This window comes from Macrosteles quadrilineatus, unplaced genomic scaffold (assembly GCF_028750875.1).
Source record: "Macrosteles quadrilineatus isolate MER2022 unplaced genomic scaffold, UCM_ALF_1.0 Scaffold_7__1_contigs__length_78375512, whole genome shotgun sequence".
In the NCBI taxonomy this organism is placed as follows: domain Eukaryota; kingdom Metazoa; phylum Arthropoda; class Insecta; order Hemiptera; family Cicadellidae; genus Macrosteles; species Macrosteles quadrilineatus.
In genome coordinates, this window is record NW_026542600.1 from 45,725,421 (window position 1) to 45,848,337 (window position 122,917).

The 122,917-nt window shown below is 33.5% G+C and overlaps 1 long non-coding RNA gene across 1 annotated transcript; it reads right to left on the bottom strand.

The window, feature by feature from the left end:
* Positions 1-55,406: 55,406 nt before the first annotated feature.
* LOC128999182 (uncharacterized) lies at positions 55,407-119,043 on the bottom strand. Its single transcript, XR_008491245.1, has 3 exons — positions 118,954-119,043; positions 95,391-95,528; positions 55,407-55,518 (listed from the first exon to the last, which is right to left on the bottom strand). It is a non-coding gene; the product is annotated as an uncharacterized LOC128999182 (long non-coding RNA).
* Between the last annotated feature and the right edge of the window lie 3,874 nt (positions 119,044-122,917).

The window sequence follows — 122,917 nt, forward strand, 5'->3', positions numbered from 1 at the left end:
CCAACGATGAAAAACAAAATCTCATCTTTGGTTGTAGAAATTGCAGTTAAGTACTGTATTAAAAAATTTGAGTATAGAAAATTCAAAACTTAAATTTGAATCGTAACATTAGAAACCTAAGAGGAAGATCATATTTATAAACCAACAGAACATTCAAAGGTGAGTTAATTATGGTGTCAGAAAACGCGATAACTGGAAGTTTGCACTCATCTTAACAAACGGATAAAATATGGCTCAATATTATATTTAAAAAATCAATAGTTTAATGGGCAAGAAATGGTTTTACTGTTTATGTTTGTAATTAAATTGTAACAGCTGTTGGTGTAATAAAAGTAACCGCGGCTTTCAATCTTTTCTTAACTTTGACTAATAAAATCATCTGTCTAGCACATAAATCCCTTAAAACTAGGAAGAAATGGCATTTAAAAATCAAGAGAATGATGGAAAATCCTAATTTAAATGTATTTCACCATCCAAATTAAGTTTTTCTTTTTAAAATAAATTTAGTAATCTTGTTTACATTTTACAAACTGTAAAAATAAAAGAAACATAGTTATGGTAATTCTTTTTTTTAATACTCCTATTAAATATGGGTGAATATATACTCTATATTTATTTCGAGAAACTCTTAAGGAACATGAATAGATTGTTAATTTGTATAGATACGTCATAATTTTTTTACAAGAACGTAATTAAAGTAATCATATATTCAGAGCAGTTCTTTCATCTTTGATCTTCAATAGTAAATAATAAATATTAGTTTTCACATAAAGGATATACACCATTCAATAGAAAATTTTATTTACCTTAAGAATACCATCAGTGAATAACACAGGTGAGTTGGTTTAGTGGAGATTTTAATTCGTAACAGCACGCATCGCGTTTTTCCCTATCCCTCCCGTGGTATAGCGGCGGCTTTTTGCCACTCTACGGCTCCGCGTATAGTACCCCTCAAGTGTTCAGCCGGCTTCACCGCAGCATGTATATCCGTGCCCTCTCCTTAATGTTAATCCTCCTAGGGTTCTATACTTTGGTTCATGTTTCGCCTCTTGCAAATGTCCACGGAAATTTATATATCACTCATCTAACGAACATGGACATGGCATTCTCTTTGAGCTCTAACGTCAGTTCTTGTCTTTAAAGGTGTTTTTTAACGTAAATGGAGTAGTTATTATCTACAACCGTCTTTCAATAACCTAAACTTGGCAGTTTTGTTTGCAACAGCGGTTTTTAACCGAAAGTTCTAGTCTATAACAGGTGATTGAACATACTGGCACGATATTCTGTCTCCTTATATTTTTTTTGTCTAATCAAATTTCGGATCTTTCGCCGTAACTGTATCAAACGTCAAATATGTTTTAAAACCACAAACAATGCTAAGTTAGCTTCAGATGCGTTGAGACTAGCGTGTGCATCCCCTTACTGTCTGCAGACCCCTAAAATGTCTATAATCATCTACCATTAGTCCTGGAGTCTACTACTGTTTAAAAGTGTGGAAAGGAGCAGGCTACCTGGTCTGGGCCTAAGGCCTGCCTTTGCCATGTCTCGTGGCGTGACCAGATCACGATATCGACAGCTACAAACACTGATCGATGTGTGGGAAACATTTCAACAAACTTCTCAGATTCTTTTTCCAGTAGACACGAAAAATCTACGGATTTGACCACCCGGATCGTTTGCATGGCTGGTGGAATGGTGGTGGATTGCGGAGTCCTGTCTGAGAAAATGTTTTCAAGATGGATTCGAGTCTGTATGACATAAATGTGTATGGATATGTGACTTAATCATATTTATTTTTTTATTTTAGCCTCCAGATTACGTGAATAAATGGTTGGTTTAAACATACGTAGACTTAATCCGTAAGTAATTGTTGCTTGAAAATTTGAAACTAATTGCAGCACAATAAGCAACAAGTGTATTCAGCAGGAGCAGAGGTATTTAATTTGGCGAGAAGTGAGATATTTACTACTCTGTGGCTTAACTTAAACCAAACCATATCTCATATTAAAACTTTAAATTTGTCTGGGGTCAAACAAGGATTTATTTTAAATTGGGTTACGTGAGGATTATTTTTATTTTACTTATAAAATGAAAAAAAATACTTGAAATGAAATTTGAACAGTTGATGTAATCAAAACTACAATGTCTCAAAAACCACAAACAAGTAGTCAGCTTCAGATATGTTAATAACCTCGTCCAACAGATAAAATATACGGAACATAAACAATATGTAATATTGTATGGTGATTTATCATTGAGGTGACATGCCGCCTCGTGTGATGTGGGAGTGCGATCAGAAAAAGCATATATATGCACTTTTAGGTTTTTATGCGATTAATTAAAACACGATTGTTTCAGTAATATCTAGCCCAATAAACAAAATATTGATTGCAAAAGCTATTACGTTTAAAGTTTCTTGGACACTTTTGGCTATTAAAACGTTCTAACTACCTACGGTTGGCAGTGATTTTATAGAAGCAATATAGGAGTAAGTAGTGTATATGTTAAAATGTTTTTATATTAAAGAAACTACTTTGTGTGAATAGCACAAGTGGTTGTAAAAAAATAAGTTTGGTATTTTTAGTCTTGTATGGAAATATATCCGTTTAAACGTAAACAGGCCACATCTGAGGATTTCGAGGAAACGTTACTGGGCCGAAGTGTTACGACAAGTTTTAAATCATCAAAGTGTATGTTTGATTATAACATAAGGATATTTTACGATGAATACATACATATTAAATTACAAGTTTCTTGATTGTGCAAATTTAAAATTTGATTGGTCCAATTTTTTGTAAGGTGAATATTATTATTAAATATAGAAAATTGACATTTGACAAATTTATAAACATTTCCTTTTAAGCTGAATAGTTCTTCAGTGGCAGCCGAATTTTAATACTCGTCGATTAGCTTATAGCACTCCTAATTTTATTTAATATTAAAGGCTAAGTATAAATCATCTATTAAATAAGTAATTAGGGTCTTTAATGAAATGGACAGCAACTAATATTTTATGGGCATGACAAAAATGATCAATGTTGAAAGTTTCCTGTCTGAGTAGTCAGAAACAGTTTTATTTTGCTTCTATACATCTACTTCTTATATAATTCTTAGCTTATTCTTTTTACTTTTGAAAAAAAAATAACTACAGATAAATATAAAAAAGGATTCGTCGATGATTGACTCAGGATGACTAACTATGTGACATAATGTTAAAACAAAACGTAGTACAAAAGTAACAATACAATAAAGAAAAGATATGTATTAAAATATTTAGAAATACGAATGTTTTATCTATGTTGTGTTTTAATGAATTTACCTAAGGAAGATTATAAACCCCTGTTCATAAAAAAATGCATATACAAATACTTGTTGTAAATTGTAAGTATTCTGTAGATGCAGTCCATGGGACAGCAATTGTTTTGTTAGTCAATGTTAACTATGATATGTAATAACAATTAGGCCAATTTTAAAACACCAAAATTACACGTTTTATTGACTACTTTGCTTACTGTATTGTTAAACTTTCAGGTGCATATCATAATAATAATTTTCTTAATGGTTAATTTAACATACAAGTTTGTTTCCCTACATTTTAATATAATCTATCATAAATAATTTGGGTATGAACTAAGTCTTAAACGACTACGGTACTCTATAAGGAAAATCCGAGTATTTCCATGATTATAAACATGCACGTGTCATATGAAAGGTAAGAATATGCCAATTTATAACAATTTACCAATTTAATTTTCATCCTATAATTTTAGTACGAGATGAAATAATTAGTGGCACATCATGATATTTTCTCCATATAAAATCCCCTTGTTTATGATTATCTAGAAATATTGTAAATTAATATTATACATATTATATTATTGTTATATAATTAATATTATTCATTATTTTTAGAGTGTAACTGTCATTGTTTCATACCTGTTAAATCAATGACAGCTTTTAAAATATAACAAATAGTTAATATTAAAATATAAAAAAACTGACTTTAGCACTAATTAACTGTTTATTAAAAGAACTTCAATTTAGTACGATATTTTACAACAGTGAATAGCAAATTAAGCGAAGAAAATGGAGAAATGTTAAAACCTTTACATTCAAATTAATAATAGGAATACTAACACATTGTTACATCGAAATATGAAATAACAAATTCTATATTATATTTAAGATTATCTAAATATTTTTGAAGGTCTTTCCGGATACAGAAAACGAGTGACGCATTGTCCAACCTTTATTATGTTCTAGTTTAACTCGCTTAAGGTTTTTGTTATTTATTAATTTCAGGCAAAAATTTTGTATTAACCTCAGTTTTATTTTACCGAATAGGTTTGATTTGCCCCTGTGTAAAATAACTAAGACAAAAGTTTCACATTCATTTGTTTTACTAATGAATGCACGCTAGTATATATAGTTCTTATATGAAACAGTATCTCAAAACCTTATCGACATTTTCGATAGTGTCGTTGTCTAAGCAAAGGATTAGTTATGATTATTTTGGATCTTGATTTGCCCGATGATAAGAATGTTACAGTCACTTTATGATATTCACCACAGCGTCTTATTAATTCATTTATTCGTTAAATGATTAATTTTTTTCCTGAGAAAGCTATGTTTTGTCTGAACTTCTAACAGGTGTTAATGTGCTCACAAATAATTTTTGACGTAGATGTAAGTAATGTTAAAATTATGTATAAGTTTTATAACGTAGATGAATTACAGAAAATCTAGGAAATAAAATTCTAAGATGATATTGAGAAATAATTTTCAGAAGTGAACATTGTATTATATTTGAAGTTACAAGCAAAAGTGACATTTTATTACATTCGGTCCATTAAAAAAGTCTGGTTGGAAAAATGTTTAACAGAAGCATCACAGAACATTGAAATATGCAGTTTTGCTTGCGGTACATACGACACTATGTGACTTGGTATCTAATTAAAAGCGAAGCTAGCCGACCAAAGGTGGTCCCTAGTCGCCACGGCGGCCATCTTGTTTCCCCTTCCAGATTGTTTGACTGGATAGCGTTACTGTAACAGACACTTTGTTTACAAACTAGTTTCAAGCCAGTTTTCCCCTTTCCACAAAGTAGACCGAGGAAAGTAACTTTTTACACGTTTAAAGCTTATATGACACACTTATACTGCAGGCGGGCAAACTTATAGATCGTGTATCCGCCGTTACAGCTAAAACCTCAACAGAACGTAAGCTACGTCAGTAACACATGCAGTTATACAGACAGACCTGGAGATGTGTATTCCAGAGGGACTTTCCTGTCGCAGACTTGCTCCTACACGGAGAACTGTTCACAGACGTCCAGAGCGATCCCGAGAGAGGTTTCAACTAGCTTCCAGGACAAAGATAGGGGACAGATTTTCCTACGGACATTAGAGACATTAGGCCCCCACCCCGCACACACCACACCTCTACCCTGTAGTTTGGGTAATTTTCAGAAAAGCCAATTTTCTACATCTCGCTCTCTCTCCAACTGCGACCGACTCACTCACTCCCCCCATTATTTCTGTAATTCTAGTCTATTTGAGACGGCCTGTTCACATGAGTGCACGATGCGCCGCCACAGTTCCCCCTTACCCCTGACTACCCATTACATTCACATTCCCTATGTGGATTTTACCTTACTTAATGACATTTTGTTTTATTGTTAATTTTATACGTTATACCATTTGAAATATATACATTTATCCGGTTAAAGTGCTTTATTTCAACCTAATATCTGCTAGGACTATGCCGTTGGCAATATTTCTATTGCTTTTATGGCAAATTTTCTAATAGGGGAAACACTATTACCGTAGGTCTCACGCATGGTCAGACCTAGCCACGGGACTGATTTACTTTTTCGTGCTTTTTTTTTGCATATCAGCTGATATGCATTGTTGCAGAGTTCTAAACCTTATCAAGTTTAGTGTAGTTGGGAATTTAATGTAAATAAGATACAACATGGTATTTACACTAAAATAGAGTATCTGTTTTAGGTCTAAGTTTTTTTTCCTTAAATTTATGCATGTCAATAATAGTTGATTTATTAAGTAGTGGAATTACACCTGGAAACGTAATTTAATATTTTTCTTCGCATAATACCAACGATTTAATTTAAACGTACTTTTCAAACTCTTTGAGCTTGGGAAAACACCAGGTTGAGTCTTATTTACAATACATTTCCAACACCTATGGGGCGTATAGGTTATTTGTAGAACGTAGGTTCCAAAATGAACCTACGTTCTACAGCTTAGAAGGTTTTATATTACTTCAGCATGTGATAACACATGCTACATTGGTACAAATCACTAGTGGCAATATAAGAAAGAGAGGCCACTTGGGGAATTTTAGAGGATATACGGGGGCATTTTTTCCACGAGAAAACTGAAGGATCATTTTTAAGCCACTTTTTTAACCCTGATTTTGGCCTATACATCTCTATTCAAATGTTCTATACTAGTGTCCAACTCCGTAAAATATTTCCAATCCCCATCCATCCCCATATATATAAAAAAAAAATTAATTTTGTTTAAATGTTTTTTTCAAGCGCTGTTACGGCACATTCGTTGGGCCGTGTGTTAACGTTTAAATTTGGGCATCAATAAAATAAATTGTTAAAATGCATTTAAATACTAATCATATTTTTCTTATGAGGGACCCAGCTTCTTAACATTAAGCCTTCAAATTTTTCCACTCGATTATCTTTCGGCACTTTATATGCAACATCAGATTAAGGCCTTCATTGTCTAAAATATAAACATAAAATATTAACATTTTCACCGGTAATTTTAGCTTTCGATAAAATTCAGTATATTACAATTCTATGCAATATTTGTTGCCAAAGTATTCAAAATGCTCAACACAGAATGCTTTCTCCCAAGTAGTTCTTTAAAAAACTTAAATATGTAGATCTATAATTATAGACGTTTTATTTAGCAACAACTCTTAATTGCATTCTGGTCTTTATCTGCCAAAGTTAAAAACTATTTCTCTCTCATAGCATCGCACTCATTATGCCAATCGTTGTTTATATTAGGCGAGGGTCTAAGTGTACATTTCATTTTGTCATGAACCTGGGGAACAGCTGATTACCACCGAAGTGTCGATATTCTACGTGATCTCCGTCCCTCAAGGCCGCGATAGGCGTTGCTGTTGCTTCATGAGATTGTTGTTCTTTTACAATTACAGGTTAGATGCAAGCAGATGTGAAATCATCTGTCAGTGTAGACGAATAGGCAGTGGATGGTCCTCACGCACATAACATTCTCACAATACATGTACAGGACAACTTAGCAAGGAGGTGGCTCTTCAACTCTAGGGCTGGGGGATCATTGTTTTCCTGGTACTAGCCTCGCATCGATAGTTCGTCGATGGATTTCAACTCATTGTGCTTTTAAAAGAGAACTGAATCATATTTGCTTGGTGAAATACATAACCGAGACAGGATGTGTTCCTTTTAAGAGTTTACAAAGGTTACAAATGAATGTCCAATATTTAAATATGTGTGATCAATCATGATGTATGCATACTACACTGATTTCAAGTAAACGAAAGTAGTGACTGTTTTCGTACTTCACACTATCGTCACATACAAATGAATGTCCAATAGAAGATGTAAACTTCGAGGTATCTTGATTAGAAATGTTGCTGAAGACGTATTCTAGTAACAAGTAACATTTTTACAGCGCCATGATAATTTTAGATTAGACATCACGATTTTGAACAAAACACGATAAACATTACACACATATTAAATCAATCTCTTTGATAAAGATATAATGGTTTACTTATGAATCTACCTAACTTTTCTTATTTTATTAAGCTTTCCTTACTTAGAAATAAACGGGGTATTTGAAATATACTTTTGGAAGAGCCCTTAACTGGCCCTTAACTCTGAATAAACGTATATTCATTAAAGAAAAAAGATCTAAAAATTAGTGTTATTCTTTTGCTGAAATAAAAAAGCCAATGTAATTTAACGGCTTTGAAGGCAAGTTACACAAGAAGCTCTTATTTTGGAGATAATACTTTTACGATAGTGATATTTAATAAAAATTTTAATGACATTTTTTAGTTAATTGTTGTCTATGGTGGGTTAATATTACAGTTTTCAAAGGTTTATTGTAGACATGTTCAGTCAATATGGTAAAATAGAATACACATAATAATAATAATAATAATAATAATAATAATAATAATAATAATAATAATAATAATAATAATAATAATAATAATAATAATAATAATAATAATAATAATAATAATAATAATAATAATAATAATAATAATAATAATAATAATAATAATAATAATAATAATAATAATAATAATAATAATAATAATAATAATAATAATAATAATAATAATAATAATAATAATAATAATAATAATAACAACAACATACATATCATTTCGGCTCAGATTTCAGATCCCAAAACGATATTTATTTTATTTTACTTCCGTGATGAAAGTAAAATAGGTGCTAAATGTTAGGCACGACCCCGGATTTGTTTTTATCTTGGACACTAGGAACAAGCCCGGGATTGTTTCGACCTATGACGCTAGGCAGGGCACGGGCCCGGGATTGTTTTGTCTCAGGACGCTCGGCTCGAGTCCTGGATTGTTTTGTCGTAGGACGCTAGGCACGGGCCTGGTATTGTTTTGTCCTAGGGCATTAGGCGCGAGCCTGGGATGGTTTTGATCTAGGACGCTAGGCACGAGCCTAGAATTGTTTCGATCTAGGACGCTAGGCACGAGCCTAGAATTGTTTCGATCTAGGACGCTAGGCACGAGCCTAGAATTGTTTCGATCTAGGACGCTAGGAACGAGCCTAGAATTGTTTCGATCTAGGACGCTAGGCACGAGCCTAGAATTGTTTCGATCTAGGACGCTAGGCACGAGCCTAGAATTGTTTCGATCTAGGACGCTAGAAACGAGCCTAGAATTGTTTCGATCTAGGACGCTAGGCACGAGCCTAGAATTGTTTCGATCTAGGACGCTAGGCACGAGCCTAGAATTGTTTCGATCTAGGACGCTAGGCACGAGCCTAGAATTGTTTCGATCTAGGACGCTAGGAACGAGCCTAGAATTGTTTCGATCTAGGACGCTAGGCACGAGCCTAGAATTGTTTCGATCTAGGACGCTAGGCACGAGCCTAGAATTGTTTCGATCTAGGACGCTAGGCACGAGCCTAGAATTGTTTTTTCTAGGACAATTTAATTGAAATTTAATAATATATTTTTATGAAACTTTGCAAGTTTATTGATCTTACTACTAAATTATTATTATTTAAAAAAAAAAACACTTATATTAGTTTCCTTGTATCAGCAAACCAAGGCAATCATTGAACCTAATGTTATTTAAATTTAATTGAAAATCAATTTTAGTCAAATGGAAATTAGCTTAGTCGTCAGGTTTGCTAAGGTGGGAGTATTAATCTTTACAACATTTTTCCTTTTTCCTTTGGATAAAGCAACCCAGCAGATTTATGAAAGTTGTATTTCTGTACTTATCTTATAAATGTTAGTCGGTTCATAGAAACAAGAGCATGAGATACAAGTTAGACGTTAAATATTAGTCTTCATAAATCATTAAATAGTATTTATACAAACAAAAAATGCTTCTTTTTATTTCGGTGAACGTCTACTAATTATGTAAAAAAACATAGATGTATTGCCAAATACAAGATATCTTTTATTTAATTGAAGCTCGCGTTTGTTACTGTTTGCCTAGCTGTTAAAATAATAAAATATTTCGAACATATTCAACTACTTAATATGTTCTTGCAACGTAATGTAGATCTGCAAATTTGTTTAGTTTTCAAAAAGTTTGCTAAATTTTTTGAAATATGTTATAGTTACTATTGATATAATTATTGAATAATTTGTTCATCATAAACGCCATCATATTTACTCTCTGCATAGCCTAGAACTCGTGTCGAAAAGAGTGTCTTGAGGCCCAAGTGATGTATATGATGTAATATCATTTACTCGATAAAGTGGTAAGGTTAGCTTAGGTTTTATTCAATATTGTTTGGTTCCCAGTTATGTAATCTCTGTAGGACCTAGACCCAGTGCCTACACCCTGCGTCTCGTGCCCTTGTAATCCCACTACAATTGTAGTAATCATCGTGCGTTTTTTACGTGTGTGTAATTTGACTCTATTCAATGGCATCCCCTCCCAACGTTGGCTGGCACCCCGCTGTCGCCATTCACAATCTGTTGCAACTAATGAATCGATTTTAGAATTGCCCCTTCCCCGCATTATGACTTATATTTAACGTTGTAATTTCTGTCTAATATATTACTCACGTGTGTCTGAGTTAAGTTCTTAATAGTAATCGTTGTTTAAAATGTACTGTAGGTAAAATATTAGGAATATCTTTGAAATTTTATAGAGCCGAAAGCATAATTTTATCTTCAAGTCCTAGAAAAGTATAAATGTAATGTGTTTGGCTTTAATTATTTTGATTTAAACTACTACGGATGGTTCATATAGCGATCTAGGTAACCTAAGCCTTAACTTTTAACTTTATCAGTTGAGCTTTCTAGGTACAGTAAGTTGGTACAAGATGAAATAGCGACATGACTAAAAGCATAAATCATTGATGACATCCCTTAATCACGACAACGAGCGTGATAAACGCAATGATATTTCCTCACATTGGTAAATAGGACAAAAAGTAGTGTTAAATACACCCATATAGGACATCTAATCTGCAATGTACGGGTTAAGTAAATTTAGATATTGAAAAGTGATAGATGAATATTTAATTAGACTTTAATAAATCTCTTAAATAAAAATAGAAAGGTAAGTGACATTGATACAATTAAGAGGGTGTTTAAACATTATGGTGATGATTCAAGATGACATTAAATATTGTGTTGTCAATCATTACTGGCAAATGTTTTAAAGAAATATTGCACTGGCCAAATGTCGACATTTTAGTAATGAGATATTTTATGTAGTTTAGATATATTTGTAGATTTTTTTTTTCAGAAATGTTCAAAATTAACCAGTAAACTACTTCTTAGAATCCAGATTGAAATATATATTTTCTCGTCATTTCTAACACTAACTATAAATAACATTGCAGATTCTTTGTTTTCTGTTGTTTGGAAAAAAACCTTAAAATAGTAAAATTCTGGTAGTGATACTTGATAAACATAAAATATGAAACTTCGCGTATTAAGACATACATTACAGATGTGTTACAGCTGTAAGCGCAACAAAATAACATAACCAATTAACCGTAACCTCCTACGTACTTTCGACGTACTTCACTATCCTAATAAGGCTTAAGTTGACACTGCAATGAACAAAATAAAACAACACGCAGGAAAATCACTTCAAGCTGAAATGTACTGAAGTAGCCCTAGTATTGCAAGTTATCTATCCTCGCAAGACAATATTCATTAAAGTACAACGAACGTAATTGCATGATGTTTTAGGTTGACGACCTTTACTAAGCGACACACATGTAAACGATTCATGTAGGTAAACACAAGTTCAAACACAACTGTCCTAATATAGAGCAGGGAAATCTGAAAAATTAGCACTGAAGCTAAAAACAGAGCCTGTTCCCACCGTAAAAATATTCCTAATTTATACGATTGTACACAGCGAATTCCTACCTGAATCATGAGTTATAACTAGTTTTAGTCAAACATATAACATTTTAGTCGAGTAATATAACAATGGAAGGGTAATATAACATGTATTATCTATGTTTCGAAAAATCTAACGCATGAAACATGTTTTAAAAACGCTAACAAGTTATTCTATTTGATTGAAAGCTATTTTACACAGTTACATTTTAATCTCATATCTAGCTTATTTAGTTATTCTCTTAATCTAACGATTGTTTTCCGAACATGAACAATTTTAATATGAACATAGCAGAGATAATAAGAGGGTTCTCTAAATAAATATATAGGGTGTCCCACGAAGGGGTTTAAACGTTTGATTTTATATTATGCGCCCATTCATGCACCGAACTTTTTGAAACTTTACACAGTTTACAAAGTAGGTTCTAAAAATATTCTGGAAAAATTTCAACTCCCTAACCTTAGTAGAAACAAAATGGCGGCATATTGAAAAACGTTACTTGAAAAAACAATAAAAAAGGTATTTTTGGTTTTATAAAATATTTTTATTGTTACTTTCCAGGGCACTTTGACTTTTAAATAAAAAAAAGAACATAGCCTAATGGAAAACTAAAAATAAATCAAATATCCAATAAATAATAATAATAAATAAATAACTAATAATAAATCATGAAAGTAGTTTTTATAGAAAGCACATTGGTAAATTTTTCAATATGCCACCATTGTGTTTCTACTAAGGTTAGGGAGTTGAAATTTTTCCAGAATATTTTTAGAACCTACTTTGTAAACTGTGTAAGGTTTAAAAAAGTTTGGTGCATGAATGGGCGCGTAATATAAAATCAAACGTTTAAACCCCTTCGTGGGACACCCGGTATATTTGTTATGGTACTAGGCATGTATGAGGTTCTATATAATACGCCAAATCTTAATTTTTTTCGTAGGAGTTTTAGCCAACATAAATTGAATCAGATTAGGATGGAGATAGCTAATCTAGCTATATAACAGAATATCTATGTTTGACAAAAGCTCTGTTGATCTTAAAAATCTTTTAAGAACGTGGAACATAAAAACACTATTGGTGTAGAAACGCAAATAAAACACAAAAACATATGGATCAAAATGGTATTTTAGGTTTTCTCTAATATAAACAAATAACGTGTACGATATCTGTAGATTTCAGGTGAGGACAACGGTTGGATAAGGATCGACCCGGACCTACAGATCCTGGTGTGAAGATTTATTGAATGATGACCCTCATAGCTTATCCTGAAAAACGGGAGTGAAAATGGCGGCATGTTGACATCCCCTATATCCACCCCACGGCCCCCAGCCCAATATGGCGGAATCGCCCCCTCTCACTCTAACTGGGTGTCAGTACTCCCCCTTCCCACAACCACCTTCCTATCCCTTGTTGGTTTTGTGTCCCTAAGTCGATTGCTTTACATTACTCTACTAGTATAGAAAATAATATTAGTAAATGGGAGGAAGCAAAATATACTGGTGTACAAAAACACTAGCAATCTACAGACTAATTTGGTAGACTTCGAAATGTAAAGTTTTCAAAACCTATCCTTGGTTGGAGATTTATCCCTCAATTTCTTTTTTTTACTCTAATAGTATAACAAATAATATTATTAGACAGGTTTTTTTAACTTTAGTTAATAGTGTAATTTGTACGTAAAATTTACAAAATGTGAAATGGTTTGTTAGACACTGCCCTAAAACATATCGTGGTCCACAAACGAGAAAAGCTCTAAAGACCACAAAATGAACATATTTTCGTACAGTGATCTTATAAGTATAAGGTGGATTGAAAATTGTGAAATATGCTTAGGAAACGGCCCAAATTTTTCTGTCACATTCTCAGTATTCGATGAGTGCCAGCCACAAAATGCCTTAAAACCAATAATAACATATTTACAAATATTTATTCAAAATAAATTACTCCATAATTGTAGTTATCATTTTATGAGTAACTGGATCTCCCCGAAAAGTCTTATAAACTAGACCAGGCCAAGCCAATATTATACCTGTACTTTAAATATACATAAATTAAAACTTTGAATCTTAAAAGCTTATCATTATGTGCAAATGACATTAAATTGGTTGATGGAGCAAATAACCGACATCTTAAGGATAATATAATTGTTTCATCAGTGGATAGTTTGTGTATGAATCTAAAATACGTGCAGTAGAGGAGGTACTATACAGTATACCGAGTATATATGTATACCACAGTATAAAAGCAATAGAAACCTGTAGAAAGCTTTAAGAAACTAATACAGAAACACTTGAGAGCATTGTTAATCTGCCGAAAAGATTGAGCAATCTGTTTACAATAATCTAACTTTCCAAAATTGTGTGTTCTCTATTGAATGGTATTCCAAAGATTCTTGAGCTATGTTAAAACTTTAAAAATGCTAGGCAAGGAAACAAAAAGTCACTACTAAAAAGGTAGTCCCTTCATACTAGATACAAAATTAACAACTTAACGAATGGAATGTACTTGTTAATTACTAGGGAATATAAATATTTTAAAATATATATTATTTATATTACAAATTTTTTATAAAGCTTACTTAATTAAAATTATTATAATGTATTCAAATTATGGTCATGAGTATTGTATTCAAGTTTACTTTACTAGTTAAGTAAAAATTTCAATATATAATATTTTCCCTAAATTAATATTTTTTAAGTCACAGTTTTCTTTAATTTTCATAACTGCACAGGATTTGGTGTTTTAAATTTCTAATAGCAACCCAGCAGACGCACAGGCAGCACTTGCTTATGTCTGCTGATTTTCTTATAATAAATCATTAAGTAATGGAGAAATGTTATTTAATTTTAATCTTAGTTTATATTTTATGATTGTTTATGTATTTTAAAAGTGTGTATTTTGTTCATGCTGTATAGTATATGAAAAATAAACATATTATTTCATTTAATTTCCTTTTAGTGAATAATTCCTAATAGAAATACTTTATAACTTCTTGATCAGCATTGTACGTGTTATTAAATTTACGGAAAGTAAATAAAAGAAACGTCTTATAACACTTAAAACATATATTTACGCTTATACTGTTACTCACAAGACGGTAAATATAGAAAAACGATGGTAAGTGGTGATCGATTTCGATTGGACACTCCAATCATCATCAGACCCAATAGGCGAATCCCTATAGGATTCGCCTATTGGGTCTGATGATGATTGGAGTGTCCAATCGAAATCGATCACCACTTACCATCGTTTTTCTATATTTACCGTCTTGTGAGTAACAGTATAAGCGTAAATATATGTTTTAAGTGTTATAAGACGTTTTTTTTTTTTTTTTTTTTTTTTTTTTTTCTTTTTTTTTTTTTATTTACTTTCCGTAAATACTTTATGCATTACACTCTTCATTATATGAGGTCTATAGAATCCAGGTAATAATTGTACATTTACAAACAACTTAATTTTGTTTTACAATGTATATATACACGACACTGTGCTCTCATTAATAATGAAAATATTTGGAGATTCTATGAAATAAAAATTTAAAATGCACTTTTACAAAAAGTCAAAATCCTTTTATTTTCCATATCTGTTATAACAAAAAAAATTATGAACTAGAAAAAAAGTGAATTGAAGAATCAAAACACATGTAGATATGCTAAAATTATCATGGGAAAACAATCTAGAGAAACAAATCATAAAAAAATTACATATAAATTAAACGTAATAAATCCTATAACAACAACATAAGTACAATATATGTAAAATAGTTTAACTATAACTTTATGACTGCCAAGACCAATCAAATTACCCAAACTGAGTAAAGAATATAGTTTCCAATACCCTACGTGGTCTTTGGCTTAAAAATATTTCAGTGCGTATTGGTATAAGGCACTCTCCGTAGAAATAAATTTTATGAATTAAACTTACTGTCTCAAATTATAATGTATTTACAATTTACCTTAGTAAATTTCACACAAATCCCTTCAATGTTTGCGAATTTATATATCCTTTTTATCGTTTTTTTTCAATTAATTTTCACTCTGTTGTTTTTCTTTTGCTTTTTTGTTCCTTTTAATACAAACATTCCAAGGATTTTTCTAAGCTTAGGATCTATGTCTGGACGACTAAGCGTCACAAACATCATAATGAATAATTTTTTTGTACAAGTTGTCATTATGCTAGTCTGAAGACAAAAAGATGAATTCGGGTTTCCTTACATATCCCTCTTACTGAACCAACATCAATCAATATGAGCCAAAGGTAGTACAAATACCCACGCTACAGCAAACCTGCAGACTAAGTGAACTTCCATTTGTCTGATTTGATTTACACTAAAATGTCTCCTTTAAAATATCACAGTTATTCCATTTTTAAATAGAATTAGTTTAACGAGTAGACCTACTTAGGTTTTTTGCAACAGGGAGAAGTGTTTTTTTTTTTTTTTTTTTTTTTTTTTTTTGTAAAATGTTAATAGTTTAGTAAGAAGTAAATTCATCTTCCAAATTTGATCAAAATATGTTCATAAACAAGCAAATAATAATAATAAAAAAACCTCTTTTATTTCAAGCGGTATACTGTTGCGAACTGCAACAGTTTACTGATTCTCTATAAGAATAACATAGGAATTTTAAATTTAAATTTTTTTTTAGAATTTTCTCTGTAGGCCTAACCATAATTTGGCGCCTAGTAACGCTTTAAAATAATAAATTATTTGATTTTAAGCTCTACAAAATGGTTTGGAAAGAAATTGCTTAATTTTGTGTTTTTTGGGTCACAAATGGGAAAAGCCAAATTTTACACCATAAACCCCCCCCCCCCGTATATATTAATTTAAACGCATGGTATTTTTGGCCTCTTGGGATCTCCAAAACGAAAAAGTAAATCGGTCCCGGGTCCAGGTCTCACCATGGATACTACAGTAATACCTTATTTCCTATAGGAAAAATTCGCTAAGAGAAAATTTAACATAAATTCCCAAGTTCCCAAGCTATATTTTATTAAGTAGGCAACAATATTATTTAGATTTTCTTACGAATCCATCTTAAGGAGGTTTATCCTTTAATGTAAATCAAAAATAGGTTCACAGGTAAATTTAATACAAATTTCAACGTTTCAAAGTTATTTTGCAGTTATTATTCAAAAATATTATTTGGGGTTTCTTTACAAATGTCTTTTCATGAACCTCTCGCCATATGACATGTCAATGGACCCTCTAGGGGTGGCGGGGTATCGGGCAGTGTCCTGGAATTAATCGGACGAAGGCACTTTCTCACCGATGATCCGATTTTCCACGTCGACGATCACCGACAATTGCCCTAATAGAGAGACTCACCCCCAGGTCACAATTGGAACAATTTGGTGTTTTGGCAACCCCCAATCCGTAGACATTGTGAGTCCGAAGCGACACGCGTCTCTCGTACTACACTTGACTGGATGGGACTAGGGGTTGGCAGTGGGAAACATCTATCACAATAGGTAATAAAACTATCAGTTTGGATAAATATGAATGATGACGTTTGCACAAAAGTGAATTCAGAAATAATCTCCCTATGCAAAATCAGTACATTAAAAATAATGAACGAAATTATTTTTATATCCTCTTTCCATACTGATATTATTTAATGAGGTGTAGCTTCATATGGAGCAACCTCAAGAAAAGATTTGGCTATGTTTTTTATTAATGGTAATTAATACTATTAATGGAAACAAATAACTATTTAAGTATACAAAATTAATTTTAAAACCTACAAATGTGATCCAGACCAAATGTATTTTACAGACTGCTCTTATTACGAAAGAAAGTATTTCTGATTAGCCAAAATCCTGCTAAAAAACTGAAGGAAGAGCTTTAAAAAGCAGCCACAATTATATAACAAAATTAATTACCAGTCCACTTTTGTACTAAAATAAGGTTTCTGCACTTGCTACAAAAAAAAATCATTGCCATTAACAAATCAAAAAGGAATTTACAATTCATATTTTACCAATTGTTTTTCACGCAAATTAAGAGTCCTTACAACAATGTATCAAATGGTTTTATTTGTAATATATTTATTGCTTGTGTATTTTTATGTGTCCATTTACTTTTAGTCTGTGATAAATAAATGTTGCTAGTCAAAGAATCCTGACTATTCGAGCATATACGATGTATATGTATTGAATATATAGAATATATACATGGAAATACACTTTTGAGTACTAATCATGATATATATTTTACGTGCAGGAAAACAATGTATATGTTTGGCCATGCAATAGTTGCAAAGATAAGGAACTAACATAACTAAGGCCCAAAGCATAAATTCATAAAATAAGTTTATAATTTATCTATTATTCCAAGTTATCATTATTGTTATGAACCATTCATTTTCTCATTTATGATTTCTAAAATATTATCATATTGTATTTACGAAATGCGTTTTAATTATTAATAATGAATTAATTTATTAAACTAAAAATATACTTGACCTTTTTAAAGCTGAAGAAAAATATAATGCTAAGGTTCTGGAGAAATTTAAATCAGGATTAACGAAAGATGTTTATAATTTCATTACCAAATGCCCAATAGTACGTCAGTTTAGAATATTTTGGTTTGTACTAGGGAAGTTATCCTGGTATGAAATGGCTTCATATATCTATTGGACGAAGTTGATTAGGGTGATTTCTTTACGCACAACTTGACGGTACATGTGCGATTTGTACATCAGCTCATTAATAAGTTTCCATCCTTGCACCTAGGCAAAGGGCACTATTTCGTTACGAGCTTTCCAGAATAAATAAAAAAAAAAACTAAATAATAATAATGTTGTAATCTATAATCAAAGCATTTTACTTATCTTCCTTTTCTCAAATGTTTGTCAACTTGGATCACAATCTAACTTAAATGAGAGATTAGTGAACGAATAAGGCCCTGACATATCTATTTATTTTATTGTAATTTAAGGTTTTGTTTAAAACTATATAACAAACTTGTAAATAAAACTTAGTTTCAATATAATTTTGAAGTATGTTACATTTTTTTAATTTGACGTCAAACCATTGATTGTGTTTACTTTAAAGTAGTGGCTCTTGAAGAAGGTCGTCATAGTGTTATCCTTTGAATGCCTGAAGATGGTTCCATCCTTGTTGACAGAAAATAGTTGCCACCGCAACTATTAATAGCATTACTATAACTAATTGAGATGCGGACAAAGCTGGGTGTATTCAACCCTCATAAGAGTGTAGGATAGTGAGATGATATGTGTAACTTTGAAAACTACTAAAGACCAGCTATTTCTGTAAATGAGTATCGAACAGGTGAACCTCTGATTGACAGGCGAATACACTTTCAATAATACCAGACAATTAAATCCTAAAAGAAACTTTGATTCGTCAACAAATATACAGGAAATACTGAGAATAAATTATCCTCTGCATTCTCTAGGTAGTTAGTTGCCACCGAAACCATGTTAGATTGCCAATAACACAGGTTTTTACACACAGCACAGTATATCTCAATACAACTTGTCTGATGTTAAGTTGAGTATGTCTATAGATCGTCACACCAGGAAGGGTAGAAAAGGAGCCCCGACGCGTGCCCCCTTTGTCCATCGGTGTAAAGTGACTACCCTAATGAGAGACATGAGTCCGAGCCTCTAATCAACCTCTAATTCATCTCTGATCCTGTTGCCGATTGCTGATTGTTCGCCATCACCGAGCATCCGATGTCCAAGATCCGACTGAGCATTGGGTTTGTTGAATCGGTAATCGCCTGCTTTCAAAAATCCTTTTAATTCACGTCACGTTTTATATTACATCAACATTTGTTTTGAATGTTATACCGGTGGTTTGAGTGATTGCTCCATTGCATATAAATTGTTGAATTGAATATATATCTTTTCAGCAATAACATTTAATCTAACGTGGTTCACGATGGTACGTATGCCTTTAAATCCTTATACAACAATATACTGTACATAAATATACAATATATTTAAGCCTAAAGTGATTTTTTCATTTTAAAATATATCAAAAACATCTGATTTGGCTTCGATACTTATGCAATTTTCGAAGTTAACACATAATACAAAAACAATATTTATATAATTATCTTCTCGTTTATGTCTATATCTATTTATACTTTAATTTGGTTAAAAAGTGATTGGTTCTGTACAATTGAGTTATTTTATGTATTGTTCTTGTGCATATAAATATTAATTTCTTTGTTTAATTTTCCCCTATCTTTTCCATCTTCTAAGGCTGTTATATTTTTTCAGTATATGCAAGTTTTTGAATCAGGAAGTCTTCGGCAACTATTATTTCTGTTTGTCGTTGGTGCGCTGATGGCTGAGTAGTTGGTAATGAAATTAATTTAATGAGTTAAAATCTATTTGTGGAATATTGAAAGAAAAACACTGAGTTCACTGGTTATACTGAATTTAATATTTAAAACACTGAAAAAATACAGGAATGATGGTAAAAAGTTCAGAATACACAATGAATTTGATTTAGCGGACTGTATAAATGAGTGATTTACTAGAAAAATGTTAACGGAGGACACTGTGTGCGTCCCTGCCGCGTGAAAAACACCCCCAAACCCTGACCGGGCGAGGGAAGGGGTGTTTAGAAAAATGTGTACAATTTAGCGGGAGCTCTTCACAATTTCATAATTGGTTTTTTATTAGTATTCCTTGATAAATTAATTGTGTCTACTCTTGAAACTTATACAGTATAGCTTTGACCAACATTATAGGCCTATACAAATGATAATACTTTTTCAACCCAAAAAATCCTCTTTGAATTGTTTTACAGGAAAATCTTTTAGAAACACAATCTAAAATTTATCTGTTGAATATTTATTTCAAATGACGAAGTAACACTATTTTGTTCCATATAATATTCAAAAAATGTTACCTAGAACATTTATCTTGGTCCAATCATACTAATTTTAATCATAGTAGTTATTAAGACCAGAGTTATTTTGAATAGAGAGAGGGACAACAAACAAGGTTCTTGTCTTTATTACCCTCATAGAAAACATCGATCTTTATTATATTTTCAACACTATAAACTGAAGTACAGCAACTGAATACATGTCATTGATTAGGCATTCACCGAGAATGATAATTAGAAATGATATTTCGTGTAAAATCCAAAGGATTTCATTCAGTTTAATTGTGTCATACATTAGTAAACACTAAAGCTACAACTCAAGTCTTTGGGTCGACTGTAGACTCGTAGACGGAAACATTTTACTCACTGCTAATATTCTGTTTGCCGATTGATAATGATTCATTTTATTACCTATCTTTACAGAAGGAGTATTGTACCATTCCGCACTTTACTACTGCCCGGTACCTACCATTATGTGGTACTAAACTGTTAACTGTCCACTAAGCTCCACTAGCCTTCGATTTGTTCATTATTTAATAATTTGTACCGTTTTGAAAACCATTATGTCGCACTCCGTTCCAAGTATTCCCGGTACTTCGAGTTTGTTGGACGTTTTATTGTTCCTACAGACCTTTTTATTTTTGTCACCTGAAGCCATAATTATTTTGTCCTCTGCAGAAAAAAAGATGTACTATTAACTTTCTTAATGTCAAAGTAAAATAACAACAACCCAATGTGTATTTTGTTTTGCACTCATTATTGTTGTTTATTTATTAAAAAAAGTGTGTCTATCGGTAGCTTATAATTGAAAAAATCTTATTTATCTACATTTAAAATTGTCTTTCAAACCGTTCGTCAGGGAGCTAGTGTGTAATTCGTAGAAAAATTCATAAATTTTTGGTTAGTAAGTAAATCAATTGAACGTGGTTGACGAAATGTTGAATTTTGCATTACGAATATCTCTTTACTACTGTAAGATAGTACATTATAATATCCCCAGATTATAAATCCTGTGTATCCATATACTTTTATCCCGTAATATCTTAATGTACAGTGCATTACATAAGTATGTGTTGTGTTGATTTCAAGTATGAATAGTTATGTAGGGGCTGTTGTAATGCTTTGCAAAGTTATTAATATACAATTAAGCCTAATAGAACCATTTATATAGGTAATTTGGTACAACACTAACTGTAATTATAATTGGTGTTTTGTAAACAAGTAGAAAATACAAAAATCTAATATCTAGGTAACAAGCATTGAAACAAATTTACTCCCAATTTCTTCTTATATTGATCCATAGAATATTTGACCTAAGTTGTACTTGCTTACTGAACTTATGAAATGGTCAAATTGAATGAAGGAAGCAAGATCGAGTGAGCGGGATAGAGCCGTCAAAGTCGGTGGCAGATGGGCGACCATTAGAAACAATGACCTGGTAGAACAAGGGTGAGTGTCGCCTCTAATGCAGTGGTCGTGAGGGCCCTCAAACTCAACTCGAGTGGGCCAGACCGAGTAGTCACTTTTTGTTACACCCAACCCTCGGATTTGGGCTTCAAGACTGCAAGACTGTCGATACATCAGCTGACATGATGACGTGATCGCGGAAATATTACAGCGGAAACGTCTACAGGCTTCACATATGGAGTGATCCTTTCATACGCGGAGTCTATGAAACTATACAGATGTTTAGATTGGACAGATCTTTCTACTTAGTACCAGGGTTGAACTGGCATAACATGAAATGGATGAATAAAAAAAGGAAAGATAATTTTAAAGGTATCTGGTTAGGGGATATATAAGGCCTTATGACCAGCAGGATGAGGTTGCGAGTTCTTGATTTCTTACATAATCGTGTAAACGTGAACCGATAAATAGAATACAGTTCTCTAATTCCGATTTATATTCCTTCTTCAAACAAAGGTTCCTAGCTAACATATGGCTCGCATAACAATTTTTGTATACAGAATTATGAGGAATTCTAGGTAAAATAAATCTTTTTACAGCAAACGGGTTAAAATTGGCATCTATAAAAAAAACTAAAATAACTAAAACAACCTTAAAAATACTAAAAATTGATTTAAACATCTACATATACTTGAGCAGGAGCAGGCAAATAATTTATCGTTCTCGAGTACCGAGCGTGTTACTACTTAAAACAATAGTTTACAAATGGCATTAAAAACGAAATAATTGAATACATAACTACAGTTATACTATAAAATTGTCTAGTAAAGATGATCTTTCTACGTAGAGGGTGACACCACATGAAGTGGCATGCTTATGTACTCATGAACAGATATAAATAATAGTGCTGTGGTTCAAGTTCTACTAAAAAACTAAGCTTCGTCACTTACATTACGAGAAATGACGAGATCTACCTATGAAAGAATAGCTAAATAATATGCATTCTAGCTAGCGTACATGTTGCTCGAAATCGAGCAATTGCAAAGTATTTCAGGAGTTGCTTGAAAACGAACAGTCATAATTTCCGATAATTTGAAAGAGTCAACGCAAAGATTATGTAAGTAATGGAAATATTCACGATGTTCATAACAGTTCAATATAATCAAAATTTTTTGTAAATACCTTATCATTTTTAAAATGCTGAACTAGTTTTTTAGTGTTTTTTTTTTCAAAAACGTTTCCCACTCACAGCCGCATAGGCTGTCAATGTTTATCTTCGTCATTGGTAATGTAGCCTGCATAGCCACCATTGTTGCCAGTACGTTTACAAATTTCTGTTATTTTTTAATTGTGATAACATTTGTTTACATTACATAAGAACTATCTGATAGCCAGCATAACCTGTCTGTCTGTTTTATTTGCTTCAATTGGCATTATTTTGGTTAGTTACTGTAATAACGTTGCATTTACCTGGGAAAATGCAAAGTTAAAGACCTGATGTTGTTCAGATTGTTTTTTTTTTGTTCCTTTAACTGTGAATAATAGTTGAATCCTTCAATGAAAGTCTCACTAAAGGTTTCTTGGATGTAGTCATCTTCTTCTTAAATCACTTGACTTTTATGGAAACATATATTTAGTGTCCTTGCCGAACCAGTTTTATTTAGCCTTAGAGGGTTTTCCTCTGCAATGATCACAAAGTAAAGTCCATGTTTCCTACTAAAAATGGTAGCACTTTGGCTACCACCTCGTTCATTGTTTGTAGGAATCTTCATATTGTATGTGTTCCTCATTATAGGGTAATAAAGGTAGTAATTGATTTTCTTAAACATCATCTCTATTTCTTCTACTTGATGAGCTCTATGACGAGTTCTATGACTTTTGTGAACTATGTTTCCATAGTTTACCATTAGATTCTTTCAATTATTGTTTAAGAAATATACAGTAAAAGGCCTACTATGTCAATTTATTCTTCTTATTTGGTGAAGTATACCAAACTGTCCATGCTTTCTCACTTTTTCCATTGTAATATGTACGCAAACCCAAATTCAAATAGTAAATATTTAACTTGAACCATATGGTTTAATTTGTTTATATGCGTTTCCTTGAATTGCCTTATCAATATTAATAGCAATTAAACTATCGAGCTAATCATAATGTAAACAAATATGCTCCTCATAAGGATAACTTAAAAAGCCATTGGGGCAGAGCACATGAGACTTTTTCAAAAATGTAAGGCCAGTTTGCAAGTCTACGCGACACGCTCTTTCCATTGAGACGTGAATGGTTAAAATCGGTTAAGAAATGGCGGAGGAGTTCAAAGGAGAAATTTCGTGTTGGCGTATTATAGATTCCACTAGATTTTATGGATATACTTAGAACAAGGCCTCGCTTCTGATCTACAATTACGAGATCCTTTAAGTTTGGTATGGACAAAGTTGTATAATACAGTATTCTTGTTTCAATACATTGTACTAATGTGAATAATTCTTTAAAACTGACATTAAAGTAATAACCAATTACAAATTGAGTAACTATTGTAATTCATACAAATAGAGCAAATATCTCTCATTGTTCTAATTTCAAATAAACATTTATATTTAGAAAGCCTCACTGTAATACTAGCGTTTTTTTCTTAGTTTCATTGTAAAAATCGAAGTTAAATTAAAAGAGATCCTCGCCAAAAAGCCCTGTTAAAATATACATTATTTATCTAAACCCCTATTTCTAGTGTCTGTGACTTAAAAATTTCAAAATTACATCAATTGAAAATTTTACGATGAGTAATCTGCACCGAATCCACTCAAGATCAGATTTTGGGATTGAAGAAGAATGAATGTAACGTATAAAAAGAGGGTGCATGTAATTAAATTAGGATTTCCACGGTGTCGATTCCACGGTCAAATCCGGGTTTGATCCGTGCCGGAAGGATCACAAAGCCACAGTCACTCGCGGGGTTCCTTAGTTAATTAGCTTCTATTATAAGGTTAACCCCACCTGTCTGATCTAATTAATTGCTGTGTTTGCTACTGAATCGGCTACCAAATGTCTTGTTGAACCGTGCCCTTGTGTGTCGTATCCATCATGTTGTAATTAATCACATTCGTAGAAATAGTCATCGTTGTGATATTCACAGGTTGAGCAAAGAATGTCCAACATTTCAGTCCATAATTACATTTAATTTTGAAATGCCTACTAATGTACGATCAATAAAAGATGTTTTACATGTTTCTTAAATATTGTAAAGCAATCTCAATATACCTTGAGTCCAATAAAAGAAAAGAGCTTCCGAAATCGAATTCTTCGGTTTACTTTTCAATGTGATAGTTTAAACCAACATGACAATATTAAGATAAAAATGAATGGAAAAGTATCAGTTTAAGAAAAATGTTAGTTTTAAGATTTAGGAAACCTTTTTTAAGGAATTGTGAGCGTATAAGAAATTAAATGAAACTTTAATACACTTGCTTTAACGAATTATAACATTTTAATTATTTTACCTAATTTAATATTAAAAAATACGAGATATAAATAAGTTTAAATGGCATATTTCATTAATAAAGCCAGTCAGATTACTCACTCAGAGCTAGATCAAAGTAAAAAGATATAATCAAGAAAAAATTTATCCTCAGCAAACCGTAATACGTCTGTATATAAAAATATCAGCATTTTTGTTGTGCAACCTCCCATTTAAATAAATATATCCGTAACTCATGTTTATTTAAATGGGGACCTACGTTAATTTTATACCATTTCTTTATATTAATATAATTAACTTTATATAAGATTAACATACAACATATACTTTCGTTTATTTTTTTAAAATACAGTTGTTGAACTATTAATTTCCTGTAAAATCACCATGGATAGTATGTGGTTTTAATGGAAAATAAAAAATAATTTAACTTCAGAATTTCAGAGCTTTTATGTTTTCATTGTTATAGACTTTTTAAATTGACCATGACCCAATAGTTCAGAAACTTTATCAGTTTACTCATAATATGTGATGTGCCTGACTAATATGATATGCACTAGCTGAAGTTATATGTTGCCTAAAGTAGTTTTGCCCTACCTACAATGATACTTATTAAGATGGATAAGAAAATTAACGAGTACAACTGCAAGTGAAAAGTAGGTGTCGCTCTGGATTTAGATTATTCAAATATTGACTGGTAATCATACCGTAGAGATTTCTGGCAGTAGGAGGAGGATCGACTGACACTCTGGCTGATTGTCAAAGCGGAATGCAGTCAGAGGCACCGGTATACAGATGTAGCTGGTCGGCGCGGTGCCTCACTACAGCGGCTGCAGAGGCACCGGTATACAGATGTAGCTGGCCGGCACGGCGCCTCACAACCGCGGCTGCAGAGGCACCGGTATACAGATGTAGCTGGTCGGCGCGGCGCCTCACAACCGCGGCTGCAGAGGCACCGGTATACAGATGTAGCTGGCCGGCGCGGCGTCTCACAACCGTGGCTACAGAGGCACCGGTATACAGATGTAGCTGGCCGGTGCGGCGCCTCACAACCGCGGCTGCAGAGGCACCGGTATACAGATGTAGCTGGTCGGCGCGGCGCCTCACAACCGCGGCTGCAGAGGCACCGGTATACAGATGCAGCTGGCCGGCGCGGCGCCTCAAAACCGCGGCTGCAGACCTTGCGAGAACAGTTCTAAGGTAATATAGGTTTATCGAGCAATCGTGGGTAAAAATCAAAAGTTAACATAAAACTATAAAAGGCGTAGCTGTTCTGCATAGAAAGACTAATTCTTTGTATGGTTATCTTATGTATAGGTCTTGCCTAAGTGCCATTAAATATTCACGTATATAATTGCTGTTGATTGATGGAAAATAAACAGAAATACGTGGCTTTACAAACATTCACATAGGTGAAAGTCGTATTAGATATAAATATAGATGATTGTTTTGTATGAGATCGTCACTATCCAGAGATATGGGCTGAAACTGTACGGGTTATGGAGGATTGTAATTGATACAATCCAGAATAGAATGATACATGATAGTATCATTCTACTAGTGGAGGATCACTTTGGAGAGTAAATCACTGATCCATCAAGATAAGTCTTAGAAAAAGTTTTTGTACACAATATTCTTTGTTTCAAGTTAATTTATGGCGAAGTATTATTGTGGACATTTTACATCAAAACCCATTACATTTGTATTAGCTGTGATGAAAAATGTTCTCAATTGTATCCCAATATGTTAAAATTATATCAAATAAACAGCCCCAAAAAATTTATAGAAATAAGAACTATCAATAGTGTAACAATATAAAAATTTCAACTTCAATCCAGTATTTTGTAATCTACGTTTGATAACAATTTCGTTAACTTGTTAAGAAGCGGGTTTCTCACACAGTTTCCTGTTTATATTAGCCCCACAATGATATCCCTTCATATCTTTCATAAAAAAAACCTCAACATTGTGAAAAGGAAGTACTCTTAAGGTGTTCCCAAAGAGCAGCGTGCAGCGTGAGAAAGAGGCGGGTTGCCGCTCCATCCTGGATGACTAACGAAAAACAATGGTTCTCTGTGTCTGTCTGTCAGGAGCAGGAACGGTCTGTCTCTGTCTGTTGTTCTGCTCTTGACTCCCTTACGTTGCAATCTTTAGTCCTCACCTGTCCTGCCAAGAAAAAAAACCATCCGTCCTGAAAGGTAGCTTTGTGAACAGATTTACAAATCTCATGGCACATTAGCTTGTAAACTATGTTGTCACATTCAGTTACTGTTGTAAATGCCAATCTTGTACATTCAAGTTTGAGATTGAAAATGTGTTAATACCTTATAGCCGTATCGATAGTTTTAGCGAATTTCCCATATAGGGAATAAGGTATTACCGCAGGTCTCATAGCTAGACTTAGACCCGATACCGATTTACTTTTTCGTTTTGAGGTCCCCAGAGGCCAAATACACCCTCCGTCCCCCCCGTTCAAATCCATATATATATATTAGTGCGATACTCTAGCAAACATGATCTGACTTTGATGACATTTTGTAAAAACGTCTAAATTTACGATTATTATTATTATATACTTTTTTTTACCTTGCATTAGCGTCCACATAGTCTAAGCGCCTGTGCGTGGAACGTTTTACAGCAAAGCAATGAGTGAGCCGGTACAGTACAAAGGTGAACTGTACTGATAAATTTTAGTGGCAGTGACCAGGATCCGAACCCACGACATCGCTGTCTTGGGCCCGAAGTCCACGACTATACCGACTGAGCCACCGACTCACTAAATCAATAGCGCAATTAATATTAGAAAGGGTTCACGAACCAGCACGATCGGACTATGGAAACGACGGTTTATGGGGGATTTTATGGGGTAACAATTGGTTTTTCTAATTTTTGACACTAAAAACACAACATTTCACAATTTCTTTCCAAACCGTTTTGTAGAGCTTAAAAAATAAATAATTTTGTACGTTGAAACATTGTTGTATGCCAAAAGGTTACGGAGAAAATTTAAAAAAATGAAAATTTAAAATTCCCATGTTATTTTTATGGAGAATAAAACAAACTGTTGTAGTATGCTTGTTTTTTATATATTTAAATCAAATTTGGCAATTTTGTTTATTTCATACTAAGCTATCAATATTTCAATTAAAAAACACCTCAATAGGTACCTTTCCTGTAGCAGCAAACCTAAGTACTCATTAAAATTAATGTTAGTTAAATATAAATGAATCTGACAATTTTAAGGGAATATTTTAGTAGAAATCCATCCAGGTAAATGGAAATTCGCTTAGTCTGCAGGTTTTCTGTGGTGCATCTTAGGGATTTAGATGACAACACTGTTTCAAGTTTTTAATAAGTATCGCTTATTTTCATCATGACAAATAATTCCTTTTTTAGACAGCACATAATACACTTATTGTGTGTAACTAAACCAATTTTTTAATGACACATAAATATATACGTTTTATTGTGTTGACCATCCAAACAAATTCAACACCACCGAACAATCCCTGGCAAGGACAAAAAGTCTACATTTTTAATATAGGCCTATTTGTTATAATTGCCTTCAAACATTTAATTTATTTTGTAGTTTTATACGTTATCACATCCAGTTAGAAGATACAGTATAAGTATGAACATCTGTATTATGTTGGTAAGCAAATATATTAAATTATATACGTTATAACATACATTAAAAAAAATATAGAAAAACACTAACAATAGAAGTATAAAATGTCTGTATTATATTAGTAACCAAGGATATTAAATATAAGGCTTTATGGATAAATCTTTTCGTTTTATTAAAAAATAATCTTACCAGCACGTTACTGTAGATTACTGATGCGAGAGGTTATGCAAAGTCCCGCGGTATCATGGGGAAGCTAGCGTTCATGTCAGTCGCTCTGGCAATGTCTGGCTTGCTACCCCCAAGACGCACCACTATGCTGAATATGTCAATTTGTCATGTACCATTGATATTTATTACAGTATTTTTATCTAGAAGAAACACCCCAGAAAAACTTAGGTAACCGCCATGCAGCAAAGTAAAAATCACTGCATGAGAGAACACTAAAGAGTCTACTAACACAGGTACGGTTCTTCTCACCTAAGCTATATCCTTTTTCCTCTACTTGATTGGTAAATCTACAGAGGATGTTTGCCTTCTAATCACCGGCTCACTAATCACATCATTGGTAATCAACATATGAGTGACCCAACCGCTTTGTCAGACTTTGCCCTATGTGACGAATACAACATACTTTGTGGATCATAATGAATCTATATACATTTTTCGAAACTATTATTTGAATTAGAATTTTAGAATTTGAATTTTTTTGCACTCAGAAAACAAAACTAAAGAAAAAAAAATCTGTAAACTTTGTTTGTAATTTTTTTGAATCCATTGGTCCTCGCCGACAAGTTTTGTAAACTTGTCAAGGCCATGTTTGTAATATCTCTAAATATATTTGAATTTGAAAAAAAAATGAATACTAATTTATCAGAGTTTAATCTTTAGGTTATCAGGGTTAAGTGACGAATACACTATTATTGTGTGAAGGAATGAATGTGGAAATATTGATTTTTTTACAATTATGTTCTTACAAATCCAGGGATACTTATTGGTTTGTTTGTGTTTGTTTGTAAATTTAACGATGACTTAAATGGCTTTAGTCTACCGACAGTTGAAATATTAATAAATAGAAAAATCCCGTATCTAAAGGTAAGAATGTTGTCTACGTTTGTCGGCTCAATCGTTAAATGTAAAAAATGGGTTAAAAGCCCATTAACATTTTCCGTTTTTTTACACTAAGCCATATGTATAAACAAACATAATTAATAGAGAATAATATGCTCTCTTACACGTAGTAAGAATTATCTAAGGTATCTTCGTGCTTGAAATAATAGAACAGAATTTTTATTTCATAAAGATGAAGTTTCATGTTAAAGTACAATAATAACGGAGACACTTTTTCAAGATCTATTGATAGGACACCCCTTTTTAAATTGCCATGTCGGAGTCAATACAGAAGAGATGTTTGTATTTTTTCAATACGGTAATACTAATAAGTAATTAGCAAAGGTTTTGGGGTATGAACTCACGCCTCAAAACTGTACACAGTTCCTATATTTAGTGTAGCTATACTTGTTCCATAAAGAGGTATCTTTTTTAATTTCAATTTTCGATTTTTGTCATTACATGAGCAACTGCATCCACTTACGCGCCGAGCACAACGCTTAGTTAATTGGGCTTCGGTCAAAGGTGAGCCCCTTTCTGTGCTCATGCTTTCTTCAGCATCTAATTACCCTACCAACTAAATAGTTTTGTATACGAGGGAGGGCGTGCCTTCTCTTGGCCATTGGCACTGCATGTATATGGGTACTTCTTTTCTTCTTTGATAAATAGGGTAGATTCATGCTATTCAATGTTCAATTGTTAATGCATTCAATGAGTCCTCTCTTGGATGGATTTATTGTAAAATATAATATAAACTGAGAAATTCGGTGAGTTATAGCCTCTGGTTTGCCAATAAAAATTGAAAGTGGTGTAAATAAGAGTAATTCTTTATATTAATTGTTAAAATCGCATCTATAGGCATGGATTTGTGCTAAATGTTTGGAATATCCGAATGTAGATTGATATAAGAAGAATAGTTATAAATTATTATTTACCTATTTAAGATTGAATGTGGTTAATAAACCGTTTCTGAAATTGATTATCCAATAGATTTAAGTACCAGGGGACCGAGCATTTCTCGTGATGTTTAATTTGTAGGTGACGTTAAAAAATAAACATAGGCCTGCATAAATTTTCAATGATATTATTAAATTCTGTGTAAAATATGTAATAACCACTTATATAATAACATTTTCTCATGCTAAAGTATTGGTGCTATTTGCACAAAAGCTTTGTGCACGACCCTGTCGCCTCAAGTACAGTAATTGAAAAGCTTCGTAGGCCTAAATAATCTCGCATTATTGACACAGTAACAAATTACCAAAATAAAAATTCTCTATCATAATAATTAGTAGTCCTATCATTATAGCATTATATTTTTTTAAAGCTGAGCCATTGTATACGCCTAAGACTTGGTATTTTAATAGTTAATCTCATATTTCATAGTTTCTTGGCCTATATTTGACATTGGGTTTCCACCACCGATTAATTACCGTTAGACATATCGTACAGTTTTGTGCTAGGCTTAAGACAATTTTATTTTTTTTACAACTAATGAATTCCAATGTTGAATGTACTCTTATAAATAAGTTTAAGAGTAAACACAAAGAAGGCAAAATAGTTAGTTAGAAAAATCTTTAAATTAAATCTCCGAATTCTCTAGTGGTTTTCTGCTGTTAATGTAGCTTCAAAGGCTGAATTTATGGGTTTACGAGACAAAAAATGCCATAGCCTTTACTTTGTCTTTAAATAATCATTGCCATACAGACAAATAATCAATATTAAAAAAATCTACAGTAAAGTACAATAACAAACTTGTGATAATATTTAACATCTCAGCTGTTGTCGCTGTTGACCAGCATTGTTGTGAGTTGCGAGTATTATGCGCTCTCTGGTTGCGACATGTTATTGGTCGCAAGTCATTGGACTTATAGGAACGTCGCAACTATGGGATCGTCCTCAGTATGGATGAAAAACATAAAAGAAAGATGTCACTGGATTGATCTAATACTAGGCCTAATAATCTATACTTGTGTTGCGTTTTTGACAGTTGAATTGAAATAATAACACAAGTATATTTATTTTCGGGTCATTTGTTTGTTTATGATTCATAACGTTTCTATTTTACATCCATGGGATCGTCAAACAACATCCTCCATGCATCGTCAAAAACTACAGAACGTCCTTGGGGTTTCCTAAATACTCTTTGTTCAGCATTAGTGTATATTCTTTTGTGGTACAATTTTCTACGATATTGAAGAGTCAAAATTATCCCATTGCTTAAAAAAGCACCCCATGTGTATTAAAAACCAATGCTAAACGGTATTTATGGGAATGTCCTTTTCTTTTGTACTGTATTTAGTCATTTGCCACTGTACTGTAGATGGTTTCTTATAAACACATGATGCAATTCATTCATTTACATTTTCGTAAAACTGTCATGGCTACCTACCTTTCCAAAAGACCAGTGTTAAAAATATCAAAATTTCACTTACAGTTTTTAACGGAAAATTAATTTTCACAGAACAGTGGCTAACATGGATACGGTGTTTAGCCTAAAACTAAGATATCCCTAACAATTTAGAGGGAATCATAGGAGCCGTTTTGAAATCATTGTGCGCAAACGTTGCTCGTGTTATAGTTTGGATTAAAATCCTTTCAATATCGAAAGTCCCTTGATAATAATGGGGCTTTGTCACTCCAATCCGTTTTGTTTGACACAAACCGAACAAAAACATGTAAATCGCAAAATTCATTTAAATAATTTACTTTGTAACTGTAAACTCTATCATGAAAGCAAAATACTAGGGTAGAGCGGTTACGCATGAAAATTAATACAGACAGTGTGCAGAAATCTCTTTAAACCAAAAAAGAGATAATTCTCATAAACATAATTCTCAGATGGTAAAAGAAGAAAGATTTTTACCCTACTTACCTAATATTTTATACTTGAACCACATTCTAAGTTTAAAGTAAAAGCACAAGGAATTTAGCTATCAGTATCACTAAACGGGTTCTGAATAAATTGACTCAGTGGATAAGAAAAATAGTGGTTATCTACAATTCTCCTAGGAGAGGCCAACGTTAGTAAATACAAGGAGAGAACATTGAAAATAAAACTGCCATGTAGTCAATTATATTATAAAATATCTTCATGAAGAACTGTTAACATTGGTTTCAATAGAATTTTAAAACGAAATATTTTTGGCAATTGACGTGTGTAGTGTTTTAATTTTTTTGTATTTAAGTTTAGTTGATAATTATGATATGGGTTCGTGTTTCCGTTGATCTAAACAATCATCTACATTAATCTAAACTAGTATCGAGCTCGTTCTACGTACGAGGATTTTCATATTGCACTTACATGGTTCTACTTAGTGTTAAAACTAATATTATTTAGGTAAAATTTAACTGAAACAGTGTAGTACCGACCAATAAGTATACTTGATTTATATATTTCTTATTTGAATAAAATAGCACACAAATAAACACAGGGGATTTATTTAGGGATTTATAAAGTACTTTAGAAAGTTATTGCAGCCTTAAAGAGAAATTTACTAAAAAAATGAATGATTGTCACCGCGTTTTCTCAAAAGATCAAGATGAATTATTTTCGATTTATATATGGATATATATATATATATATTTAAATATTTTGTAGTCTTCTTACTAATCAACAGTGCTACATCAATTATTCATCCACGATGTTGAAACGTTTAGACTGATATATTTAGTACAATATGACACATTATCGTATGCACAAGTATTTAAACAATCAATAGTCATGAAATCATGAGACATTGGATATTACATCTACCACAATTGTGTAAAACAATATAAAGTGTTTCATGAAATACGGAGTGGGGTGTATTTCAAAATACAGTGGGACTAGAGTTACTTTGTTTAGCCCGCACAAAACATTCAAAAAACTGATTGAGTTTTTTTGTCAAAAGGATGGTGGTTACTGTGTGGTCTGTACATCGCGTATTGTGATATGACAGAAACTAGAATGTAGTACACACTACAAAACGACAAAAACCAGTGTATTACAGTACTAGGGATGCGAACGATGTAATATGGCATCGCTTAAACTAAACTTTGGTTCAGAGTTGTAAAAACAATCGTGTAATACAAACTACAGTGTGGATTGAACCTCTCGACGTCTGTGACTGTAGAGGGCTCGTAACGCAACATTGTAACGCAGGTAACGCCCAACCGCAGACGAGGAACAAACCACTCACGACCTTTGGTAATTATACTAGACGTGGTAACCATCCATCATTTTTATGATGAAGAGCTTGAAATCGCCCAAACTGTTTTCTAGTTTGGAATAAAATTGCAAAAATTACTATGTTCAGATGTGCGACTACTATAAGTTAAAGACAGTAACAATGCCTTTTAAAACGATAACAATCAAGTCTTTCTTTACAGAGTTTGTCGAAAACATATATGTGAAAACATATAAATAGATGTGACACAATAATCTTTGGAAGTTTAACGTTTGAAAATGTATATTGTAGATGTAGAAAATGTAATTTAGAAATGTTATTGTTACTTGTTTCGAAAACAACAATATGGTCTCATGAAGTAGCTTTATTAGCTTAATATATGCATATTACACCCTTTCCCGTAAATGTTAAGGATTTCCATGAGTCGAGGCAGCGTGTTTTTAGATTAGGTATGGGTATCATAAGAATCAGCCACCTAACTCTCTTATGATTAACAATTTAATTAAAATATAAAAAATCAAAAATATAAAATGTAAAAAATATAAAATATAAAATAAATATTAAATTTTTATTCATATATATTCACTACTGAATTTTCCACCTTTTAAATAAATAAATATTTCCCCTGATAAAAGGGTCTATGATTATTTGTATAATATTCTTCTCTAATATTATACGATAGGCAATATTTTTGGGTGACTGCAATTTCTACAACATTCTACTCTAAATGTATTTAGAAAGTAATTATTAGCAGTTTATTAGGACTAGAGGTAAAAGCTGTTTCCATGGAAAGTTTGGGAAGTAGACTTCGGGGGTAGGTTAACACCCCGTTACCTACCCTTAAAGGTTACCACAATATTAATAATAGTAGGTTAGTCATTGCTTATCAAGAGTATTGCCCCCTTTTCAAGCTATTGGGCGTAATAAGTAAAACGAAGTACTACTACAGAACTGAAGTTGTATTATCAATTTGGAAAAAGTATAGTTGTACATACAACAATTCATAACATGTATAATTATTTATGAAAGTCTGAAACCAACCGTAAGGGTATATATGACATTTTAGTGCCTTGGTATAAATTAAAAAATCTCAAATGGGTAAAACTATATAAGCGTTGCTATTAGCAACACAGTAGTATAGGGTTTTGTAGCTTTTCTCAAACAATCGTCAGCTTCTGAGTCAGGGGTACTAATCATATAAACAACTTATATTTGTAGGTCTATAAGACAGAGTATAATAAGTTAAACTTACATTTGAATTACATTTGATAGTAGTTGTTGGTATTCAAAGGTTAAGTGTGAACCCATTTTTAAGTGAGGTTTCCCCCTAAGATGTTAACAATTTGCGATGATCCGTCAAATAATAAAGAAATAACAAAAATATATTTTTTACCCAAACACCATACAGAATACCATTGCGAGATAAAAGTGTTGCAAGTTTTCAATGAACACTCCTTTTCAAGGTTTGCTTTCAAAACATTAAAAAAAACAATCGTAATATTACGTGTTCACCTGTACCTAAAAGCCTCTTGCTATTAAGGGTTTCGCTATTTAAGTAAATTACTCGTCATGTAATTTGTGTAAATACAATTTTTATCAAAGTATTTAAGATTGCTTTCTCGTTTTGCTTTCTCAGTTTCTCAGTCGTTATATGTTAGTTGCTCCAACTAACCTTTTCTGTGTTTACATTGAACAACATTTAGTTTATCGTAATTTAGCCTCAACATAAAGATTTCAATGCGCATCTTTTATCCCTCCCCCTCTTTACCTATCAGTTTCTCGCACTCTCTCTCTCTCTCTCACACACATACTCTCTCACTCCCTCTTCCTCTTGGCCTGTGTCCTTGCGCCTTCTCGGTCATTAGGACTCCTAATTATTACCTCCACTTCCTACTTCATGCCAAACATGAGCTTGCCGGTTACACCTCTTCACTAATTGTCTCAATTTTAATATCAATGTGCAGCTCAAGTAAGATTAATAACTTGTTGTTAATTGCATTCCTCTTTTATGATTTCTTCTTTTGAAATCGTACAAACATTACACGAAAATTTGTCTAATGTCAAAAGAAAACTGTTGTTTTGGTCAAGGCCAATTGGAACTTTGTTGATGTAAACTTAGACCACTAAACTATTTCTTAATTTTACCTCGAGCTTTAATTTCTAATAATAGCACTCGACCATACATATACATATACATATTCTGTTTTAGTTAGTTAAGTAATATAAAGGTAAAAGACCACCTTCAGTGCCTGCATACCAAGATATTAAACCAATATATTGCTTGTGGCCTTGAGTGGCTTGAATAGGATAATCCGCAGAACATTAATCTTTTTTTTCTTTTTTATATTTGTACCTGAGATTAGGAGTTACCTATAAGTTAAAAGCTGTTATTGTCTGCGCTATTTATTTGGTATATTGGTCTGGTTATGCAAAAATCTACTCAGTGTTTCATAAGAGCTATTCCAACCACCTTCATAGTTTGGGACTTATAACATGATTCTTGTACCGATTAATAACATGTAGTTGTCAAATAGGACGAATGACGGATTACATTTACCGAATTTACCGGTGGCTTATAGAGATATGTCTTTAAAAACCAGAAATGTAAAACAAATCAATGTAATATTTAAACAAACTCAATTATTATCTGTGTGTGAGAATAGATATTACCCTTTACACCATATCTTTTGTGTAAAAACAGTTTCTTTGTTTGCTTTTGTGGGTGTTATTTTCAATAAATAATTTGAATCACTTCAGAGGTTTAATTCTGCTAAAGGCAACAAATATATAACTTTTTGTGATTAATACTGGTTTACTAAAGTAGCTTTGGTCTTGTGGTTAATGATAAGTACCGGGGGCCAAGCTTTGCTCGGTTGCGGTTAATTTGGTTTAATCGATAAACAATATCATAAACACGGTTTTTCTTGCTTAAGTTGATAAAATCTATTTCTGCTCCTGTAATTTTACGAGCTAAAACTTCACAAGTCCAGTGGATTTTATTTACCAAATTAGTTTCTTCCGCTACACTCAAAGTTCCTTGCGATACTGGTCCACCAATAATGTTTTTAGATTCAAAATGATCTATTCCAAAAATTACAACCATATTCTTTCCCTAGTTTTTAAATACATTTCGTTAGAACCCCCTCAACCGATCAAATGATATTGCTCATAAAAGCATGAGGCTAAACTTGATATAATAACGTGATCCAATAGTTTGTCTCCAGAAGCAACCCATTCTATCATGGTTTCTCTTTTTATCAACAGAGTTTAATTTTTTATACCGATGACATAATACATGATTTTTGTGTTATTGTTAACTACACAAAATTTGTAAACGTTACTTCCTTGCCAATCACGATCTTTCATGACTATAACATTAACCTAACCTAACCTAACCTAACCACCAACATATATCCATAAATAACTTGGGAATAAGTTTGTAATCAGTTCGTTAAATAGTTAGCCTACAACTTTCTAATATTTACTGAGTCTTAAAGTGGCATAAACAACTAAACTTTTCTGTAAACAACAAAAATACACAACAAATATTACACTATGATTGTACAAACGTAAAATAAATCAATGTGTTTATTATTTTCATATACATTTCTTAAGAGAAAAGGTGTATAACTACAGGGCTTACTATATCGACTACCTCTTTTCTGTGAAAATTTAAAACAACTTGGTTTATTTTGATCTCGATAGAAAATATATAAAGCTTAGCCATATGATGATGATTAGTATATTTATGACTGCCGTAACTGGTACTCAGAGTACTCCCCAAGGTGATGTGGTATAGTTTTACACTGAATGGCTAACATCTTGCATAGCCTTGTATATTTACAATCTACAATTTTAAGTTTATAATGCATTTATGATTTGTGTATACATCGGCATTACTTCAACTGCAGATAGCACGAACGAGTTTTAAATATCCATGAAAAAACATACGCTATATATCTCCTTTAAATATTTCTAATACAGTAGCGTTGTTTTCACTATTACACAACGCATCGTCTACGTGAGTAACTATAAGTAAGTAACTATACTTACAGTAATCTTTAATGGTGCATTGTTCAAAGAAACATATTTTTTCACATCTTTAAGAACTATATAATTATAATTATCAAATTCCAAATTCTTTTAATGTTAAAATAAAAAAGTACAGTATGTATTCTTGCAATAACTTCACAAATACTAGGATTGCTTTATATAGTTGTCAAGAAACATTTTCATACCACAGGAGTTTTTATATTTGGTAAACCTTGAATACTTATATTTTCGAATGTATGGTTCTAAGTTCTCTCCAATTTATTTCGTATCAGAATTTTCTTTTTGTTTGAATGTCTTTATGTCAAAAGTGCAAAAACTAAATTTATGTTGAGCTAAAAAATACTGGTTCCTTTTTCTTTTTGCTTGTAAGTACAAGTACATATAACCGGTTAGCTCAAGGAGAATTGGGAGGGGAATGTCAAAGGGGGAGGGGGTAATTTTCAAGAAGCCATATTGGATGATATTTTAGTTCAGCGTTTCACCACCGCAGCGGCACCAACAGGGGAACAGGCTGTGCTGCGATCTATCGAGGAAAGATTTCATTTTACATCAGTAAAAGCTACATCCACGCTATCTAGCGAGCGTCTTTGTAACTTATATAATTTGTTTGAAAATTACATCTAACCCGCTGATACTGTTATAATTTACTACGCAGCCATTTACAGTGGCAATGTTTGTAGTAACAGCTGATTACCGAACGCCAAATAGATGCAATTTGGTTCACCGTTTACCAACAGACTGTCATTAGGATCAATTGATTTTAAATTATATCGCCATAAGTCTTTCACTGACCTACGTTAACGGCGATGCTGTTAAAACTGTGGTATTTTACAATTGATTAAACGGTTTAATCGATTGGATAAATATGTATATTATAAAGTTATCGCCAGCCACATTATGTTATTAGATTAGTTCCATGGTCGTTCTATTATTATTTACCTTACGTTTTGTTTGTCGTTGTATACATGATTCTCGAACTAACGAGCATTTTGGGATTTTAAATTAGGATTTTGACCATAACTTTGTAGATACGATTTTTTTATTGAATTGTATCAATACCTCAAAATAAAAAAATTATATGAGTTCAACATAGATTACTCACTAATATAAACACATTGATTTTACAGCATAAATTTCTGTGCTGGGAATACTATAGATTGTTGTGTGAAATAAATACAAAACTCGTGTTAAAAGTGCACGAATAAAAAAATTTAATAGAAAATAAAACCAGTTGTTTAGTGATATGCATGTAATGGATTTATTATTGGATACTAAAATAAGTTATCTGTTCAGCATTTGGGTTATATAAAGTAATTTTAACAAGGGAGAAAGTAGGCTACATTAAATAGCATACATTTAGTTCTCATATTTGTATTCATACATGATGATAAATTCTGTGGTTTTACACTTAGGTTGTTAAGTTAACAGAGCCAATGGCAGTTAATGTGTGTTTATAGTAACAGGTGATTTTCTGTAATTGCACTGAAGCCAATAACACCATAAGTTATAAGCTTACTAATATTTTAAGCGAAATTGCGATCATGGTACCGTACACATCATTGTATTATTATGAGAGGAGTGTACTCAAAGAAATAGCTTTTCGACAGCCGTTATCATGGTTAAGCGATAAGAGTAACTATGATATTTAGGCTAATAAGGTAAAATCCCCAAAAATGCATAAACTTTTGAACCGTAATTTTTACAGGAATGGGGGGGGGATTGTTGCAATGATTTGTTTAGAATTATAAGGACAATCACTTAATAATTTCAATCAAAACTGGGGTTTTTCCGAAAATCCAATTTTCTCTTATTTTATGATTTTTATGGGAAAATAACATATGTTACAATAACTTTTGAACCGTTTTTGCAGGAATGGGGGTCCTACCATTTTGTCCAGAATTCAAAGGTCTACGAGATACTAAACTGTTATCAAAACCATTTGGGAAATTTTTGAGGATATTCGATTTTTTCCGTTGTTTTATGGGTAAATACCTATCAAAAATAAAAATGTCAAAAAAAGTGAAAATAATGCCCGGAGATATTATGGATTAGTACAAACATACCACATTTCATCAAAATCGCACCAAAGGAGTGAACCACTTTTAAGGTTCAGGGAGACCCAAAACGGATATTCCCACTCAAAACTCAAACTCGAAATTTTGATGAAAACAATACTTTCTCTATGTACAGAAAGTAAAACAGAACAACATTTACGATGTAAAAACTGACTAGTTATCATATTGTTGTAGTATAAACAATAAACGGCTTACTACTCATTCAACTTACTGACTACATTGTATAGAAACATCATTAAATTTAAAGAACGTATCCATCATTCTTCTCGTGCAGGATATCTGTTTTACCATGATTGCAGCTATTTATTACTTATGCTGTTTTTGAATGTCTAGTTTCAATACAAAAGCTTATGCCGTTGAAAAAAAATTGATTTTCTAATGACAGATTTTAAATGTTTAACAATAGCTACACCATCTCACCCCTGTATACAAGGAACTAATCTTTAAATTGGACTATTACTATTGATATGTCATGTAATATATTATAAATGTAAATATACATAAATAATAAAATTTTAATCATCTATTTGTATAATTAATATAAAATAATATTGATATATAATATCTCGGGACATAAATGTTATTTGAATTTAATTGCACTCAAATTAAGTCGCATTCCGTAAATAGAATGTTGAGGGAACGTAAAATACATTTTAAATAGAAGTAACATAATCGAGTGAATGATAAGGATCTTCCATATGATAAATGGAATGAGTGTAATATATACATTGATGTAATGTACACCGTAGTCTGCTGTTCGTGCCGGTTATCTAGAGACTAGCTGCAGCCTGCGTCAAATAAAATGTTTACTCATTTAGTTTTCCCTTTGGACTCTAAATAATTACCAAACCTTTTAATGGATTAACAAGTGAATACGTGAAATTTGGCAGTTTATAGTATATATACCAGTCAAATATAATTACAATGAATTGCTTTGTGAGCTTTGATACGACATTTATAAAGCGTGAATTAATTTTTCATTTCAAATATATGTCAGTTGAATTGTGTGTTCAAGTATCAGGCAGTTAGAATTAAAAAGTGAAAGATTTTCTAATAATAATTTTACAGCATAAGATGGTTTATGTTTAAAAACTAATAAATTTGGATTGTGTTCGATAAGAATTAAATCCGTATAAATTATATTTTATAATTGTTTAAGTATTTTTGTGTGGTACCATACGTTTCACTTCCATCGAACCCAAAATAAAGTCCAACGCAAATATTTGGGAAACAGGTAGTTTGATAAGCAAAGATTAAATATATTTACTTTTTCTGTTTATTTTATGCTACATCCAACAATTGAAAAGAGTTTTAATTTTAATCTGTATATTATCAAAACGTATTCCATTTTAATACAAATATCTTAAACGCTGCCGTAGGAGTTATAATATTATGCTATTGATTTAATAAAGATAAAATTATTAGTATGTGTACTTATTATACCGATAACTATCCATAATACAGTATATATATTTATTACATGCAATGTAAAGAACATTATTAAACATCTATATGCAAGCTATAATAGACTGTCAATGTATTAACAATTGTACAAGCATTAACAGCTATAAAAAATACTACACTATAATATACTGTAATATTAACAAGTGCTGTACTTACCTTGTGGTAGAACTTTAAACATTGTAATTTTTTAGTTTTATTGAATGTGTGAAAAATATGTTTGTTTAGAAAATAAAGGCAGTTATTTGGTTAGCCTGTTTCATTGTGCATAATGTATTGAAAAAATATTGTTGTTATTGTTTAGCGTTTTAAATCAGTGTAATATAAAAGCTCTTTAGTCTAATATTTTTAGCGTACAATTTTACTTCGTTTCCTTAAACAACGTAATTTCTCGCATTTCTCATAGAAAGTTGTCAAATGTCTCATATTTAAAAGTTAGTAGGGGCTCATAGCAGCGATTGCTGTCCTTCACCTCTGTTGTCATTTGGCCTTAACCATTCCCTATGCTGTGCACCATTCCCAAATACTCTCCTTCGTAGTCGTGGTCTTCCCCTAACACGATATATTTTAACACTTCATTACCATTCTAACCTAAAAAAAGAACACTAAAAATCAATAAAAAAACAAATACGCAATGTTTACATCATCTGGTATATATAAACAGCTTATAGAAACGCTAGCAGTACTTCCATTAAAAATGACTGGATCTTTGACGACCTGTGGGGCAGAGCAGGGGTAATATTTGACACTTCTGGCTTTTTCCCATCATTCTTGGACCTTAAGCTTTAAAATAAATCTTTAACAGCCATGCTACCTTTTTCCTAGCTCAACATATTTCGTAGGGACCGATTTGCTTACGGAATGAAATATATAGATTTCAGCAGATGTGACACAATTGTCTAATTTGTTATCTTTACGTGCAAAAACACTAAAGAGAAAATTAAAAGATAAGATATGATACGATCTTTGGACTTACATACAAGATTCTTCTACCTATTTGATAAAAATATTCCTATTTCATATTACATCTTAAACAATCACAACTGAAAATTCATACGGGACAGATAATGAATTGTTTCATACTTAAGTATTATTTAATGTTATACTAAGTTTTATTTTATTTTATGTTTTTATCCTATTCCCACAGAATCACTTAGAAAATCTACTCTTTATTCTGTGCTATTATTAAGCAAAATCCAATGTCAGCCTAAAAATGTGCTTGGCCTAGAAATGGATTTTTAACCCTAATTGCCTAGACATACTTTTGAACCTGTTTAAATCCACACTAAATCGAGTTACCGATGTTTTTTTTTTTTAGGGAGAGGAGTGAAAATGCTTTTACGTCTGTAGTGTGAGACCTATGACTTTATCAGACTACTCACTGAAAACCCCCTCTACTCTGTTGGACACAGACCTGGAAATTGTTTGTCACATTACTTCAAGTCAGGCCAACATGTGACCTAAGCCCTCAGGGCTCTCACCGTATCTGGCATTTAGATTATTTATGACCTACACCACATCCCGGTCAAGGTCGAGGTTATTGGCGCGAAGAATACCCTGAATGTAATGTGAACACAGGTCCAATTGTCCTCACCGGGTCATCATGTCCACCGACAGCAGTCCTACTAACTGTTGAGCCTCCAGGCGGGGCCTTTTCCAATGCTGGCGGTGGAAAAAAGTTCTTGAAAAAATGTTTCACGTCATCGGGAATGCCTGGGCGTTATATGCAATCGGGTGACACGGCTTTGCCCATCCTGAACAGGTACGACCGGAAAAGCCGTGACCCGTCAGAAATTGGGTGAGGTAGAAGTCCACATCTCTGCACCGCCGATCAATCCAAGGTTAGACTTCCTGTATCCGTCGCCTGGTCCAGCGTTCCCGTGTCTCCTGTTCCCAGCTCTCCTGCCGCAGTTGGTAGGTGCGGGTGCGTTCCCCTGTTCGTGCCTGGTCCTCCCCACGGCGCTGATAAATTGCCTTCCTCTCTGCCGCCAAAATTTTGACGAGGAAGACTCCAGCAACCACCAGGAAAGCGGGTAAGAGAAGAAACCACAAGTCCAGGACCTGACTAGGGTTCTGTGTGCATGTCGTGTGCATGTAGGGGATTAATTTAATCCCCTAATTCCTGGAACCTATGTAATTTAAAAATATTCCAATAATTTTCGTCTGTAATATTTTCTTGATTAAAAATTAATTGTACACTCCTTGTTAGATAACTGAATGCATTGCGTTGAATAAAATAAACGGAAAGTAAATAAAAGAAACGTCTTATAACACTTAAAACATATATTTACGCTTATACTGTTACTCACAAGACGGTAAATATACAAAAAAGGTGGTAAGTGGTGATCGATTTCGATTGGACACTCCAATCTTCATCAGACCCAATAGGCGAATGATAAGAAATATGTTTTAAGTGTTATAAGACGTTTCTTTTATTTACTTTCCGTAAATTTAATAACACGTACAATGCTGATCAAGAAGTTATTTAGTAAAATAAAATAAAATAAATTCTTAAAAAATGATCTTTTTGATGAACTGTGAATTATAACAAAGAAAACAATAAATAAAACAGACGTCAATTAAAATAATTACAAATGCAAATGTCAACATAGAGAAAACAAGTAATTATGGAACTATGGCAAAGAGTGTCAAACACCACTATTGATAGACCTAGGGAATGCATTATTGCAATTTACGACTACCTTTATCACAAGTATATAAAATCAAAACGCAAGAGTGAAAGCCTTGAAGCTGTAAGTACTTCATATATTCATATGTAACATACCAAAGCTGTAAGTACATTCCAACCACCGTTCCACCAATAACAAGTCTGAGTTGGCATGTTCTGCTCCTAGTTCCCACACAACAAACAGTCGCGACAATGCCAGACCGATAAATAACAATTAATTGATAAGTATGTGAAGTTAATTCGGATGGGCGCCTGTCGGATGGACAATTATAGGCACAGGTAGCCGCTCTAATCATAAGGGCTCTCTGTCCATGTTTTTGTCGGTTTTCGCACATACGCGGCAAACCGCCGCGAGCGGTTGTGCAAAAACTTTCCCCTAAAACACAAGGTTTGCGTGCCCTAAACCTCGGGCCCAATAAAGTTTTATGGGATTCCCTACTACCTATGTTTTCAGGGGTTGTTGTCTGTCAAATATGGTAGAAGAAAAAACAATTCAATGCGACAGAAGGAAAAAAGACTCATTGTAGTGACTTTATACATTCAACTGTTACATTGTTTGAGAACTACGATCGTTGCAATGGATATTCTGTATTTTTCTCGAATTACTTGCTTATTACAAAAGCCAAAATATACAATCTGTTTACCAAGTAAATCACACAATATTTTTAGTGGTAACATGATGATCATGTTAACTTAGATGAGCTTAGACATGTGGCATATTTTGTTTATCATTAATTTGACATTGCAATACATTTTATTAGCAAATCTGTTCAACAAACGACACCCGCTAAATCATTTGTAGTTAAGTAACTAAGATATTAAAACTTAAATGTTAAAATTTCTAATACTGATGATAATCCAACATAACATTAATGTGTGATAAAAATTGATTACATTTATTCAGTGCGTAGCAAACTTAACCTTTGAAATAATGTTCCTAGAGAAATATTTACAATACTTAAGTAGGTGAATAGCTGGAACCACATGATATAGTACGTAAAAATTAAGCTGCACAAATATGTATACGGGATCACTATTTGTCTATCTGCCATTATTTCTGGTTTTAAATTACATAATATTTTTTAACTATATCTTGAAGCGTGAAAAACAATACATTCTCTTTATAGGTAAAGCACAACTAACGGAGAAGACCTGTAACTGTATAGAGGAATTCATGTACAGCATAACGAATATGTATTGGTGTTGTATATTGTCTATTGAAATACTTTAGATTATAAATGTTGCATGTAAAAACACATACTGTACAATTATATTTTATAAACATTAGATTCAGAATAATGATTTGACACATGAAATGTTTACCACAATGCGTTGTACAAGTTTTAGTTGGGTAATTCTTCTTTAAGTAAAATCACTCTAAATCATATGTACACAAACAACTAGGCAAATGGACTATTTTATTATTTATTATTTTTGTACCTAAAAATTGAATATGTAAATGCTTTGTGTTACAGGTTTAGTTTTTCTATTAAATTTGTTTGGTCGGCTTTTATTTGACTGGTGTGTAGGCATATTGGCAAGAACCAGCTTTCCCAGGAAAATACTCTTTAATAAATACTACGTTAGCTTAAAATATCATACAGAAAACCTAACCATCACTGGTAATTAACGTATCATCAACCATTGGCCATCATAAAATTTTACTCAATATCTTAAATAACGTATAAAATAATAAAACTACATTAACGCGTAAACTTCCATTTTATTGACGTAATTAGGGCGATAACATAAATTACGTTACTAAATTAACTATTAAATGTATTTTATATCCATTCCTACATAGGTAACTCGTGCCGTTGAGGGTGGAGGCCGTCAAAGTCTAAATCGTTCGTACTGCCAAACCTTGGGGTCATGGTGGACAGCAAGCTTAGCTGGCGGGATCAGATCTTCCGTACGTCCAGGACCTGACTAGGGTTCTGTGTGCATGTCGTGTATAGAGAATTTTGCTTTTGCATTTCAATATAGGTGTCTTAGGAAGTGTTTTCCACTCGGGTGTCAAGTTCGCACCTGGTACGTTTTCGAGCTATGACGTCATCAAAATGGCGGCCATTGATTTTTTTAAATCGTATATTTCGCAAACTATTTGTCGGATCGGAATGAACTTTTTTTTGTTTGAAAGATAATTTTAAATGCTACCTGTTTTACATTTACACATTTGTTGTATGTTTAGTATATTCTTCGTAATTTTGCAAAAACCTGTATTTTTAAATATTTTTGAGTTATTTTTGTTTGTAACGTTTTATTGATACAATTTATCAAAAACCACCAATGAAAAAAGTTGTAGAACATTTAAAAAGCTTTACAAAAATACCAAATTCGATATGTTTTACTCAAAAGATTACGCCAAGAAACTAGATAAATCTCATAAAAACACCTATTTTGGCACAAAAACGCCTATTAGTCCGGCATCTAGGGCAGTTCGCAAGTCTTATAAAGACAGTTTCGCCATTCAATGTTGATGTATGTGTCTAAATAAGTGTTTTCAACTCGGGTGTCACGTCTGCACCCATTGCAGTTTCCGGTTATGACGTCATTAAAATGGCGGAAAGGGCTATATTAAAAATAACGATATTTTACATACCATGTATCGGATCGGAATGAACTTTTTTTTTGTTTGAAAGATAAGTTTACATGCTATCTTTCTTACATTTACACTTTTGTTTTATGTTTAGTACATATTTCGTAATTTTTCAAAAACCTATATTTTTAAACATTTTTGTGTTATTTTTGTCGATAACGTTTTATTGATACAATATATCAGAAATAACTTTAAGACAAAGTTGTAGCACGTTAAAAGAGCTTTACAAAAGTACCAAATTCGATATGCTTTACTCAAAAGATCACGTCAAGAAACTAGAAAATCGTACAAAACAACCTAATTTTGCGCAAAAACGCATATAAATCCGACATCGATGGCTGTGTACGAGTCATATATAGACAGTTTTACCATTCAATGTTGATGTATGTGTCTAAAGAAGTGTTTTTAACTCGGGTGTCACGTCTGGACCCACTGCAGTTTCCGGTTATGATGTCTTTAAAATTGCTACATGTTACGATTTCACCAGCTATTTTACTTAAAATAAGACCATTACCCTCTTTTATGCAAATAAAAGCACAACAAATCAATGTAATTAGTCCATAGGAATGTTTCCACTATATAAATACCCCCGGTGCAGCAATCCTATCGACTAAGCGAATTTCCATTTGCCTGGATTGATTTTCAATTAATCTATTAAATTAACATTGTATTAACAACTCAAACAATGTTAATTTAAAAGGGGATTTTGTTTTAGGCCTACCGCCAAATAGCAGATGTTGAATGTAAAATTTCCATACATCCTGTCTGATCTAATAATAGCAGGCCAATTTAACATTACTAGCCCCTAATAAAACGACTGTAAGGTTATGGATATTTCTTGATAAAATTTCCTTTCATCTGTAATGTAGCACATTGTATTCAACACACTTTCCACTATGAGGTTTTTAATAAATAGCTAGACCCAAAATGTTTCGTGTAGGATAGTTACATATATGTTATTGTAAATTATTGTTGTGTTTGTTATGACTTTTAAATGGCGTTAATTGGTTGGTCTGATTTTGATCTTTTGAGGGAATTTTACCTACTTTAAGCTAAAAGTAGATCAACCAAAAATATAAGTATCATAACTATAGTAAAGGACAATAGGCCTACTTTCCAAATATGATGTTCTTTTGGCAACTGTGCGTTCCAGTATTTGGAAGAAATTGATTGATGAAAACCACTTTAAACTAAATTAACCAATTCCCATAAGTTTCCCCTTTTGAACAAATTTCAAGACAGGTAAATATTCCTGGAGATATTCCCTTTTTTTAGTTTCTTCCCACTGTGAATGGGAGCGTGTCCATTCTTTATACACGACTTGGTCATACAGTGCTGCGACTTACGTAAAGCCAACTAAAAAGACAAAACTGTGGAAAGGCTGCAAGCAAACCTATGGCAACATGTCACCTAAGGTCCAACATATATATTAACATATATATTATTATAGTCATGTGAGTGTATTGAAGGTTAGGAAGACGTTTACGTATTTCCCACCCACATAATATAGTTATATTCTTTTTTTTATTGGGGCAAAACATTGCATAATATTTAAAAATAAAATTTAAAATGTTTTTGCAAATGATTTATTTCAGTACAGTGATGTATTACTTTTTTACTTTCACTTATGACATAACTGATATGTAGTATTAGGAAAACAAAAATAAAATTTTATCTGAAAATCAATGTCTAATGTTGAGATTACACTTGGATTGTTTTCGTTCTTTCTACTTCTCTTCATTGACAAGAGTAGATTGTACAATGTATCTTCTACTTTTGCATAGGACTAACCAAAGTAATTGAGTTCAATTTTTAATGTTATATCCTGTAATAGTAATATATTGTGACTATTTTACAATATATATAAAATTTTTATTTATATCCCACTTAAATGTATTGGCGGCAATTTTGATAAATACACTTTTCAAGTATTCTTCATGTGCTATTTGGAATTTCCTTTTGTTATAAGGAATATTTTCAGACATTTTACTGTAATACCACATAATCAGAAAAGAAACAAAAAACTTATATCAAAGTCAAACAAAATCTCAACTTATAGTAGCATACAAGACTACCCAAGGGTCAATTGTCACTTGGGCGTAAGAATGTTGCAAACACGTCATTCATAAACAATACTTTTCAACGAACCACCTGAGTTATCAGAATGTCAAATGTTTTATTACATACATCATGACCAGTAAGTAAATCACAACATTTTCATCATGTAATCTGGTACAAGAGATATGTATTCTCAATCGATTTATTTTCATACTTTTTAAAAATAGGTTTGGTATTGTCCATGACATTATAATTAAGTCCAAACATAAACATCCACGATCGGTTTGAACAACTTACGGTTTAGCTGTGTAGTGATAAGAACCATTATGGGTCAGATTAGTAAACAATTCGTTTCTTTTGAAATTCACTGCATTTTCTAATTATTATCAATGATACAGATAAAAACATTGAACTGCAGTACATTTTTAAGTTGTCGATTCATTATATTGAACATTGTATCTGGAAAACCCTTTAGCAATGGTTACTCAATGGGCAGGAAAATAAACTAGCCCAGTGAGAAACCGATAAGACATGTACAATATTCCAAAAGTTTGTGGTTTTGATTTTATATAAACATTGTCTAATTCACTTTTTTATTTGAGAGAATTCCCATGTAATTATTTTAATTTGTAACACCTAATACTAGTTATGATAAAATAAATCATATAAGTTTAGTAATCAAGAGTTTTGTGTTTATTCATGAATTTTCCTTAAATTATACATTATATAGGGCGGTCATAAATTGTCGTAGACATTTTAAGATTCAATAAATAAATAACCAAGCAACATAGAAACATGGTAATTGTTTAATTAAATATAAAATTTAAAACAGTTTTATACAGTAACTGCAAAAATATAATAATAAAAATGTCAGCAATTATGAAAAGTAGTTATAAAATTACTTACACCATTTTAATTACTTAAAACCACCTACACTGTTATTGTAAGATAGGTTTCTTTTGATTTTAAAACCATTTAGAATATATACTGGACACTTCCCAGTGGTTCGAACTGTCTGTACCACCATTTTATAGAATTGTTACACGGAGAATTAAGACCATACTCTAAACGAAGCCTTCTTCAAAACGTTATTTTAGATTTGCTTTCATGACACCAAAGCCTTTGCCTTTTATTGCACACTAGTAATTTTGTTACAAGTCAGTTTAAGGTTTGATTCGCGAAATGTCATACACAGCTGGTGTAGAAAGGTCCATTGTTGGCCAGCTGACTAGGCCACAACACAAGTCATTGAAAAACACACAACTTACACTCAAAGCTCACAGGTGATTTTACACACTTTTTATAACCACTTTTTATAATTACTGACATTTATATATATATTTTTTTCATTCTATTTTGGATCTTCACCTCCAAAGAAACCTAACTTACAACAACAGTTTAGGTTATTTTAAAGTAATTATATAACTACTTTTCATAATTCCTAACATAATTAAGAAAAAAAATAGTAGAGATAGAGCGGCCAAACTTGGAAAAAGCTACTGAGCATGAAACATCTTTTACCCATAATGTTCAGTGTTACACTATGTTCTCAGACGAATAGCCCGCTGGGACTCAGAAGGAAATATTAAACCTAATCATAAGTTGATTTGATATGTTTATAAAAATTAAGATTAGAATATCGATCGAATCTGATCATAGTCGTAATATCTTTAAGTGTTGCCGACTTATTTTTCAAGAGTACACGGATTACGTGCATAATAAAAGCACGCTGCTTTGTGTTGTTTGGTTGGAATACTGGTCTCCACCAAAGTAAAAACTGTGCACCAAAGTAAGTCTGTCTGTACTATAATCTGTGCAAGGAAGCCCACTTTGTTGGGTGACTGTAGGAAAATATGTATTGAATTTTTAATATGGGACGGTAACTATAAGTCAGAAAAACATCTTTAGAGTGGCCATAAGTTGATATGCACATCAAATTAAGGGCCTTTATGAGTATAATTCAAGAACTCAAACGAAACCCCGATTAGAAATGACAGCCGTTGAAAGCCATCTTGAATATTAGAACTTTGATGATAACAACGTGTTGTAATAAATTTCAAGTTCAAGAAATCTTTGAACAGCAGCCATTTTTTACTTGAACGGCTGCCAGAAAGCGTTGTTCATACTCCCTGGCGAAGTACAACAACACAACGATGATTTCACAGCCTCATTGTTAATTATATGTTTAATTGTAATTTCGTAAAATATAGTATCTGTAGTCAATTGTTTTTATTTTTTTAATAAAACCATCGATTCATAATGAGATAAAAGCTGAAGAATCGACAATAAGGTAATAAGTTTACAAATGCTAACCCCATAATAGTTTTCAGCTGTTTAAAGATACGATTTTGCTAATTGAGACGAAATAAATTATTAACTTTGTAAGTGAAATAAAATGCTATATTAATGTTAGATTTTATGATTGAGTAGAAACAAAGCTGTCATGCTTTGTATTGCTTTGTTGTCATGTATTGTCGATTAACGAATAAAAATTAATTTTGTCACATTACACACCAACAATCGTTACGCCTTAAAACTTATTAACATAGTTTTAACCAACTATCCTTTATAATTGTCAGTTATAAGTCAATTTAATAGATAAATTAGGAGACATAAATTCATTAGGCTGATTATCAGTTAATTTAACATATGGTAACTTATTAATAAAGGAAAGATTTTTTTTTAATGTTCAACGAATTCGATTTACATCTATCTATGTTTTTTAAGTAAGGTAAAGAGGATTTTAACAATTGTTTAAAACTTCACGGACTTTACCGCATCTTTCCTTGATTAAGGTAAGATGTTTCTAATGACGTGTTTGTGTTCAAAATGGACTTTTTCTTTTTTTAAGTTGCACCAACCGTCAAATTTAGTCAAATTGATAGTCCCAACCAGGGAACGGTTTAGAGAAAGGTTTTTTGATGTCCACAGTCCCGCAAACTCGTAGTTGTTAAGATGAAATGCTGTACAGACATACAAGCGACACCTGGCTCAATTTCAAATTGGTTTGTTATGGTGGGGGTATTTTGTAAAACATACTTTTAATGTACACATCACATGCATTTTAACATTTGTGTAGTTTTAAGTTGCTGATTACTCATGAAGAATATCGTTGCTTTATGAATGAGAAACGGGATTTCAAAAAAATCTAAATTCAGTCGAAAAAATGTTTTTGTCAGCAATATTTGACACAACATTTTTAAATATTAATACCGATCTTAAACAACTTCAAGAGTTAGCTCAAAACTCAATTATATAAGCTTCTATCTGGTTTGAATCTAATGGCTTCCTCTTAAATAAAGATAAAACTCAAAAAATTGTTTTTCGCCTTAGACCGTGTGAATTAAAAATATGTTTGATGGCTATGTAGACAACGTGAAATTTCTTGGTATTTATCTGAATAAGACTCTTTCCTGGGGACCTCATATTGATTACATAATTTCTAAGCTTTTAAGGGTAATTTGTCTTATGACTAAACCAATACATTGTATAGATCAAAATTATATTAAAACAGCCTACTTTGCTTATTTTTAATCCATTTCTAGATACAATATTATATTTTACGGCAATTACTGTATTTGATGACTTTGTCAATGCTAACTGTTTTACGACAATAAAAGAATTTATAGTCTTACAAAAGAAGTTGGTTAGAATTATGTCATATGAACCCCAACAGGAACACTGTAAACCCCTGTTCATTCAGCTACAAATTTCAACAGTGATTAACATTTATTTATTTGACTCTGTATCATACGTTCTAAAAAATCCCAACTTAATCAAAAAAATATCTCATGTTCATAATAGAAGGAATAAAAGCGTTAATACCATAGATTTTTTCAGACTGTCTAAAACTCTTAAAAGCCATATTGTAATCTCACTAAAAATATACAACAAGCTAATACATTTAATACGAAAATATCCTGAAAACACTTTTAAAACAAAATTCTACAGATGGCTTTTGAACAACCCATTCTATTCTCTAAATGAATTTTTTGAAATGTCTGGTATTAATTTTTAAGTAGAGTTAGTGAATTGACCAAATTACTGTTGGATTTTGTTGGTTATGCGGATTAATCACTTCCATTATTTTCAAAGCCGCAAATTTTTCTTAAGAACAAGATTACCTATTCAATTGTAATATTTAAAATGTGTATTGTAAAATGTCTCATTTTATGTAGTTAGTTGTATTGTATCTTACTGTATTTATTAACTGACTATGCTATAAACCTTAGCAGTTGTATGACTTTGTCAATAATTTGTGAAAATTCTAAGGACAATAAACACTTTTCATTTTATTTCACATTTCATTGTATTTCAAATTAATTCAAAAATATAAAATTGTTGTCCCAAATACTTAATTTTATTTAATTGCATTGACATTTTTCTTTGATGAGAACGGACACATATTTGGTTAAATAATTAAAATGAAATATCCATATTACGTAATAATTTATACTTTGATTTTAATTCAAACACAAAGCTCTTTTAGGTATTGTTTGTTCAGTATTAGGGTAAAATAACACCTAAGCTTATCACTTTTCAATTTTTTTAAATTTTTTTTAATTGTAATACTCACATAAAGTAGGCCCTAGACATAAAACTTAATGTGTGGTTACATTACTTATCCATACAGTGTACAGTACTTTCAACAAGTGGTTCCAATCACGTTTTAGAAGCACAATCTTCTTACCTGTTCAAAACAATTGGTAACTATATTTATATTGCCCCACATACATTCTTTATATAATTCATATTTTTTAAACCTATATTTACAATGATACATTTTATTGACAACTTTGGTAAATCCACCTCACATTAGCATTATATACATATATATTTATGAGTAATGAACACCAATTGGTTGGATTTCAATCAGTTTCTATTATATTCATAAATGTATTATACGTATAAGAGTCCGCTACGAACTATCCAATCCTTCTAGCATTAGTTTCTTTTATTTTAGCTTTCATTTGCTTAGCTGAGTGCAATATTTTACTTCACTACAGTCCGTGTGAATCTTAATGTATAAAATGACAATGGATAAATTAAAATCCCCAACGCAAATCTTAGGGTTTTACTCATAAAATGATTTAGTTAGAAAATATGTAATGTTCAAACTTTAAAAGTTATTGAAATTGATATGCGTATATACTCTGTCGAAATTTGAGCATCGACTTAACATTTTTTACTATTATAAACATATTAGTTTGAAGTTTTTTTAAAGGTGTGTGTTTTATTGGCAGAAGACATTTTAGTTAGCAAAACAAAACAACAAGTGATATTAAAGTGTTTTTGTTCTGAACCGTAATTTTGATGGACCAAGGATTCTTCAAACAACGTGTGCACGAATACCACTAATTTATTGAAAGAAGGAAATCAAACAGCAAGTGTCCAATACCTTTTCCAAAGCTAAATATTCTTAAAGAAGTCACAAACTTGGTTTAAATATACTAGGCATACACACTATACTACAGAAAAGATCCAACAACTATGTAATTTATTTACCTTTAAGAAATTCAAAAAAAGACAATTGGAATACAAAAATTAAAATACGTGCATTTGGATTGATCAAAATTATATTGGCATTAGCAGATTTTTAGATTTAATTGTGTTTTCCCGAAAATATTTTGTGTAATTATTAATATTTTAATACACTTACGTGTGCTTAAGTTTTTGAAGCCATTTATAGTTCTAAATACAGCTGAATTACTGTACAGTTAACATACTATCGAGACGCTGTTAACCTAAACCACCCCAGCACTTGCGATCATAAGCTTCAATAGCTTAAATGCAATTTCGATTCTAAATTTGTTTTAGATGATCTATTATTCTTCATGTTTAAAAACAAGTTATATGTATTCCCACTAGTTATTGTCAAAGTCTTTGCAATCGGTAATTATGTTTTACTCGTTGTCACATACTTTTATTCTATTGAATTTCAAATCAATACGATTTTAAAACCCTAAAACTAGGATTTGTTTGCTAACTGATAGAAGACAGCGCGACGTCTAACCTTATTTCATCTCGTCTACAGCTCAGATAACACTTGAAGAACCATTTCACTCGATACTAGGGCAACGGTAAGCCATACTTCACGTTTGACAAGGTAAATGATAGAATATCAAACCGACCCTTCCAATGTTTGGACCAAAACAAAAACTAAGGGACGTGGGATAAAGTACTCAAGCATTAGGAGCGTTTATTTCGAAAATAATTGTTCGGATTGAAGTGGTGTGGGGTCTGCAGACGAACTGAGGCCCTTAATAACACCTTGCACCCAGCTTTGGACTCGCCGGTCGCCATCTTGCCAACCCTGAAACAAAACAGTAATATTAGACTGGCTGGTTTATAACCCTTCAGAATATTATTACCTTTGATGGCAAGTTTTATTTATTACCGAGTTATTGTCCTGTCTCCAGTGACTTACCGAACATATAGAGCAGCTGATGTGATTGGTAGTCTTAACGTTAGAACTTAGGGCCGATTAATACGCTAAATAATGCCACAGTCACAGTTTAAATATAGGCTTTCCGACAAAAATATGTGGAATATGTATTACGGATATCTACAATATAGTGAAAGGAGAGTGTTATATTAGATATGCATGTTGCTCGCCTTACTAAAATTGGTAAAAGACACTTTTACGGCCAAACGATTTCATCTGACGGTAGTGAAATAGATTAGGTTGTATACATCAAGTTTTAAACAATATTTCAGTTATTACAGTGTAATATTTTTTTACTTCTTTACAAATGTAATGTTACCATCACGAATAAATAATCTATTAAAGGTTTATTTGAGTCAACTTGAGATTTTCTTTGTTAAAAAATGATTGAGAGATTTTCCTAATACACTAAGCTACTTAGCTATAAAATACCAATTACCATGTTAGGCGCCCTTTATGGCGCTCCCTTCTTAGTAATACGTACAATTTAGGTTGATGAAAATTATGGTAAAATATAAATTATATTAATATAGACAAATTGCAAATTAATCAAAATTTATGTAGCTAACTTATAGCGCATTGAAACTATTATAAATAGTAAACGTATCAAAAACCTAACCTCTCTTCCTTCACTGGTTCAATGCAGTAATTTGGAGTTGACGAAAAATTGGGACATAAAATTACAGATTACAGCACAAAACTACGGTGGTGATAGACCTTAAAAATGTATAAACACAAATATGTGTTTATGAGGAAAACAATCTGGTATTAATGCTAGGCCTTTATCAACTACAAAATTGTGAAATCTAATTCTGATGGATATGACATAAATTTAATATAAAATCCTTAAATTTTACATGGATTATTTTGTGACGTTTAAAGCAGCAAATATGAGAGAAACGCACAACATGTAATTCATTATTAGATATACATTAATTGTATGCTCAACGTAATGAGACCGATTGCCGCCTTTCACAAACCCATGTTATGTTACCCTAGTTGTTGTGTAGGGAAGGGAAATACACGGGCACATTAGAGATTTAAAGCGTTTTAATTGTGAGTTTTAGTTACAATTACGTTATTAGCTGTCTCATATTGACGTATTTAACATTAATCCTGTAAAACAATTGAAATTAAACAAAAATGCATTAAGTGTTTCAGAGTTTTAGAGTTTGAAAATGTTGGTGTGTGTGTGTTATAAAAAAATACAATTTGATAAAATAATCAGTAGAATTCAAAATCGGTACCAGTATACTTTTTTGAACGATTATGATTAATAACAAAACATTGTAATTATGAGTATGGTTGTTATTCTCTTATGTTAGAGAAGGGAAAGTGTATATACAGGGTGAATCAGTCTACCCGTGCACATACTTTAACAAGATATACACCCGATTCGCTTGTGTAACTCACTGACTCACTGATCAGATATACAAACGTTTACCCGCTTATAGAATAGCTAGGGATAAGAAATTTTTTTGGAGTTCCATCTCAGTCCCAAACCACCCAGAAAATCCCAAAAAATCACATTTTCAAATTACAAGCCCACCCCCAAAAGGTTTCCTTAAATCTCCCTTTTTTTTAGAAAAAATACGTTTTTTTAAACGGCTATAGCTAAAAAATGGTAAGGGCTAGTAAAGATTTTAATGAATTGTCATGGTCATGAATTGAATTTTCTACAAGACTCGCAAATCGCACTCCTTCACCCTCAAAAACACCCTAATTCTAAAATTTGTAGAATGCCTTGGATTTCGACGTGTTTTTAATTTTCAAAATTACTTTTCGGAAATATATTTATATTTTTAATGATCCTAAAATTGAGAGAAAAGTGCCTAAGGCAACATTTTAAAATTGTAACCGACTAAAAAAATTTAAATGGCATATTTTGTATAAAAAGGACGTTTTTGAACGTTTGTTGGGACAAACCGTAGTGCACGGGAGGTCTTATTCACCCTTTATATTATTACATATTTTAAGTTGCTTGTTAAGTTTATCGAAAGAGTAAATAGATGTAATCGACCAGAGTCCCTGAAGTGTAGCCCCTGCTTTAATATAAAATTAATAAATAACATGTATTTAATTTTCAAACGTTTTTTAATACTAAAATTAAAAATGTGTCAAAAACAACAGAATTTATTGTACTATGCTTAGTTTATTTTTCATAAAGATAATGCTAATAAATATGTAAATCCAGGTTAATTTTTTTACTGGGTGAAGTATACAAGAAATTGATACGTGAGCGATTAAAGCAGCAAGTATAAAGTTTCAGTAACATGCGGATAAAGTGTGAGGATTGGCAATAATTAAGACATTAAATAATATAAATAACAATAACGAGATTATTGAATGTTATTGGATAATGAACGGTATGGCGTGCGGCGAGGCGGGAAACCGCTGATCGTAGTTGGTGGACGACTAGCTCTACTTAAAAAAATGAAAATATACAGATAAGTAATGGCGGTGGGTCACGAAATGAGTAGTGCCAGGTCGGGGTAAGGGGGGAGTGAGTGGGCCGGGGAATTAAAACAGCTCTCCCAATGTCCCGACATAACTGAGTGCCAAAAACTGGATTTATAGACTAATAAATTACTTTCAAGCAGAGCACATATAAATCAACGTCCAGCGTATGCGAGCGGACTCCGATACATGGATACAGTTACGAATTACATTCGTGGTATTATCAGCATCTTTCTGTCGTGGGCGGTATGACCAATCATTGTTGTCGAAATACATGTGTAGAAAGTTGTGAAATGACTTGTTCAGAATTAGGTACGAAAATTGGAAAGTAAAATGCGATATCTTAAATATACCTAATAGCCACTGTATTTCAATGTATTGATGTCCACAAATACAGGTATGTATTTAGCGTATTTGTGTGTGTGACTTTTATCGGATCGTCGTTATATACATTTCAGTATAATCTTATTAATTTTCTTCTTTGTAAATTGTGGTGTAATGTACAAAAGTAGGAATAGTAAATCCTAAGGTCTATAAAGAAAATAAACCGAATAGAACCACCCTTTTTAGACGTTTACATTGATAAAGTTTTGGATAGTTAGAAAACCTAATGTCACAGTTTATTTTAGTTTTGAATTCAAATAGCCCTCTTAGGTGTTACGTGTTACTTATCTGGTTATATAAAAATACAAATAAAAGGTCTATAGTTTTATTGTAGACACCAACAAATCTAATGTAATTTTCCATCATGAAACATAATTACTTAATGAAATCTATGAAACTCGAATTCTAGATTAAATGCTTTATTAAAAACTGGTACAACTTATTCCATACGTTTCCTTCTTTTCAATGAAATATTTGATATAAATTAGTACACATTTTGTATTATTGTTTAAAGAAATTCCGTAACAGAAAAGAACAATCCTAAAGCCCAATCGCAGCACCTAAGATAGTTTCGTTTAGGATTTAATTATGAAGGGTTCTATATATATCGGTGGCAACGATTTATGAAGAATCTTTTTAATGAAAGATTCTGTAATGTTGAGCATTAAAAAATATGTTTAGTATAAAAAGGTTCTGTTATGTCGATTATTAAAAAAATTTATCTATTTTTTACATTTCCAACTGCGCGTTTATACCAGAAGAATTGTCTAAAAAGGGCTACTACAGTCAATTTTATTCATCAGTAGTACATTTGGGTTGCGATTATCCGAATCCATAAAAAAACTCCCACAACGTTGCAATGATGTTTCTGAAACACATTAACTAGAAAAATCAGCTGTTTTTGTAACAACACAAATTGAACATGAAGGTTGTCACTATCGAGGTGGTTGTGGCAGATTGCAGCGCGTGCAACGCCACCAAAGTGCAGTCGACGTGTCCACATGTCCTTGTCAAGATCAGCAAAAACTCGACTAAATTATTGCATGTGTTTTACATTACTGATTTATCGTGCCTCTGATACCACCTGTTTCATTCTACCCACGCAACGTCACCGCGGGTTCCATGATTAAAAATTATTGCGATAACATGTCGCAGAATACATTCGTGATTCGTTTATTCTATCTCGTTCTTATTCCGGGTTAGAATAACGTAAATTGCGCCAATTGTTTGTAGAGACCTTAGATACAGCTTAGTTGATCGTATAAATCAAAGTTATATCCCATTGTTATTTATATAAAAGTAGCTTTTTAATTTAACGACATGATCGGCATGTGAATAGTTAGTCATCACTAAAAAGTCAGGAAGACAAAGCAAAACGTGCTTTTTATAACATCCCTTGACAAAAGCCTAAGCCAACAATAGTTTGGCTACAACCATATGTCGTGGCATAATATAATGCCTTTTCTGTGAATATACCTGATATTTAATATGGATTCGTAAAGAGTTATAAAAAATGTTAGTTCGAAAACTCAACTGTAAAAAACTCTGCTAAAAAATAATAAACAATGGAAAAAATTGAGTAGATACAAGAAGTTTCGTTATTTTAAAAAAAATCCCCAATGACGTCCTCATATTGTATATTACTATTTTATTTATTTTGTTTTAATTATTAAAAATCACTACTCATAACTTCTAAGAGAGGTTATGTTTTCGTTTTAACCTCTCATTGACACTGACAGTGATGCAACGAAACATTGTACCAAACCACGAATTGCATCACTCTACAATTAAATTGGCCTGAACAGCTGATTTAGTCGAAGTTCGAATCATTACAATTTTACCTCTTCTCTCCTCCTCCTTCTCTCAATCCTTGAACCTCATTGGTCCGTTACCCGTGTTGTTATGAGTAAAACTATGATGTTATGAAAGTAAACAATGCTGTTATGTGACACTTTTCAATTCTAAGAAATGAACTGAAAAGGCAACATTAAAAAAAACTGTCGTAGGTAAAATACATTAAACATAAGATGAAGGAAACTAGGTACAATCATCCAACCAAATTCACTTAATATAACATTTCTAAGTGAAAAGTCATCACAATTGTGAAGTGTAAGATGAGAATTAGTCGAAAGAATCCACTGTAAAATAAATATTTATGGGTTTGTACTTAAAAATCTTTATATGAAGTAGAAATAAAGTTTACATTTTAAAGAAATTGAACTACTTTTTTTATGTAAAGTATCTCATATTCAAACGACACTTTAAACAAAATGTTTAGTTGAGTAATATAGACACCACATTAAGTCTTTAGTGTTTAATATATATAGTAAAACCAGTGATAGTAGTGTATTTTTATCAGTACACTAGCCCTTGATTGTTAAAAAAATACTAATACAGTAGATAGATTTGTATTCAAACATTATATATTAGAAGGGTTTCATAAACATGAAAAACTATCTTAATAAAAATAAATAATGGTTTGTCAAACTTTGATAAGTTTTAACAAAATATAGCTGAGAGGAAATGATTTCTAAGGAAGTAAAACATATCTTAACATTTCAATGACAATTTATCCATTTAACCTGGCCTGGATTGGACCATTGGTCCACTTTTACACCAGACCAGCCTTAAACAAACTGTACAATAGAGAAGCAGGCCGTGAGTTGAATGTGAGGTGGCGGGGAGACCGTCTTCAGCATTGCCCTACACCCAAATATCTTGGTGCCATACTGGACCGCACACTGACAATTAAGGCGCATTGTATTGCGACAAGAGGTAAAGTCTCAGCGACGAATAATATCATCATGAAGCTCACCAGCAGATGCTGGGGTGCTAACCCTAATGTCCACAGAACCTCAGCTTTAGCGCTCAGTGTGTCGGCGGTGTACGCTGCAACAGTATGGAATGCATCGTCACATGCAAAAAAGGTTGACATTGCAGTCAATGACATGTCTCGGATTGTAACTGGGTGTTTGAAACCAACCCCAGAACACAAACTCTATCCTATCATACGGATCGCCCCTCCATCAATCCGACGTGATGTCGCTGCCGACGCAGAAAGGACCAAGCAAACGCAAGAGACAGACCCTCGTCACCCATTACACGGCCACCAACCTGCAGAGCGACGGCTTCGGTCCAGAAAGAGCTTTTTATCACGGACACGAGTCCTGGATGGATAACTCTCAAGCAATCGGGTGGCAAGGTGGGAGGCCACGTTGACTAACCCTCCCATACCAGCCAGGGAGGAACTGGCTCCTGGTGGAGGCCTTCATTACACGGTGTGGAAGACCCTAAATCGAATCAGGGTCGAAGGACCAAAATGCAAGATAAACATGAAGAAATTGGGTCTCTTACCAGACGAAGAAAACATCTTGTGTGCTGCTGTTCAGGATCCTGGCCATCTGCTGATCTGTCCACGCCTAGACCAGTCTTGCACATTAGATTATCTTTTACAAGCGAATGACAAAACCAAATCGGTAGCTAATTTTTGAAAAAGCGAAGTCTGATTTCCGGACACGGAAAGTAAGCAACAATCTGTACATACAAAAGTTACATATCAGTTGTGGCTGGACAACTTAACTTTACCTTATAACTAAATGAATAAACTAAAAAACGAAATTAAATAGTGTTATAAATATCTATACTATTTATAGTCTTCGAGTACCTATAATCGTCGGTTTACATTTTTCCGTGATCAGTACACCATCTATACAAAGTTCACAAATCTGCATTTACCATCCGTATATTATTATTTAAATTGCTTGCAACACAATGAACATACAACGAGTGAGAGAATGATAGTGAGAGAGTCTTTGATGAAACTTTGGATATAGTTTTGCATATCACGTAGCCATAAATATTTAGTACATTGTTGATGTCCTTAAAATGGGTTTGCTATCTCAAACAGTATATGACAAAATAGTGAATATTTTGGTCACAGGATTTGATACGTTTTACAATTTATGCTAAGCCGTACATTAAACAATGCATATGTAATGAATGAAAGCTAAATCATTTTTCACACAACCAACTATTAATTAGAGTTAATCAGTATTTTTACTCTAAACAAATGTGTACAAATCATTGTTCAAAACAGGTATTTGAAAATCATTCGTACTAATCGGTATTAAGTAATTTATTTTCGGATCAGAACAAAATTGTTTACATTAAAACTGTAAGGAGTCAATTTAAAAGAACAAAATGGTGTTACGGTTGGCATCCCAAGTGATCACTCACAACTCGATTTACAAGGCAATCAAGCATATCGCAGTATTTATGTGATATGAGCTGTCATGCTGGCCCCATGTACGGGGATTTAGTGTTTATTGGAAAATATCACATTTATCATCTATATTGTACATCAAATAATTACACGTCTCGTAAAAATAGAATTTTATTTTTTCATATGGATAAAGATATAATCTTCAAGGGTGCCAAACCCATTAAGAAACTTAAAATTAGTTCTCAAGCCCATAATAAATTGTAGCGTTACAAACTGACAAAATTGTTTAAAGTTAAATTTCAGTAAGATGCGTTGTGCAAGAATCGCCGTATGGAAAGGTTATTTAACCAAATACATTTGAAGCTTCAGCATAATCGAATGTTCATACAAATAGGATTATAGTAAAAGGCATTTTACGTTTAAATTAATGACTAATATAAACACCACTATGAGAATAATTGTAACTGAGATTACGGCTATACTTTCTCACAGAGGAATTTACTAATTACCACAATAAATTATTATATTATAATGTATTTGTAATAATAAAATAGCATGATTATGTTAAGTGAATACTGAAATTAATCAATAATAGCGTAATACAATTTTTAACTTAGAAAAAATATTTACAAATATATTAGTCAAAATTATTACTAGTCAATCGACTCATATAATTTATTGATGTGTATATACAGGGTGCGGTATAAAAACCAATCTATTTTATGCAGCGGACTGTTCAGCGACAGGTCGTCTGTCGGAGTGGTGGGGGTAGCCTCGTTGGAAAGCCTACACGATGCCATTATCTGTTTGTTGTCATAGACATTGTTCAAAGTCTTCATGAAAGTTATTTTATTGCTCACTAAGGTGAATAATTAAAACACTTAATAGATAATATATATACGTATACAACACTTCCTCCTTTAAAACATTATTGATTAGGATTAATTAAATTGACATGATGAAATATTATATATACAACAGACATAGAGCTGTGGTCACCTGAGAAACGTGCGTTTGTTATCGAGCCGAATTTAGATAGTAATGATTCAGTAATTGCAACTCAGCGGCAGTTACGTGCATTCTTTTAATTAGGGCGACATGGATTATGTCAAGAAGCACAATCATATGGTGGGTTACCAACCTTTAGAACAACGGTTTCTGCATTCAAAAAGAAGCTGACAAGCCGTCCAAAGCAGATCGGACGCCAGACAACTAACATTCGATAAGAGTTCGTGCTGCTTTGGAAAACAGTCCTCGTAGGCCCGCCCGAAAACTAGCATCTGCTTTGAACATGTCTGACCGCTCGGTTACACTAATTTTGAGGTTCGATCTTAATTCTTATCCCTTCAGATTAATTGTATTAATCTGTGTTTTGTTGATTATCCATACAGATAATCGTGACGGAACCTCTCCGTGCCGACCTAATTTAAAGAATGCATGCAAATGCCGCTAAGCTGCAATCACTGAATCATTACTTTTTTTAAACACCTCTTTAACAAATACACTTAAATCAGGTGACCACTGCTCTATGACTACAGATAATGGCATCGTCTAGCCTTTCCAACGAGCCTACCCCCACTACTTTCAGACGACCTGTCGCTGAACAGTGCGCTGCATAAAATAGATCGGTTTTATGCCGCACTCTGTATATTTCAAGGATTTTAAGGTAGACTTCAGATACAGTGATGATTATAAGAATGTCTGGTTTACCTCCTACACTGTAGTTTAATGTCTGTTAATTAAATATTTTTTAACATGGCGTTTAAAAGTGCAATGTTGCTTTCTTTATCTGATATGGAATATTCAATTACAACAATGCTCACAATAACAGAAATAATTGGAACCTATATGATTAATTAAAACAAAAACAAATTTAGTTTTAATTATAGGTTTTGTGACATCCATTAAATACAGTTTTTATTTTATATTTTTGCTTACAACATGTCACATTCATCTCTATTAATACAAAATTAAACGCAGATTTAAATCCAGGAAAGGGGAAAAATTATAAAATTAAATAAATCTGTGTGTACATAAATTACTTAAATTATACGTTGTAAGGTTTTATCTTTATGAGGCACATTTATGTCCTTTAAATGTAAAGGATATACATGATGTGTCCGTATAATCTGTAGTAGCCAGTTACCAAATTTAATTATATTGGTGTAGCTTTGTTTTCTAACCTCATAATAGTAAATCACAGTAATGTAAACTTAATCGACAGAAACGTGTTATTTTATATACAAAAAGGTATTACAAATAACTATTAGTCCCTCCCACACATCCTAGGGTGTTTGGTAGCTCGAGGGCAGATAGGTCCACACAGGATCGCGGCATTATACATATTATCTAAAAGCCATATTATCTAAGTGTCGGTGGGATTTGAACCTTGTACCTCGGAGATCGAAGCCCTACGTTCTACCACTAGACGAGCTTGCCCCCTAATTTGACAACAGACCATTCACCTACTGTGCACTGTATACTGTAAAGTAAAGATTATCAGCATAGGAATGTTTGGAGTCAGATAATGTCTTGATACCTCCATCGTTGGATAATACGTCATCTATATTCATCCAGCCTTCCAAATTAAAATTGATTTTTATACGCAATATGAGTCGGCGTCCTCCACCATATTATTGATTTTCTCCCTCCTGCGGTCAGAGCGTTTATCACGGTTGTTAATAATATTTTGACATCTATCTCATTGGTTCACTGATGAATAAATATTGAGTTTGAATAAACTCACATCTGGGGTAGCTAATAACTAGCAAATACTCTCCGTTAAATCATGTATAATGAATACACGAGATTTATTGAGCCGGTCTCGCTGTCGGACGATGCAAAATGTTATCTATTGGACTTCATTTTAATGCCACGGGCGGTGTTACGTTTTAAAAGAAATAAATTACACTCAATTGTTTAAGTTCCTTAGTGTCATTTGAGGTAAATTGGACAGAGCTAATTTAGTTATGAAATTAAACAGTTTTACTGTACTTGAAGCTGTAAATTCTTTGTACAAAATGTATTTACGTATGTTTGAAAATGCTTTGGATTTTGGTTGGGCATACAAAGGTTAAGTAAGGTTTAACATTTTTCAAAGTTAGGTAATTTATAAGTAATATGATATTCTTGGATCAAATATGGTACACTACACTGATGGACTGTACTGGCGAAGTCTGTGTAGGAAACCAGGAGGAACCTCGATAGAATTGGAAAGGAAATAAGAAAGTTTATTTATTTTGAACTGGTTTTATAGCAAGGCATTGAATTTTAGGCAGAAGGCATTGTAGTGGTGACATTGCACTTACCATTATTTAGATCAAATGTACCCAACATTCCGTGTCTGGTTGCTCCATAAGGTTGTTACAAATACATTTCGTATTTTAGGATAATCAAAAGAATCCAGATTTTATATTATAACTTAAATTTAGTGCCTCGCATATGTAGAACACACACATATATATATATATAAATTTGGGCGTGCGTTATAAAAAATAAAATGCCTACTAAACAACTAAACAATTTTCTAGGAAATAAATTCAGACAGTCCAAATTCAACCAAGGGTACTTTGCATAGTAAAAACTATCATTGTCCTTAGCAACTCTTTTCGAAAATCTCATAGAAAATTTTTCAGTTGATGATAACTTCACAGTTGTGTGCTTTTACGTGGAAAAATCGTGGTTTTTTCACAGTCGACAAATTTGACAAAACCAATCCTACGTTTCCAAGACATTGTTTTTTTCAAACAACAGTGTTGTTTCGATCGTAAGTCTAGATTTACTTTTATAATTTAGTGAAGAACTTTAAACCGACGTGAGAACTTGACAAAGCCAGAACTGTCAAGCTATGTTCTGCTTGGTCTTAGTGATCCAATGTCTCCCTGTAGGATCTCTATGGGTCTAGTGCGGTCTTAGTCATCCAATGTCTCCCTGTAGGATCTCTATGTGTCTAGTGCGGTCTTAGTCAACCAATGTCCCTCTGCAGGATCTCTATGGGTCTAGTGCGGTCTTAGTGATCCAATGTCTCTCTGTAGGATCTCTATGGGTCTAGTGCGGTCTTAGTCATCCAATGTCTCCCTGTAGGATCTCTATGTGTCTAGTGCGGTCTTAGTCAACCAATGTCCCTCTGCAGGATCTCTATGGGTCTAGTGCGGTCTTAGTCATCCAATGTCTCTCTGTAGGATCTCTATGGGTCTAGTGCGGTCTTAGTCATCCAAGGTCTCTCTGTAGGATCTCTACGGGTCTAGTGCGGTCTTAGTCATCCAATGTCTCTCTGTAGGATCTCTATGTGTATAGTGCGGTCTTAGTCAACCAATGTCTCTCTGTAGGATTTCTATGGGTCTAGTGCGGTCTTAGTCAACCAATGTCCCTCTGTAGGATCTCTATGTGTCTAGTGCGGTCTTAGTCACCTAATGTCTCTCTGTAGGATCTCTATGGGTCTAGTGTGGTCTTAGTCAACCAATGTCCCTCTGCAGGATCTCTATGGGTCTAGTGCGGTCTTAGTCATCCAATGTCTCTCTGTAGGATCTCTATGTGTATAGTGCGGTCTTAGTCATCCAATGTCTCTCTGTAGGATCTCTATGTGTATAGAGCGGTCTTAGTCAACCAATGTCCCTCTGCAGGATCTCTATGGGTCTAGTGCGGTCTTAGTCATCCAATGTCTCTCTGTAGGATCTCTATGTGTATTGTGCGGTCTTAGTCAACCAATGTCCCTCTGCAGGATCTCTATGGGTCTAGTGCGGTCTTAGTCAACCAATGTCTCTCTGTAGGATCTCTATGGGTCTAGTGCGGTCTTAGTCATCCAATGTCCCTCTGTAGGATCTCTATGTGTCTAGTGCGGTCTTAGTCACCTAATGTCTCTCTGTAGGATCTCTATGTGTATAGTGCGGTCTTAGTCATCCAATGTCTCTCTGTAGGATCTCTATGGGTCTAGTGCGGTCTTAGTCAACCAATGTCCCTCTGCAGGATCTCTATGGGTCTAGTGCGGTCTTAGTTATCCAATGTCTCTCTGTAGGATCTCTATGTGTATAGTGCGGTCTTAGTCATCCAATGTCTCTCTGTAGGATCTCTATGTGTATAGTGCGGTCTTAGTCATCCAATGTCTCTCTGTAGGATCTCTATGTGTATAGTGCGGTCTTAGTCACCCAATGTCTCCCTGTAGGATCTCTATGGGTCTAGTGCGGTCTTAGTCACCGAATGTCTTTCTATAGGAACTCTATGGGCATAGTGCGGTCTTAGTCATCCAATGTCTCCCTGTAGGATGTCTATGGGTCTAGTGCGGTCTTAGTCACCCAATGTCTCCCTGTAGGATCTCTATGGGTCTAGTGCGGTCTTAGTCACTCAATTTCTCTCTGTAGGATCTCTATGGGTCTAGTGCGGTCTTAGTCACCCAATGTCTCTCTGTAGGATCTCTATGGGTCTAGTGCGGTCTTAGTCACCCAATGTCTCCCTGTAAGATCTCTATGGGTCTAGTGCGGTCTTAGTCACCCAATGTCTCTCTGTAGGATCTCTATAGGTCTAGTGCGGTCTTAGTCATCCAATGTCTCCCTGTAGGATCTCTATGGGTAACGTACATAAATTCTTCACACACCGCGTAGAGAGAGGTCGCGTCGATTCATCACTGTTTATAGCTTAACACAATTTATGCTTTTGGTACGAGATGTAGGGTAGAGGAAGGCCACGATTGGCTGATTACTCGGGGGCGGGGCCCGGGAACCGACCACGTTGATAAAACAGAATGATTAATTTTAACGAGAAAGAGAGACGGGGAGACCCGACCGGCGGTGCACGGGCCATAACTCAGGAAAGCGGCAACGAGTCGACCGCCGATGATCGAGTATCAAAGGGTAAATTCACCATAAATAAAATTTACATTGCATTACATTAGCCGCGAATAAAGATTACCACCTCACTAAAATAAGGATTGACTGGGAAAATATATGGAAGGCGTAGTCCCGCTTACGTGACTTCAGGCTCATTAAAAACAATCCCCTTTATAAGGTACACGATATTTTCGTACACAATAGAAAGCTTGTTTATCAACGTTTCAAGGCTAACTTGCGCAGGTTTATTATTTTAAAACTATAAAAAACTTGTCTGATAAAATTAAGATATTTTAAAGGTTTGGTTAGTATTGATGAGAAATTTTGTGTCACAAATTTTAAAGTTGGTTATCTCGAGTAGGATCTCGTGTATGACGAAAAATAACTATTTTTTGTGATCATATTCGTGCACTTTAGTCTTTGTTATCTACGATTCTTTTTGCTAAGCATGTTGTTTTTCTTAACAGACAGCACCCACACAAACATATACATTAGTAGTTGAAATGTCAGGATTACAATACAATACGAAAGGACCAGTAGAATAATACATTCATTAATTGAATTATTAAATCAGCTATTGAAACAACTATATTCGTATTTTTCGCTGCATATATGATTCAAAATTCAAATGTTGCAATCCAATCAAATGTATCATTTTTTGTTTTCAATCTGTTATTCAAACTAAATATTGTCAATTTGTACCTCCTAATTTCATCCAATCAAATTAGAAATTCTAACATATACGAGTAATTTCATTTCTTCTGGTTTGAACCGTTTCGAATATTCTTTACAAAAATGGCAATCGTTAACAACAACCTACATACTTAAATAGCTCTTTCACTTTAATTTTGCACTATGTATTATGATACAAATTATTATACTATATTAAAAACTACGGTCCAGCGTCAAGAAGCATGCATATTTTCATTCAAATAGCATATCCCTACCTTTTGATAAAAATCTATCTTCACTTGACTAAGTCTAGGGCAAATACGATTAAATAGAGAAATTTTAGTGGTGAACTATAACTATATAGACAATCCGAGACTAGTAGAGCTTATTATAGTCCGGGCGATCGCTATATTTCATATCTTGAGCGACAGTAACAAACTGTTCGTCCCAATTACGACTTGATGGCGTCACAATCTGCATTCTGGTCGTGTATTAGCGTCTTGTCTCCTGCTGTCGATCACATCGCTTTAATTATAGATTAATTAAACGTTCTGCGTAAAATGTTATTCAAAGCATTGAAAAAATCGTGTAGGAAAAGATGCTTTGACGGTTAATTGACGGATGATTGAGTATAGTTATTTGATTAAATTTTAGCATTTTTATATGAGTTCGCTTTCCATCTTGTATTGCCGACATTTTACTTTTTCAAGACCACTTCTGAATGGAGCTAAACGAAGTTAAAAACACTAAAGGTGATCTTTATCTAAAATCCGCTTAGGTTGGTACTATCTATTTTCAGTTCATATTTAATCGGTGTTTTGCGCTCCGAATTTGTTCGTGCAGATTACTTGATTCACAAAAGCACAAAACTGGCAGTTAAAGAAAGTAAATTGCTTTAAAATACACGTATTAAGTCCAAAAAATTGTAGGACAGCCAATAAAATAAGTTAGGAAACACGATTGGCAGTGAAATTATGCACTAATTAATTGTTCGGTATACGTGAATGCAAAATTGGTATTCTGAGAATCTTATTTTCATAATAAAAATACTGGGTGTTTCAGAATTCGTGTCATATATTTTAGGGTATTATCCCTGGTTAAGAAACATATTCAAATAGCATATTTAAACTGTCCGGAAGTCCTTAGTTACTCACACAGCCACAATTTTGTTTTATCACTTACTTATTGTTTTCTAAAAAGTGGTAAAAGATACGAAATTGAAACTTTGCACAAACATTTATGGATACCAGACAAATCTACAACAAAATGATGATAGTTTTTAAAATTCATAACACAAAATTGCGGCCATTTAAAATTTAGATTCTTAAATAACTCAAAACCCGTTGATTTTAGAAACGTTTTATATGGGTAACCTTTCTAAGGCAATTTAATTACAATTCGATTGACACCTTATTTTTTCAGATTGAACTAATATGAACTGAGATATGGCAACTTTAGTGATACATGTTTTTGTTTATAACCAATCGTTGCCACCCAAATACAGTATAATCAGCTGATTGGTGTCCAGTAAAACTCATTACAGTACAGTAGTACGCAATGAAACCCTATTTGAATAGGCTGGCAGCAAACAGCTGTTTCCTGGACTAAATCCTTGAGTGGGAAGTTCGTCTAAATAATGTAGTGTGTCGTAATAATAATAAGTGATCAGCTGACTATTTGCACTAACTAACGCTATAAAAATCAAACTTAGTCGATTAATAGGGTTAAAGTAATAGTAATATAAAATGTGCTCTTCAATTTTGTAACGGCTTGTATTTTGATGACCTTTTTCCAGAGGAAAGTTGGATTGTGTCAGCCAGCAGAAATGTTTCGCAAGTAGTGGGGCTCATTCCGGTCCCAGGACGAGAGACGTGTAGTAGGACTGTGTTGTGTTTGTGTTCTGATAAAATCATCATGTTCTCTATCAATGAATATGCATGCCACTGCTGCCCCTGGCAAGGCTCTCGGCACAAAACCGCCTTATTAACTTGCATTCAAAGAGACGCTACTGTATGCCTCACTACTTAGCTGGTTCCTGAATCCTGCTAACCCGTTAAGGAATGATTTTCATCAAATCTAATACTCCAATTTAAATTATTTACGGCAAAGTTGTACATGAAAAATATATACAGAGTGTTTTGTTTTAACTTGTTCTCTTTATTTTTGTAAGAACTGCAATAGATAGAAATATGCAGTTTGCGGGAATCGTCTATTGACGTAGGGGCCACAATTGTTGTGAATTTAATGTAAAGTTCCCATCCACCCCTTTTCTCCACCTACCCTTAACTTAAAATGTTTAAATTGCATGGTAACCCTTTTGACATATAAAATGTGAGGGCATAAAAAAGAAAAAGAATGGTGCAAACTAGAGATCTCTTCGTCAATCCTATAAAAAGTTATGGCAGTTCAATATTTGAATTTTTCGCCCCCTTTTTTTAATAAAAACACGTTTTTTTTTTAATGGCTCAAGCTCAAAATGGTAAGAGCTAGCAAAGATTTGAAAAAATTTTCAAGCTCAAGAATTACATTTTCTACAAAACAATCTTAAACTTTTTTCCGAAAATCGCACTCCTTCACCTTAAAAAATCACCTAACTTCTAAAATTTGTAAAGTTTCTCGGATTTTTTAATTTTTTTATTGAACAATCATTTTTAAAAGGCAAGACTCGTATGAGACATATCAGTTTCGTATGAGTTATTTGACTTACTCAATTACCGAAAGGAGAGTAAAGATAGAAGATTTGCCTCGCTACTTTGCTCTTTAAATACACTCTGGGTTTTAAAGAAATATCGTATCTAACTATTGTAAAATGCTCATTTATACACATATTCTTTTCAACACGGAGCTAATGTTTACTGAACAAACATATTTTTTCATATTTAAAGTAAGAAAATCTATTTTTGGGGGTCTGACGTTCTATTGATTAGGTCTAAATTATTTTAGGTAATGTGGAAGGTTGGCAAATGTGAATTCATAATCCCCTGGAGATTAGCAAATAAGAATGTTTTTCTGTAACAGTGTCAGTCCAGAATGATATATTTGTTTGTGTAAAGATTGAAATTCAATTGACATTAATATAGGCTAATATCACTCACTATATTATTGTCAATAATAAGTTGAGCTTTAGCTATATGCTGTAGAGTTCAGTAGAAGGTTTTAAAAAATATAATGAAAAAACTAGTCTATACAATTTTCAGGTGTAGAACATACTTTTAAAAACTGCCACATTTCCTAATTAAAATTATTATTCATTGTAAAAAAATCATATAGTGTCTCAAACATGTATCGTACAGAAGAACGTATTGGACTTACTGTTTTAGGTTCTGACGAGTGAAGTTTTTGCCCATAATTATGGGTACTATAAGCTTACGACAGAGTGATAAAAGTATCATGGCAGCTTTTTAATTTACTGTTTGAGCTGGGAACTTGGAATTGACATAATTAAATCGCGTTTGCCATTTAGTCTGATATTTCTACACCCATCACTAGTCACATTCAGTGTAAGACTGTTATATTAAAGGCAGACCAATCAAGTGTAATTGTTAAATATACTTGCATTGATAGCCACATCGTTAATTGTCAGAACTGATTTACGTCCATGTTCAAAAATTGTGAATTGACTCCACAAGAATGCAAAGTGATGCGATGTATTCTGAGAGGATAGAAATTTTGACAGGCAATGAGGAATTGCGTCTGGGAATGATGGGTTGGGTTTCGGGAGTTTGAGACCGTATCGATAAACAGTCACGCTCTGGACGAATGAGTAAAAAAGAAAACTCTCGATACTCGAGATCAGCGCCTAGATCTGTGTAGCCTTGAACAGTTTGAGGCTGATAGGAAACTGGCCCGACCAGCTGCAACGACCACATTACTGAGCGTTTCAGTTTATTTTGTAATTGCTCCTGGTGAAGAAATACACGTGTATATCATAGTATTTTAATTTACCGCCCATGACAATGAAAATTATTGTCCACTTTTGTTTTAGGTAGTGCAATTCATACTATAATGTATGTATTATGTGAAATGTTCCTTGTTTTTGTAACCAAAAAACCGAATAACATCACTGAACGCTCACGTGGGTGATCAACCCTCAACCTATTCATCGACCATCCATATATTGCTCAACAACCCCCAATATATTTATCAACCGTCAACCTATTCACCGACCATCAACCTATTCATCAACCCTCAATATATTCATCATCCCTCAACCTATTCATCAACCCTCAACCTAGTCATCAACCTTCAACCCATTCATCAACCTTCATACCCATTCATCAACCCTCAACCTATTCATATACCCTCAACATATTCATCAACCCTTAACATATTCATAAACATATCAATAAGCATAGTAACACGGTTGCATTATAAAACACCCTGTATAAGCTAACGCCCATCTCGGATTTACCTCTTGGGTATGGGGAGGAAAGGATCCCATAGGGCCGCTGTTACATTTTGTTATTTGTTATTAATTGAGTGGCAGGCTAAAAACATAGGTAAAACGTCAAACAAACTCTGAATCATCAACTAAACTTTGACAGCCAATCGTTCTAACACAATAACCACACAGGTTTAATAAATATCCAAACATCAACAAAACCTCTTGATCACACAACATTAGGTTATGCCTAAATGACAAAATCTTTCAATTGTTAGAATGTAGTCTACGTAATTGAGGGTAAAAAAATGTTAAGCTCATAATTATAATACATTTACAGGTTTAATATAACTGTTGTCTGAAATAAATTGTAATCATGGCAACAAAAAAATGGTCACCAAGCAACAAAGTATGGTTTTAGAGTCTGAATGCTTTTATTTTTAAAAGGTCGTGCATTAATTGCACCCAAGAGTTCCTCAATTGCGCTAAGCCCTCAAAGGGTCCCAAAAAATGTTCCATAGTTGCGGGTTGCGCCCAAGTCCAAGCCAGGTAGGGGTGAGTTGCCGGCAGAAGTAAATGTCCTTGTTTACATGTCATCCTAAACTATCCTAGCCTAACCTCAGTTTATTCTTAATAATTCTTATTACCTTATTATTTTTAATAACTTAATAACTTATTATTTTTTTATAACTTAATTATTCTTAAAACTTAATCCAACTTAATTTGACCTAAGCTAACCTAACTTAACCAAACCCAACCTAACCTAACCTACTCAACTATACAGTTAAAGAGGGCCGCCACTTGGTGCAGTTAATGAACGTATTGGTTCCCTGGAGTAATTGGCGCAATTCAGGCATACCCGACTACCTGACTCAGGTCAGTGGGAGCAATTAATGCCCACCCTTTTAAAACATCTATTCGAGAGCAAAAGATTGATGGTTTAAGTTTTTTTTTTATGTCTGGAACATCAAATAAGCTTAAGGAACTTGTGATAAGTTTGATACTAGTGATACCCTCATATTCAAATAGAAATGCTTATAAAAATATCTTATCACTCACTCTCTGTTTTGATTTCATGTCACCAAAACTCTGGCCTGGCCCAGCAACAACAAGCTACACATCTGACACTTCATTGCACTCTTTGTGATCACGAGCTCCTGAGGGATTATAGGCTATAACTGGGTTTGGCAGTCAAAAGAACAACTATCGTTTGAGAGAGGAATCCTCAGGCAGGCTAATAGTTGATTTTTTAACTTTTTTTATATTTATAATGTGATTTATGTAACAATTTCCCTTATTTTAAAGGATACATTTAATTTTTCTTATGAACTCGTGAAAACAGTATTGTTGCTTGTTTGAAACTTATAATTGTATTCTTATAACAACGCAAAAACGCTGAATTTCAATCCTGAAATAGTTTAAAGGAGTTTATTAAGACTGTTCTAAAATTCTCATTAGGTCAAAAGAAGAAAGATCATCAATTTGTAACACAATTTGCAGTTAAATAAGCTCAGAAGTCATGTCAGAACTAAAATTTAGTTTTTGTTTAGGCATTTTATCTATGAAAATCCTTCTTAATGAAAAATTCCCATTAAGTTGACCTAATGAAATGGATTATTGTTAGTTGTTATACCATCTTTGAGGTTTCATTTACTGAACACTTTTTTTATCATTACCAATATAAATAGTGAACAAATAGTAAAAACTTGGCCAAATGTGATGAAATTAAAAAGTAAAATAAAATGAATAAAGTTGAAACACTGAGAACCCTACAAATCAAAAGAATTTCCTCAGAGTGGACGCAGGTTTATGATGGTACAGGAAGGGTGATGGAGTGATGACCTTGAAGATCAGACAGCTGCCCCTGCTTGAATATTAATGTTATAATAAATCAGAAGTAGTCAAACCAACTGGCTACGATGGACCCGCCTACACCGCCGCCGGCGAATACGATATATACGACAATCCCTATACACTTCATTTTTTGGAATCATAAATTTGAACTAGGAAGTTACGATGAATCATACATGAATCATACTTGCACAGGTCCGTGAGCAGTACGAACTTGTTTATATTGTAACCTTTTATAATATAATTATATCATTTTAACACCCATTTTACATTTATTACAGTATAATCCACTAATTATGCATTTTTTATACTGTGGCAAAAACCCAGGTTTTTTTTATTTCATTTCTGAGACACCATCTGCACACATTCCTGACTTTAAAATCATTTATATATTGTCAAAGAAGAGTTGCTGATTAATAAAAATATGATCTCACAGTTATTAGTTTTTGTGTGTTTGTTATCATGAAACCAACTACTATATGGAAAATGTCCCACTATCAAGACTTCAACAAATTGAAATGTGACATATTTTAGTAATTTGAAATGTAATTCCTTATTGTGTTATCGGAGTAATACCTAATGTATCTAATTGGTAGCTTGTATTTATTAGCAAAAAAAGGTGAAAACATATTTTGGGAAAATTCATAAAGGTCTATTGTCTTTAAGAAAGGTGTAAACTAACAAAAAATCACTTGCCGGACACACGAGATAGTCGCCGGTGGATGTTGCGTCATGAAACATTATATTACAGTTCGTCACTTGGCCAAGTTTGTAAATTCATGTCGTTTGAATGTTGTTTTTGTGTATTTCATGTGAGTAGACATCATAAATCTTGACAAACTCATCCACGGAATAAAGCATATTTATTTCAACGTTCTACAACCTGAAGATGTGCTAAAGCGGCATGAAACAACTGTAGTTGATGCTACAACACGAATCGTTTGCAACGATATAAACAACTCATTTACATCGTAGTTATTTACATCGTTGATCGTTTGACGCAAAAGGTAACATAGGCTAGGGACACACTTGGCGAATTTGTCGCGGTGACTTTTTTTGCGTGACAATAAGGATCTATGCCAGTTTTTGTATGTTTTAGGACCACCTTAGAATACATCGATGTTTTTACTATTATTTGCAGTATCATACAATTGATCGAATTTGTTACAAATTAAATCATATACTGTAGTTTTTTACGTGCATCGGAAACTCAGGAATATTTCCTAATAGGTCGCGCAATAGTTTTTAACCATTTACCTACAAAAAAAGAAATAAAATTTTTACTAAATAAAAGTGTTAAATTATGTTTCTAAAGCCAATGTGGACGTCTAAATCGTCAAATCACAGTTTAATGCTTGCTGTTGCTATTTATTGTATAACTAAATAACCCCGCCGCAACAAACCTGCAGACTAAGCGAATTTACATTTGTTTGGTTAGGTTAGGTTAGGTCAGAAATTTCTACTAAAATATTCACTTTAACGTGTTGGGTTTATTTCCTATTTAAATCAGATGAGTTAAAATTAATGCTTAGGTTTGCTGGTACAGATAAGGTAACCTAATGAGGCGTGCTTGTTAATTTAAATTTTGATAGCTTAAGTATAAAATTAACAATATTGCCCAATTTTGTTAAAACTTATATTTATACAACAAGCAAACTACAACAGTTATTCTCCATAAGAAGGGCATTTTAAATTTACAATTGTTTAAATTATCACCGTAACCATTAGGCTTACAACATAGCTTCAATGTACAAAATTATTTATTTTTTAGCTGAACTAAACTGTTCGGAAGGAAATTGTAAAATTTATGTTTTAGGGTCAAAAATAAGAAAAAAAAACACCCAATTTTATACCCCATTAAGGACCCTTACACCCCCATTCCATAGTCCGATCATTCTGATTTGCGAGATCGTTTGAATTAACGTTGGTTTAAACATTTGTACCAAATTGCATTAAAAATCTCATCGTTTTAGCTCAAGTTATCGCGCAATGGGCACATAAGCCTATATAAACATAAATATATACACTGCATATATATATAGATACATATGTACTTATATATATATTAATTTGAACGGAGGGTGTTTTTGCCTCTGGGGATCTCAAAACGAAAAATAAATCGGTCCCGGGTTTAGGTCTTACCATGCAACCTAAGGTAATAGCTTATTCCCTATATGGAAAATTCGCTGAAAGGAAGAGAAACCAGAGGTATGGAGAGAATCCCCTGAAACAACATTGTTATGGATGGCGTATTTTAATATTGTAACTTGTTTGTTGTATTTTCGGATGAGCATAGCATTGGCAAGCTAATGCCATTGAAGACGACGCACGACATTTGAAAAATACACGAGGTTTGGATTCCTGTTATACCAGAAGAGTTAAATCTCATATATGCTACAGGACACATGTTAACATGTCTACACTTATTTTGTCGATGAAAATATTGGTATTTTAAAAGCATATTTTCCATATTTAACAATTGCCAGTCCAAAACTGAACAATATAGATATGAAAATAGAGCAGTAAAGGGTGTGTGAGCGAGCGACTTGTCGCCTAGTGTGGCCGGTGCCGTAAGATAACATGGGGAGCGTTTTTGTCGCCGCGAATTTTCTATCCAAAGGCTTACCTACCATTTATATTAATGCTACATGTGCCTACTTTTATTTAGTTAAAGTCCCTACACTATGGCCACAAATTGTATCCTACCACTTTAGTAATATAATGGATAATAGGCTATACTGCTTCTCTGTGGCAGTGACAACATGTAATTCTAAAAACTAACTCGTTTAATAATTACAATTAGTCAGGAGCTTAATGAGCGTTCGTTTTCAATGTTACAATGTATTAGTATATCGGTAGTCAATATCTTCGGAAATACTATGTTGTTTTACCACGCCTCGTAAAAAGTGCTGTAAACCTCACGTTATCAGCAGCAATCTGAAAATGTAGGGGCGAAGAAGATGGGAGATTACGGTATTTAAGAGGGTTCGCGCAAAATTAACATCTCGGAATAGGAAGAGACGTTATCGAAGCGGCTGGACCGAGATTGAATTTATTACAGAATCATAAATAAAGCCATTGACAAACGAGCTAAGCAGAAGAGAAGGCGAGGCTGGTATGTGTGTCGAATGCGTGGGTAGGCCCCGCCCAACTGGGCACACACGCACCTAGGTACACGCACTAGACTGGGGCATCTTAGAGGGTAAATAACATACAGAGGTGTTCAGCCTAAATGTGCTAACATTTCCATGCAGGTTAACTCAAAGCTACCATCGCGAAAGTGCCAATTAGATTTTACTTGTTTCCGTAACTTTTGAGCACATTACAGATTGGTATTGTGACTTGTATTTTGACATTGGTATGGTTAAATCTAGGATAGTACTATGAAGAGTGTAAGAAAAGGTAAAACGTTAAGGAGCATTTTGAAGGTCAGATGTTTTTTGGACAGCTCGTATTGCTGAAAATACCTTTTCCTGCAGTCACCTGACAAAGTGGCCTTCCTTGCACTGATTATAACACAGAAAGTTGCTATACATCCACTTCTACATTGGTAAACCTTTAAATAGTGCTAGCGACATGTTATACTAACTTTACACATACATACTTAAAGCATGTGTTGGTAATTTTTAAGCTATCCATATCATTGGTCCTACGGATTAAAAAATGTGTTCTCCATTAACAAATCTCAACACATTCAACAATCATCCTTAACAATATACAGGCTAAAATATACGGCATCTCAAGGTAAATTATAGCGACCAACAAAATAAAACGCAATTTTTGTATTTGCCATCGGAATATAAGTTGAATTTCACACTTTGGTAGGAAAATCTTTGAACAACTGTAATTTTTAATTGCTGAATAATGTGTTGTATGGTTTAAAGATTTCATCTTTACCTGACCAAGTATTATTAAATCGTTAGTATATCGTCCAATTGGTTCGTTCAAAGTAGACTTTCAAGCTCCAAAGTAAGAAGTTGTTTTGTGTTCCATCCCACAACAAAGGTTTAAACTTGATGAAAACCTTAAAAATAGATGTTTAGCTTTCATTCAACCATCATAGCTTTCGTTTAGTCGTACGACAATTTTATGTCTTGTGTACAAAGAGATTTTAACAAATTTTGGCTATTACAGAGTTTTAAAAGACTTTTTGAGGCGTGGTTTGAGGCATTCATGTTTGTTTGAAAACTATGCTTAAATCATGTAATGCTATTTTCATTACATTTCAAAATCCAACAATGACATATAGAAATACATTAACTCTTTTGAAGATATGTCCATCTACAGTAAATCTCTACTCTGTGGCCTCCCCACGGAGTATAAATTTAACGATACGAAATTAACTTACGGCAATTTGCATTTTTAACATCTTAGTAACTAAACTGTGTAGGATTGAAATTTAATCCCATAAATTATTCGTAATTTTAAGTAGATATGAACAGTAAAATATTTATAGAATTTCAAAATAATGTGCAAAATTAGTAGAAATAGAACATCAACAACATCAAAAGAAATAGATTTGCTAAGTTTTAATCATGAAAGATTGATGATAGTAGGATTAACCCAGTTCATACTTTTTAGCATCTGTTAATTTCTTACACTTTCAGTCAATACGGTTGTTTGAAGTTAACACCATCATTTTATCCCAAACTGTTCAAAATATATTTTAACCCTCCTAGGTGTCACTAAACGACGCCGTCTGGAAAATGTTCGTCGTTTCGTATCTTTCTAATTTGATTATCAATTGTTATTTGTCATTTGTATATGTAACTAGGCTGAAGGAAATTGATCGAAGGAGACTAACAAATTATGTCAACAATAATGTAATGTACCAATACTGTAATAAATAGTATTTACCACAGAATGTAGAAATATACCTGTATTTCACGTGATTACAGGAAGTCAAGCGATTAAAAATAATAGACTAAGAAGGAAAAATATCCGTTCAGGAGTGGGACGAGGAGCGATGGTATATCAGGACTATCACGGTATAAACCTCTGCCTTGGACTGAACCCCTGAACCTGTGGACCCACCTATCAATCCATTAGCAGGACCCCCCGTGTAGACGTGGTGTGACGTAGCGCAGATATGTTGTCTACTAACTTTTACCTACCTAATATTTGCCCTGCCTTATCTTCCCACATAATTACTTTTTAACTAAGATCAGGCTCTGAACTAAATTAGGCTAGTAAAAAAACATAACTTCACTTTTGGCCCAAACTGCAAGGCCTTTGGGTTATTTTAAATGGTGTTGTTGTTTGAATGGTTGGCTTTGGAACATTGTTAATCCTGCATACTAACATAATCCCCTTAAAAGTAGATTTGTAGGACTATTGTTTACTTTGGGTGTTTTTGTCTCATAAAAGTTATAACTGTTTTAACTTTCCGGATAAAAGTCGTAATTAATTTAGTTAGCAAAATTTTCTTATGTTGAATAAGTGGTTAGAAATCATTACTTTGCCTAGTCAAGAACTCCTTAATATCAAGCCATGATTCTTAAAGGTAAAGTTTTATCTTTGTTAATTCAACAATTCTGTTTGGTAAACCTTGAAATTTTCTGTAGCCTGCATAATTTAATCCCACAGAGAATGAATTTGTATTGTCCGGTATAAAATGTTTTGTTCTCATAATTTTTTAAACAATCTTAATTTCTCATAATTGCCATATTAAGTGGGCTATATGTTTTGAACTAAATTAAGAGTATGAAAATCATTACCTATTTTGCTGTGTGTGCCCCAGAGCTGTGTGTTAAAAATACTGTAACTCTATAATGATTTCATTGGAAAAGATAAACTGATTTAGAAGTGTAGACCTACTTACTTTTGAAACCGTACTTATATTTGATGTCAATGGATCCAAAATAATCTAACAACATACCTTAGTGTAGAAATGATATCGATATTGATACTTCATTAAAAGATGTTTTACCATAATTCTTCAATTTTAGTCAAGCATCTTAAAAGGCTTTATAACGTATAAAGTACACTGAGAGCAATATGCCATAAAAATTGTACCACCTTTCATTAAAGAACCACAGCCCTCTTACTAAATAACACACAAATTTCCTCAATGTAAATAAAGAATCATAAACATCTTTTTCCAAGTAAATAAACAAACTCCAATCTAATTACATCTATCAGCTGTTGAATTTCATTAATTAAATAAAATCATTTCAACTTTGGAAGCATGTAAGGCAGCCCTCAGGAAATTTGTTCATATCAATGCTTTTCGGCAAAGCAATAATCATTTTAATGTGCCATTTTATGCCTACATTTTTATTTGGTTAAAGGTCTTAGACAACAACTACAAATTTGACTGTATCACTTTAAATAGTATAATAGATTTTAATAAAATAAGGTAAATTAATTTGTTTCATACAGAGTTGTCGACATAAAAACACACTTTTGACATTCCTAGTAGCAGCAAACCCAAGTACTCACTAAACCTAATGTTATTTAAACGATAAATAAACCTTACCTGTTTAAAGGAATATTTTAAGCGGGAATTCGCTCAGTAAACTATCGTGTAGAGGGTGAGTAATACTAACAGTATGACAGTGTGTAATCCAGACGAACATTTTCAATTATTTTAATATTCCATATGGAGTTTTAATGTAAGGGATTATAATCTACATTCAATTATTTTTATTTTGGTGGCTGGATATTGTTCCTTTACATTGATTTTTTTCTATATCTTTGGTTACATTAAAAAACCTTAGGTGGATCTTTTGCGAGCTAGAACCAAAGCCATCCCAGTGGCATTCCGATTAACCACGATAATGTAAATTAGATATCTTTAGTTTAAAAGTATGTTTTTATTGATGCCATTCATTTTTCAATGCTATTCCTTGCCTATTACTAAATGGTTTTAACTATATGATTCTATCCGATAGTTTACAACACACCATAAGCTATAGTTCATATCTAGAAACGATTATATGGTTGGGTTTTCCAGGCAAGGATAACTTTTGCTGAACTTAAAAACCCACTCCACTAAAAATTATGCAGTGAGTATTTTTTAATACGGTATATAAATTTCATATTGATAGGGTAATGTATAACCTTTGATTTCAAACAATAAGTTGTGCTTCATTAAACAACTTAACTATACAAATTGTATAAGAATAATCCTCTTATAAGGTGCCCTTGACTTAGTCAGGAATGTGCTTAAAAGTGAAGACTATTAAGTGTAACAACGTTTAACTGATGACTTGTGCAGTCAAAATGTGAGCAATGACTGGAACAAGCAGTACATTATGGTTTCAATATTCATTATTTACGTTTATTATTAGAATTACGTAGAAATAAAATTATGAGTTCGTTATTTAGCAAAGCAAAGCTGGTGACGCGGTGTTAGGATCTACTATTTTATACGCATCGTGTTCCAAACAATTCAAATTCCATAATGTTAGATAAACGGTTGCTTACGTTAGGTTGCTTAGTTTTAACACTTATGTTCTGACAATTTTGAATTTTAATAGGGTATATTTAATTTAGATAATGGTAACTAAAATTTTAGATTAAATTAGTGATGTTCATATAAACAGAATAACTCTTGTAGATATTTAATAAAAGTATATTTACAAATAGTTATAATTTTACAATGTTTATGAATTTGAATGGTTATGAGTTAAAATTTATGTAACATTACGCATTAGTTATTGTTTAAGTATAAAGCTACGAGGAATAAAACTGTTTGATATGGCCAATGGGGTGGAACTATATCCAATAGAGACTGGTACTTAGTAAACGAGTGGAAAACAGAATTTTCCCTAAGCTATGATGATTTAGATTTGGTTATTCTTAAAAGATATGTAACGCTGTATCAGATGCAGTATTAAATTTTAAATAAAATATTTATTTATCCACCGAATGGGGGTCCTAATTAATAAACGAATCAATTATCTAATTATTGGCTGGCTAATAATGTCTTCTGACGAAAACATTTGAACAAGTCTAACAAAACATAAATCGAGCCAAGTTACTAGAATGACCAAGTAGGCTGTTTATTAAAGTTCAACCAACTAGTTAAAGGTGTGTAATGTGAAACAATAAGGATTCAATGAAGAAAAAATTATATTTATAATTATTGATACAACAGGATCAGAAATATTTATTTGCAAGACAATGTATTCGTTTCTTTAAATAGTACATTATTGCACTAGTAAGTTTACAGATTGAATTTGTAAAATGTTCACTGGTAAAAGAGTAAATAATTCAAAAGTTGACTTTGGCCCCTCCTCGACCTTGGGGCTTGTACGAGGTTCAAACTCGTAGCGTCGCAAAAGCCGAAAAAAGGCGAGTCGAAAAAGAGTTATTCGTCGGACTCCCAGTCAAAATTAGAGTGGAGACCAGAATTAATGTGCGACATTGGTGAAGCTCGTGCGTGAAACGGTCGGGTCCGAGAGGTGAACCTCACTGCGATCAATAAATCCAACACAATTGTTATTGTACGATTAGCCGTTATAAACTACGCCGTTTTCCCTGCCGTTGTAAAAAAATCAATCCTCTCGATTTACGACATAGGAATCCCCCAGGGACTCCGGCGCGATCGGTATACATCACACAACCTTTATTTTAAATTTTACCAAATTAGTTCTGTTTGACAGAATATAAGTCTTCTCGCGCTGTTGAGAAGACGAACGACTCATAATTGCACCGTCCGTGGGAACAGAACGGGTCTGCGCTGCTCGATACAGATACATAACCGTTGCTCAGTGTGCCATGTGCTCTCGTGTAGGGGCTCCTGGCTCTTTACTACTACAGTGTACAGTAACTTACTTGTACTACTCAGCTGAACATGTGACTACTGCAGGGTGGAGTACCTTACTTGTACTACTGAGCTGAACATGTAACTACTGCAGGGTGGAGTACCTTACTTGTACTACTGAGCTGAACATGTAACTACTGCAGGGTGGAGTACCTTACTTGTACTTCTGAACTGAACATGTAACTACTGCAGGGTGGAGTACCTTACTTGTACTTCTGAACTGAACATGTAACTACTGCAGGGTGGAGTACCTTACTTGTACATCTGAACTGAACATGTAACTACTGCAGGGTGGAGTACCTTACTTGTACTACTGAACTCAACATGTAACTACTGCAGGGTGGAGTACCTTACTTGTACATCTGAACTGAACATGTAACTACTGCAGGGTGGAGTACCTTACTTGTACTTCTGAACTGAACATGTAACTACTGCAGGCAGAGGCGTCACAAGAAAAATATTAGGGGGGGAGACACTTTGAATTTCCCAACTATTTTACGTGGATTTCCCAACTATATTACTTAAATTTCCCAACTATATTACACAGATTTCCCAACTATATTACACGAATTTCCCAACTATATTACTCACATTTTTCAACTATATTACTCAGATTTCTTGACAAATTAATATCAAGGTTTAACAGTAAGGTTAATATTTTAACTTTAATTCCTCTTTATTAACAAATTAACACTAAATTAAGGTTTTTCTCGCATTATTTGTTTGACTGTCAATCTTCATTGTTGATTGTGTCTTAGTGTATACACAAATGTTCACATTGCAGGCCTACTGATCAATAATACATTAAGTTTTCAGCCTGTTAAAATCGATTTATAATAAACACTCGGTGGATAAGGCTCTAAATATGCAGCTCAGAAAGAAATTTCCCTAAAAAGCCTTGAATTACTGTGTCCCGGTACTACAGATACGTTACGTAACGTATCATAGTTATTCAACATATGAAATTTCAAAAAGATGTTTACTTTAACTAATTATTAGTTTATAAGGGCAATGTCTGCTTAGTTTGAATGTAAACTTTTAGGTTGACAGTTTAACGACATTTTCAAACTTCCCAACTCATACCTTCGAAAACTCAAAATTCCCAACTTTTACACTTTTATAAGATGATTGGGGGAGGGGTGTCTCCCCTACTCGCCCTTGGGCGAAACCCCTGACTGCAGGGTGTAGTAACTTACTGCTCTATGTACTAGACATGTGAACTACTGAAGGGTGGAGTTCCTCACTGCTCTATGTACTAGACATGTAACTACTGAAGGGTGGAGTTCCTCACTGCTCTATGTACTAGACATGTAACTACTGCAGGGTGTAGTAACTTACTGCTCTATGTACTAGACATGTGAACTACTGAAGTGTGGAGTTCCTCACTGCTCTATGTACTAGACATGTAACTACTGAAGGGTGGAGTTCCTCACTGCTCTATGTACTAGACATGTAACTACTGCAGGGTGTAGTAACTTACTGCTCTCCTCTATGTACTAGACATGTAACTACTGAAGGGTGGACTTCCTTACTGCTCTATGCACTAGACATGTAACTACTGAAGGGTGGAGATCCTTACTGCTCTATGTACTAGAGGGGTAACTACTTCAGGGTGTAGTAACTTACTGCTATATGTACTAGAGATGTAACTACTGAAGGGTGGAGTTCCTTACTGCTCTATGTACTAGACATTTAACTACTAAAGGGTGGAGTTCCTTACTGCTCTATGCACTAGACACGTAACTACTGCAGGGTGTAGTAACTTACTGCTCTATGTACTAGACATGTAACTACTGAAGGGTGGAGTTCCTTACTGCTCTATGTACTAGACATGTAACTACTGAAGGGTGGAGTTCTCTACTGCTCTATGTGCTAGAGATGTAACTACTGAAGGGTGGAGTTCTCTACTGCTCTATGTGCTAGACATGCAACTACTGAAGGGTGGATTCCTTACTGCTCTATGTGCTAGACATGCAACTACTGAAGGGTGGAGTTCCTTACTGCTCTATGTGCTAGACATGTAACTACTGAAGGGTGGAGTTCTCTACTGCTCTATGTGCTAGACATGCAACTACTGAAGGGTGGAGTTCCTTACTGCTCTATGTGCTAGACATGCAACTACTGAAGGGTGGAGTTCCTTACTGCTCTATGTACTAGACATGTAACTACTGAAGGGTGGAGTTCTCTACTGCTCTATGTGCTAGACATGCAACTACTGAAGGGTGGAGTTCCTTACTGCTCTATGTGCTAGACACGTAACTACTGCAGGGTGTAGTAACTTACTGCTCTATGTACTAGACATGTAACTACTGAAGGGTGGAGTTCCTTACTGCTCTATGTACTAGACATGTAACTACTGAAGGGTGGAGTTCCTTACTGCTCTATGCACTAGACACGTAACTACTGCAGGGTGTAGTAACTTACTGCTCTATGTACTAGACATGTAACTACTGAAGGGTGGAGTTCCTTACTGCTCTATGTACTAGACATGTAACTACTGAAGGGTGGAGTTCTCTACTGCTCTATGTGCTAGAGATGTAACTACTGAAGGGTGGAGTTCTCTACTGCTCTATGTGCTAGACATGCAACTACTGAAGGGTGGAGTTCCTTACTGCTCTATGTGCTAGACATGCAACTACTGAAGGGTGGAGTTCCTTACTGCTCTATGTGCTAGACATGTAACTACTGAAGGGTGGAGTTCTCTACTGCTCTATGTGCTAGACATGCAACTACTGAAGGGTGGAGTTCCTTACTGCTCTATGTGCTAGACATGCAACTACTGAAGGGTGGAGTTCCTTACTGCTCTATGTACTAGACATGTAACTACTGAAGGGTGGAGTTCTCTACTGCTCTATGTGCTAGACATGCAACTACTGAAGGGTGGAGTTCCTTACTGCTCTATGTGCTAGACACGTAACTACTGCAGGGTGTAGTAACTTACTGCTCTATGTACTAGACATGTAACTACTGAAGGGTGGAGTTCCTTACTGCTCTATGTACTAGACATGTAACTACTGAAGGGTGGAGTTCCTTACTGCTCTATGTGCTAGACACGTAACTACTGCAGGGTGTAGTAACTTACTGCTCTATGTACTAGACATGTAACTACTGAAGGGTGGAGTTCCTTACTGCTCTATGTACTAGACATGTAACTACTGAAGGGTGGAGTTCTCTACTGCTCTATGTGCTAGACATGTAACTACTGAAGGGTGGAGTTCCTTACTGCTCTATGTGCTAGACACGTAACTACTGCAGGGTGTAGTAACTTACTGCTCTATGTTTTAGACATGTAACTACTGAAGGGTGGAGTTCCTTACTGCTCTATGTACTAGACATGTAACTACTGAAGGGTGGAGTTCTCTACTGCTCTATATGCTAGACATGTAACTACTGAAGGGTGGAGTTCTCTACTGCTCTATGTGCTAGACATGCAACTACTGAAGGGTGGAGTTCTCTACTGCTCTATGTGCTAGACATGTAACTACTGAAGGGTGGAGTTCCTTACTGCTCTACGTACTACAATACTAGACATGTAAATACTGCAGGTTTCAGTACCTTACTGCTCTCTGTTGTATACTTGTTTCCACTATAGTTTACAGGTCATGTAGCCACACTTGAATAGTAAATCTATCTACATTACTAGTTTTGCTGGCATGGAAATGATCGGTTGGTTGTTGGTGATACATACATCAAAGCAATTTACAATATATTGGCTGCCTAACATTGTTAACATTATTAGTGAACTGGTGACTTGGTGTAAGTTTTTGGTGGTTGGTAGTCGTTGTTTGTCTAAAATTGCCGAAATGTTGACATTTTGTACTGGCGACTTAATGCGAATGTTTGGTAGTTTGCAGTCGGTGTTTGGTCTAAAATTTTTAACATTGTTTGTGTACTGGTGACTTGGTGTTAGTTTTTGGTAGTTTGGTCTAACATTTTTAACATTGTTTGTGTACTGGTGACTTGGTGTTAGTTCTTGGTAGTTTGTAGTCGGTGTTTGGTCTAACATTTGTGTAAATATTTTGTAGTTGGTAGTTGGTTGCGGTTACCAGTTACGATGGCGCAGTAGCAGACTACGACTCGACATCCTTGGGCACAATGTGCTTAATGCATTCTGTAAACTGGTTTCTTCGTCCTAAACATTCGCCTCCTACCTGCCACTAACTGGAACACTTGGGACCAACCCAAAATCTTAAATATGTATACTTTGTGACGACACATTATTTTAATAACGGAGGATGTTTGTTTGTGATTTATCACCTTACTAATCGTGTACTTTACCGTCAATTTCTGATAACAGTTTCAACAAGTTCTATTGAAATAATATACATTATGATGTAAGAACTAGTGCTTTTCTTTGATCCACTTATGATGAATTTAGTTTTAGTTCATCACATTACAAAAGAATTCTAACTACACTGCTATGCTCTTTAATTGTCAACATGTATTAGTTTAACATACGAATGTAGTTTTTTCTAATCAAATCTTTTTAATTAAAGGCAGCATTTTTTCAAAATATGACATGAGCAGTAAATTCCTGTTTTATATTATGACATTTAAGTTGAGTATAATAAACTAAAAATTACGGTTGATTCATTTGATAATATTAAAAAATATTATACGTATTTACTTACTATATGGGTCTCTGTTGACCCAATCTTCATAACAGAACTACGCCGTAGTTCAACCTTGCACTAACTAACTACACTAGACTAAATTTAATACATTTTACAAATTTAATACATACCAAATCGACTATTTCTCTTAATTTGCTCTGATACACAATTTCTTAACTCATCGAAATAAAAATGTAAATGTTATAATTCAATTTGCTTTTTGAGAACGGAACGAGTTTTACGAGATAACAGGGAAAACAAAAATTACAAGATATACTGTAGTTTGATTTTTTTTACAATATGAAGTATTTAAAATGAAAGCACATACCTGTCCTGTAATATAATAATTGTAAACTACAGGCAATTAAAAATAATAACAATAATAATTACTATCATTATTTCTATATTATTTATTACCTATAATCAATATCCGAATAGTACCATTCATATCACGCCTTAGGAGGATTGGAATTTTTTCGGTTAGAAACTTGTTTGTAAGATAATAGCAATAATAATGAATTTATTGCGTTTTTAAAATTTTACATTGTATAGCAAGATAATAATTACAATAAAACAAAATACAATATAGTCGTTGTAGTAACTAAGGTCGACACTTGGGTGATTTATTTATAAACTCAATATACGTGTAAAACAATGAATAAATCAAATATTAATTAATAACAATAAATAAAATCCTATTTAAAAAATAGTAATGGTAATGATTAACGAATACATATATTTAAAAGTTTGCTCTCTCAGAAAATAAACTAAAAAAACTCACAGTTGTATAAAATATTAAACATTATATTTGTAAGGCACCTGGATAGGCTAAATCAAGGAATTGTTTATTAGTTTACGCATAACAAAGTTAGGAGATTGTAGCTGTTTCTTAAATTGGAAGCTGATCATTTGATGTCACGCAAATACTATACAAGAATAACCATAATCCCCCGATCTCTAATAAATAAACATCATCTCTTTAAAGAACAAAATGAAAATATGTTTTTAAAGATTAATTATGCCAATTTATAAAATACGTGTATTTTATTTATTTTTTTATACTTTTATTAAATACCCACTATGGTATAACTACACTATAGTAATATTGTATAACTATACAAACTATTTTATTTGAATTACCATAAGGTGACCAGAAGATTATTTTTTTCTTTGGGATTAGGTATACAGTAGTACCGTTATTTCCATACTCGCTTGCTTATATGAACAATATTACGGGTTGAGATCTAAAACTTTCTTTACCTAATTACAATCAAAAATAAATATCTTGCAAGAAGTTGAAATACTTATTTTGTTACGTAAGTGAAGGTCAGTGAGATTATTTTTTTAATGATTACTGTACACGCGTTTAGGCTACAGCGGACCCCAATCTCGTCCAGGAAAGGGTTGAAAGCATAAAATGCGATTTATACAAGTTTCTAGGAAATGTAATAATAACTTCTCAGTTTTGTATTTTCTAACGCTTTAAAATATAGATGCACAAAACAATGTATCTAAACTATTTAGTTTATAAATTACAAATAAATCTTGTATTTATGCATCACAATTATTTTAATGAACTGTGATAATTCCATGGGCGAAGTTGAATATTTACATTATTATTGGAGAAATATTTGTAGGTTTACATTGACGAAATGTTTTAAGTGTACAAATCTTCAAATTCAAGATATACTTATTGTTGCAAGTTTAAAATTCACTGCGTATGCAGGAGGGCAAAGCTGGGGAACCCGGCCGATGTCGGTAGGCCTACCAAAAAGTAAACGGACGGAGTAAACGGAATGGCATTTTGTATGAATTGAAAAGTCTTGTATATTAAAGTGTATACAGGGTGTTCATTTGAAAACTTTCCATATCTGTTGTGTGCAAAGGTAAGGCTTTTAACACTTGTTTGTTCTCATTTCCCCCTAATTTGGACATGCCAAATCCAATAAAATTATTTTCAATTTTGAAAAATGCCCCAAAAGGGCCCAATTTGGGGGGTAGGGGTGCTTTTTGAGAAATTTTCAAATGTAAACATGGGTTGTGTGATACATTAATTTAAAGGTCTAATCACCCCGATCATTTTGGTGCAAAAAAAGTTTAATTATCTTTAACCGTATTTACAGGGTGGGTCAAAACGTTTTAAAAAAGGACTTTGAAGTTAAGTACCGTATTACCCTAACTACTGAACGGAACAGCGCCAAATTTCTTTCCAAGCTTATTCTTGAGCTACTCTTTAAGATAACTTGTAGTAAGGGCATTTTCCAAGTTATTTTCTAATTTTTAAAACATCTCAAATTTTAAGAATAAAAGAAAGCTGAAAACTCAAAATTCTTAAATAGCAAGGTATAACAAATTTCATACCACGTGAAAGGTCCTTTTTTAACAAACATTTTACGTATTTAAGTTTTCTTTCTATCTCTTACCGTTTAAAAATTGCAGTGGAAAAACACAATTTTCCATGGTAAAATTATAACTAGTTTTCTAATAAAACACATTGCACTTTGTTCAACGATGTAGTAGGATTCATAACAAATTGATCGACTACTTTTACGTGTGTCAGAATTCATCTTGGACCCTTCATCCTGTTCTTTTCTCATTGGTAACTGAGCCAGTTTCAGAAAACTTCCTAACTAAATCATTTACAGCCATATGACTCAAGGTTATACCTGGATATCTATTGTTAAACACTTTGCAGTTATCCTGGAACACTTTTGTTATGACCAATAAGTAAAATAAAGTAATTTTTTTTAAGTTTACACCATATTTGATTAGGTACTACAGGAAATGGTACTTTTGAAATTAGTACTACCATTGACTAGTCAATGGTACTACAGAAAGCGGCCCACGCTTGGGTTTTTCTCATCAGCTATAAAACTTGTTTCTCACAAAGTAAAACGTAATGACTTGTTTGCTTATCTGCCTAAAAATAATTATGAATTGTTTCCTTCAGTTATTGCACCATTTAATGTGTCTAGAGACGAATTTTGGCTGTTTTATTAGAAAACTAGTTACAATTTTACCACAGAAAATTATGTTTTTCTACTGCAATTTTTAAACAGTAAGAGATAGAAAGAAAACTTAAATACGTAAAATGTTTGTTAAAAAAGGACCTTTCACGTGGTATGAAATTTGTTATACCTTGCTATTTAAGAATTTTGAGTTTTCAGCTTTCTTTTATTCTTAAAATTTGAGATTTTTTTAAAATTAGAAAATAACTTGGAAAATGCCCTTACTACAAGTTATCTTAAAGAGTAGCTCAAGAATAAGCTAGGAAAGAAATTTGGTGCTGTTCCGTTCAGTAGTTAGGGTAATACGGTACTTAACTTCAAAGTCCTTTTTTAAAACGTTTTGACCCACCCTGTAAATACGGTTAAAGATAATTAAACTTTTTTTGCACCAAAATGATCGGGGTGATTAGACCTTTAAATTGATGTATCACACAACCCATGTTTACATTTGAAAATTTCTCAAAAAGCACCCCAACCCCCCAAATTGGGCCCTTTTGGGGCATTTTTCAAAATTGAAAATAATTTTATTGGATTTGGCATGTCCAAATTAGGGGGAAATGAGAACAAACAAGTGTTAAAAGCCTTACCTTTGCACACAACAGATATGGAAAGTTTTCAAATGAACACCCTGTATACTATTTAAAGACACAATTTTATGCACTATTTTATACTTAACAATATTTATTTAGTTTAACGTGGTAGCTTATGGCAATTTTTTAATAAGGTATTAGGATAAGGCAATAAGTAGGTGAATTTTTTATCTTTTATAAGTAATAGTGTATACGTTTCACTTTATAAAGTACTTACCATTTATTTAACAGTATTATACTGATACAAAGCTATTTATTAATTATTAACATTTGTTCACTGTTTTTAAGGTAATCATCAGCATTATGCTTATTTGGTGTATTCATATTGCCAGGTTCATATTTCACATAATAATATGCTATGCCTTATGTTCTATTCATAAACAAAATAACTCAATTATTTCATTTTTTTATAAATTTGTGGTTTTAATGCCAAGTAAAATGTTCTGTTTATGACTCATTCGCCAAATTGCTCAATACTTTCCAGTTTGCTGTAAGTCCACTTTCACCTCCAATTAAATGTCAAAACAGAGCTATTTAATGACAAATTATATTCGCAATAGTAAAAATAATCATGAGTACCGATGACGTTAGGAATTCAATATTTAAACTTAAAGATTTTTGGGCAAGGGAAGTAAAAATTACAACTAAAAGTAAGGAATAGTCGTTGTACTCGGAACAATGATTTAATCATAGATAATTCGAAATATATTTGTATTTATTTAAAAAAAATTCAGAACAAACCGATGGACTATAGTTATTAACCAATCTAAGAATAGAAAAAACATATTACACGCCTAGTTAAGAAGCTCCCACAATCTTCAGGTCTAACTGGCCCATAATGAGCACAGTCGCCGCGACTAGTGTCGAGATATTTCAATAATCCAATTCACAGTTTTATGATAATATTATTAGGCTGAAATGATAATTCGCGGAAATCGGTGTGTTGCTGGCTGGAGGCTATATGTTTAGTTTGTCGAGCTGCCACGGAGTTGGAGTGCGCCACCGTCCGGCTTATAAGCTAATATATGCGTTATAGGCGTGGAGACTTGGGGACAACGCAGCCATGAGCTCCCCCTCCTCAGCAAACCTAGCCCTCTCCCACCACTGCATCTCGCCTGTCTGGTGTTTGAGTGAGGAAGCAGAAGTTTACTAACAGGGTGACACACACCCCAGTAGCTGAGTCTGGTAGGGTTGTCGGTTACTTTTAGATTTTGTGCGTTAAGTTTTATAGCTTCAAGAAGAGAGATGATTATTATTTTTTTCATTATTATGTGGATGTCCTAAAAATACTTCCTTCTATTTCTTAGTAAAAATATCAAACCAACGTGTAATTTCGGACGATATTTCTCTGAAGTTTAAATCTCATACTCTAGTTCCAGTATTCGTCGATGTATTTATTTTATTCATTACGATACGTAACGAGCCACGATGTGTGTATAAAATTGTAAAACATTCTGCAAATTAGTTTGACTCTGTAACACGAATATTATAACAGAAACGGTATAAACCATAAACATAAACAAATTACGTGACTGGCCCTTTTAACATTATTGAAGTGGAACTGTAAAAAATACTACCAAACCTCATTTTACGGTTAAACGATTTGGACCAGTGACTTCATTTGTTTATGTTTGTCATCCATACCATTTCTGTTCTAATATGCTCTGTAATGTGTTTACCATGTTTATCATCCATACCATTTCTGTTCTAATATGCTCTGTAATGTGTTTACCATGTTTATCATCCATACCATTTCTGTTCTAATATGCTCTGTAATATATTTACCATGTTTGTAATCCATACCATTTCTGTTCTAATATGCTCTGTAATGTGTTTACCATGTTTATCGTGTGGGTTATTCAATATATCAAGATATATTACTGGTGGTTTTGATTATTTTGTATTTTGATCATTAGTAAATTACATACAACATTGATTATCCAATATCCTAATTAGGTTATAGATTCTAAATATTTAATTTAGCATAAAGGGCCAGTAACCGCAAAAAACATTAAACTTTAAATGTTATAAAACTCCAAGTTCAGCTTCAGCTCATTGCTACTCACAGCATAAATCGACCAGTATACAACGTTGAATATTAAAATCACACAAAACATTAAGTATACGATATGGCAAATCTATATATTTAATTCCGTAGGCGAAGGTCCCCAAGAAATATCTCGAGCTAGGAAAAAGGTAGCATGGCTATTGAGGATTCAATTACGATTCAATGAAGATTGAAGAGAAAATATCAGAAGTGTTAAAAATTACCCCTGACCTGCCCCACAGGGCGTCAAAGGTCCAGTCATTTTCTAATGGAAGTACTGCTACATTGTTTCTATTAGCTGAGAAACATATCAGCTGATTTAAATATTGCATATTGTTTGTTTATTGATTTTACTGTTTGTTTTTGGGTTAGAGTGGTAATGCTGTGTTGAAATGTATTGCGTTAGGGGAAGACCGCGACTACGAAGGAGAGTATTTAGGAATGGTGCACAGCAAAAGGAATGGTTATGGACAGGGCGGAAAAATAATATATTTTGGAGGAGATTTTAATCAGATACTGCCTGTTGTTCCAAGCAAAAAACGGTTCAAATAATATAACATAGCATACATAGTTTGTATATAGTAAAGGGAGCATACATACATAACATTAAAGTCTGGAGGTAGTCTCCGTTTCTTTAAGTTTCTTACACTAACTATAATACGCCTGTCAACGCCGTTGAAAATTGCAATTTCGATCTCTACATGATTTCTTATGACCAGAATCAGTCTTAAATTCATAAAGATAAAAAGAATAAAAAAAAAATTTAACATTATAACCATACTGTGCTGCTATCTGTATTGACATTGTAAACTATTTCAAATTATAGCCTAAATATTTCCACTCCTTCGTTTATATCAATACATTTCTGGTTAGTAAATGTTGTAGAGCATAATGCATTAACATAGCTTTACCATTAGGTTTACCTTTTATGGGGTTTTACGCCATCTGCAGTAGTTTTTATTTCTTCGTTGAAAACTCCGTAGTATTCCATTAGTTTATAATGTTATTTTGTAAACGTTTATCTTCCCTCTTCGGTATTCCGGTCTTCTTCACCAAACCACCTGTAATAAGTCACTTGATAGCCTATTAGACTCCCTTGGAAAATTCAGTCTACATTAAAATTCATATTTTGCCATTCAAACGTACTTACTGTCACCTCAAAGACTACCCGACTTATTTTCTTCGAGTTTGGATAAAGATTCCTGAATTAATCGATTAAGTTTAAATAAAAACTGCGAAAAAAATATGGAAAACAAATCGAACCTATACATATTAATAGTGGTTTATTTACCTTGTATTTTCGTCACAGCTCAAAAATGTTGTATAGAAGCTACAACCATGGTTTCGACGCCGTTTGCGTTCGAAGATTAGTTTTCGTTTGCGAGAGCAAACGGCGTCGAAACCATGGTTGTAGCTTCTATACAACATTTTTGAGCTGTGACGAAAATACAAGGTAAATAAACAACTATTAATATTTGTCTTACCAGCTCAGGGGCAAACCACAACAATGAGTGAACCTATAAAGATGTACTACATAATGAAAGTAAATGGTGCAACAGATTCTGCATTGTTTAGAGTTATCGTGTAAACAATTACCCCAAGATACATTCCACAGTAAAATTACCCTAGAAACCTTTTTTTTATTTCTATCGCACCTGTACTCAATCTTGATAATATAAAATACAGTAACTAAGAAATCTGTAATATAAGAAGAAAATATAAACAATATTATTTGTTTTTTTCATATTAATCTCAATAAACCAACCAACAGCTAGTAAATTGCTGGAAGAGTCAAAAGTAGTTTGCCATTCATATATTTTAAACAGAAATAGGTCATTATTTACTAAATTATAATAAATTAAAATAAAAATACGTTTAAATTACTGTACATGTGGTCAGAGTTCAACAGTGAAGGAGGGCTCAGACATCTTTTTGAGTCAATAAAATCTTTAACATTCCCATGTTTAAATTGTAGCAAGTTTTAGAATGAAAATGCATGCAAGTGAGTTAAACCACCAACAGAATGTGTTGATGTAAATCTTACTGCCTTACTGATTTCTGTCCGATACCCCTACTTTTTAACCGAACCAAACTAAGAGGATAAATTTTTAACTATTTAATATTTCATGTCACATTAACAGTCAAAACAACAAAAATTGAAGGGAGAAATTTAATTCCCCTCCGTCACACATTCTGTGCCGGCCCAAGTTATGTTCATTTTTCAAAAAAAAAAAAAAAAAAAAAAATTACTACTGCCGTTCTAAGTATATGGGATGTCTTCTTCAGTATTAAAAAGTCAGTCATGAAATGGATTCTTGGTACCCACTCTGAAGCAGTCTAAATGCTATATTGAGCAGATACACTGTAACATTGGATAAATCGTCCTCAGCCACTAACACTGCAATCCTGGTCTCAAGGGATTGACCACGAAGAGCTATGTCTCGTGAAGACCAAGTCTGTAGTGTTTAGTTATACTTTTATCTAACACCCTTTTTTCAAGTTGGTTATTTACTGTAATCTTATAGAAGCTACTGTACAGATAATAAGACGTAAGAGTCACAATCGCTTATGTCAAATATTGGCTGTGAGAGTAGACCCGTGGATTAGCCTCGTCGCCGCCGGGTGCGGAGCGGCTCCCACACGGCACAGAGTATTATCATTAGCTTGTCATTCCACCAGCCATTCCAGTAGCAATATTTTGATTGTAAAATAGTATTATAAAAGTACGAGTAGGCTCTTCTTAGACATCTTCTTTAGCAGGTACTTCCCAGGAGAAGTATGCACCAATGTTGTAGCCAAGCGGTCGTTTAACAGCAAACGTAATAGAATTTAAGGATGTGAAAGTTCAAAGTTTACCGCATTTTCTGGTGGTATTAAAAATAATTCAGGAGTTTTCAGGGGTGCAAATCTAATTATTTTTTGGTGATTGCAAGAAAATGATTACGATATATCCGCGGGAGAAGATCATGATGTTGCGTTGCTTTCATTCTTGAGTTTTTAAATTTAAAGACAATAATATAGAGTTAATAATTGAAAATGAAGTAAACTATGGTTGATTTTCACGATTTGTTTGAAATACAATTTATTTAAATGGAATATTTACACTTATTTATTGTGATTCTAGCTTTTTAAGCATCCTTACTTCTTTTTGGACCAACGTTGATAAATGCCTCTTAACTGCTGACATAGAATAGCTTAGAACTTAGAAGATGATTCGGCCCTAAGAACAACATGTTTGTGCTATACGGAGCAGATTCTTTAGCATAATTCAGATAATTCATTGTGATCATGCCAAGTTTTCATTGACAACATGTGGTTCGTCATTCGTAAAATAAAATTAGCCTGATTAAAAAATCAGTAGGATAATAACCTATTATCCTAGTCACGCCAAAACTGCGTTTTTCAAATTTATTTAGGTTTTAAAATGTTACTTTATTGATTTTACTTTTGAAATATCCTTGTAAATAATGAACACAAAAAGGAATGTGAATTCAAAGACTTTTTAAACTTTACCCAATTTCAAATTACAATAAAAATACAAATTAAGAATTATTAAAAAATTTGCATAACTCTGAATACGAACGAGTACATTTTCATTTATTAAGATTTTGTTTATTTATTTAGGACTGATTAACGTATTTATTGATTTTCTTTCAACCTTGTCGATAGCGTTTGCATGGTGACTAGGGTGACATGGTCAAAGCCCACATGTGGGCCCCAGTTTGTTTCAACTTGTATTCCAGAGACCAGTACCCAAAACTCGGCACTCATTTTTTTCAGTTTCATATATATAAGATGGCGGCCGGAGTGGCGCGGCGGTGGCGGATGTGCCTCGCTAGACGGATAGCTTCCGCCGAGAGGCGTGGTCGGAACCCTTTCTATTTATGAGGGTAGCTCTATGCGCCGTTCTCAAAACATCACATTTTGCTCTACATTCATCAAGATAGTGTCGGAAATCAAGGATCTCACTGATCCTACAATTAACGCTACGATATCTGAGATCTCGGAATGCAACAAAGCTAACTAGGTTCACGGTCGGCGTCGTCACTATTGAGTCCCCTGTCATGGATGCCCCTTCCACATAACAGTGTGTACTGTAAACAGTAGGCTGAGGTTAGGGTTCGGCAAACTACGATAAATTAAAAAGTGTTATCTGTTAATTTGTAACCATCTGATAGAAAGGTAATTAGCCATAACTTGGTAAGGTGCTATTCATCATAGGCGTCGTACACGATCCATATATCATATTTGTGGCAGGTTTCGCGCATTACGAATCGCTGTTCCGGACGTGTCAATTAAATTACTTACACGCAACAAGCCGAAGCGAATTTGTATGCCTAGCGAAAAAATCGAGTAATTATCTATGCTGTAAATTGAGTCAGTATCTCATATAATTCCTCGTAATCCGTTCTATCGGTTTGGTAAATTCAATTCAATTCTTCCACGTTTTTCATGAAAAGCGTGTTTTGGTAAGTTTCAAATATAAATATGAAAAGATAATGCTAAATTACTCTAGTTTTTCACTTTTACTTTATCCCCCCTATACATAGTGTATAGAGAAAATATGGTTTTCGTCAAATTTCCGATTTTTTGTTCTATTCGGAAAATTCCGTTTTTGTGTTTCCTTGAACCCGAAAAAGTAGATTGGTAAGTGATGTCCGTGCGGATACGTTCCTATATGCGAATACAAAAAACGTTTGAAAAAAATACTGAAAAATGAATACGATTCAGGTAGGCGTTTGAGAATGAATGTTTGATGAGAATATAATAGTTGGTTGGTAAATTACATTTTTTGATTTGTTTGAAGATCTTCTGTTTTTGTATGAAGCGATAGGTCTAATTTCCAACAACAACAATTTTTAGGTATTTTTACTAACAGATTTCCAAAAAAATGTTAAGTACCACAAAAATATATCCATGCAAGATTTGTAGAAACACTGTACAGTATTTTTAGGTTTAGAGAGAAAGTAATAAACATTCTACTAAGAATGAAGATTTATTCATTATCTACTATTGCTACATTTCCTTTTTATATTGTTATCTATTATACTTTGTTATATTTATTTCCTATTTCATTGTTATATCTTGTTAAATTGTTATATTTTATATCTTTTTGTTGTTATATTTATTCCTCAATCTTTTGAACATCTACTTCAAGTTGGCTGTTAAAATGATTTTCAAATTGTCTCTTTTTTAAACTTATTACGTTTTGTCATAATTATGTGTTGGTTCGACCGTTGATATGAATAAATAAATAAATAAAACACTGAATAATGTGCATGGTTAAAATATCCCTTGTTACCTATATGTCTGTTTAAATTATTGTATTTCTTTAATCCACAACTTCTAATTCGGAGCCATATTATAAACTGTGATGTCATAATTCAATCAGCTGTTCGAACTGTGACATTACTGCGATGTAAAAGCTCACCACATTAATACGATACTGTAGTTCGATAAATAGCTTGGTTATTAGTTATTCAACTAACTTGTTAACCTAAAATAGCACCATACTACTAATCCATAGTACAGTTAAAGAACAAAGTTGATTTTTCTAATTTTTAAGGTTGTATGTACACTTAATTTATTTTAGTACAGTTTGATTTGTTTCTTATCATCTCAATGGCTCAGGTAGTAGAACTCTATTCTACTATTAATGTCTAAGGACAGGCGATACTTTCAAGACTTAGTAGAGCAATATTTTTACTACCACTGCATGTAAATTATCCCATTGACATGCCTGTAAACATTACGTAAAATAGCTCACTGTCGCTCTAGAGCGAGAATGGATCATACCACTCGCTAAATCCGCTGATTTCACAGTGGTTGTTTCTACACCAATCACAGTCGCGATTCCGGTAATAATATAACCTTAAAAAGCAAACATAACCTAAATTTTATTTTATAAAGATATCTTAAAAGTTATTTGTGTGTAATTATAAATTAACAATGGTGGTGGAAAACATCTTGTGCGTATTACGAGCACAAACCGTCATTGCGCTCTTTATACACAAATAATTCTAGGTCGTTTAAACACTTTTGTTTCCGTATACATGTATTGTATACAGTGTTCTGCTGTTACCACTATACGGGTGTACCACATTCTGTGTTCTCCTCGCACGGCATCTGCAAGGGTCTGTTCTCGGTCCGATGTCACTGGGCGGGCCCGGGCACCTGAGGGAAGGCGCAGCCCCCGGCCACCGCGCCAACCTGATCGACGTACACGCAACCCACAAAACACCACTTGTCCGTTCCTATTTTTTCTGTTACCTGTTCGATTTCGAAGCCGTATAAACATTGTTATTTTTATCTAATTGGCATGTAGCAGGACTGTACTCGTCTCACGAACGCAGGTCCCGCACCCTCCATCCTGATCTTCCGTCTGTCCGTCTGTCTGACTGTCCGACTGTCTGTCTGCCTGTCTGTTTGTCGCTACAAACACGGCAGCATCCCAACTGAAACACGCGTGTCAGAGGTACAGTAACAGTTTCGCAGCAGACGTGTTACATAAATAATATACCGGCGCTGCACGGTCGCGGTGTGGCGCTCTGACTACTCAAACAGACTACAGTAATTAGGCGAAACAACGGCCGACAATACCAGTGTAAACAGAGAATCCGCCCGCGATACAACGCTTTAATTATGACATAATTAAGAAACCCGCTCTTCCTCGGATAAAAATCTACATTAACGTACATAATTATCTCGTAACTTTGGCCGAGCAAATATAATTAACCTCTTCCGTATGGTCACCCAGTTTTATCTTTTTAAAAATCCGTTTACTCGGTCATAAATAATGGTTCCCAGCTTCTTTCGTGTAATTAATTGATATTTTAAATGTAAGGAAGTAGCCGGGGTAGCTGGTGGTAATCTTCCATCTCACATTAGTCTGGCGCCGCAGACGACGACTGGCGGCTGACGAGGCATTCCTCATACCTCTCGTATTGCTATTGCTGTTACCGCTTACGAAGTATGACACAACTCGTTTTAAATTTCCCTCTTGAATCTTCAATAGTTTTACTAGTTAACTTGTCGGGGAGGTATCGTATTGTTGTTACCGCTTACAATGCACGAACAAGCGAAATGACCACACTTCGTTGTTGTTACAGTTTACATTTTGCACTGTATGAGGTTCTAGAATCGCATCTACTGTTGAAGTCGGCAGGTTTAGCAAGAGTCGTAGGTAAGCTACAAGCATTGCATGTATTCCTGTCTCCCTCTTTCAGTCAAGGTTTTCCCGACGGCAATTACTCTCTGCTTACTGCGGTTCGGTCCAATCCTCGACAACGGTTGAAACGTAATATTTTGAGTTACTGGAAGATATTTTTTTCTACAAGCGTAACGGACTCTGCTAAGGACAGTGGACTTCTAATGTAAGACAAGTTTACTGATTTATAAATACAAATCTAGAATAGAAAAGAGTAAATTCTGTAACTCTATTCACCCCACATAGAAAGAGCTGAATGGGTAAGTCGATGTTAATGATGACAAAATATAATTCAATTCCTGTAAAGCTCTCATTCATTCAACATGAAAAAGGCCTAATTTTTATCATTAATAATTTGCAATATTATTCAATTATTAAAACTGGATGTTGTCAGGAACAGGACAACAAACATTAAATGACATTAAATGATACATTAAATAATACATTATATGATTTTATCTCTTTCTTCATCTTCAGAAAATTTAGAAAATTGTGCATATCGGTGTTAACAAAATTATTTTAGATTTTTAAAACATTTTTATGACGAAAGCAATGTGGCAAAATGCATAGGATGACACACACATCTTACCTAGAACTCGTGCAACAACAACAAACGAAAATGCAATTACTTTTGCGAAATAAATAATACTACAGCAAACCTGCAGACTAAACGAATTTCCATTTGCCGGAATGGACTTACACTAAAATGTATCCTTAAAAAATCACATTTATTCCCTATTCAAATAGAATTCGTTTAACGAGTACCAAATTTGTTCAAAATATAAAGCAAACAACAACAGTTAACAATTTTCTCTATAAGAACAACATGGGAATTTTCAATTTGCAATTCTTTGGAATTTTCTCCGTAGCTATTATGCGCATAATAACGCTTCACTATACAGCAGTAAATCTCACAATCACATGATCTTGCATCAATCCAAGATAAGTACAAAACAATATACTATTGGAGAACGATGCATCGGAGGAAATTCTATTTTTGAATCGAGGGAATGCCACTCAGGTATAATTATGTCTTCAAAGCCCGGAAAATGTTTGCTAAAAATATGATATAACACGTTAAAATTTATGAGTTCTGAGGGAATTTATGAGTTTAAAAAATATATTTATTTAAAACCATACAAGAGACAGTCCTAAAAAGCTTGGAATGTCAGTAAATCGATGAAATAAAACGATTTAGAAACAGAGAACTGGTTGGCCGTGCCCTAGATGCCTTCAGATAACACGGTGAACGCCAGTCGCAGATATAAACCAAACTGTAACATTGACTAATTTCCTAAACATCAGCAGCGTTATTAACATTAAAGAAGCATTAAGGAAATATATTAACACCAAAATAAGACCTGTGCTTTGGCAATAAAAACACAAAACTTATAATCTGTAATTTTAAGTAAACTGATACAGTATAGTTTTTTTAGTTTGTTTTATAAGATATTATGTTGAATTCATCAAAAATTATTTTTTGTTTACGCACATTTTAAATAATTTTATCGTTTAGTATCCAAACAAATATTAACATCAATATAGGTGTAAACATTTAAGGAATAGTATACAAGTCCTTTAAAAACGACACCATTGTAATGAAGAGCTTAAAAACGTCACTGTTTATATTATAATGACATAACTTGGTGTTCAAGCTGCTCAAATACTGTGAACTGTCTTGTGCTTATGTGAAAAGAATATGTTCTTAGTTTCAATTTTAGCTCCTCGGAATCATACCGTAACCATATAGTAATTTAAAATTCCCATGTTATTCTTATGGGGAATAAGTAAACGGTTGTAGCTTTTTATTGTTTATGGATATTTTGATCAAATTTGTCAAATTAATTTATTTCGTTTTTTATGGGGAGGATGTAAAAATGCATTTACGCACTCTGAGATGCTCAATGGCTACTCAGTAGTGCCGGACTCCCGCGTGCTCATTGTCCCCGGACTACCGGCTAACAAAACCCGCTCATCTCCTGGCCTGGAACTGTTTAGCCCATTCATACTAATATATTTTACTAATACTAATTTATTCAATTTATTTCATACTGAACTAGTAACATTTTCCACAAAAAATATTTTTTTCGTTACCTGTAGCAGCAAACCTATGAAGTCCTTAAATCTGATGCTTTTACAATCAGAAACAAATCTTGCATGTTTATTGAAAAAATTTAGTAAAATCCAATTAGACAATGGAAATTTGCTAGGTTTAAATATTTGGTAATTGGTATTACAGAGTCAGGATGAACCTTATATCGAAATTGACCATATACTGTGGAACCCATTTCTAAATTCTTTCTAAAAGCAAAATTATCTGAGAATATTTTATTCGTTCATTCGTTTGATTTTATCCACTTGCTTTAAACATACTACTAGTGTAACTGTTGCTCGAATTCGAGCAATTGCTAAGTATTACAGGCGTTATTTTAAAACGAATAGCAGCTATAATTTCTGATGACTTAAAAAGATTCTACTCAACTACTATGGAAATACTCAAGATGTACATAACAAAACGATATAATCAACATTTATTGTAAATATCTGATCATTTTTCAAAAGCTGGTCTTGTTTTTTAGTGTTTTCTACAAATTGCCTTACTCATAGCCACATTAGGTTGTCCATAAAACGATTATAAATTCTAAAAAAAGAACATTATTTCTATTTCTTCTCCTTGGTGGTGTTTTATGACTCTCCTATGTTTCCATAGTTTGCAAATCGGCTCTTTCAATAATTATTTCTAAGAATTAAATGCAGCACAGTGTTAATTCAGTTTTCTTTTTAGTATATAAAACTATCCAGGCTCTCTCGCTTTTTTCCATTGTAATATTTACGCCAACCCAAATTCAAATAGTAAATATTTCCTTTCAAAGATGTCAGTAAATGTTTGTAGCAAATTAACTGTTAAATTAGCAAACTTATTGACTGTTTACAATTAACATTTTTATGTTCTTCTTCTCACTTTTAATTTCTGACAACAACTGGAGTTTCATATCAATTTTTGTTTCCCAAGTTAATCTTATGGAGAAATACAAAACTTTAAAGGGCCCCAGGGCCTCACTCTAAAATTATTTCGATAAAAAGAAAGTGTCCTGCACAACTTCACGTTACGCTCTTTACGATGACACCAAAAACATGTCAATCGGTTCAGTAGTTTCGGAGGAGTAATTGTCACAAAAATCCTACTTGCGTATTAAATAAGTATAGATGAATAGTGACATTTGTTACATTGTATGAATGAAGTCTTCCTGACAATCGCATTGGCAGTGGCAGACCTTCAGACGGTGTCGGCTCCGTGATACCTATTAAATAACTAGTGGTCCTTGTCTACAGAGATGACAGCCGAGTAATAACAGTGCACTCGTATAATTGTGGGGACACCCGGCATCCCCGGCCGCACCGCCACACAAAAACTGACCACACCGGTCTATAAAGCATTCCATTATTTTATATTATTTCAAGCAGTGCCAATAAAAACGTTAATTGATTGATTAAAGCTGAGAATATATGGGAATCAACTAAACTTTCCAAAAATAAAACCTACTTTCTAAAAAAGGAATTTAAAGCTCCGTCATAAAAAAACTTGCACAATAAGTTTAAAAATACTCCTATAAGCATTTACAAAAACTTCTCTCAATCCGACTTTTAACTACAACTACAACCATTTACTTTAAGTACTGGCATCCCATCTATATTAGGACCGGATATAACCCGTTTGTTGCTTTAAAAGAACACAGTTGGCGTAGTCCAATAAAGGCTACATGTATACTTCTTTGAATCGCCTACTACGGTGCCACCACTTAAAATTGAAACAGTTCATTATTATAGTGTACCAGTCAAATTGCTGAGTAGTTCTTTAATCAGGATATCAAAACTTACGTTTAAAATGGCACATTGGCCAAATATTTTTTTACATAATGCTTTTTTATGACGCAATATATTTTATACATCATTTTAGCTGATAAAATACTTAGCAGTTTAAGTTACATAGCATGCTTAACTCTGACAACATAATCGAGACATAAATATATCAATTTTAATCGAAAAGATGCAAATAGTTTCATTTTTATATACGTCTTACAACACAGTAGGACAATTTTAAAACAATAAAGGCAGAGGTTCAGATACCTGTTTGGAAATACATAATTCTTTAAACATAAAAGAGGAAATTTTCCCCTAACTTTTGAAACATTTACATAACAATAAAAAAATAAACAGTATCATGGCTTCAACTGAGGTAGCTAACTGGAATTAATCATGATTACTGTGTGGAATAAACAAAAACACACACACAGTCAGAAGTAAAAGTAACTTTGATCGTCAATTACAAGGCATTATATAGCCATTGCCCCTTACCATCAACCTTCAAAATCATTTTCACCTACAATTTCAGATAAAGAAATTTTAGTGTAGGGATAAACTTTCAAGATAATTTAGGGTGAAGAGAAAAAATATTGTCGAAAACGCAGAGATTTTATTATATGGATTTTTTGAGTCCTGTATTTACATTTTAAACATACAAATTCTGGGATGTTATATTACTTTTCAAAAAGGGTGGTACACAAAAAGTGAAGTGATTAAATTCTACCCAAACAGTTTTAAGGCCTCTACCATTTTTGTAATTGATGACTGCATAACAGTTAAATTTTATGTGATGATAAGTATACAAATGAAAAGAAATTAAAGGTATAGCATTATTTTATATCCAAGAAATCCAGGACAAAAAAAAAACTAACCAGCCAATCAGGTAATTATTCATGAATTCATACAGTACTAATTTTATTGTTGGACACTTAATTTCAAAGAAAGTGAGCATTCAAGTTAAAACTCAAAATCGTTATAACATGATACTAAAAGTTGATCTTCAATTAGTTTCTTTCTCTAGACCAAGCTTTTGTTTGTGCTCATCCCTCATCAGACATTCTTTTGGAAATCCTAGGTCGAAAAGCTATCATTCGGACGCAGCTCCCTTCAACATACGTCAGCCTAGCACTACATTTTCTTGGTCCCACTTTAACTGTCAAAAACCGACCAAAATATATGTTAATGTTATTATTGGTTCGAGCTAGTGGTGTCATTGTGTTTATGATTCATACCGTTTCTGTTCTAACATCCTTGATAACAGTTACAATAATTCCTTTTACCTACGACCGTTTTTTAAAGTAGCCATTTCAGTCCAGTTCTTAGAATTGAAAAGTTTCACTTTACAGCTGTTTACTTTCATATCCGCATAGTTTCATTTCATATCCGCATAGTTTTCTCATATCCACACAGGTAACGGACCAATGAGGTTCAAGTATTGAGAGAAAAGAATTAAAATTGTAATGCTTCGAACGTCAACTAATCAGCTGATCAGCTGATCAGTTGACCAATTTAATTGTTTATCCGACTTGTTCATGTTGATACTCGCGTATTCTTAATTAAGTTGGTGGAAGTCCAAAAATAAATTAAATATTTGCCGAATTGTACCTGATACAATATTATTTATGGTAAGAATGCTGCTAGCAATGTAATATTTAACGAAGTTTAACAAACACGTAATTACAGGAAATCAGCTGATTATACAACAAGTCGTTGCATCACTTTCAGTGGCAATGACGATACACGAAAACATAACCTCTCTAAAAAGTTATCAGTAGTTATTGTTAGTAATTAAATCCAGATTGATAGTAATTAAAAAACGGTCGTAGGTAAAGTAGTGTACGCAACTCGCGTTAATAGTCTTTACGACACTCGTAGAAGTTTTTAAGGCACTCGCCAAGGCTCGTGCCTTAAATTTTCTACTCGTGTCGTAAAGACACGCTTAACGCAATCGTTGCGTAAACTACTATAAGTCAACAGCTGATCTGATGCCTTTGTTTTTGTGTCTAATACTGTTTCCATATGGATTACATTGAAACTCTGAGGGCCCGTTGTGCAGATTCCTATGATAGTTTTCTAACATTAGATGTTAGCACTCACCGATATGGTCTTTATCACCATACGAAATTTGAAGATTGCTTCAGCCGTCTAGGAGGAGTTTGCGTATTACCAAATGCATGAGAGGCGACGAATAAGAGCTTCGCTCGCTCCGTTTAATCAAAGTCTATTTCTATATTTTATGCTGTCCAACGTAAAGGTGTTATTGCAATCGTCTTTCTTGATCAGCTATTTTTATTCAGCTGAATGTATTATTCATTATTATTATTATTATACCTTTTATTACCTATTTCGTTCTCTTTTTCAACCTGAAAAAGTACTTTCTCTATCAGGCCGAAATACATATTCTGTCACTGCCATACAACATAAACTCATGGTCTACAGGAGAACCAAAGACAACGAAGCATAATAATCTAAGTGGAATGCCGTTGGTTACAAGACAATTTCTTCTTTATTTCTTTTTAATTAATTAGTTAAATCTTTTTCTGTAGTACTCTGTTTTAAAATATGCGATTGCCTAAAACCACTTTAGAACAGTAAATTATAAATGTCTGTACATAAAAAAACAAGAAATGAAAAATACCGTAAGATTTCTTTGTTACTACTGAATCAATTGGACATCGCCGACAAGTTTTGTATAAGCTTAGCGAGGCCAAGTCAATGTAATATTATGAATGAATATATTTGAATTTGAATTAAAAATAAAGTTTCAGTCAAATGAGTCACTCCCTTCGTCCCTTGCCACACACAGACGATTAGTTACTGAAGTATTTTACATGTGGAAATATATGTAACTTGGAACTGGCCGATTATTCATTACCTACCAGAATGCTGTCTTTAAACCATGGGATATAAATATAATTGTTTGTAAACAAAATATAAAAAAAAAAAAAAAAAAAAAAAAAAAACTCGGAGAGGGGACGAGAGAGACAGTTTAGTTTGTCAGGGGTGAATCAATTACACAAATCGAATAAAGAGCAACAATTTTTCATCAACAATCTGTTTTAGATTTAAAATCTGCTAAATTGTCTTGCTTTAAACGTCTAGTTTTACTAACCAGGCTGTAAAATTATATTAATCACAGTTCATATTGATATTGCTAAAGTATGAATGATGGTAAAAAAATTAGAAGTTTTATATAAAAGATGGCGAAATTTACCGACAGGTGGATGCTATAGAAAAATTAAAACGGATTATCGAATGTGAAAGCTATAACAGAATTCATAAACTGATGGTATCCTTAAATCATATCCTCTCGGTAAATTCACAGCTAGTGGGATGATCTATGGTGGAAGATAAGGAAGGACGCTAAACAAACTCGTACTTGAATGGTCTATAGGAGAATTCATTGATAAATGGGACTATTTAATGTAAAGAACTTAGAAACATGTAGAGAGGTAAAGAGGTGTGACCATTCACTGTTATCACTGTACAATTATACATAAACTAGCCACAGAGCCCGTTGTGGTTAAATACAAACGGGCTCTAGGAAAATAACAGTTATGAAATCCCTGCACACCTTTACTCACTAATATTTATGGTGCAGATTAAGCACATAACTTTAGAAACACACACAAAACATAAGGAACACACTTAAACCACAAATGGAAATTGTGAACAACAACATGCAACCAAAGAAAGATTAATGAAATATCAATACAACAATCAGCAGTTAAATTATCAACACAAGTTTCATATGATTGGATAATGCATACTGGCAAATCCCATTACTCCCATAAATCTAAAAAAATCAAACATTCATAATTATTTGCAAATCTACATGGATGAAGCTTTCCATTGACCTATTATTTAATAAAATCTGTCAAATAGAACATTATATTTAATTCTACAGAGTTTAACAAAAATATCTCCAATTCAGTATTTTCTATCAATTATAAATTCGGAGGTTGCTTAGTGTTGTTGCAAATTACTTTGAATTGGCGAGGAAATCGACCAAAGTGGAGAGTGATATTCAGAAAGAGAATACAATTTCATAATAATTACTATTATGTATTACATGAAAATACTCAAAAAGGCAGCCTAAAGTTGGCTACACATGGAAACTTGGAAATAGAAACTTGGAAAAAACTGTTTAAATGCATTTTTGTTGTTGTATTTTTCACCTCAAATATTTAATAAAATCAAACTTTCATAATTATTTTCAAATTTACACGAATTAGACTTTCAAACGACCCATTGATCAACAAAATCGGTCTAGTAGAAGTCTAGATTTAGTTGTACCTACAATGTTTAACAAAGATATATGTAATTCAGTATTTTCCAACAACTATAAATTCGGAATCGCATAGCTTATTCGCCAATAACATTTAAATTGTCCAAAAATCGACCAAAATGAATGTGATATTTTAAAAGAAACTAAAATTTCCTACAAATTACTACTACGTATTTCTTGAAAATACTTAATAAAGGCAGCCAAAAGTTGTCTACAAATAAAAAAATGTGAAAACCCCCGTTTTCTTATGACGTATTTCTTATGAAGTTTTTTTTATTTTTCACCATAAATCTTAACAAAAACACACTTTCATAATTATTTGCAAATCTACACGAATTAAGCTTTCCAACGACCCATTAGTTAATAAAATCGGTCTAGTAAAACTTTAGATTTAGTTAGCTCCGGGGTATTTTGGGATACCTTAAATTACTAATGATTATAGAAACGTTTACTATCCTTAACGAACTGGATCAGTAGGTAATAAGTACATTTATCACATAATTCTAGTAAATATTTTAACATAGTTTTGCCCGTCAGAGTGACAGAAGGTTTAAACACAAGAATCTGAAAAACAAATCTAAAGTAAACACTGTTACTTGATTTTGATCACATAAACACCAATACATACAAAATACTTGAACGTGGTAGCTTTGAAAACAAGCGGAAGAGACCTAAGAGATTTTACGATCGAGAATAAAACAGAAACCTTCCTTTCCTTGGTAGATATAGATCAACTCCCCAAAGTTGCGTGGAGGTCAGATGCACGGCTTAGTAATGTATTACACACTTACATTTGACGTATAAAGAAAATTGTGTCTTAAATATGGATCTTAAAATTAATTGTTTAACGCTGAACTTTCCCGATAGGTCTCAAGCCTGAGCGTGGAGGTGGAACCATTGACCATAGATGTGTCCAGCATAGCAAGAGGTGGCCGGTACAGAACAATAGTGACCTCAAATCACCAATGTATTGTCAAGTACTTGTATGTACTGTATTGGGTAGACGCTGTATGGCTCTGGTAACCATTGACCATAGACGTGTCCAGCATAGCAAGACGTGGCCGGAACAGAACAATAGTGACCTCAAATCTCCAATGTATTGTCAAGTACTTGTATGTACTGTATTGGGTGGACGCTGTATGGCTCTGGACGGGAGTCATTGACCATAGACGTGTCCAGCATAGCAAGAGGTGGCCGGAACAGAACAATAGTGACCTCAAATCACCAATGTATTGTCAAGTACTTGTATGTACTGTATTGGGTGGACGCTGTATGGCTCTGGGAACCATTGACCATAGACGTGTCCAGCATAGCAAGAGGTGGCCGGTAAAGAACAATAGTGACCTCAAATCACCAATGTATTGTCAAGTACTTGTATGTACTGTATTGGGTGGACGCTGTATGGCTCTGGACGGGAGTCATTGACCATAGACGTGTCCAGCATAGCAAGAGGTGACCGGAACAGAACAATAGTGACCTCAAATCACCAATGTATTGTCAAGTACTTGTATGTACTGTATTGGGTGGACGCTGTATGGCTCTGGTAACCATTGACCATAGACGTGTCCAGCATAGCAAGAGGTGGCCGGAACAGAACAATAGTGACCTCAAATCACCAATGTATTGTCAAGTACTTGTATGTACTGTATTGGGTGGACGCTGTATGGCTCTGGGAACCATTGACCATAGACGTGTCCAGCATAGCAAGAGGTGGCCGGTAAAGAACAATAGTGACCTCAAATCACCAATGTATTGTCAAGTACTTGTATGTACTGTATTGGGTGGACGCTGTATGGCTCTGGGAACCATTGACCATAGACGTGTCTAGCATAGCAAGAGGTGGCCGGTACAGAACAATAGTGACCTGAAATCACCAATGTGTTGTCAAGTACTTGTATGTACTGTATTGGGTGGACGCTGTATGGCTCTGGGAACCATTGACCATAGACGTGTCCAGCATAGCAAGAGGTGGCCGGTACAGAACAATAGTGACCTGAAATCACCAATGTGTTGTCAAGTACTTGTATGTACTGTATTGGGTGGACGCTGTATGGCTCTGGACGGGAACCATAGACACCAATGTATTGTCAAGTACTTGTATGTACTGTATTGGGTGGACGCTGTATGGCTCTGGACGGGCGCGACCCGCGACCTCCGTGAAAGTCGATCGTCTACTTCGCTTTCCCGTCCCTACCCCCTCCCCACACCCCAGCCATCTGACCGTTGACAGCTTTATAGGTCCACTTCAAATTTATGCGCTAGTGCATTATGACGTTAAATTTATGCTACCGAAGAATATAAATAAATCTCAAGGTCACTTACTAGGAATCATGATGTTTATCCCTGAAATAACAAAAATTTATAGGGCGAAAAACGTGAAAATACTGTTTTTCAGTAAATAAATATTGAAAACAGTGTATATGCATTTTGGGCAAAAATGGTTACGAGACTATTGCAGATTGTATTGCATTACATGGCATGGACAATCTGAACCATCATACTTGGAAGTCTATAATTGTGTGGAAATTAAACATCTGTACCAAGAAATAGATACAGAATCGTGTAAATGCACTCATCATATTGTTATATTGATATTCGACTCGCGGTTGGTATGGACGCAATCAAGAATTAAGTAACTCTTTGAGATCTCGGCATCTACAAGGAAGAAGTGAGAGATGATGTATTATATTTTTAAAAGCAAAATACAATTTACTCAATGCTTGGTTGAAAGTTCATTGTGATTTATCTGCCGCACCAATAACAAATAAAGTAAAATAAAAAATTAATTAATTTTCGATATCTTATGAGTAAGAATATAGTTTCGCTGAGTTATATTATCAGATACATGACTCCTCCCATGTTATATTATTAGATACATGACTCCTCCCAAGATATATTATCAGATACATGACTCCTCCCAAGATATATTATCAGATACATGACTCCTCCCAAGATATATTATCAGATACATGACTCCTCCCAAGTTATATTATTAGATACACTCCTCCCAAGTTATATTATCAGATACATGACTAGTCCCAAGTTATATTATTAAATACATGACTCCTCCCAAGTTATATTATCAGATGCATGACTCCTCCCATGTACATGATGGCCCGTTTATGAACTTTTTACGCAGTTTCAAAACTAAAGCAAATAAAACTCCATTTAAATTTGCAGGAACTTAAGAGACCCCACTATTAAACAGTGAGGGGTGTATTGCGAAGTATATTAAATGAATGATGAGGACGACCTGTTATACTAAGATGATGAACATTGTAAATATCGGTCGTAAGTCTAACAAGGCACAACAAACCACGGCAAAGGCAAAGACTGAGCTGTGGGCGCGGGCGAGGGGCGATGCGATGGTGCGATGTTTTCGAAATGGGCTCCAGTAGCATGGGCCCTGGGGCCGTCACGTCCATTACATAAATCCAAAATATCAACTGTCTGCCGTCGGATGCGCCATGCTTCATACACCGGCATGTAATTCTTCAGAAAACACTGTTTTAGACTTTACAGGCCTTTGGTCGGACTCGAGTTTGTCTTTTAACTTTCAAGTTGATTTATTATCATTATAAGTTTATTTGACACTAATTCATTGTAGGTATATTGACACACAAAATCGTTCTATGAGTAAGTGCATATTGCAAAAAATGTTAGAATTATGTGCCTTACAGAAAATCTTATTGTCTATATTTACCAAAATACTTGTTTTAACGTTCTATTTTCTTTTTGTTTTCTATTATTATGTTATAAAAGGACACGTTTATGTTTCATTAGTATAATTTTGACGTCCATTCTTTTAAAACTACAACTATAGTTGAAGAGTTAAACAGTACGAATATTGTGATTCACAGAAAACCTGGTTCGCTCTATAATTTATAGCCACAAACTGAATCCAAAAAATGATATACAAAATGTATATTTTTAAAAAAATGTCCTTATAATATCGAATTCTTTTTATTCATGCTGGGGTTAGTCGATTTGTATTGTTGTAGTTGGTCTTGTACTATGTTAGTCATAGGTCACGTGTTTGGTTCTATTGTTCTATTGGAAATTGGAAGAAATCCCACCTGATGGAAAACAACTCAAGACCATATTATAAATTGGTATGACGAGGTAGTTCCTAGTTTAAACGGTGTACGATTCACGATGTTTTACTATGATATAAATAATGAGGGATGTTTATATGATCAAAAAATGAATTTTTTGTGTATGTAAATTTTCACCGTAAAAAACGGCGTAAAGCTATGAATAAAATAAAAGGAATGGCACAAACTAGAGGTCTCTAGGTCAATCCTAACATTTGAACATTTCAACTTACTCCCAAACTACCCCTTTTGGGGGGGAAGGTGAAAATCTATATACACCAAAATCTTCCTTTTTTGATCATATAAACATTCCCTGAATATTATAATTGTATCTCTATTAATAAAAAAAAACAGGGGGGTATGTATATATGAGACACACGGGGTATGTTTAAATACATTGATCACTTATATATCTACGACATAAGTTTTAGTATTTCAGAATATTTTTACGTCGAAACATTGGATCAGTTCTTCCGCCAAAAGCAATACACACTAAAAGGTTTCTTTAAACCCTAGCCAACCAAAAACAATAAAGAATCAAAATTATAATTACGATGAAAGTTGTGTCCACTACTGTATCAAATCACTTTCTTGTGTCACACGATCGTGTTAAACACAAAACGACATTGATATACTTAACTATAATGTTTCACTGTTTTATGTAAATGTAACCGTATATTTCCAAGTCTAAGAATGTGGAATCTTACTGTATTGAGAAGTCGAGCCTTATTATGACTATAATGTTTGTTACTAAACATGTTATCTAATCTCAACCCCCCCCCCTTTTTACTCATAATTTCTCTCATTACTGAGATTACGGTTTTGTGCTTGCTTGTATACAACATACAACGTTAATACAGTGCTATGGACTAAGCAAATTAATAAATTACCACGGGAATAAATAAGTCATTAGAAATCTAAAAAAAAACTTCACAATGCAAATTATGAAAAATGACATATTTATAGCAATAGAACGATCCTTCAAGCTTGTTTTTATATTTTGGGAAAGGTTAAAGTATTTTGTTTTCATAATATGAAATGAAAAGTAACAAAATGCATAGCCTACTAATGTAAAACTTATTTATCCATTATGCCCTGCTAAATGAGCTAAGGCAAAGGATTCAATGAGACTTTTACTAGCGATGATACCAGCAGTATTTTATTTCAGATTCACCCCAAATGAAATCTTTTACAGCACAATCATCACACAAACATACATTAAACACGTCATATGCATCACTGATGAGAAATGTGAATTTAAAATTATGTATGGGGACTGCATTGGACTGCATTGATAAATTGAATAATTTGCTTTCCATTGTATAGGAGGAGGCCGATCAAACACTTTTCAGGGTTGGTTGATAATTTAAAACACTGTCTTCTTCTTTTCAAATAGCTGAAAATGCATGTGAATGTATTATGAATGCTATAGATTTCAGCATAATTTTATGTGAATATATTAAAACATGTCTCAGTTCACACATTGCACCCTCAGATAAAGAGCGAATTTTCAAGTCATTTCTTGTAATGTCATTCATAAGAGTTCCATTCGGATGATGAAGCAACAAAAGTGACGTGACGGGTACTTCCTCGGCACTGGCACATTAGAGGCCAACAACCGACTTGCAAAGAGCTTCGCCAGTCGTATAAGTTAATTATACAAATAATAATTATTATTAGGGGCCGCGAGGAGTTCTTCTGGAGGTTGCCCGAGGGACCAGTGGCGCCGGACGACTCCTCCCCCGACCGTCGCAGAGACCGTAGTCGCCGCCAGTCGCCGCCGCCGCGGTAGCTGCCGCTCACCGGCACAGCGCCATACTCAGTGCATATACACACTATAAACAGTAGACGGAATACCAGGACAGTGGCATACAGTACACAGTGCACACTCACACTATACACTATACACAGTGCACAGTGCATACACACACTATACATTATACAGTACACAGTATACAGTGCATATACACACTATAAACAGTAGACGGAATACCAGGACAGTGGCATACAGTACACAGTGCATACACACACTATACACAGTACACAGTGCATACACACACTATAAACATTACACCAGAACACTATACACGATACATGGCATAGCCTACTAGCACAGCGGCACATACACTCACTCTACACTATACAAAATACACAGCACCCCATAACATTAAACACAATGCACAGCACAAACCACACATCACCCCTGAGCAATATAAACAATATACATACTGTACAACAACCAAACTAAACAGCAGATGCACACGCCACACTTAATACAAAAACAAAGTGAGAGTGCATTACACAGCACATGCACACAAAACATAGAACATAACTCAAAGCAAACAGGATAACAGCAGTCACACTATACACAGTACACAGTACGCCAACCAGCTCACTAAACATAATACACAACAAAAAACCACCGTGATGGCTGACCGCACACAACCAATATACAATAAACTTCTGATACAATAAGATTGTCGTTAAGCTGTTCGTGGATGTAAATCTCAATACACTGTTTTTCTCATAGGCAGGTTATCATTAGGAACTTTGGTGGCGACTATGTATATATATACTGAATTATAAATTATAATGTTGTAGTTAGTGGGAAATCGGATGTTATTAATAGCCTACTAAGTAATCAAATAACTTAATTTTTTTTTTTTTAATACATCCCATACTTGCATACAATCTATTATACTTATCAATACTCTTGTCAATATAAGGACTACTACACAAACCATATAATTAATAGGGATTTATTTAACAAGTCACGTAGTAAAAATAGTTCTTCGCTATCTATTCTTATTACGTACTACAGTTAATTAATCAAATACACTAGGTTTAATCATGTTTAAACATCGAAAGAACCCTAGTGTAGTCGTGGTGTTTTTCTGCTTTATTACTAATTGCTGAAGATAGAAAGCGATCCTACGGAAAATCTCTTTTCTTTGGTTTTAAACTCGATTTTGTCATTGGAGCAAGTTGTCAAATAAAAAATAAAAATTTTGTAGATTTTTGGTCAACGATGTTTTTTTTAATTGTACTAATTAAATTTATAAATACAATCTCAGGATGAAGAAACAGGTAAGCCTACCTAAAAAACTCGAGATAACTTTTAATGCCACAGAAAATGTCACTCGCTTGATATTGTCAATCGTCCCCTGAACACATTATTCGGTGACTGTTGGATAAGGAGTCTTGTGCTTGTCTTCTGTGGTGTTTGGTGTGGAAACAAATGGAAACTCTTGAATGGTTAAGAAGTTGTTAAACGCAATATTGCCATTAAAATTAAGACCTCTTCTCGGTGGCTTAGTATAACACTATTAAAGCCACTGTACTATTAGCAAAAGAAAAAATACTAAATTAAAAACTTACCCTTAGATGGATTTTGTCTTTGTATGGTATTAAATGTGACGATAATTTATTTAGCTTTAACCACCTTGGGATTTTTTTAACCATTAGATTTAATAGTTTCTTAAAGTGGGCCAATATTGACTAAACCACCAGAAATAAAACCTGAGATAGTAAATGCCCCACCACAGCAAACCTGCAGCCTAAAAGAATTTTTAACTGCCTGATTGGATTTTGTAACATTTATTCCATATTTAAATAGCAGTAGAATTAAGAAGGTCTGAGTTGGATGCTACATAAAGTGCACCTAGGTGTAAACTCAAATTATTATCTCAATAGGATGTACAACGGACTACAGTATGAAATGAATAAATTTGCCAAATTTGATCGTTACATATTACTAAACAAGCAAACTAAAACAGTTTATTTATTCATTATCCATACAAAAAACACGTGATTTTTTTAATCCGTAAAATTACGCCTATTACAACGTTTTGAAATACTAAATTACTGCATTTCTATTTTTAAGCTATACCAAACAGTTTAAAAATAAATTGAAATATCTATGTTTCGAAGGTAAAAATGAAGAAACTCCAACTTTTACGCTATATAACACCGTTCCCATAGTCAGATCATGCTGGTTCGCGAACTCTTTCAAATAAAGTTATATAGGCTAGGCATATTAGGAATTAAGGTGGCAGTTAGCGGAAAGTTTAGGTACAGTCCTAATCATCACTTTACTTTATGTTTCTTGGGTCGCTGAACACGAATATGAGGTTTGCTGACAGATATTATGACCGGAACATTGTTTATTTTGTGAAAAACCTTAAAATTTGGTCACTTTTTTAGGTTTTTGGGCTAAATCTCCGTATTTATGAGTATTTGAGAAGACCCTGCTTTGTAAAATTAAAGAGGACAAAATTTGCTACAAGTTTCCTATATAATATTTGTTTCTACGACGAACCGGATTAGTTGTTCATCAAATAAATGTATATTCAAAAAAATGAAGCAAACAATAATGAAAGAGTTTAGTCTATATCGTTTGTTACATGTGGTTTTCTTCCAGAGTTTCCGGGTGAGTTTTAAGTATACGGTTTATATAAAATTGGCATCCAAGACAGTTGATCAATAAATCTTATTTACAAAATCCATAAACATGATATCAAACTATGAACATGATTGCCGTTTTAAGTATATAAGAATACTGTACATTGTGAACGTTTTTCAATATTGAAGGCTACTGAAGAATACTGTACAATGTTTTTCACACAAAGAGATAATGACAACCTAGCTCTTTAATACTTTATATTTTATATTTTAACAATACAGGGTAATGTGATTCTAATAACTCGACCCCATCTTATGAAACTCACCCTTTTTGGCATAACGATGAAATGATAAAGATGAAAAAGTGGCATGATTATAATGATTTAATTTATTAGACCACAAAGTTTACCTTCAAACTTTTGCGTTTTGATAAGTATTTGTTTGAACTATTTCAGCATTTTCACAGCACTCCGTGAAAACAAAATAAATAATAAAAATTTGTTTCCAAACGCATGACTGAAAACAATAATATAAATAAACTGCCTGCGTCAATGCAAACTGATATATCGCAGACGTATAACTATATTAATTGTAAAAAACACTATAAAATATTAATAGTAGAATATACAAACCAATCGTATTGGGAAATTCCTTTGACATCCGAATACAATTCTCCATCACAAGTTCAAAATCTAGTTGTAACTAGCACATTGCAAGGGGGGAAGCCATAGTGTTGAAGGGGGGGGGGGTGGAGTTCACCGCAGGTATGTTGGTTGGTTCTGTGTGAAGTGGTGGTGTATAAGGACTCCACCAGCTCCACTAGCACAACTATGAAGAGGAGGTTCTAGAACATCCCCAAAAGGCTCACATCCACAAGTCACAACCACGTCACGGCACTGTCATAACATCTTAGATAAGGAAGAGTCGATTGGGGTGTTGGTCAAAGATTGAAGTACCTCTGAACCAGAACAACAGAAAACATACATATGTAGAACATCTTTGAATTTAGACATTCGATTCCTAAACGACATCGAAAAAAAATTTAGTGAAGACATCCCATCTAAAGAGGTGCAAAGAAAGGAACGGTGCAACCTAGACCCAGAAGTAGAGAAGTGACAACATGTGGACGCGCGCGCGACACACGACAATCAACACGGTACAGCACACGACAGTCCACGGTACACGGTACACGGGAACGCTCCGAGAGATGTTCAGTGTTCACCAGGTGAACCGCAACTGAGATCCACATCCGAGGACAGAAGAAAATTACTTTTCAAACATAATAACACCATCACCGTTTACAGAGTACAAACACTAATTTTCGCCGCTTGTATTTTCCAGAATTACCCGATGATAATCCTGGGGCATATCCATTATTACAATATCTCAGTTTAAAATCTTATTATCGTCCGTTTTTACTTAATTTCAGATCAGTAGTATAAGCGCTAACAGTCCTGATTATAGTATAATTCTAAACGATTACGCTAAACACAGAGTGGGACGAGAAATAGGGCACGTGTGAGCTAGAGGAGGATGGAAACGGCCCGAATCATTATTGAAAATTACCGGCATGATTGGAAAATTGACTGGAGCTTTTATCTTTGATGGCCGCGGCCGCAGTGGCTGCATTTTTTACTACGATTGTCTCGTCTCGATCGATTTTAAACAGACTAATTATTTCAAATAGTTTATGAGTAATTGTTACGAATTGATCGGTCAGTCTTGGTGCCCCTTTCGATTTACATATATATACCACCAAAGATTATTACGTCGTGCACAAACCTCTTTCCATCACAAAAATACTTTATATGTACATTTTTATGTTCATGTATTTGGAATATTCATGTGCAAAATAACAAACGCGACGGTCCAGATGAGAAAAATCATACAATCTAGCTAACGCATGCCATTGCTTTCGACTCATCAATATGCATGGATAATTTTGTTTCTACTTGTTAACACTGACAAACACGTACGACAGGTATACCAACGTTTAACGCTATCATTGATGGATGCGTAAAAATAGGAAGTCTTCTACAAACACGGAATGTACCTTGTAATGGATTATAAAATTTGCTCCCAAGTTAGATGCAACTGAAATACCATGTTTGATTAATAACTGTTAATAACTGTCAACACTAATACTCTAAATATTTAGGGAACAATATTTGAAGAATATATTGTTATAATACCGAAACAATAAACTATTCATGATTAAAGTTGTGCAAATTAAGCCAGTAAAGAGGTTGAAGGATAGAGCAAAAATTACCAATAATGGCCTTATGCCTTGTTTTTCACATACTAACATAAATAAAAAGTTATTCCGCAAAAAAATAAGCAATAAGAATAATTTAGCGGCTCTAAGTATCGCTGCTAATCTACTTACTCAAAGTGGTTGTCCCTAATATTCGTTTTACATGCTTTGCTGTTGTTTTGGTCGTGGACATTTAGATATTTATTATGAATATATATCAAAACTTGGCTGTACATTAAACGCCGAACAGTCGTTAGGGGTTGGGTGATAAATGAAAATGATACCAAAGTCAATTTAAATTTGGAAGAAGCAATATTATGCGTTGGTAAGCATACGCGTAATTCCTTTGTAAAATTACAATTTGTGCCATCTGTAAGTACAGTAACCAGAATATGGGTTAAAACGTTATAATTTCAATGTTTTCTAAACCAAATGTTGCTTAAGGCAATATATCCTCTGAGGCTATATTCAAATCTAACGATTTGGAGGAGAATACAAATAACACCGGTCAGTTTTCAGTGTTTGCATGTATGAATACTATCAATTGTCTATGGTTGTTCAATTTTTGTTGTATTGATTTTTCGATTATTTGACAAACCCAATTTCGGGGAGATTTTTAACGGTAAAATCCTGAAAATAAAATATTTGGCCTAAAATATTTAAAAGTTGTTGCAACAAGACGATGGGTAGCACTAGAAATACAAAAACTTAAACCTTTTTTAATGGTATCTTGGGCCAAGCAAGATAAGAACAAAGATGACAGCAACAATAGTATGGAGTAAGCAAGCTGTACGTGTCATTAACCGTTGATCATGCACGTTCCTTGTTAATACCGTATACATCGATAACTGTCAAAACTATAAAACATGTAAAGTTATCAGTTTAAACAAATAGTTGAGTAAACATCTTCAGTCTGTTATTAATCGAAGACGCTGCAATGTTATGCCCTATCAAGATTATTATATTTGTAGATGAGCATGTCGTGTGGCAAATCATGTCGAAACTAATCCTGACTGAGCTGGTTGAACGTAGTTGAACGTGTGGCAAATCATGTCGAGGCTAATCCTGACTAAGGTGGTTGAACGTGAGGCAAATCATGTCGAAGCTAATCCTGACTAAGGTGGTTGAACGTGAGGCAAATCATGTCGAAGCTAAATCCTGACTAAGGTGGTTGAACGTGAGGCAAATCATGTCGAAGCTAATCCTGACTAAGGTGGTTGAACGTGAGGCAAATCATGTCGAAGCTAATCCTGACTAAGGTGGTTGAACGTGAGGCAAATCATGTCGAAGCTAATCCTGACTAAGGTGGTTGAACATGGCATTCTGCCAAAAACCTTGATCATCTTGGCATGTTTAAAGCTCTTGCCGTCTGAATACAGCGAGTATTATTGCTTCCACGAGTCGCTCTGGTAAATCCCTTCCATCCCATTAATATAGCCTAGGTACCGTTACTTAATAAGATTGATATAATATATATACTGATATAATATTATATCAGTATATATATTATATCAATCTTATATCAATCTTATCTTATCTTATATCAATCTGATATATATCAGATACTTTATGTTTATTCTTGTAAAGTTTTCTCGTATCGAAATGTTTTATGTTATGGTGACTATCAAAATAATGTTAGTTTTTCTTTGTTCAATATAACATCTTTATGATGATTCAGTAGTCATGTAAATAGTTTTAACGCCATCTTCTTGCACGAATTGCACTTTTACATTGATTTACTACCCGTGAGTTTTTCTAAGCTGGAGAACCAGTAGCAGGTAGTAGAAGAGGCATTAAAATCAATGTCGGTAGTCGGAATGTGCAGTAAGCTATTAATCCTGGATACGAGGCATTGTGTGAGGTACATTCTGCACGCATGCTGTAATGATGTTAGCACATAAATAAATCCGGAGTTTTATGTCCACGACTAACCTGGACAGCTATTACCTAGCAAAAATAGGGAATTGAGCAAACACTGTGAGTTTGGCTACAACACATCACCAAGTGTGTGAATGGAAACTCTAATTAACTACCTAGAAAACAACAATTCAGGGTAGTTAAAGAATTATGATAACAAAATCATTTGAAACTGTTTAGCAAAATAGTTAGTTTCAATTTGCATAGTTTGCAAATGCAGCCTTCAAGTCAAACCGTTAATTATTCAGTAAATATCCAAGTAATAATTCCTAAAGATATGCTTTCTTGTATGTTATTATTATGTAAACATTGTTTTTAATTTGTTTTGATTTCAAACACTACGCAAAACATTTTTCCTTTCTTTGTACTTCTCATTTAAAACATTATTTAATTTCGATCAACTGAGTGATATGTCTACATAATAT